A 121106-nucleotide genomic window follows, 5' to 3' on the forward strand; every position below is an offset into this window, starting at 1 on the left:
AGCCACTGTATTAGCCTGTACTGGTTAAAACAAATATTGTTTGCCACGATTAACTGAAACAAGATAACATTAGCTGTTACACTAATCTAAACAAGTATTATTATTAGAGAAACAAGTTAAACTTAATATCTGTGTTAGCCTACAAAAGACATTAGCCGCTACTTTAGCCTAAATAAATTACTTTTGCCACCATTTTAGTGTAAATAAGAAACATTAGCCACTATATTAGCCTGAAAAAGTAATTTGCCACAATGCTACCTTAAACAGAGATAAACTAGCTGCTACATTATTTAGCTTGCTTCTCTCCATCCTCAGCCCGCTGCCTGGTTCTCAGGCCGGTGTCCTGACGTGGATCAGCAGTGCGTTGCCTCAACCTGCCCTCTCACCAAAACTGAGCCGAGCTAGCTCCACGGCCTCGGTAAGAACCAGAACGACTGACCCAGGATCAGATTCTGTAGCAGGATCCAGGAGCAGCAGCTGAACGATGAGATGAACAGCTGCTGATCCTGGATCCTACAGGCCTACCTGTTCTCAAGTGTCACCACAACATTTGTCTGTTTTATCCATCATGTCTGCTCACAGGAGGAAGCTGCACCTGCCAGGTAAACACACCTGTACCACCCTCTACAACCATGACATATAAACAACACTACTTTATTAGATTCTACAAAACAGATGTGTTGAATCAGCAGTTCCCAGCTGACAAATAAAAAGGATTCACAGGAATGTTCTTCTAATGTTTGTGTTTCTGTTTTATTATTTAATGTTTAATTTTATCTAACTGTAAAAGAAGAAAACTGTTAAAGATGTAAAGGTTGGGAGCTGCGGATTGATTCTGATGTTCCTCTGTTCTCCCCGACAGTAAACCTGAAGATGAGTGAGTAAAGACATGCCAGATAGTGAGCTGCTTTAAAAACCCATCAGCAGGCAGGACGCGAAATACTGAGCCATTCTCAAACCCATTAACTGCCACCATTCCAAATAGTGAGCTGCTTCATAATCCCCTCCACTGTCAGGATGCCAGATACTGAGCTGCTTTATGACCCGTCTCTGAGCTCTGCAGCGCCCCCTGGTGCCTTTATGACCCGTCTCTGAGCTCTGCAGCGCCCCATGGTGTCGACTGATAACTGATAATCCACCATGGTGTTCCCTCCACAGGAAGGGGATGATCACCTGGATCTCTCAGGGTTTGGAGAAAGTCGTTCCTCAGCCGGACCTGAAGGCCAAAGAGATGCCTGCAGCCGAGCAGCCGGCTGAGGTAAAGGTAAAGATTTCAGAGAGAACGTTCATGTAACAGATTAATTTATTTTTATTTTGTTTTATTCATGGTTCTCTGAGAGTTCTGATATTCAACTCCATGTGGGCACTAGAAAAACATAAACGTTTAGCCAAAGTCTGCTATTAAACTTAATAACTGGATAAAATTTGAAGTGAAAAAACTTATTTGATTCAGATATTACTCCATATCATACTACATAGAAGCAGTAATAGTACTCTCTAACAGGACAGCAGCAGCAGTGCTTGTTGATGCACCAATCTACCCCGATAGAAGACTGTAGATTCTTGGTAAAGTTCAGGATAGTAGACTGTAGATTCTTAATAAAGTTCAGGATAGTAGATTCTTGGTAAAGTTCAGGATAGTAGATGTTCCAGGATAGTAGGCTGCCAAACACTCTTTCGAGTGTTTTGCAGCCCTGAACATTACTAAAAATCTACAATCTACATATCTACACTAGTTCAGAAAGATAATCCCAAATAATCTCAAGCCAATTAACATTCTGATCTGAAATATTTCATTTTTCAGAATTATTCTTGACTTTTAAGAGTTCAATAAAACCTGAAACCTAAAAGAAGTTTGAGTTCCGTGTTTTCCACAAACCTGCAGATGTTTGGATCTTTAAATATATTTTAAAAATTTGCTGTATTTTATTTTCAACACATTAAAAAAAATATCACTTCTTACATTTCCCATGATGCTGCAGCCCAGATGTTACTGTTGTGTTCTCCTCTCCTGCTGGTCATGTGACTGACCAGGTGTTTGTTTCTTCTCAGGTGTGTCAGAAGGCAGCAGCTCCAGGTGAGACCAGCTCTGAATGTTCCTGCAGACTCAGTTCAGGTTTGATCTGCTGCTCACATCTTCTTCTTCATCTTCTCCTTCTTCAGTTCCAGCTGCAGAGCCTCAGATCATCGTGGTGGAGGTGGAGTCGGACCAGGAGGACAGCAGACCTGTTCAGCCCAGGTAGGTGCAGATAAATAGCATTATTTCATATTGAAGTCCAAAACAAGCAGCTCACACGGAAATATACTGTTAAAATAAATGAAGAATATCAGTAATCAGTCATGAAATAAGAGACAGAAGTGCATTAATCCAGAATCTATTGACAAATAGTTCTTTTCTCTATTTTTGAAAACACAGAAAGTTTTTATTTTCCATATTAAACTTCTCAAAGGCACCAAGAAATATATTTTTTCTCTATTCTGAGCTCTTCACAACCCAACAAAATCTCTGTTTTTAATAAAGTGAACAGCAGAAACCATTCGTCTACCAGAAATCCAGGTTTGTGTGATGGAGCTGTGAAGGAGGAGGATAAACATCTGGATGTTCTGAGCTCAGTAGAGTCGCTTTATTGGTTAAATCATGTGTTTGTGACGTTTACAGTATGATGGAGTGGATCAAACATGGAATAGAGAAGGTCGTTCCTCAGCCAGAGATCCACGTTCGCTCAAAGACAGATGGAAACCAGAAAACCGAGGCTCCAGCTGCAGCTAAAGGTCCCAAACATCACTGCAGATATTTAACGTTTAACCTTAACTAGGAAGGTCTGTGTAGCTTTACATGTTCTGGTTTAGGTACTTCATTATCTAGCAATCTGAAACCAAGACATGTTTGTTTTCTCAACTGGATTCATGACCAGGAAACCAAATCATGAATGAGGGGGTTAGAAGCGGAGTGGTCAGAAAACATCCAAGCTGAGTTTTATATCGTTTCTGTAATATTTTCTGGCCTAGATTTTAGTGTCAGAGTGGTCAAACCCACAACCCAGATACAGCGTTACAGTGAATGTTAGAACATTCTGGAAAACACTAAACTTTGAACCCATTTTTCTCCAGAACTACAGGAAGTGGATCAGACCTCTCTGCTTCTAACCCTCCAGTTTAATGTGACTTTCTGACCTCCATCTCTAGAATAAATCATTTCTTCCTTCTTCTTCCAGCTGAAGCTCCAGCAGCTCCTGCAGCCTCCAAACCAAACTCAGAAACAGAGAAGTGAGTTGACTCTTAGTGTCGTCATGTTGAAAATTACAGCTGCCAGACATTTAAATAAGACAGAGTTCTAACCAGTATCTGATGTTCTGACATCTTCTGCTGCTACATAGAAAATATTCAGCAACTAAACAAAATAGTAAAGAACCTAAAAGTTAATTTATCAGAATGTAAGATAACTCCCACATGAAGAAGGTCTAAGGACCAAGACACTGCAGTCCTTTATAGTTTATTATTGATTAAAGTCTGTGGACGTTCTCTGGTCTCTTACCAATGAGATCTTCTCCTACTTACCTGTTGACAAGAAACTGCAGGTGTGTTGGAGCCTTTTCTGTCAAATCTATCAAACTATAAAATGTTCCATTTAATTCAATTCAATTCAATTTCATTTATATAGCGCCAATTACACTCAAATTGTCTCAAGACGCTTTACAGAACCCATATGCCTGAACCCCAGAGCAGCCCTAAGGAGACAGTGGCAGGAAAACACCCTTTTAACAGGGAAAAAAACCTCGAGCAGAACCTGGTTCTAATGTGGGGGGAACCATCTGCTGCTGGCCGGGTGGGTTGAGAGGGACAGGAGAGGTAGAGAGGTAGAGATAGAGGGATAGAGATAGAGGGGTAGAGGGTTCGAGGTGGAGGTAGAGGGGTAGAGGTAGAGGGGTAGAGGTGTAGAGGAAGAGGGGTAGAGATAGAGGGTTAGTTGCACTTTGCATGTATCATCTGTCTTATCGTGCATGTATCAAATTGTGTGTTTTATGGTCCTTGCCCCCCACCCCTCTACCTCTCTACCTCCACCTCTAACCCCTCTATCTCTATCCCTCTACCTCTATCCCTCTACCTCTTCTGTCCCTCTCAACCCACCCGGCCAGCAGCAGATGGTTCCCCCACATTAGAGCCGGGTTCTGCTCTAGGTTTTTTTTCCCTGTTAAAAGGGTGTTTTCCTGCCACTGTCTCCTTAGGGCTGCTGTGGGGGTTCAGGCATATGGGTTCTGTAAAGCATCTTGAGACAATTTGACTGTAATTGGTGCTATATAAATAAGATTGAGTTGAATTGAACTACACAGAAGTAATACAAACACAACTAACAACACAGCTAAAGTCATTGAAAAGAAGCTAGCAACATAGCTAAAATCTTACTAAACTACACAGATAAAATCATAGGAAAGTAGCTAACAACACAGCTAAAGTCACTGATAAGAAGCTAGCAACACAGCTAAAGTCATAGGATGACACTAACTACACAGCTAAAGTCATAGAAACATGGCTAACAACACAGCTAAAATTATAGGATGACGCTAACTACACAACTAAAGTTATAGGATGATGCTAACTACACAGCTAAAGTCTTACAAATGCAGCTAACTACACAGCTAAAATTGTAGAAAGCAGTTTTCTCCTCAGCCAAAGCCATAGAAACATGGCTAACTACACAGCTAATGTCACAGAAAGAGGCTAACTTCAAAGCTAAAGTTGTAGCAACATGCTAACTATGCAGCTAAATAAAGGAACACGTCAAGAGAAAGTCGAGGTTAGGATTACCTGAAACTAAAACTACATTTAGTCATTTATTTTCTCCTGGTTTTCATCTGTAAATGAAATGTCGATGAAATTAAGTTTTGGTTTTTCAGTTCTACCTAAATAAGACAGCAGCACATTCACTTCATGATGTAGAAAACAGAAACAACTAAACTTGTGCTAAAGGTAACTAACTTAGCCAAACTTATGGTTTGACTCCAGTGAATTTTATGGTATTTTGTGGAATTAAACACATTTTCTTGTGTCCTCCAGGTCAACCAAAGAAGCAGAGCAGCCACCCAAGTAAGTCAAATTAGCATGTGGGTTTTACAAAATCAACCAAAATCCAACGAAATTTGCTGGATTTTGGTTAATTTTTATGTGAATGTTCTTAAGAAACATTTTTAACATTTCTTTTTTTCCACCAAAAAATGTTCAAAGATTTCCCAAAAATGTTGAAAATGTGGACATCAGAAGTTTCAGTGTGAAAATATTTTTTTTCTCAACATTTTCAAACTTTAAAACGGGTCAATTTGACCTTCAGGATGACACGAGGGTTAAATTTCTATGATTGTCATTCTGGATCAAACCCAGCAGGGTTTTATGTCTAATATCTATTTGTTAACTTCATGCTAGCTTCAAGCAGCCGTAAAGACATAGTGAATGATGCTTCCTGCTAATATAATCATATACGAATGTCAAAGAATGCGAACAGAAGGTGCTAGGATGCACTAAGATGTTCACTTTAGTCAAACATGTTGTTGTTGTGTTTAGTATGATGGGATGGATCATCAGTGGGATCGGTCGCATGTTGCCTCAACCTGTACAGAAGCCGGTGAGTCACTCTTGTACGAATTAATCCAAGCTACAAGTCCAAATAAGTTGGGTTAGCCGAGCGTAACTGAATATGTCACTGCCATCTTTGTTTACCTCATACAGGAAACAGGAAATGACGACGTACCGACGAGTAAGTAGAATCTTTACAAATCTCACTGTAACACAACAACACCAGAATCCAACCAGAATCACATCACACTGAGCTGTCGGTACAAAACAGGAGTGAGTACATCAATGTGAACTATCAGCTCAATGCCAAAGAATTCTAAATTAAACTATTATTTCCAAACTGAACAGATTATATATGAAAAATCCAGGCCCCAATGTAGAAACTCTAAACAACCAAAGTGAGTCCAGCTGTGATTCCAATCAGTCTAACTGATGAACATGGTTCTAAATGAGCTGAGGACAGCAGAACGTTCTCAGTCCTGGACCTATGGACTGGGTCTATCTATGTCTGCATCATGGCTCCAGATGGAGAAGAACTGAACAGAGGAAGAGAAACATCTGACTGAGAGACTCGACAAAGATGCAAAAAGATCCAGGAAGATCAGTGAGCAACTAGAAGGAATCATAGAAGCACTGATCAGGAGGTCTAGAAGGAGTCATAGTACCACTAATCAGGAGGTCTAGAAGGAGTCATAGTTCCACTAATCAGGAGGTCTAGAAGGAGTCATAGTACCACTAATCAGGAGGTCTAGAAGGAGTCATGGTTCCACTAATCAGGAGGTCTAGAAGGAGTCATAGTACCACTAATCAGGAGGTCTAGAAGGAGTCATAGTTCCACTAATCAGAGCTCCTAAAATGACTCCACAGACAGTGAACTACTTTCTCCATCCAGCTGTAAAAACAGACAGCAGCTGCTTCAGACTTGGCTCAGGGGTTCTCCATGGAAACCAGAGTTAGTGTGAAGTTCAGACAGTGTGAAGGAACCTTCAGAACATCAACCTCTATGGACGGAGGACCAGAACTAAACCTGGTTGCTGTTCAGAACTAAACTTCCAGATGAAAGTTTGCTGAAGAACATGAGAAGAAACCTGATGGATGTTGGAGAACATTCTTTGGTCAGATGAAGATCAATGAGTTGGGCTCAGATGGAGTCCAGATGTTTGGTGAGAACCTCACCAGGACTACCACAGTGGATGCATAGTCCTGACAGTTGACAGATGACACTTCTAGATGAGGATAAATCAAAATACTGGCTGACCAGGAGCTGAAAGATGAGGAATATTCCAGCAGGAGAACGTCCAAAGAACAACAAGAGCTTCTCCACTAGAACTGAGTGGAACCAGGACCTGGAGAGTGAGAATCCCGACCTGAACCCAACAGAACAACTTCATGCTAGAAGTTCTACGAAATACTAAAGAAATCAGATTTTAGGATCTCAGTACTAAAAGGTGGACCGAGTGTTGAGTTCCTGCTGTGGGGCCTGAATATTAATATCTGAAATCTAAACTGGTAGTTTTTCAGCGCAAATACTCTCCTGCTCTTCCTAGAAGTAATCTGATTACTGTGAGGTGATACAAGTTATATTCATCAGGACTGTACTCACTGCTGTTGTGTATCAGAGGTGATTTCCAAATAGGATTCAGAGTTTAGAGATCCTGTAAATGAGGATTTTACATTATTTAAATCTATGTTTCCTCAGTTGAGTTTATTCAGTTTTCGGTCTACAGTAATCTAACAATCTGATTGGTCGGTTGGTGGGTTTACCTCGGCAGGGTTTGGTGTCGGTGTGGAGGCGACTCTAACCGGGCTGCTCTTCTCCTTCTGTTTCAGGGGGGAAAGGAGGCCAGAGCCCCTTAAAATAAAAGGAGAAGGAGGCAGGAAGAGTCGCTCCACAAGCTGCTTTCACTGTTTGCACAGCCGCGATGCATTTAATTTACCTACACTTTATCTAACCGTAACGCCCTGCCACATTCAGACCTCTTTCTGGAGGCATCAATCATGTTTCACTTTTCAAACTGACAAACCAAAACAGAAATCAGTTTGTCTTTGAGACATCTGTTTACACCAACAACATGATTGGATGAGTTTACATGTTTGCCGTGATTTTCCTAATCAGCTCTGACCTGCCACTAAGTCTTTAACACGCTGCCTTGTTCAGTAAATAGTCCGCTACAGTAAAATAAACTCAGACAAACTGATCCCAGTCCAGCTTCAGCAGCAGCAGAAGCTCAGACAGCTTTTCCTCTTCAGGTTTTTAAAGGTTTCCACTGATGTAAAGGCAGCTAACTCAGTGCAAACAATTCACTTTTTTTGCTGAATATTCATGAAAATAAAGTCTATTTGGAAAAAAAATTGTTGAGAGTTTTTGTTGTGAACCCACCAACCAAACATTCATTAAATGACAGAACACTTTAATAGAGTTTGTTGTTTTTAACCCTCCTGTTGTCCACATGTACGAGCACCAAAAAATATTGTTTCCTTGTCTGAAAAAAATCCAAAAATTGAGCAAAAAAAATCCCCCAAATTTCTGAAAATTTGCAAAACCTTCAGGAAGAAAATTCCAATAATTACTTAAAAGTTTCCCTTAAAAATTTTATTAAAAAAAAAAAAAAACACAAAAAAACACAAATTTGGCAAGAAAATTCTTGTAAATATTTTCAAAAAAATTCCTAAAAATCTTTCAAAAAATTCCTAAAAATATCTAAAGTGATTCCATATATATGAGTAAAGCTTCTAATATTTTCTTTAAGAACATTCACATAAAAATCAACCAAAATCCAGCGAAATTCGCTGGATTTTGGTAGATTTTTTGTGAATGTTCTTAAAAAACATTTTTAACATTTCTTTTTTTCCACCAAAAAATGTTCAAAGATTTCTTAAAAATGTTGAAAATGTGGACATCAGAAGTTTCACTGGGAAAATATTTTTTTTGCCACATTTTCAAACTTTAAAACGGGTCAAGTTTGACCTGCAGGACGACACCAGGGTTAATAGAGTTTATTGTTTTTAACATTCAAAAATCCTGTTTTCTGCATTACAACACTTAATTATATTTAATATAAACAAAGGTAGATACGGCAGATTTTACAGGATCTCCTAACAGATTCTTTGATAAGAACCCCTTATATCCTTGTTCACATATCATCATGTTATATTCAGGGTTTTAATGGCATCCACCTCAGTAATAAAGGCTACCACAGCATTCCATAATGTTAACACATACAACCTTATCTTCCTGCTGTGTGGCGTCCAGTCAGCGTCGCCCAGAAGAAGAGCGACCTGGTTCTGGAGGACGTGGAGGACGAGGAGGCCAAGAAGCAGACCAAAGAGAAGAAGGAGGTGAGGCTGAAACTGCTTTTATTCTCTACAACCTAAAGTCCTGCCGCTCTGTGGAACCAGAACATCATGAAGAAGGAGAGAGAACTCAGAAATGTCTCCATATCAGATTTTTAAAAAAGTAAACATTTTGTTGATTATTTTTCAAAATTAATCCAAAATGATTCACGACATTTTTCCAAAATGCCTCAAAATGCCTCCAGACCAACTTATTCTGTCCATAATTACTGAAAAGTTGTTTTAAATGCCTCTAAATTTACCTTAAGAGACTCAGAATTTGTCCAAAATAAATGAAAACTGTAAAATATGTCCTCTATGTTCTAGTTTAGCTAGCTGTAATAAAAAGAACTAAGGATCGATAAGGCTAACTATTAGCTAGCTACCTGTTTTTTACTGCCTTAGTTTAGCAAATGAAGAAAATGAAACTATTTATGTAGATAAAATATCTTCTGATGTAGTGAACTACTTCAGTCATGCTATTGTAGATTAGCTTGCTATATTTCTCTGGGAGTAGCTTCATTGTAGTCAAGTTACTTCTAGTTATTAGTAGAGGGATGCTAGATGCTAGTCAAGGGATGCTATGGGTTTGTCAAGGAATATTAGCGACTGGTGACTAGCCTTGGGATGCTAGCTGCTACAATTGGGATGTTAGCCACTAGCTCAGACAGGATTTAGCCAATAGCTATAGTGACTAAAAATGCTAATGACTTGTAGCTAGCCCATGGGTGTTAGCAGCCTTGGAATAGTGAATATTCATCTAATGTAGAGCAATTAATAGCTTAGCTTGCTACTCATTTTACGCATCATGTCCAATGCTGCTGGTTCTTGGCCTAGGAATGTTAGTGACCAGCTAAGGGATGCAGGTGGTTAGCCTAGGGATGCTAGCTACTTGCACGGGGATGCTACTGACAAACTTCAGAATGCTAGTGGCTACAATAGGTATACTAGTGACTAGCTTAGTGATGCTAGCTGCTTCTCTAGAGATGCTGTTTTGAGGTCTTCGGCCAAAATGACAACATGAGGCCATGGTAGTAATTTTCTAGATAAGAAACCATTTCACTTTCAGCATCACCGTTTTTCTGTGGTTCTTCAGCACCACTATCTTAGAGCCAGACGTCCCATCGAAGGAAGGGTTCTGTGGTGGTTCCAGAGCAGACGCCACAAGACTTCATCTGTGATTCAGAGCTGAATATAACCAGGTTTCTCTAGTTGCAGAAAGAAGATGCAGAAACACAGATGGATGAGTTAACTCCACTGATGGAAAGCATCAAGAAGGAGGCTGGAGAGGCAGTTCTGGCTCATATGGAGGAACGGTGGGTTTGTTCCACATGTACTATGAGGATAAAAAACAGTTGTTCTGTCTGTTTAACCTCAGAGACTAGAGGCGTTTGGTATCTGTGCGATGAATGTGAAGCTAGCAGGACATTAGGGTGGTTTAAGTATCGCCTCCTGAGGCTGGTGTTAAGATTTCTATGTCTCCAAGAGTCCATGTGACGTAAATTTCGTCATCTTCCCAAATCCACAAGGTCTTTAACAGTAAATTAAGAGGTTTACCTTCAGGCTCAGAGGAGGAAGTAGACCTGCAGAAAGTCTCCACTAATCTGGTTCCATTTTTAAATCATAACTTCTGTGTTTACACCAAGCATCTGCTTTACTTCCCAGCTTTAGGACCCCAAAACTGACACTTCCTGTCCTGGTTTTAGATTGAAAACTCCTGGATGGTGTTTTAGTCCGGACAGGCAGAGACAGTTTGTGAAAGTGATGAAGTTTATTTCATGTCGACCCTCACAAACTTAGAAACTATAACATCGGCCTCATAACAGAAACGTGTCGCTTGGTGGTTTTATCTCTAGAGAACAACTGAGGCTTTAAACTTTTGAGTTTCAGACTTCTTCCTGTTTCAGACTTCAACAGGAGCGACTGGAGGCGGCTCGTGTGGCCGAAGAAATGGCCAGGAAAGCTGCAGAGGAGGCGGTCCGACAGCTGGAGGTGGAACATTCGGCCAAGATCATCATCGAAACGCTGCCAGAGTCCAACGAACAGTGAGTTAAACAAACCAACCTGTATCTGTGAACAGGAGTTCACCAGAAAAGATCTTTGTAGTGTCTCACTGTATCTGGCACAAGCAGTTTTTAAGAGAGTTTTATGAAAAGTTTATACATTAAAGTTTGACCTGAGACCTCCACTTCCTGTTTGTCCTCCACAGACTCCCCAATATCCAGGAGGAGGAGAACGAAGACGATCCAGAGTAAGTCCATACTGCTGTTAGCTGCTAGTTGCTAATGCTGCTGCAGCTTCTGGTCAGATACATCAGTGACACCAGATCCAAGCTCCTCCAACATCTGGATCGACTCAGTTACCCAGAGGAGAATCTTTTCTGTAGTTTTTAATCAGTGTTGGACAATAGCATCCCTACATGCAGCAGCGTTACTCGTTAACTCCATTTCTCATTTACGCGGTGGTGACAGCACTGTTTTCTCAATCAAACAGCTGTTCAGTAGGTTTTATTGATCCAGCTGTGCAGCAGGTCGTGTCCAAACAAGCTACATTTTCATGAACATTTTTAATAAAAAGAACTAAGCATCAGTACCACTAACTACTAGCTAGCTACCTGTTTTTTACTGCCTCGGGGTAGTAAATGAAGAAAATGAAACTAATTATGTTGGTAAATTATCTTCTGATGTAGTGAACTACTTCAGCCATGCTATTGTAGATTAGCTTGCTGTATTTCTCTGGGAGTAGCTTCACTGTAGTCAAGTTACTTCTTGTTATTAGCAGAGGGATGCTAGATGCTAGTCAAGGGATGCTATGGGTTTGTCAAGGAATATTAGCGACTAGCCCTGGGATGCTAGTGACTAGTCTTGGAATGCTAGCTGCTATACTTGGGTTGTTAGCCACTAGCTCAGGCAGGATTTAGCCTACAGATATAGTGACTAAAGATGCTAATGACTTGTAGCTAGCCCATGGGTGTTAGCAACCTTGGAATAGTGAATCTTCATCTAAGGTAGAGCAACTATTAACTTAGCTTGCTACTCAGTATAAGCATCATGTCCAATGCTGCTGGTTAGTAACCTTGGAATGTTAGGGACAAGCTAACGGATGCAGGTGGCTAGCCTAGCGATGCTAGCTACTTTCACAGGGATGCTACTGACAAACTTCAGAATGCTAGTGGCTACAATAGGTATATTAGTGACTAGCTTAGTGATGCTAGCTGCTACTCTAGAGATGCTGTTATGAGGTCTTCTCTGAACATGAGGCCTCCAAGTGTTTAATATTTGCTAAACTCAGTGATCCTCCACAACAAACAACCTCTGACTGAACTTTATTATCTACTGTCTGAGCAGCTTCTGCTGGCAAAATTTTGGTTGGTGTCCACAGGATCCATTACTTCTATACTTCTAATCTAGTAGTGCCTCTCTGAGAAATGCTGAGTCATGTTAACTGTTCCTAGTCAGCATAAAGTTTGGGTTGAGGCGACTTTCTGTAAATCACAGGTGTCCAGTATGACATAGCGCATCTGAAAACATCATGAAAACTTTTAACTGTTGTTATTCTTCATTTGAGATATTGAAAATTTCCAAATCAGTTTTCATGTTGATTCAGAAGCAGATTGCCCATGAAAGAAGCATTCGTCCAATCAGAAGCAGTCCTCACATCCAAAAACTCCCCTGTGGACACAAACCATGGCAGCTCTGGACCATCTTTTAGCTGCTGTCTGCTTGGTTCAAACGCCGTCGCCTTTAGCAGCTCATTCCTCTCTGACTCTAGTAGAACCGTCTGACAGGGAATCTCCGTCTCATTTGCTGTTCAGGTTACAAAACCTGCAGGAGGACAGCGAAGACAATATGGGTCCTGAGGAAAATAAAGTAACAGAGGAAAATAAGAAAAGCACTGTTGAGGAGGAGAAAATACCTGATCAGTAAGTTCAGCTGTGATTAGAAGGAGGCTTGAACCTGCAGTTAGATGGAGAGACGCTGCCCTGTAATCTGGTTCAGGACGGGATGAAGACATCTAAGAGTTGGTTTGATCTGATCTACTGAGCTTTAGACTTCATGGGGCTTTTTACGGTGAGCTGAAGTCCTGCCTTCATACCGACCCGTCTTCATCCCCGACCTTAAAAACCATCCCACAGAGTTTAGTAGTTCTTGGCTGTTGTTAGGTCAGGTGATAAGAGGATGACCAATCAGAGAAGGACATGCAATGACAATGGAGACCCAAAGTGAACATGGTGTCCAAAGATCTCAGTTTCTCTCAGTCCAGACTCCAACACAAACTTAATGTCCATCGTCCAAGTATGTGGAAGGTAGAAACTAGCAGGTGAGGGGGTTAGAAGCAGAGTGGTCCAACGCAGAAAAAACTGAGTTTTCTATTGTTTCTGTAATACTTTATGGTCTAGATTTTAGTGTCAGAGTGGTCTAACCCACAACCCAGATACAGCTTTACAGTGGAATGTTAGAACATTCTGGAAAACACGAAACTTTGAACACATTTTTCTCCAAAACTACAGAAAGTGGGTCAGACCACTCTGCTTCCAAACCCTTATTGTCCAAGATAATTCAGCAATGATCCAAAATGATTCAAAATATGTCTGAAATGATCCAGACTTACAGAAAATTATCTATAATGATGAAAATTATTTCAGAATGATATGAAAATAGTTGAAATGACTGGAAAATGTTCCAAAATCAGTCAGAATTTCTCTCAAATGATTAAAAATTATCCAGAATGACTGAAAATTTGCAGAATGACACTTAATCCATCCAAGTGCTTTAAAAATGATGCAAAATTACTCAAAAATGTGTCTAAAATGACTTGAAAATGATCCAAAATTGCAGAAAATTTGTCCAGAATCACACAAAATTTGTCAGAAATGACAAGATCTTCCCAAAATTACTCAAAAAGTGACCAAAATTATTTCAAAATGTACAAAATGACTCAAAATTTGACTAAAAGGATTACAAAATGGTCCAAAATTATTTGTAAATGATCCAAAATTGCAGAAAATTTGTCCAAAAATCTTCCCAAAATGAGTCAGATTTGTTCAAAATTACTTAAATCTGTTCAGAATGAGCTGAAAATGATTGAAAATGACTGAAAACTTGCAGAATGACATGACGGGGTTAGAGTCAGAGTGGTCGAACCCACAACGCAGATACAGCGTTACAATGGAATGTTAGAACATTCTGGAAAACACTAAACTTTGAACACATTTTTCTACAGAACTACAGATAGTGGGTGAGACCTCTCTGCTTCCAAACCCTCTAGATGTTTAGTAATAAACTAGTGTTTCTGTGGCTGTTGCCTCGGTGACCTCTGCTAAAGAGACAGAAAGACTTCCTCTAAGTCTTGTAGCCCTGCCGCCCCCTCACAGGTTGAAAACAGACTGAGCCTGAAGGTAAACTTCTTAATTTACCACTAAATCCGTTTCAGCCTTCCTCTGTGCTTTAAAGCTCTTTGTTGGGACAGAAGTAATGAGATGAAGGATTTAACTGGCAGTCTTTTCTCTGTGGAGGTGTATTAGGACCGTCCAGCTGACCCCAGGTCAGGTCCAGAGGGAGGATTCATTGAATCTTGTTTAGAGTCAAAATTAGCCAGGAATCCCTCAGCGTTACGGTAACCCGTTTAAATGCTCAGATGTTGGCTCAACATGGAGTCTGACCGACTGACAACAACACAGTGAAGACATCTCCAACGTTAAACATCGTCTGGACGTCTCTCAGCTGTTAACGGTGGAGAGTTCAGGGGGATAATTTGGCCTGTTGTTAGCAGAAAACAATGAAAGAAGCTTCCAAATGTGGACAGAAACTTCTTTCATTGTATTTTTTTAAAAGCTGAAACACATTTTGGACCCCCATGAGTCTCAGCAGTCATTAGAGGACCAGACGTAGTTCTCAGGGAGGTCCAATCTTCAGGATCTAAATCATGTTCTGTTGTCCATGTTTCTTGGCAGAGCTTCTTTAGCCTACAGTTAGCTGGAACGCTAATGGAATTTCGCTTCTAAATAGTTCTTTAGGCCCAAACAGATGATGGTCTGCTTCTGCAAAGCCTCTCTGGAGACTAAACTTGACTTTATTCTGCTTTTTTTCTCCTGTCAATCAGGACAGATCTCAGAAGGTAGGTCGGTGTTTTTACTGACAAAATATTGAACTTTTAGGTTTAGTTAATCCCATTTGAACCAACGAGTTGCTAAAGTTCCTTCACAGGGCGACTTAAGTCTGGTTCAGGAGAGACTCTCTGACTTTCCTCATTTTCAAACCACTGCTTTAAACTCCACCGTATAAACCTGTTTACTGGGTATCATATGAAATCAATGAACCTTCATAAACTGATATATTTTCAGCCATAGTAGAGTAGGGCCTATGAACATCACCTTTATTTGGTTGTTTAGTTGCTCCAGAGTGAAAATATCTTGACAAATATACACTGAAATGTGCTGAAGACCCAAGAAAACCAAACCCACTGACCTTTATTATAGTTTGAGTTACCATCTGATCCTAGTAACTGTCCAGATTTTTCATTTATCCTCTGAACTGGTGTCCAGATGATGTTTAGATTTGAAGACGTCTTCAATGTGTTGTTCATTAGAACCTATCTTGAGTCTACATACTGTATGGTCATTTGGGGTAAATGGGTTAAGTTCATTTTTTGTTGACTTTGTATGCATATGCACTTTTGAACCTGAAGCTTAGTAAACTCGACCCAAGATGGATGGAGTGAGTCATCTTGTTACTCACTGATTCGAATTTCGTTATTTTATTTTCGTGCCTCCTGAACACTGGCTAGTTTACTGGAAACACTGACCGGTCCACACGTTAGCCAGCGCTAGCTACTTTAGCTACACTATGCAAGTATCATACCTGAGTAGAAACTTTCCAAAATACTGCTGACAGTATTCAGGTTAGGGACATAACTCCAGGAAAAAGAGCAACGTAGGTTTGCTAAGCTAATGAACTTATTTGGTAAATTTGACATTGTTGATGGTGATGTTAGTGACGAGAAGAAGCTATTGGACGAGAACATCAAGAGGGAAGATGTCCTCTATGGGTTCACCCAATCATCAAGCCTTGCTCAGCATTTTTTCAGTGCTACTAAGAAGTAGCAATGCTGAAGTTGGTACGTTTTTTTGAAAGAAGTTCTACAGAGATGGTTCAGGTCGCACTACGATAGTCCACATGTTCCAGTGATTTAAAAAAAAAACGGTAAAATAACAGATTAAAAACCATTCATTCTAAAACCAGTCATTTTCCCGAACCTTGTATGTTCCAGTAGAACCTCTTTCTGGTCCGTTCTCCTCCTAAACCGCCATGAAAACCTGCTGTGGTTTTAATGCTGATTGGTTCAACTCAGAGACAACAACAAATGTCTTTTTCGGTGGCAATCTTCTCCTCTAACATCACCATCAACAACAGAAGTTCACCACACAGGCTACCATAACTAATCTGTACTGTCGTGCTTCTTATGTACATTCAGATTCTACTATTTATCATCCAGTCTGGGTGAACTCTGAGTTATCTTTGCAGTTGAAGCTGTTGGATCCTTCCTGTTTGACTTCCAACAGTAGAAGGACGGTTAATATTTCTTGAGAACTTTTTGAAAGGGAGTAAGTTTAATCCAGCATCTAGCGCTAGTCAGTGGTGTTGCTTCAGTACTTGCCTCTTGTTGTGGACGATCATCAGGTCAGACAGGGATCCAATCATGTGATTTATCTTCTGCCTTCCTTCACCAGGTGCCTGCTAGACGTCTGTCCGGCTGAAGTGGAGGAACAGCAGGAGGAACCAACCAAAGCTCCGTCTCCACCTGCTGAGGACGTCACTCCTTCTTCCACCGATGTTGAACCAGCGTCAGAGAGACGAGACCTGGACAGTCCGACCTCCCAACCAATCACCCAACAACCAGAGGCACAACCTGCAGAAGCTCCGCCCACCACGGACCAGGTAAACATCTATGAAACACTAAACACCTCTGCTGGTTTTATTCCGATTCAGACTGATCTTTAGTAGATAGAGTGAATATTGTTGATTGTCTGGTGAAACATGTGAAGGACTGTAAAGTATCAAACACTTTGACCACCGTTGTTTGAAGAATCTCAGCTTGATGGAACAGAAACCTTACCAATGTTGTGATGGTGTAACTGCAGAGCGACACAGAAGAGCAAATGTTCACAATAATGTAGATCCAGCCGTGAGTTTAAACCAAGCGGAACCTTTAAATCGTTCTTCATTAACGGTACTGTTCCAGAGGGGTGTTTTAACATGAGATGTATCGCAGGTTGGTAGATCGGTCAGTAGGTGGTGTCTGATAGATGAGGACAGGAACCTTCCTTCATTGGAAACCAGTCCTGTAGAGACGTTGGACCAACATGGTGACTGTCTCGCAACTTCCTCTTTAATTATGAAAACATTTTTCCTAAAATTTCGTTAGACGTAGAACCTCCACTCGACGCTCGCGATTTAGCTGAGACCTCAACTTTATTCAAATGAGGAGCCAGAAACGCAACGCCCAGAGAGCACTGAAGGTGTTTGACTTGGACAATGGATGGAAAATGTTGAAGTGACGAATCTTGTGGACAAGAACTGTAACTTTTAAAGATGTTTGTTGTTGTGTTTTTTCTCAGAGTTCTGCAGCAGAAGAAGCAGGAAGTGGAGGTGAGACAAGAACAGTTTTAGTTTCTGACTTGTTTTGTCTCTGCTGATGTTTTAAAGTGTGTTTGCCCTCTACTGGTCTCAGTCTAATCAAACCCTTGCAAAGTTCTCACCTCATCATGATGTTTCTCCGTCCAGTTCCCGACATTTGTTCTCCGATAAAGAGCTTTCTGCTTTGGTTTCCTCTCGCTGCTGAGTGTCTGGAGAGCTGCAGGAAGCTGGTCCATGATGCTAACCTCAGTCCCTCCCGGCTGTCCGTCAACCCGCCGCCCCAGTTCGCCCAGCTGACCCAGGACCTGCAGCAGCTTCCCAAACAGGCCCAGCAGTGCTGCATGAGTGTCTTCAGCCGCCTCCGAAGCCTTAGCGCCGACTCCCAGCAGCCTTAAGCCCCGCCCCTTCCTGTAGACCTCTAGAGAACCTCATAGACACCTCATGGTGTGTAGATGGAAACCTTTAAAGTGCCAGAACAACCTTAAGGTTCCCCTGACGTCCTCCTCCACATCCTCCCATCATGCTCTGCAGCTCTGCTACACCAGCTACATGCTAACAGGTGACTACAGGTGGACGTTTGTGCTGCTTCAGGCTTCACTTTGCTTCGCTGTCCGCAGAACTGAAGGAACATTTGAACCTCATGACTCAGTCCAGGTCTCTCAGGTTTACTGTGTATTATTCAGGTCTATGTTTGTCCCAAAAACACTCCAGTTTCACACATTTGTAGCTCATAAGCTGCTAGTAATTCAGATTTTCCTGGACTTTACTATGGGTAGATGGGAAACAAACTGCTGGCATCTTCTTTGTCGTGCTGTTTGTGTTGCGTGTCCGACAGTTTTTCTGATCTGGTCCTCAGAAACTCACAGGAAAGGTTCGGCTCTGAAGGTGGAAGATGCTGGAAAAGGCCTGAACATCCCCCAGATCATCACAACTCCAGAACCAGAAGGTCCGAGTCTGATGGTTCCTGAGATCAGGTAAGAGACAAAAGCAGCCTGAGGGGGGCGCTGTCATTTCCAAACCTTCATAAATTATTTGTCCACTTATGGGGCTTTTGAAACTCCGCTAGAAACTTTCTTTCCACTGATAATCCAGTTAAGAATCCAGGTTCAGTGGTTTGAGATCTAGAACTGGTCAGATGTGGTTTAGACAGAGGAAAACTACCATATCACCTCATTTTGAAGGTTTCTATGTCTGGAATTAGAGCTTTATGGAATCTGGAGCAGAGTTTTAACCAGATATGGAGGTCAAGTTAAACATCTAGCAAAAGTTTAGAGAGTAAATGCGGTTCAGATCTAGAATTTGTCTTCTGTGGTTTAGATCAAGACAAACTGTGAAATCACATTTTGCTTTTTTAAATCCAGTAATTAAGGTTTCAGAAATCTGACACTGGGTTTAAAACAGACTGAGAAGTGATCCTACTAGCCTTAAATGTTAAGGGAGCATTGAAGGAAAACTTAGGTTTCCCTTAAATGTTCCCTTAACTTCTGAACCAGGAAGTAACCTGAATGTTCAGTTCAGTGAAGTTCAGTGTCGTCATATGTCTCCATATGTCTTCATGTCATCATATGTCTTCATATGTCTCCATATGTCTTCATGTTGTCATAAGTCTTCATATGTTCACATCTTCATATGTCCACATGTCTTCATATGTCTTCATGTCTTCATATGTCCACATGTCTTTATATGTTCATGTCTTCATATGTCCACATGTCTTCATATGTCTTCAGATATGCATGTCTTTACATGTCCATGTCTTGCTGTCTCCAGTCCTGGAGGAGATCTGTCTGCAGATGAGGACGATGAAGAGCTGATGAAGGTCGGTCTGAAGACCTGGTCCAGTCAAGGAGACCTTCTGACTGCAGACGATGAGTGAGTCAAACCAAACCCTGAACCTCTCTGAGTTTAGTTCCGCCTCCGTCCATCCTCCATGTTGACCATCGTGCTGTGTCCTGTAGGGGGCGTCCTCTATCGGCGGCCAGCGTGGGCAGCGTGGTGATCCAGGACCGCCTCAACGATCTGGTGAAGCTGTTTAAAGGTCGGACGGAGCGTCAGAAGGACCGGCTGGTCGACCCGGATGAGTCGGAGGAGGAGAGTCCGTCCGCCTGTACGTAGAAAAAGTACTACAGCACGGCTTAGAAATACTCTGAAAGGAGTATTTATGAGGTCTGATCTCAAAATACTGAAGAAAAGTTTAGAGAATTACAACATGTAGAACCTGCATGTGAGAATTTTATTTTGGAAGCTTGAAAAGAAAAGATCTCATAAAGGTTAATGAAGTTCTTTCATCATAAAAGTTGGAACATTTGAAGATACGAAACAGGAAGTTACCTGAGAGTCATCAGGATTTTAGGGTTTATAGAGGAGTAAAATACCAAAACACAGCTTCAGAATACTGCCTTCAAAACTTTACTCGAGTAAAACTAGAGACGTGTCCTCGAAGCATCGGTCATCATTCATGACTTTATTAGACTCCCAATACCTCGTCTCATCTGAGCTCTTTAATATTTAGTATCTTCTGGAACCAAATGAAACCATTCTCCTGATAAAATAACTTCAGAGTCATGATGTCCTGCAGATCAGAATCAATCATTCATGTTTTTACAAATCAGTCGATACGAACCTGAACCCAATTCTTTTTTTTCATTCGCTGCCTCAAGGGTTTTCTACGTTTCAGTGATGTACCTCATATATACAGAAGAGTCAATCAAAGATGAATTAATTAATAACACAAATTCAACATACCTTTAGTGACTGATGTTCTACCAGAATACACACTTCATGTCCTCATAAATACACATTCTGAGGTGATTCATGAGTCCTGGCTGGATGTCATTATCAACCCCAGGAGGCTTTGTCATAGTGCCCCTTTACTGTTTACATCCACCAGTGATGATTGGTTTGAATGAACTGAGTAAGGGGGTAACCATAGCAACAGAAACACCTTATGTCATAAATACAGCGTTTGTGTTGTTCCTGTCACTGCCAGCAGGGGGCGACAAGCTCCTCACTGTGGGTTTAAACTCACATTTAACGGTAATATTGAATGTTCACCATCAGACATCGGAGTAAAACCATGAAAATAACGTTTAAATAATGCTTCTGCTCTACATGCAGCGCCGTCCAAAGCCCCGCCTCCCCCTCCTCCCCCACCTCCCCCAGGTGAGGAGAAGAAGGACGAGGCACCGCCAGCAGAGAAAGAAGAAGAAGAAGAAGAACCGGTGTTCCAGTTCGAGCTCCTCGGACATCCGGTGAAGTTCTACGCTCCGACCAACCTGCCCCCGCTGCGCAGCTGGCTCCGGTCCATCCTGGAGTACCGCTTCCCCTCCAGCATTGACCCGTTCACCGGTGAGCAGAACCACGGCTGTAGCAGAACGTTAGACCAGGAACCAAACAAGAACCCTAGACAGAAGTTCTGCTGGTTAAAACTGTAGTCTGGTATCTGGATTTGTTGTGTGATTCTGTACAGCAGGGATGTCAGAATCATCCTAGTCCAGGTTCCACATCCAGTCCAGTCTGATCTCCACCAGTAAAACCAGTAAAACCACAGCATAATAACCTAGAAATAACCACAACTCCTAATGGTTCCTTTGTTTTAGTGCAAAAATGTTCACATTTAAGGAATTATCTTTTTACTAAACATCATGAACAACCTGAAATTTATGAAGAAAAATAAATTCAGTTTCATCAACATTCAGCCTCATTTTCTCATTTCCACATTACAACTTCCAGATCACAGAGTGTCGACAAAGGAACACAACATTTAGTCATCTGGAACTGAACCATAGAGGATTTACTGGAGGATCAAAACCACAAAAGTCAGACAAAGAAAAGACGAAAAACAACAAAAACAAGACCAAATATTACAAAAATGAGACAAACGACACAAAACAAAAAAAACGAGACAAAATATGACAAAAATGAAACACACAAAACAGAGACAAGAGACAAAAAACTGGGAAACCGACAAAAATGAGACAAAAAAATGAAAAAAGCGAGAAACAAAACGACCAAAAATAGACTAACAACACACTAGCGAGACAAAGTGAAACAAAAAAACCCCGCAAAATGACAAAAATTGTACACAAAAGAACGAGTAAAGCAAAATACAAAATGACAAAAATAACACAAAAAACACAAGCCAGACAAAAAGGAAACACAAAATGACAAAAAGGAGAAACAAAATGGGAAAAGTCAGACAACAAAGACAAAAAAACAATAAAAACAAGACAAAATATTACAAAAATGAGACACGACACAAAACAAAACAAAAATTACACAAAAAACTTACAAAGTGACAAAAAATGGACAATAACAAGACAAAAAATTACACAAACAAGACGAAAAATGACAAAAAGAAACAAAACAAAAAAATAGACAAACAATAACAAAACAAATAAGACAAAAAACACAAAATGACAAAAACGCTACACAAAACAATAAAGCAAAACACAAAATGACAAAAATAAGATAAAAAACACAAGCGAGACAAAAAGGAAATATAAAACGACAAAAGTCTGATTTTTAAAAAAGACAAAAACAACAAAAACAAGACAAAGTATTACAAAAATGAGTCACAAAATGACAGAAGAACAAAGAACAATCTAGTATTTTACTTTCTGATCAAAACAACTTGTCATGGTCTAGAAATGATTTTAAATTTATAGTTTTACTAATTTACAATCTGCAGTTAATGTCTTCTCTGGAATTTTTACACTTTGAGGACCGGATTGGACCCTCTGGAGGACCGCTGCTGGCCCACGGGTCGCATGTTGGACACCCCTGCTGTACAGTATTAACAAGTTTTAATTCGTGTAAGGAGGTTTTTGTGTAAATTCTAGATTTCTACTGATTTTTCTGTGTGATGAACTTGTCATGGTGCCCCTTGTGATGGTTGGTTTGGGAGTAAATCTCATGATGTTTCTTCTCTTCTAACAGTTTCTGCTGATAAATTCTGTTCTTTAAAGGACAATCTTCCTTTCAGACCAGGTTCTGGGGTTTTCCATGATTTCTCCAGCAGGTGGCGCTGCAGTCAGACCATCCTGATAAACCTGTTCTGTAATGTCTTCCTACAGATCTGATCTACGTTCTCTGGCTGTTCCTGGTGGTGGCTGCCTGGAACTGGAACGTCTGGCTGATCCCGGTGCGCTGGGCATTCCCCTACCAGACACCTGAGAACATCCACCTGTGGCTGCTGGCCGACTACACCTGCGACCTGATCTACGTCCTGGACATCCTGGTGTTCCAGCCCCGCCTGCAGTTCGTCCGAGGAGGAGACATCGTGGTCGGTAGAGAATAAAAACAGCATGAAAACGTCTCTAAACGTCGAGTTTAATCTGCTCTAACGGGAAGCTTCTGTTTTACAGTGTGATAAAAAAGACATGAGAGAGAATTATATGAGCACCGAGAGGTTCAAGGTGAGAAAAAACACAATAAGCTACATTTTATTAAAGTTTAGCGCTCATTATTCATTTATGTTCATGTATTTATTAACAGTTCTAACGCTGTAATGACTGACCACATATAATTATATATAAATTATAATAATACAGACATGCTGTACACTGACACTCAGCTAACACACTTTTATCTGTCATTAACGACGGTTGGACATTTATTAAACGTTTGTGTACTATATAATATTCAGCATATAGTGTGATTATTATTATTATACATTAAATAATTTCCCTCTGAATTTAAAAACTTCACATTTTTTAAATCGCTACCATCCTAAATATGTATATGTCAATGTTTGAAGCAGTTTTCTGTCATTTTTACTGTTTTTTAAAATTATAAACCAGAAATAGTAAAACCATAAACACACATTTACATGTTAATTAGATATAAAACTATAAATAAAATCAAAAATCTCTACTTGTCTAAACTGTAATTTATTTATGTTGTTTATTAGCGATATTTGGCTGTAAAATTATAAAATATAAATTAACCAAAAAGGATTCTTGTTTTTTCTAAAAATGCCATTAATAAAGAGAAAAATTATACATATTAAGGACTGAAAAATTTAACAAAATTCAACTAATTTAAACTGTTTAGATAAACTCTAATAAAATCACAGATAAAAACAGGCCCAAACTGTGAATAATGAACACATCAAAAATCTGTATTTTTCTAAATTGTAATTTATGTATTTTTTGTTTATTAGCAACATTTGGCTGTAAATATAGTGTTGTTTTGTAATTTAAATTTTTTTTTACTATTTAAATAAAACTAAAAATTTTAAACCAAAAATTATTATTATTTACATTTTTTGTCATTAATAAAAATAAAAATTATATATATTAAGGACTGAAAAATTTAACTAAATTAAATTGTTTTGTTTGCGTTTTTAACTGTCTTTAAATTAACCAAAAATTTGTATTATTTAAATTTTTTTGCCATTAATGAAAAGAAAAACGATGCATTTTAAAGATTGAAAAATTAAACTAAATTTAACAGTTTTGCTAAAATCTGGTAAAATCACAGAAAAAAAATCTAGCCCACACTGTGAATAACGTTCACGTCTAGAACAGTATTTTTTCTTTGCTTCCAGTTTTTAACAGTTAATTTACTGATTTTTTTTCAGTGTAATTCTCAACACTATTTCTCTAAACTCTCTGCAGCTCCACATCTGGATCCTCAGCTCCTCCAGATGTTTGTTTTTCTGTTAAAATCTGATGACTCGTTCTGTTTCCACTGAGGAGCAAACGTTCTCCAGACGTTCTCCAGACGTTCTCCAGATGTTCTCCAGACGTTCTCCAGACGTTCTGCTTTGGTTTTCCGCTGATGAAGTTTCTCTGTTTTCTCCACAGATGGATGTCATCAGCCTGTTTCCCATGGAGATCTTCTATTATTTCACCGGAGTGAATTCTCTGCTCCGGTTTCCTCGTCTGCTGAAGGTCTGAACGTTTCTTCATCCTCCACTTCCTGCTGCAGATTTTCAGAATAAAAGAGCTGACTGTGGCTTTTCTCCCTCAGTACTCGGCTTTCTTTGAGTTCAACGACAGGATAGAGGCTGTGATGAAGAAGGCCTACATCTACAGGTGAGGATGTCCAAACACACCAACAGGTGGTGTTGTTTCAGGTCTGGTAGGGGAGATTATTCTGAAATGTATATATTGTATTTATCTATTTAATGACTCATAAAATATTCAAAACCATCAGTGAAGTCAAGATTTACTTTTTTTGTCCTATAAAAGAAACAGTTCTAGTCAACAACAAAGAAGATGAGATGAGATCAAATAAGATGAGATGAGATGAGATAATATGAAAGTACGAGGATGAGATGAGATGAAACGTGATAAGATGAGGTAAAGTAAGAAAGGATGAGATGAGGTAAAATAAGATGAAATGATTTAAGATATAATGAGATGAGATAAGATGAGATAAAGTAAGACAAGAGGAGATAAGATGAGATAAAATTAGATGAGATAAAAGAAAATGAGATAAGAAAATTAGATGAGATGAAATAACATGAGAAGAGATAAAATAAGATGGGATGAGATGATGAGATAAAATAAGAGGATGAGATAACATAAGAAATAGAAGCAATAAGAAGATGTAAAATATGATAAGATGAGATACAATAAAAAAATAAGATGAGATGAATGGGGTAAGATGAGGTAAAGTAAGAAAAGATGAAACTAGATGAGATAAGATAAAATGAGATGAGATAAAAGAATATGATATGAAATGAGATGAGAAGATATAAGATGTGATAAAATGAGACAATATAAGATAAGATGAGATAGGATGAGATGAGATAAGAAGAGAATATATGATAACATGATAAGATGAGATAAGACAAAATAAGATGAAAAAAGATAAGAAAAGTTGAGATAAACGAGATAGAATAACATGAGGTAAAGTAAGATAAAATGAGATTAGATGAGATAAAAAGATGACATAAAATAAGATAAGACTAGATGAAATAAGATGAGATAAATTGAGATAATATAAAATAAGATGAGATGCGATGTTATAAGAAAGAGAAGGTAAGACATGATAAGATAAGATAAAATAAAATGAGATGAGATAAAGTAAGATGAGATGAGATAAAATAAGCCTCTATTAATCCCACAGTGGGGAAATTTGCAAACACGCCAGACAATAAAAAACCTATAAAAGTACAACATAAAAATGAACATAAAACTAACATCATAGAAACATTCATTTACATAACCAAGAGTATAAAAACTAAAAAGCATAAAAATATTAGGGGACAAAACATCAAATAAAAAAACAGCAATATAATAAATTAAGATTAAAATATAAATAATAATAATATTGATATAAACCCAGCAACATAAAAATGATCAAATATAAAACCAACACTTTAAAAAATGTAAAACACAAAAAGCAACAAAATAAAAGCATGAAATATTAAAGGAACATCAAGAAAAACGTAAAATATAAAGGAATAACATAAAAATATTAATAAAACAACAAAAATTATGAAATATGAACATAAAAGCAGAAACTTAAAAACGTAAAACATTAAAACCAACAACATTATAAACATAAAATATAAAACATAAAACTAACGAGATTAAGAAAGCATGAAATATACACACAGTGACATAAAAAACGTCCAAAAAATAAGCAGCAAAATAAAACTAATTTTTTAAAAAAACTACTTAAAGAAAACTACAAAACCAACATTAAAAAAGTCGAGGCTCCAGAGTCGAACCATGAGGAACTCTGTGTGTTTTTTTATTTAGTAAATGTTTGATTACATGTTTACCTGTTGTTGTTGTTGTTGTTGTTGTTGTTGTCATCATCGTCAGGGTGATCCGGACCTCCACCTACCTGCTGTATTCTCTTCACATCAACGCCTGTTTGTTCTACTGGGGCTCCGACTACGAAGGACTCGGATCCACCAAGTGGGTCTACAATGGAAAAGGATTCGCGTAAGAACCAGAAACTCTCCGTTGGTGTTTTAAGAAATGTTCAGGTTGTTTCTGCAGCGACTGTAGACATAAAAGCTGTCGTTTGTTGCTAAAGTATGAACCGTGGAAGCCCCAAACCATGAAGGTTCATCAAACATTTCTGATAAATTATGAATAAAAGTTTCAACTGTAGAGACTTTAATGATCTTCTAGTGTTCTGGTCTGAATCTGATGTTCCCATCAGATTCAGACCAGAACATTGGAAGATCATCAAAGTCTCTACAGGTAGAGCTGTATGGTTTCTCGGAGATAAACCAGTTCTGCGTGGTTTCCTGAAGATAAACCATTTCTGCATGGTTTCCTGAAGATAAACTGGTTCTTCTGGTTCCACAGCTACATCCGCTGCTACTACTTTGCCGTGAAGACATTGATCACCATCGGAGGTCTTCCGGATCCCACCACCGTCTTTGAGATCTGCTTCCAGCTCATCAACTACTTTGTTGGTGTCTTCGCGTTCTCCATCATGATTGGTCAGGTGGGTTCTCGGCAGAATTCCTTCAGGAAGTCCAGATCTGGATCTGTGGACTGACCCGGCTCCGTCTGGTCTCTGGTGTTTCAGATGAGGGACGTGGTCGGAGCAGCGACGGCCGGAGAGAACTACTACCGGGCCTGTATGGACTCCACTGTCAAGTACATGAACTCCTACAAAATCCCCAAAGAGGTCCAGAACCGCATCAAGACCTGGTATGACTACACCTGGAAGAGCCAAGGCATGCTGGGTAAGGACAGATGAAAGGTCTCTGAGACATCCTAGTCCCTGAACGCCTCATGGTGCCTTCACTGACTGTTAACTCTCTGCAGATGAACAGGAGCTCCTGGTGCAGCTTCCTGCTAAGATGAGGTTGGACATCGCTGTGGACGTCAACTACGCCATCGTCAGTAAAGTCGCCTTGTTCCAGGTCAGAAATACTCGAATACTCTGAGTACTCGGATACTTCCTGCTCTGCTGATGAGTAAAATAAAACTGATAGTAAAAATGAACGTGTGTTCAGGGCTGCGACCGACAGATGGTGTTCGACATGCTGACCAGGCTGAAGTCCGTCGTCTACCTGCCCGGAGACTTCGTCTGTAAGAAGGTAAGAAACACCTGAACAGGTAGAAAACTCCTGAACAGGTAGATAACACCTGAAGAGGAGCTGAACCTGAGCTGACAGAGTGTTTAAACGAGTCCAGGTCTGATTAAACACATTAATAAGACGTCAACACAACCAACAAACATCCCATGACAGGAAAATCTAATCCAGAAAGTTTCATTTTCAACAGAGGAAAGTCTGTCAACAGCTCAGTAAAGAAACAGTGAGAATAAATAAAACTAGAAAAGCCCTCAGAGAGCTCAGTCCTCCTCCAAGGCTGCTCATTCCCCCATATGTCAGAAATGCGGCATTTATTTGTTATTGATGATCAAAAATCACGGCTCCATTTAATTTAGATGTTCCCACAAACACAATGACCTGGTGCTGAGCACAGGTGTGTGTTCTGCATGTGTACGTTATGTACGGATACTGAATCACGTGAGCTAAATATGTAGCAGGCGGCGGGAATTGATGGGACTCAGAAACATCCCCACAATTTAATCAGTTGTTCCTTGGATCATTTCTGACCGATGAGTCTTGATAAGTCCTCAGCGGTGGATTTGTAGTAGGATCACAATCATGTGATCGTCAGCAGGCAGCTGATGTAGTGTTCACTTGTTGTCATGGTTACAGTGACGCTGTGCCGCTATCTGGCAATGATACAGAAATCTTTAATAAATCCGTGGATCCAGAATATATCTGGCATCACTGCCAAAATCTGATCACTTGGTCTTTGAGTCATTTCTGACCTTCACTGGTAATTTCATCCAAATCCATTGGTCTGCTTTTGGGTAATGTTGCTGACAGACTGACTTACGCCGATTGTCACCAAATTCCACGGTATTCCTTGGTGAAGTTAGAAACCCGAAGTAGAACTAGAGTTCAGCTCCTCAGACTCTGAGACCAACAAAACTTTCAGCTTCAGAGGATGAAATCTCCAAAACATCTAAAAACTCACGATTTCCATCTTCAGACGGATCGCAGACAGAAGTTCATCCTAAAGACCCGATAGTTTAGAATGATCTAGAAAACATAACCAGTCCTGATTTTAGTAAACTGTGTTTATTAGTGGTGGGACACGATTATAAAAATGTATCTAAATAATTAGAGGCTTTGTAATTAATTAATCGCGATTACTTGAATTTCCCTCAAGATTAATAAAGTATCTATGTATAGTCTATCTATCTAGCTATCTATCTATCTATAGTCTATCTATCATCTATCATCTATCTATCTATAGTCTATCTATCTCTCTATCTATCTATCTATCTATCTATAGTCTATCTATCTATCTATGTATAGTCTATCTATCTATCTATCTATCTATCTATCTATCTATCTATCTATCTATCTATCTATCTATCTATCTATCTATCTATCTATCTATCTATCTATCTGTAGTCTATCTATCTATCTATCTATCTATCTATAGCCTATCAATCTATCTATCTATCTAGCTATCTATCTACCAATCTATAATCTATCTATCTATCTATCTATCTATCTATAATCTATCTATCTATCTATCTATCTATCTATCTATCTATCTATCTATCTATCTATCTATCTATCTATCTATCTATCTATCTATCTATCTATCTATCTATCGAGACTGAATGGGTGAATTGACATATACGTGAACTTAAACAACTGAAATGTTTGTTTCATTTCTATTTATCTGCATTTTTCATCTGTCTGCTACATTCCCAGATTGCTGCAAACTCAAAATGACATTATAGCGATTATATTCAACATTTAAAAACTTTTTGTAAACTCAAGTAGTCTATTACGGGATGGCTACACCGTTAGCCGGTACCAGGAGTGACCTATCTAACGTATGGTGCGTCGCCCCGGAGCATAAAGCGGTTTAATTCATGCTAATGAGGAGCGGGGAGCGGAGGTTCAACGCATCGAAATACTTTGGTTAAACGTCTAAACCAGACGTCAAACTAAAACCAGGAGAGATTCACAGATTATTATTGCCTCAGATGCTTTCAGAAATACTTTTTGCTGAACTGTCTTCATAATAAAAGAGAAAGTTTGCGACCAAGCCGCCATGTTGGTCCAACGTTGTACATCTTCTTCACGGCTGGAAAACAGGGTTTAGGTTCATTAGCGCCACCTGCTGGGCTGGAGTGTTCATCAGTATTACCTGTGTGTCAGAAATTAGGGAAAAGTGTGATTAAATGTGTTTTTTTTTTTTTTTTAAAACGCGTTATTTTTTCTGTAATTAATTAATCATAATTAATGCCTTAAAGTCCCAGCCCTAGTGTTTATGTGTGTTTATGTTTGTGTTTACACATGTTTATGTTCATGTTTGTGTCCAGGGGGAAATCGGCAGGGAGATGTACATCATCAAACAGGGGGAGGTCCAGGTGGTTGGAGGTCCAGACCTGCAGACGGTGTTCGTCACTATCAGAGCCGGATCAGTGTTTGGAGAGATCAGGTCAGTGATCCTGTCAGCCAATCAGAGAGCTGGAAGACCGAAGACAGATGAGAGATCACATGACTCACGGAGAAACAAGGGTGTTTGTGATCAACAGTGGGGATAACAGGTAGTTTATTAAAGCAAGGATCACAGTTATGGACAAAATGGACAAAAGTGAACTATATATCTGGTAAAGTAAACCCAACCCTGTAAAGATTAAAGATGGTACTGGAATATGCACAGATACCTGATATTATCATGGTAGTGTCTATTAATGTCTGCCCAGTAGAATGTCCTTTTGTCTTGTTTAGTTTGAATTATTTAAAAAACATTAAAACAGCTTTGATGTCTTGAGTTGGACAACAAAGTTATCAATAATTTACCAACGAAGGGTCATGTTTTGTGTCTGAGATCTAGTGAGTATAAAGTCCATATTTTACCTGATAATGACCCAATTAATACCCGAATTACACAAACTGCTCATCATGCAACTCAAACAGGAAGTAGTATTTTGGGCAGCAGAGTTCAGGAGCACACCTTTGAGACTCTTGTTTGTCTTGACAGCGCCCCCTACCAACCTCGATGACAGTTAAAGTTCATGTCTTACAGTTTTAAAAGTTGATTCCACCCAAAATACGACTTTCTGCCCAACTTATTATAGTTTTAAAGGTTTGCTCTACTCAAAGTTTGACTTTTTGTCCAAGTCTTAAAGGTGTATTCCATCCTAATTGTACCTTCTAGCTGCCAAGTTATGGATTTAAAGATTAAGTCCAGTCAAATCTGTAGGAAGGCCATTTTTTCTAGTTTATGGACAAGAAAAATCTGCTTCCCTTTTGGTAAATAAGTGAAGTTAATGAAAAACAAGGGTCCTAGAACCATCCTGAAACTGCTCCGTCGAAGAACAGTAAAAGAATCTCTCTAGTTTGCTGTTTTGTTTGTGATAGTAACTGAAGATAAATTCTTACAGCTCTCTCTGCTCTCTGATTGGTCAGTCTGCTGGCGGGCGGTGGAGGAAACCGACGTACCGCCAACGTGAAGGCACACGGATTCGCCAACCTGTTCATCCTGGACAAGAAGGACCTGGCAGAGATCCTGGTCCACTACCCCGAGTCCCAGAAACTCCTCCGCAAGAAGGCCAAGTAAGATCCCGGTCCGAGCTGGATCCAGGTCTGTTAGAATCCACTTTATCTCATCCTGGTCCAGACTGATAGACCTCACCTTTAAACACAACCATCCATCTTTAGTAAGAGATAGAACTCATCGGTACCATGAGGTCTTTTAAAAAGGTCTCAGTCCAACACCAACGGAGACTCAGAGGTTTCTACTTTCCATCTGAACCTGTCTGATCTGGTATTCAGGTACCGACCACTGACTGTAGATCGTACACAGTAGATGAAGTCTAAACCCTCCTTAACGTCATCTGAAGGTTTCATGTCGAACGTTTTGGAGCTCAGAAACATCTCCAGGTTCTGAACTGTCATTTTACTCAAAGCGACCCTTAATTCTGCAGAACTTCAAGCCTTGACACAGTTTAAAAAGTGAGTTTTCCACCAGACAGTTTTCATGAAAGGAGAAAATAGTTGTAGAGACCAAAACCTGCCCCAAACCAAGTCCAAACCAAATGTGAAACTTGACCTTTACCAAGTCCAGACCCAGAACTAAACCAAGTCTGAAACCTGAACAAAACCAAGAACAAGGTAAGTCCCAGACAAGCACCAAAACCAGGCCAAAATTAAATCTAAAATAAGTCCAAAACCTGTAAACACACACTTCAAGCACTGACATCACTGATTATACACAACATTCGGCCTTAATATAATAATTTTTTATTGTTTTATCTTTATTTTTTAGCCCTGTTTATGTAATTCTTGTACTTCTTTCTGCCTCATCTGTATCTACCTGGTGAGGGATCAATAAAGTTTTCTTATCTTAATATTCTTTCATTGGCAGAGTTCTATAAACATTCACCTTCCAGATGTAACGAACAAGTAATTAACTGCAGAGACAAAAATTGTTCTGTGATTCAGGCTGTAAACATGTTTATTTCTGCTAGTAAGTCGGACATTTTAATATGGAGTTCTGTGGGGACCGACTTGTTTTTGGAGCCTCCAGTGGCCATCGGAAGAACTGCAGGACGTGTTTCCATCAGTAGTAGTTCAATGGACCAGCAGGGTTAAAGGATAGTGTTAATTTTGATTTAAACAAAGACTTTTTATAAACAAACCAAGTCGAGGTTAAAAATCAACACGTTTTAATGACCAACAGCATGAAAGTTGGTGTCCTTAAAGAAATATTCTGGGATGTACATGAATATATCAAAGAGATGAATTAGAAGGATCCTTCCTGACCAGCAGATGGATCTATTTAGTCCTTCGAAACAAAACATCAACATTGAGAGCTCAAAGAGGATGATGGGAGGTGGAGTCATGATGGACCTCCCCCAGCTTCTAATGCTAATGTTAGCCGTCAGACGCCACGGAGGTTCCGTCTCTCCGTCGCCTTCCTGTCTGATCATCTTCTGTCCTGACCAGGATTAAACTCGTCACTAATCAGCTCACGCCGACGCTCTACTTTGTGTTTAAGAACCGGGTCAGATCAGAGCCATGATCCTCCTCACCTGACCAGCTCAGTCATGTTCAGAACATAATCAGACCATGGTGCTGCAGCAGACCGGCCAGAAGGGCCAGAGCTGCTGGAGCTGCTGGAGCTGCTGGAGGTGTTGGAGGTGTTGGAGGTGGGACCTCCACAGTTTGAAATGTAGCGTCTGGTTGGTGTTGAAAACCTTGTTCATACTCAGTCATATCTGTTTCCTCTTTTAACCGTGTCTCTGTGTCTCTGCAGGACGATGCTGACGAAGGACAAGAAGCCGGATGAGAAGGAGGGTAAAGAGGCCGTGGAGGTCATCCCACCCCGACCCGACACCCCCAAACTGTTCAAGGCAGCGCTGAAGGTGACGGAGCAGGCTGGCATCGAGGGAACCTTCTCCAAGCTGAAGAAAGCCTACAAGTCAACCGACAGCCCAACAGAGGTACGAGCAGAGATACCGCCAGCAGCCTGCTGGGGCAGTAGTGAGCTGAGATACTGCAGACTGGGGGAAAGAAATGACGGAAAAAATACAAGAAGAAGGGTGTCATCATTGTCTCTCTTCATCCTAATTTTTTTCTATGTCTTGTTCTCCGCCTTTTACCTCCATCTTTATTCCTTCCTTTCTTTCCTCCATCTGTATCCTGGTCCTTTACCCCCATCTTTGTCCTTCCCCTTGTTCCTCCATCTTTGTCTCCACCCATTTCTTTCCTCCATCTTTTCCCCTTCCTTTCTTTCCGGCATCCTTGTCTCCGCCCCTTCCTGTCCTCTATCTCTGCCCCTCAGGCGTCGCCCTCCATGGCTCCGGTCCCACCTCCGTCTCCGATGCACCGCCGCTCTCCGGTCCCTCTGAGTCCAGCGCCAGCTGACGGAGACGACACGGTGGCGGAGACGGCCGACAGCTCGTTGGTCATCAGGATGAAGCCACGACAGGAAGGGGAGGAGCTTCTGACCGTGGAGGTGGCGGAGGAGGAGAAGAAGGAATGACCCGACGAGAGGCCGCCGTCCTCCACCCGCCTCGTCTTCTCCTGACTCCCAGCATGCCTTTCACCACCGACCAGGAGAGGACGAGGTTCAGCTGGAGGACCTGCTGCTGCTTCTGGGGTGGATTCCATCAGTTTGGCTTCCTCCATCTTCTAACCTCTCTCCTTAAGGACTAAAGTTACAGAAGGAAGGAAGGAAGGAAAAGAGAAAGGAAGGAAGGAAGGAAGGACAGAACAGAACAGAGGAACAAAGGAAGGAAGGAAGGAAGGAAGGAATGGAGGCAAGAAAGAAGGTGTGAGGGATGGAAGAAAGGAAGGAAGGAAATGAGGAAGGAAAGAAGGAAACAAGGAAAGGAAGGAAGGAAATGAGGAAGGAAGGAAGGAAGGAAAGGACAGAAGAAGGAAGGAAGGCGGGATGGAAGGAAGGAAAAAGGAAGTGAGGAAGGAAGGAAAGAAGCAAGGAAGGAAGGAACGGCGTAAGGAAGGAAGGAAGGAAGGAAGGAAAGAAGGGAGGGAGGCAAGAAAGAAGGTATGAGGGATGGAAGAAAGGAAGGAAATGAGGAAGGAAGGAAACAAGGAAAGGATGGAAGGAAATGAGGAAGGAAGAAAGGAAGGAAACGAAGAAAGGAAGGAAGGAATTGAGGAAGGAAGGCAGGCAGGAAGGAAGGAAGGAAAGGACAGAGGAAGTAAGGAAGGAGGGATGGAATGAAGGAAGGAAGGAAGGAAAAGAGGAAGTGAGGAAGGAAGGAAAGAAGCGAGGAAGGAAGGAAGGACGTGAGGAAGGAAGGAAGGAAGGAAAGAAAAAAATAAGGACAAAAGGACGGAAAGGAAGTGAGGAAGGAAGGAAGGAAAAGGGGAAGTGAGGAAGGAAGGAAAGAAGTGAGGAAGGAAGGAAGGACGTGAGGAAGGAAGGAAGGAAAGAAGAGAAAAGGAAGGGAGGAAGGACAGAAAGAAGGAAGGAAGGAGAGAAGGAAGGAAAGAAGGAAGGAAGGAAGGAATGGAAGGAAAGAAGCGAGGAAGGAAGGAAGGAAGGAAGGAAACTAGGAGAAAAGGAAGGAAGGAAGGGTGGAAGAAAGGAAATATTTCCTGACTGATTTGTGTTCCGGGTGCAATACCGTTTTTGGCCACACTCACTGACTGACACGTAGCAGCCATTGCAGCCCAGAGGGGCGCTGTTTCACCGCTCTGAGGAGGAGGTCTGGTTCCTCCTCAGTTTCCCAGAGTTCTTAGCTTCTGTCCTGCAGCTTCGGTGCTTCATCAGCCTCTAGAACCTCAGAGATGATCTGCCGTTCTCCAGATGTTCTCCAGATGTTCTCCACTTCCTGTTCCTGCTGAGAGCGGATCCATCCCTCAGACTGACCTCCAGTGGTTTTATTCTGTCAGGAAGTTGAGGGTTTAAGGGTTGGTTTGTTGTTTTTGAGTCCTAAAGGTAAAATCAAAGGAAATTATTTCACAGATTCACAGTAAATAACACTGAAAACCAGATGGAACCAGATGGAACCATCCCAGTGTTTTCATTCGTAGAATCTATTTTTTCCTTTAAGGTTTTCTAAAGTTTCCTGTCGAGTTGAGCCAGAGGAGCTGATTGGCTGTCAGGATTCAAACCTCTGCAGAGTTTCTGTAAATCACAGGAAGTTCAGAGGAAGTTTTACAGGAAGCTACGGAGCTGCAGAGGAAACAGAAAAGTAGAAAAGGAGGAAACAGGAAGTTTGGTCCCGCCGCTGATTAGCGACTGTAGAAGAAGAAGCTGTTAGAGCTGCTGGAGGTTCCACTGAGTTTCTCCCGAAGAACCAGTTTGTAAATAAAGTTATTTATAACGGAACCGTGAGTCTGATTGATATGAAACCACTCATTTATACAAGATCTATACAGATTTATACAAGTTTGTTGTTACAGCGCCACCTAGTGAACAAGAAGATCACAGGCGTCTGTAATGGTTCATTCCAGGAACAATACTTCTTCCAGTACAACTATTTGTATTTTTAGAGGTTTAATCAGCTCAAAGGGCTGCCTTCTAGCGAACTGCTTATGGTTTATTCTACCTAAATAGGACTTTTTAACCAACTAGTTATAGTCTTAAAGGTTTATTCCATCTAAAATACAACTATCTAGTGTACAATTTATAATTTTAAGGAGTTTTTCTACCCAAATAGAACTTTCTAAGTTTTTTTTCCAACCAAAACATATTTTCTAACGCAGAAGTTTCATTTTAAAGGTTTATTCCACCCAAAACTCTACTTAGTTTGTAGTAAACCAGCCGTTGCCATGGTATCTGGGCAAAAAAAGATCGAATGAAAAACCTAAATATCACTTTTTTACCAAACAAGTTCAGGTTTTAAAAGTTTATTTCACAGTAAACACTATTTTCCTACTAATCAGTTAGAGTCTTAAAGGTTTATTCCACCAAAAATACTTCTTCCTGTCCAAGTACCTCAAGTTTTAAAGTTTTATCTCCCAAATAAATAGTATTTGTAACTCACAAATTATAGATTTAAAGGTTTTTTCCATTCTAAATACTGATTTCTGTTCAACTACTTGTATTTTTGGAGGTTTAATCAGCCCCAAACACTGTTTTCTAGCGTATTATTTATGTTTTTTTCTAACCAAATAGTACTTTTTAACCAACTACTATGGTTTTAAAGGTTTATTCCATCTAAAATACTACTATCTAATGGATATTTTATGGTTTTAAGGAGTTTTTCTACCCAAAAATGACTTTTTAAGTTTTTTTCCAACCTAAAAAACATATTTTCTAACTCAGAAGTTCCATCATGTAAAGGTTTATTTCACCCAAAACTCTACTTAGTTTGTAGTAAACAAGCCGTTGCCATGGTATCTGGAGAAAAAAAGATTGAATGAAAAACCCAAATTTTATTTTATTTTTTTTTTTTTTACTGAAGAAGGTCAAGTTTTAAAGGTTTATTTCACAATAAATACTATTTTCATACTAACAAATTAGAGTCATAAAGGTTTATTCCATCTAAAATACTATAATGTACCATTTATGGTTTTAATGAGCTATTCTACCCAAACAGGACTTTCTAAGTTTTTTCCCAACCAAAACCTCAATCTCAGGGGTTTTAAGGTATATTCCATCCAAAATACCAATTTCAGTTTTAAAGGACTCATACACTCAAAATACTCTTTTTCTAACATACAATTTACAGTTTTGAGGATTTTTTTCTTCCCAAACAGGACTTTCTAACTTGATCTGTATCCTCAGTGAACACTTTACTGATGTGTTTATGGTCTCAGTGTTTAGCTTAAAGTCTCCTTCAACACATCAGAGTCTTTATTTAATAAATTATGGTTTGTTTGGAGGAAAATAGATGATTAATTAGAGGATGTTTATTTATTCACATTTATTTTTCTGCATCTGCAGTGACGGTGAAGAAAAGTGTGAAAGTTTTCACTAAAAAAGAACATTTTAAACTTTTTATGATCAGATTAACAGTTTGATGTCGTTTTTGCTTCAGATTTTACTCTGGGGAAACATTAAACCTTTAACAAACCCAGAGGTTTCTGCAACCAAACAGTGTTTGGTTGCAGAAACGTTTCCTCTGAGTTTGTTCAAGGTTTAATTAGTTAAACAGCAAATTAATTAAGAATAATAATCTGTTAAATACATGTTAAAGTTCTGATCTGGACCAGAAGGAGGCGCTGATGTCAGTCACTGTTGTGTTATTGTGTATTTTGTCTACTTTTGTGTGTTTTTGTAGTGATGCTGCCTTCAGGGTCCACTTGGAACTCCCAGCTCCTTTTCTCCTGAAGCTTTTCTGCAGAACTTTCGTTTTTTTCAGGCAGAAATCACAGTTTGAGTTGATTTTTTTAAAAATTGATAATTGACTTTAAAGAGTAAAACTTCATGTTTGTGGCTCAAAAAATCACATAAAACTCACTAATTAACTAAAATCTTGTTTTTAACAGTTTAAAAACACTGAGGATGTTTGTTATTTGTCAGATTTGATGTTTACTCAGAAAATAGAACCAAAATGAGGCGAAGTACAGCAGCAGGCGGAGGGATACGCTGCTGCACGACGACAAATAGTTCCAGTCAACAACCTGCCTCATGTTTGAGGCGTTCAGGGACTCCGCGGGTTCTGGTTTTTAGCACAGTTTATATCTAATATTGTTACAGAATTAAATAATTCACAACTATTTTTAAAAATTAACTAGATCCAATTAGATTTTCTGTCTTTCTGGAAGAGTTTTGTACACATAGAAGCGTTTAAGAAAATAATTTGCTGAAAAACAGCATTTAGAAACAACAAAATCAATCCAGTGTGTGAAGAAAAATACTAGTTATCAAGTCAGTTTCATTGGATTTAGCTTCAGATCAACTAAAGTTTGAGTTTAAATAAGAAAAAATATTAAGTTGATTCAACTTTATGACGTCAATCATTAAAGATTTAAAAAGTTTATCTGAATTAGATGTTTTATTTTGCTGCCCGGCTTTCAACAAAGTAAATTCAGTAATCAATAAGTCATAATTTATTGGTTAATTCTATTTAGTTGTATTAAACTCAATCTGCAAAATTATCAAATAAATAGAGTATTATAAAGACGCAGAAAAATAAAATATTTAAACAAAAAACAAATAAAATAACTGAGTATTTTTGTGCAGTAGATGAGTAAATGTATTTATTAACTTAATTCAGATTTATTTTTAAACAACATTTAAAAGCAGCTGAACCAAAGAAATGAAATAATAAAACAGACTGAAATTAAATTCATAAAATAAAAGTAAAATAAACTCCACTAGAATCTCATAACAGAGACTTCTGGGTGAAAAAAAATGATTTTATTTCTTTAGTTCCGCCCTCCGCTATAAAACAGCTGCTTCCTTCTGCTCATGCGCACACAATCCCCACATGTCCGACGGTCTGTGAACGCAGCTCCGTCAGTCAGTTTTACCGCGGAGCGGCAGAGACACGTTAACGGCTCCCGGTCCCACCGAGCCACAGCTGGAGCTCCGTTTACCAGAACACCAAGTCCCCGAGCCGCCGGAGAGTCTGTCCAGACCAGAACCAGAACCGGAACCAGGACCAGAACCGGAGGAACCGGCGGAACCGGCGGAGTCGCTGCGGGACCCGGAGGTGAGAAACTCGGCTTCAAACTTTCCCTCCGTCCGGTTGTCTGGCGGCGGGTTACCGCCTCTGTGAGGACCGGCGGAGGAGCCTCACAGAGACGGCAAACCGGAACCCCTGTCCGGTGACCGGAGCCTCTCTGCGGCTTCCAGCAGCTTCCATCCGGACAAAAGCCTCACCTGTCCACGTGCTGGTCTCCATGGAGACGGTGACGGAGGTCAGCTGTCAATAGAAAGAGATGAAACAAACAGACTGATGGAGGGAAGAAAAAGCAGAATAAAACCTGAAATAAATCAGAATAAAATCTAAAACAAGTCAGAATAACAGCCAGTGATTATTTAGTTTTTATCTTGACTTTAGTTGAGTATTTAGCTCATTCCTATGGCTTTAGATGCACACGAAGCTTCTTTCTATGGTTTTAGCTACAGTGTGAAATAAATCAGGTTCAATCAGAGTTTCCAGGTTAATTATCAGCTGATTCTCTCTAAAATGTTCTGATGAAAACAAACTAAAACCTGCAGAAAACCAGTTTCTGAGCTCAGAGTCACAATTTAATCTGAAAAAGGAAAATTAAGAATAAAACCTGTTGATCAGAGTGAAACGGACGGTTTCTGATCGGAGTTTAATCTCAAAATATGAAATGAGAATAAAAACAGTTCCAGGTTGAGTTAACAGAACTAAACCTCCACCAGTTAAATTAATTGTAAATTATTCAGCAAAATAAAAAAACTGTAGAAACTGACTATTTTTAATCAACACTCTAAGAACGTAGAGATAGATTAGAAACTCCACTACAGAAACAAAAACCAACAAATATTCAAGCTGCTCTGAGCAAAGTCTCACATTTTTGACCTTTTGTAGGGTTAGTAGGGTTAGTGAGGTTTGTAGGGTTAGTGGGGTTAGTGGGGTTTGTAGGGTTAGTGGGGTTAGTAGGGTTTGTAGGGTTTGTAGGGTTAGTAGGGTTAGTGGGGTTAGTGGGGTTTGTAGGGTTAGTGGGGTTAGTAGGGTTTGTAGGGTTAGTGGGGTTAGTGGGGTTTGTAGGGTTAGTAGGGTTAGTGAGGTTTGTAGGGTTAGTGGGGTTAGTGGGGTTTGTAGGGTTAGTGGGGTTAGTGGGGTTTGTGGGGTTAGTAGGGTTAGTGGGGTTAGTAGGGTTAGTAGGGTTAGTGAGGTTTGTAGGGTTAGTGGGGTTAGTGGGGTTTGTAGGGTTAGTGGGGTTAGTGGGGTTTGTGGGGTTAGTAGGGTTAGTGGGGTTTGTGGGGTTAGTAGGGTTAGGGTTGGACTCTGGAACAGTCCTCAGCTCTGAATCCTTCAGTGTTCTGTCTGAGGTTAGCTGTTGTAGATGGGGTTAGTGTTGTTCTGGATGATAACAGGATGGCAGCACTAAACTCTTTATCTACAGCAATAAGAAAATTACGTAACAGAACTTTGATAGTTTCACTTTCTTGGTCCAGATCAGATACTCTGAACCTGTCGGTCCGCCATGTTCCTCTGGTTTTATTCCTTTATTTAATGTGTAGAGATGAAGTTCAGCCTTATTTATTAGTACTCTGAGAGTTTTTTTTACTGTTAAATTAAAACTAATGGGCTAAAGTAGGGACACATTGTTAGAACATTTCTGTAACTGATAGTGGCACATGTTGTCAACAAGAACTAAACAACCCCAAATATTTTTCTGAAAGCTAATATTCTGATTTCTAACTATGGACACGCAGTATTTGTTACCGAAGTGGATCAGTTTCATTCGTGGCTTAGCCATTGGTCACTTTGGCTTTTTGTAAACACATTAGCTCTGATTGGAGGTCATTAACCTCCTCAGAAGTCTTGTTCATGGTGCCCACTGCTAGCTAAACTGTCGTCTGAGTGATGCCTCCTCTGGTCTCTAAGGATTAAACAGGAAGAGGCTCCACCTGGTGGAACAACCAGGAACTACAGCTGATCTACATTTACTGACATCGTGACCTTGCTCTTTTTGTTGTTAATATATTTTTGAATAGTTAAATTACTAACAACTGAAAATGAATCCTTTAATCATGATAATTTCTCCGCTGTATGGTTCAGCTCCTCTACGTCTCTGACAGATCTGAGGTCACTAACCGATTTTAGCTGGTTTTGACCAATCAGAGCACTGAACTCGCTTTTTGAGGAGACAAGGAGCTAAAGCTGAGGGTTTCAGAGGAGCATTAATGTACAGTCTGAGAAACATGATGTGTTGTTAGCTTATTTTCACAACATTAGCTGTGTAGTTAGCTTCTTTCTATAACTTTAGCTGGATATTTAGCCTGTTTTGACTTATGTGGAATAGTTAGCTTCTTTCTATGGCTTTAGATATGCAGTTAGCTTCTTTTTAGGACTTTAGCTGGGTATTTAGCTTGTTTTTATGACTTACGCGGAATAATTAGCTTTGTTTTATGACTTCAGCTGCTCAGTTAGCATGTTTCTTTGACATCAGCTGTGTAGTTAGCTTCTGCCTTTAGCCAGTTAAGTATAAAACCCAGCTGTTCCGTACATGTTGTGTTTTTAGTGTTGGAGCAGGTAAACATGTTCCAGTAGATGCTAATGTTCCGTGATGAGCTTGGAAATGTGCAGAGCTCTGTAACGGTTCCAGCTCAGACTGTGGAACTGGGAACACGCTGCTGTGTTGGTGGAAAGTTGTAATAAAAGCTGCAGCTGGTGAACATGTGATGCAGCTGCAGAGTGGATGGACGTCCTGCTGCAGTCTGCTGGGTGTGTCTGACCACCGCTCTGCTCTATAAATACTCCTGTCTTTGTGGTGGAGGCCGAGGCTGCAGCCACATCACTGAGGAAGTCCTCGTCATGCTGCAGCGACGTGGAAGAAACAAACCTTTAACCCTTCAGCAGCCACTTTCCTCCTCTGGAGCTCAGAGATCAGCTGTGGAGGTGCTTTCTGCTTTAATCCCTCCTTTATATTATAGCTTTGCTCTGATAGGAACAATAACAGAAGCAGCAAGTCGTGAGGAGAGCAGCTAGTGATTATTTTCTGTATTAAACTATCAGCTGTTTGGTCTAAACTAGTGGAAAATGTGGATCAGAGTTTCCTGAAATGTCTTGCTGATGTTCAGTCTACTGTCACAGAGGAAAGAAACCAGAAAATATTTACAGTGAAGGAGCTGAAATCACAAAAGTTAAACAGTTTTTATTTAAAAAAAATAATCTGCTTCTGTCTACGCTTTAGCTGCGCAGTTGGTGGGTTTTCTATGACTTTAGCTGTGTAGTTAGCTGCTTGCTACAACTTTAACTGTGTATTTAGCTTCTTTCTATAACTTTAGCTGTGTTGTTAGCTTCTTTATATGACATTAAGTTGTGCACATAGCTTCTTTCTATACCATTAGGTATATACTAATGTGTTTTTTTGTGACATTAACTATATAGTTAGCCTCTCTCTGACTTTAGCTGTATTGTTAGCTTCTTTCTATGGATTTAGCTGTATTGTTAGCTTTTCTCTATGACTTTAGCTATGTTGTTAGCTTCTTTCTATGAATTTAGCTCTGTAATTATCTTCTTTCTATGACCTTAGCTGTGTTGTTAGCTTCTTTCTTTGAATTTAGCTGTATTGTTAGCTTCTTTCTATGACCTTAGCTGTGTTGTTAGCTTCTTTCTATGAATTTAGCTGTGTAATTAGCTTCTTTCTATGACCTTAGCTGTGTTGTTAGCTTCTTTCTATGAATTTAGCTGTGTAATTAGCTTCTTTCTATGACCTTAGCTGTGTTGTTAGCTTCTTTCTTTGAATTTAGCTGTATTGTTAGCTTCTTTCTATGAACTTAGCTGTGTTGTTAGCTTCTTTCTATGAATTTAGCTGTGTAATTAGCTTCTTTCTGACCTTAGCTGTATTGTTAGCTTCTTTCTATGAATTTAGCTGTGTAATTAGCTTCTTTCTATGACCTTAGCTGTGTAATTAGCTTCTTTCTATGACCTTAGCTGTGTTGTTAGCTTCTTTCTATGAATTTAGCTGTATTGTTAGCTTCTCTCTATGACTTTAGCTGTATTGTTAGCTTCTTTCTATGAATTTAGCTGTGTAATTAGCTTCTTTCTATAACCTTAGCTGTGTAATTAGCTTCTTTCTATGACCTTAGCTGTGTAATTAGCTTCTTTCTATGACCTTAGCTGTGTTGTTAGCTTCTTTCTATGAATTTAGCTGTGTAGTTAGCTTCTTTTTATGACTTTAGCTGTGTAATTAGCTTCTTTCTATGACCTTAGCTGTGTAATTAGCTTCTTTCTATGACCTTAGCTGTGTAATTAGCTTCTTTCTATGACCTTAGCTGTATTGTTAGCTTCTTTCTATGAATTTAGCTGTATTGTTAGCTTCTCTCTATGACTTTAGCTGTATTGTTAGCTTCTCTCTATTACTTTAGCTGTGTTGTTAGCTTCTCTATATGACTTTAGCTTTATTGTTAGCTTCTTTCTATGAATTTAGCTGTATTGTTAGCTTCTCGCTATGACTTTAGCTGTACTGTTAGCTTCTCTCTATGAATTTAGCTGTATTGTTAGCTTCTCTCTATGACTTTAGCTGTGTTTTTGGCTTCTTTCTGTGAATTTAGCTGTATTGTTAGCTTCTCTCTATGACTTTAGCTGTATTGTTAGCTTCTCTCTATGACTTTAGCTGTGTTGTTAGCTTTTCTCTATGACTTTAGCTGTATTGTTAGCTTCTCTCTATTACTTTAGCTGTATTGTTAGCTTCTCTCTATGACTTTAGCTGTATTGTTAGCTTCTCTCTATGAATTTAGCTGTATTGTTAGCTTGTCTCTATGACTTTAGCTGTATTGTTAGCTTCTCTCTATTACTTTAGCTGTATTGTTAGCTTCTCTCTATGACTTTAGCTGTATTGTTAGCTTCTCTCTATGACTTTAGCTGTATTGTTAGCTTCTCTCTATGAATTTAGCTGTATTGTTAGCTTCTCTCTATGACTTTAGCTGTATTGTTAGCTTCTTTCTATGAATTTAGCTGTATTGTTAACTTCTCTCTATGACTTTAGCTGTGTTGTTAGCTTCTTTCTATGAATTTAGCTGTATTGTTAGCTTCTCTCTATGACTTTAGCTGTATTGTTAGCGTCTGTCTATGACTTTAGCTGTATTGTTAGCTTCTCTCTATGACTTTAGCTGTCTTGTTAGCTTCTTTCTATGAATTTAGCTGTATTGTTAGCTTCTCTCTATGACTTTAGCTGTACTGTTAGCTTCTTTCTATGAATTTAGCTGTATTGTTAGCTTCTCTCTATGACTTTAGCTGTATTGTTAGCTTCTCTCTATGACTTTAGCTGTATTGTTAGCTTCTCTCTATGAATTTAGCTGTATTGTTAGCTTCTCTCTATGACTTTAGCTGTATTGTTAGCTTCTTTCTATGAATTTAGCTGTATTGTTAGCTTCTCTCTATGACTTTAGCTGTCTTGTTAGCTTCTTTCTATGAATTTAGCTCTATTGTTAGCTTCTCTCTATGACTTTAGCTGTACTGTTAGCTTCTTTCTATGAATTTAGCTGTATTGTTAGCTTCTCTCTATGACTTTAGCTGTATTGTTAGCTTCTTTCTATGAATTTAGCTGTCTTGTTAGCTTCTTTCTATGAATTTAGCTGTATTGTTAGCTTCTCTCTATGACTTTAGCTGTGTTGTTATAAGCGTTCTCTAACTTTTTAAGACAATTTTAAGACAATCTTTTCAATAATTTTGGGCAGATTTCTGTAGTTTTATCCCATTTATGAGACAGCGTGGATGTGTTCATGCCATTTTAGACAATCTGTTCAATCTTTTTGCTCAAATCGATTGATTTTGAATCGTTTTTTAAATATAAATATTGTTGGACACATTTTGCATAATTTTTGAGGATGAATATTTAAACGTTTACATCTTCTAGAGACTTTTTCTCTTTATTCTGCTCTTTGACTCTTTTTGCATCAATTTTCAGGTGACTTCAGTCATTTTTTGCTGTTTTAGACTCTAATAGTTTGGACACGTTTTTGCAACTTTTGACAACTTTCTAGTGATTTTTAGACTTTTTTTGTCATTGTGGAGAAATTTGATAGCTGACTAGAGAGGTTTCTACATTGTTGGGCAGATTTTGAATCATTTTGGATGATTTCTGAGTAACATTCAACACGTTTAGGTCAAGATCATTGACGTTGTGGTGCAGTTTGTTAGCTAGATGTTTCACCATGGCGAACGGATCTCCAACTACTTAACTTTATTAACAAGTAGTGACTTTGGGGCAGTTTTGTCTCTTTGTGGTCGTTTTTTGTATTATTTATGTTGTTTTCTGTGACATTTTGGGTCTTTTTGGAACAGTTTGTCTCATTTTTGTCATTTTGCGTCTCGGTTTTCTTGTTTAGTGACAGTTTTATCTCCTCATCCTGTAGATGTTTTCTATCTCCATGTTTCCAGATGTTTCCTCTCTACTCTGCTCATCATCAGTAGATGTTTCTCCTTGCTGGATGAATCTCCAACAACCTGCTCCTCTGTTCTCTGTTTCTGAGCCATGCTGACTTTATTTTATTGGCATTTTTATAATTTTGGACAAAGATTAGATCATTTTGGACAAAGTTGGAGCCATTTTGGGCAATTTTACAATATTTTTTGACAATTTTTGAACCATTTTTTGCAAGTTTTGAATCAACTTAGACAAGTTTCATGCACATTATCATCTTTTCTCTCTTTCTCTTTTTGTCTCGTTTCTTGTTGTGGGTCTCATTTTGATCATTTTATGTGTTGTTTTTGTTGTTTTCTGTCTGTTTGTGTTGTTTCGTTTCTCTTTCTGGTCGTCTTGTCTTCTCATCCTGTAGATGTTTTCTGTCTCCGTGTTTCCTCTCTACTCTACTTTTTTTTACAGGATCTGGTTTGTAACGGTGTTTTATAGAATTATAAGTTGATTTTAATGAAAGATCGCAACTTTAATTTTTCCTGATAGAACAGCATCTCTCTCTCATGATACATTCAAAAACAGTAGGAAAACTGAACATTTGTATCTTCTTTCTGTTTTTACAGTTTCTGGCTGATAAATAGGAGCATTTTTAGAGTTTATTTTCCAAAGACAACAAACCTTTTAAAGCCAGTGGAGGTTTAAACTGAGAGTCGGAGGGAAGCTGATGAGGAGGAAACGCTGCAGCACGAGATCCAGACTAATGTGAGGAAATCAGATTTTCTGCTGCATAATCAGAGATAAACTCTACAGGAGCTGAAAGAAAGCAGAGTTTACCTGAAGAACAGCAGCAGATCTGATTTATTAAATCAGTAAAAGTTTTAAAATAAACCACAGGAAGATCGAGGGTCTTAATTAAAGAAAGTTGGTGTTTTACTTTGACAGGAGCTCAAACGTTTCCTGGTTCTGAACAGATCTGAGGTCAGATTCTTAACATTTAAGACCAAAAGAGTGAATTAGTTTGGATTAACTGCTGCTTTAACACTTTATTTTTTAATTTCAGACGTTCGAATGGTTAAACTCTGGTCTGATGTTCTTTTGTTTTTGATTTTAATCTGATTTCTGTCTCTTTGTTATGTGAATAATAATAATATTAATATAATGACTGATTCTGTTGTGGGAAAAGTGAAATGATTCTTTTGTTTTAAATTGAATTTCCTGTTCTCAGATATCAGACGCTGTTCCCGTTTGTTGTTCAGGTTGTGACGGTTAAACGGATATTTCCTGGTTTCTGATCAGAATTTTACCTTATTTTCTATTTTATAAATTATAAATTCACTGAATAATCCAGAAAATAATCGACATACTAATTATTACTGAAATTAATTGTGAGTTAACAGACATGAAGAGACGTGTCCAGATTCAAGGAGGTGTTGCAGTTTTCAGATGTTCCCTAAACACCTCTCAGTCTTCAGTAGATTTGGTTCCAAAGTTCCCTAAACTTCTCAAAAATGACTGAAAACTAAACGTGAAGCAGAAACACATTCGTCCACGTTTAACAAAACTGATCCAAAAGGGTTTAAGTTCGGTGCTGACTGACAAAATATTGTCCAAACTTAGAAAAAATTCACCTAAAATGACAAAAATACGCCCAAAACCGCGAAATAATGTGGAGAAAGACTAAATTATGCAGAATTAATCAGAATTTGTGCAAAATGACGAACATTTGGCTGCAGTGAAAAGATGTAAACAGATGTTTCCTGAAAGCCTCATAGTCATCATTATGAAAAAAAATGTAAAAATATCATATAAACAGTCAAAATTGCATTAAAAACATACAAATAAAGGTAAACATATTATGAAAAGTGTCAAAATTAGGAGAAACAATTTAAAAAATGTACATTTTCAGGATTTAGTAAATTTGAATGAGGAAGTCGCCCGTTTTTACTTTCATCTTTATGAAAAAAATCACATTTTTCCTCAGAAATTGAAGGAACAAACTAAGAACTCTGAGAAAATGTTTGATAGAAAAGTTGATGCTTCATTCAGTAGAACGTATTTAGCTGCTTTCTGGACTCTGACTTTAGATATTTGTCTAAACAGCTGCTGTTTGTCATCACTTTAAGGTTTTCTTCTCGTGTTCCGGCTGCTTTAAATCTTTAAATCTGCTTTTAAGTCGAGTTTAAACAAGCCTTTTCTTTTCTTGTGGTGTTTTTAGAGTTTAATTCTTCCGTAGGAACCAAAGAGCTGCAGACAGGAGGGAGGACTTTTACCAGCGCACACATTTACTGCTTCGTGTTGTGTTTAGAGTCGGCTGGGAAAACCCTGTGTTCAGGAGGTCCAGTTGTGGATTAAACTTTTTTTTTCTTCGCTCTCAAACTGAAACAAACATGAGAAGAAGAAACTGAGAATTACTGGCGGAACGTGTTGAATGTTTGTTTTAACTGTCGGGTTTTCTCCTCTTCTGACACCAGATGTTTTTAATTTAACATCTGGATCCGAGTCAGACCTTCACAGAGAAGCTGAGAAAATAAAACTTCCTGTTAGAAGCTCATAAATGAGGAGTTCCCTGACCCTTTTACGTAAAAAAAGAAATAAATGATCGGAATATTTAGTAATTTTTGAACATTTTTTGGTGGAAAAAAGAAATTTTAAAAAAATGTTTCTTTAAGAAAATTCAGAAAAAAATCAGCCAAAATCCAGCGAATTTCACTGGATTTTGCCTGATTTTTATGTGAATGTTCTTTAAGAAAATATTAGAAGTTTTACTGATATATATGGAATCACTTTAGATATTTTTAGGATTTTTTGGGAAAATTTTTGTTCATTTGTTTTTTAAATATTTACAATTTTTATTTTTTTTATTTTTATTTCTTGCCAAATTTGAGGATGAAAAAAAATAACTTTTAAGGGAAACTTTTAAGGAATTTTCTTCCTGAAGGTTTTGCAAATTTTCAGAGATTTGGGGAATTTTTTTGCTGAATTTTTTGATTTTTTTCAGACAAGGAAACAATATTTTTTGGTGCCTGTAAATGAGGACAACAGGAGGGTTAATTCTGGTCCTCACAGACATAGAAGTCCAGCTGTGTGTGTGTGTGTGTGTGTGTGTGTGTGTGTGTGTGTGTGTGTGTGTGTGTGTGTGTGTGTGTGTGTGTGTGTGTGTGTGTGTGTGTGTGTGTGTGTGTGTGTGCGCGCGCGCGCGTGTGTGTGTTACATAACCGTGTGATTGAATCCAGACGCTGCAGTTTGTCGTTACATCCAGCAGGTGGCGCTGTGTGACTGTAGAACCACGTCTCCCATGATGCTGCGGGGCGTTTCCTGCTCAGTGAAGCTCAAAAAAACACAAACAGCAGCTTCACGTGTTCATTCAGTGTTTAAGGTGTAAAAACTAAACTAAAATAAATAAACAGTGAAATGTGTGAACATTTAACAGGCTTATGAATCAATTCAGGTGTTTGTTTTTTTGTTTGTTTTTTACTGATTTTAACCTTCCTGTTGTCTTCATTTACAGGCACCAAAAAATATTGTTTCCTTGTCTGAAAATAATCAAAAAATTCAGCAAAAAAATCCCCAAATTTCTGAAGATTTGCAAAGCCTTCAGGAAGAAAATTCCAATAATTCCTTAAAAGTTTCCCTTAAAAGTTTTATTTAAAAAAAAAAAAAAAATCCCCCAAATTTGGCAAGAAAATTCTTGTAAATGTTTTCAAAAAATGAGTAAAAATCTTCCAAAAAATCCTAAAAAATCTAAAGTGATTCCATATATATCAGTAAAACTTGTAAAAATTTTCTTTAAGAACATTCACATAGAAATCAACCAAAATCCAGTGAAATTCGCTGGATTTTGGTTGATTTTTTTTTTTGTGAATGTTCTTAAGAAACATTTTTAACATTTTTTTTCCACCAAAAAATTTTCAATAACTTCCCAAAATGTTGAAAATGTGGACATCAGAAGTTTCACTGTGAAAATATATTTTCTTCCCACATTTTCAAACTTTAAAACGGGTCAATTTTGACCTGCAGGATGCCACAAGGGTTAAGGGGATGGACTAAATAATAGAAACACCTTATTTATATATTATCATTATATAACACGAGTCTGTTTGAATTTAAACTCTTCACTTTCCTCCAAAAATCCAAAATGGTCGTTTAATAAAAGCTGATTTTATTGTGACAACCTGAAATGGAAACAAAGATTTTCATAATAAAGTGTAAAACTGTCGAATTAAACGTGATTAAAATACATAAAAACAGAGATTATTGTTGTCCGTGTAGTTTCTCATTCATCCAGGTCATGGTTATCCAAAGTTGTTTAAATCAATTCAACTGGACTTTAAGAAGGTTCCTTGAAGACGTTTCACCTCTCATCCAAGAGGCTTCTTCAGTTCTGGTGATGGTTGATGTTGCCTCGGGGTTATAAGCTGAGGCAACATCAACCACCACCAGAACTGAAGAAGCCTCTTGGATGAGAGATGAAACGTCTTCAAGGAACCTTCTTAAAGTCCAGTTGGATTGATTTAAACAACTTTGGAGAGATTATTGTTATATAAGTTGAACGAAGCGGATAGCTGCGTCTGTGTTTCAAACGAAGGTCAACATGCTGAATGTTTCCTTATTGTGATAGAAATGAGAGCAGATAAAACTTTATACATCCATAAATTCCTGCACAGATATCAGAAAATAAATCACAGCAACAAAAGAATGAAAAGATACTAAAGAAATAAAGTCAAACTGCAGACAACGGCGAAATGGACACTGAACACAGGACGGAGAACGTTTTATAATCAGTGATGTTGACGATTGTTCACTGTTTGTGCAGATTTTAATTCTGTCATAAAAAGAAGCTAAATACTCAGTTAAAGCCATACAAAGAAGCTAACTGCTCAGCTAATGTCATAGAAGAAGCTAACTAGACAGCTAAAGTCACAGCAAAAAGCAAGTTATTAAGCTGAAATTATAGAAAGAGGCTAACAAGTCAGCCAAAGTCATAGAAATAAACTAAAATACTCAATTAAAATGATAGAAAGAAGCTTACTAAACAGCTAAAGTCATGGCAACAAGCAAACTGTTTAGCTAAAATTATAGAAAGAAGCTAAATACTCAGTTAAAGCCATACAAAGAAGCTAACTGCACAGCTAATGTCATAGAAAGAAGCTAACTAGACAGCTAAGGTCGTAGAAAGAAGCTAACAACACAGCTAAAGTCGTAGAAAGCAGCTAACTACACAGCTAAAGTCGTAGAAAGAAGCTAACTACACAGCTAAAGTCATAAATTAATTCTGCAGCTGAAACAAGCCGCCATCAGGACGCTCTAATATCGTACAGGAAGAACTTCTGCAGTAAACAGAAACGTGCATCAGTTTAAATATTGATGCATTTTTAACATCTGACTGACAGTAGCAGCTCTGCTAACGTTCTCTAAAGGTTATTCTGCAAACACAAAGACGGTGCAGTGAATCAACGGCTGCATGAAGAGGATCAGCTGATAATTCTGAGCAGCTTCACTCTCAGCTCATTAGAGCTGCTTTTAGTTTCATTTTCAGACAAATGTGTCCATTAAACGTGTATTTTTAGCTGCAGTGTGCTAAGCTAGGCTAATGGGGTCTGGAGTGTTCCAGTGTTTGTGATGAGTCGGTGTCTTCCACTCAGACAGATGATGTCATGTTTCTCTGCTCAGCTGTAATTTAGCCCAAATTAGCTCACAGGGTGTGTTCAGTGTCTGAACCAAACCCAAACACACCCTCCACCTCTACAAGACGACAAACCACTCAGAACTAAACCAGCCAGAACAAAACCAGTCAGAACACAAGACGACAAACCAGTCAGAACACAAGACGACAAACCAGTCAGAACACAAGATGACAAACCAGCCAGAACAAAACCAGTCAGAAAACAAGACGACAAACCAGTTAGAACAAAACCAGTCAGAACAAAACCAGTCAGAACTAAACCAGCCAGAACTAAACCAGTCAGAACACAAGACGACAAACCAGTCAGAGCTAAACCAGTCAGAACTAAACCAGCCAGAACAAAATCAGTCAGAACACAAGACGACAAACCAGTCAGAACTAAACCAGCCAGAACAAAACCAGTCAGAACACAAGACGACAAACCAGTCAGAACTAAACCAGTCAGAACTAAACCAGTAAAGTTCCAGTTCGTGTCATTCTGCAGAAATCCACCCAAACTCTGAACTTAACCTGATAAATGATGTTTTTGTGAAACAGTGAATCTGAATCCTGCAGAGGAAAGACAGACGAAACTAAAAGCTGCTTAATTAAACAAAGAAACTGTTTTAATCTGATTTAATGCAGCAGCTCTGAGCCTCTTATGGTCAATGACACACCTGAGATACCTGCAGCACCAACACACCTACACAGGTAACATAGGAAGGACACAACTGGGTCAAAACCCGAATCTGACTGAACTCTGGTTTATCAGGTAGAAAAAAAATATCTATTTGCAAAAATGTTTGTATAAACAGCTTTTAAATGAGTAACTATAAAATGGACCAACTGTACAGCTAAAGTTATTTCAAGAAGCTAAATATTCAGCTAAAGGCATAAAAAGAAGATAACTACTTAGCTAACATCACAGACAGAAGTTAACAACTCAGCTGAAGTCATAGAAAGAAGCTAACTACACAGCTAAAGTCATAGAAAGAAGCTAACTACACAGCTAAATTCATAGAAAGAAGTTAACTACACAGCTAAAGTTATAGAAAGACGCTAGCTACATAGTTAAAGTTACAGAACAAAGATAACTACTTCACTATTGGTCATAAAAAGAAGCTAACTGCACAGCTAAAGCTATAAAAAGAAGCTGTCGACGCAGTTAGAGTAAGAGAAAGAGGCTAACTACACTGCTAGTCAATGAAAAACAGCTAGCAGCGTGTTTCTTGTCCATGTTTAGCAGAAGGGAGAACCAGGGATGTACAGCCTGACATTTTAAATATATAAATATATTTTATCTAAATGTTTGAATGTTGTACTCCCAGTTAGAAAGTGTAATTGTGTCTTCACAGTGGTGGTGTTGCTATCTGCTCTTTAGCCTGTTTTATTATCGCAGTCGTCTCAGTCTGCTAGCTAAGATGTATCAGCCTTTAAATGATTCAGTTTGTGGCTCTGAGCTCAGTGTTGGTTCTCATATCTACAACATGCTGCCATGTTTTTATTGTTAGAATAAATCTGAGTCCAGACCTCTTCACTTCTCATAATTACAGCTGTACAGCATTTTATCAGCACCTCTTAAACCTTTAGCTAACCTAGTGGTAGATCATTACATGTTCTCTAACTTTAACCACATTAATCCTCCAGAACCTGCTTTAAGTTAAAGTTCAACATCTCTGAACGTCCCTCAGTGGTTCAATTTATACCGAGATCTGAGCATCCAAGTTAACGTTAGCCACATTACTACTGCTACCCTCAAAGCTAACGTTGTTCACATTACTATTACTATTACCATCAAAGCTAATGTTAGCTACATTACCACTACCATCATCAAAGCTAATGTTAGCCACATTACTATTACCATCAAAGCTAATGTTAGCTACATTACCACTACCACCATCAAAGCTAACATCAGCCACATTACTATTACTACTACCATCAAAGCTAATGTTAGCCACATTACTGTTACCAATACCATCAAAGCTAACATTAGCCACATTAATACTACTACCATCAAAGCTAACATTAGCTACACTATTACCACTACTACCATCAAAGCTAATGTTAGCCACATTACTACTACTACTACTACCATTAAAGCTAATATTAGCCACATTACTACTACTACTACTACAATCAAAGCTAATGTTAGCCACATTATTACTACTACATTACAGCTAACATTAGCCACATTGTTACTACTACTACTGCCATCAAAGCTAATGTTAGCCACTTTACTACTACTACCATTAAAGCTAACATTAGCCACATTACTACTACAATTACTACAATCAAAGCTAGTGTCAGCCACATTATTACTGCTACCATCAAAGCTAATGTTAACCACATTACTACCATCAAAGCTAATGTTAGCCACATTACTACCATCAAAGCTAATGTTAGCCACATTACTACCATCAAAGCTAACATTAGCCACATTACTACTACTATCATCAAAGCCAATGTTAGCCACATTACTACTACTACTACCATCAAAGCTAACATTAGTCACATTACTACTACTACCATCAAAGCTAACATTAGCCACATTACTACTACTACCACCATCAAAGCCAATGTTATCCACATTACTACTACTACTACTACATCAAAGCTAATGTTAGCCACATTACTACTACTACTATTAGCATCAAAGCTAATGTTAGCTACATTACCACTACTACCATCAAAGCTAATGTTAGCTACATTACCACTACCACCATCAAAGCTAATATTAGCCACATTACTACTCCTACCATTAAAGCTAACATTAGCCACATTACTGCTACTACCATCAAAGCTAAGATTAGCTACATTAGCACTACTACCATCAAAGCTAACATTACCCACATTACTGCTACTACCATCAAAGCTAAGATTAGCTACATTAGCACTACTACCATCAAAGCTAACATTAGCCACATTACTACTCCTACCATCCAAGCTAACATTAGCCACATTACTGCTGCTACCATCAAAGCTAACATTAGCCACATTACTGCTCCTACCATCAAAGCTAACGTTAGCCACATTAAGAATCTACACAGACACATTTTCACGTTTAAACATTTACAGCTGTTGGATTTTACAGCCAGAACGTGTTTATCAGTTTGAGTGTTGGTGCTGTGTTGGTGTGTTTTTGGTTTTCAGGTCCTGATCAGTATCTGGGTCACAGCGAGCTGTTCGAAGTTTGGACTGTGGTGTTGATTGACCTGCTTTAGTTCTGCAGAACGTGTCTATGATAAGATAAACTTTATTAATCAGCTGGGTGTGTTCTGGTTCATGCCGACATGGAAGGTTTCCAGAATAATAACTGAGTTGGATCCGTCTAACCTCTGGAACATTTCATAGTTCCTCTGACCAGTTCCAGTTTGATGGATCCGGCAGGTCGACTGGAACAAACCGGTTTTTATTCATCGTGAAACATTCAACACGTCCGACCCATTAGCATCATGTGACCCGCCGAGGCCCCGCCCCCTCGTTAGGACGATCAAAGCGGTCGGCCAACCAGACACTTTTTGTCCGTGGGACGTTTTCCAGAAACAGGCCCGGCTCTGTTTACGGTCCGGGTCAGCAGCCAATCAGAGGCAGCCGTCAGCAGCGGTGGCCGTGATTCGCTTTGTCAGCTCCGATCATGCTCGGCGCCGACACGTTTACGGGACGGGTGGTCAAGGTTTCCGGACCACTGAGCAACCAGGTCGCCCTGACCGTTCGCAAAATAAAAGCCTTTTCTCATCATCCTCACCAAAATAGAAGCCTTTTGTTATCAATTTTATCAAAATAAAAGCCTTTTCTCATCATCCTCACCAAAATAGAGGCCTTTTGTTATCAGTTTTACCAAAATAAAAATCTTTTCTCATCATCCTCACCAAAATAGAAGCCTTAATCGCCTCAATCAAAATAAATTCCTTTTCTTTCCAGTTTCACCAAAATAAAAACCTTTTCTTATCACCTTTACCAAAATCAAAAATCCCTTTCATATTACTTAACCAAAATAAATACATTTTCTCATCACTTTTACCAAAATAAAAGCCTTTTCTGGTCATACTTGCCAAAGTAGAAGCCTTTTCTAATCGCCTAAATCAAAGTAAATTGTTTATCGTTTCAGTTTCACCAGAATAAAAGCCTTTTCTCATCACCTTTATCAAAATAAAACTGCCCTTTCACATTATTTCACCAAAAAAGAAGCCTTTTCCTATTTTTTTTTTACCAAATTAAAGTCTTTTTCAAGTTAATTCAATCAAAACAGCCCCTACTAGGAACTTTAGCAGAATAAAAAACATTTCTAAACACTTTTGGCAAAATAAAACCCTTTTTCAAATCACTTCAATCAAAATAAAAGCCTTTTTAAAATCAATTTTACCAGAATAAAAGCCTTTTCTCATCACCTTTAGCAAAATAAAAGCCGTTTCCTTTCACTGTTACCAAAATTAAAGCCTTTTTCAAGTCATTTCAATCAAAATAAAACCTTTTCTCATCAGTTTCACCAAAATAAAAGCCTTTTCTGGTCATACTTGCCAAAATAGAAGCCTTTTCTAATCGCCTCAAATCAAAGTAAATTGTTTATCGTTTCAGTTTCACCAGAATAAAAGCCTTTTCTCATCACCTTTATCGAAATAAAACCGCCCTTTCACATTATTTCACCAAAATAGAAGCCTTTTCCTATTATTTTTTTAACCAAATTAAAGCCTTTTTCAAGTCATTTCAATCAAAATAAAAACCTTTTCTCATCAGTTTCACCAAAATAAAAGCCTTTTCTCACCATTTTTACAAAACTAGAACCCTTTTGTCTCTGCTTTTGCCCAAATATTAGCATTTTCCATCACTGTTACCAATAATATGCAGCTACTAAACACTTTTAAAGCCTTTTTTGAGTCAATGACCCAGTCAGGACATCACTGTTACCAAAATAAAAGCCTTTTCTTTCCTCTAAAGATGAGTTTTCGCTGTGCCAAATGTACAGTATTTTTACTGTGTTTATCTTCCTACTAAATGTCATCACTGAACTCCAGAAACATACAAACCTGCTGCTTTTCAGGTGAAATTAATAAAGGTTTAGTGAATAAAAGAAATAACTCAGGATTAAAGTCTAAAAATGTGAAGCTGCTGATCGTCATGAGTGGGTTGTGGGAGGGTTTAGAGGTCGATCTGCAGGTTTTTACATAAATGCATGATAGCGTTACGTCACTTCAGTTTTTATCTGCAGCAGCAACAGATGGTCCAGAGGGAGGGGAGGGCGAGCGAGCTGCACTCAGACTGGAGGACTCTCTCTCTCTCTCTCTCTCTCTGATGGAGGTGAAGATCCAACCTTCTCTAATCTGGTCGACTCAAACCGGAGTGAAACTGAGCCGACGGACAGCCGAAGGCCAGTTAAGGGACTCTGAGGATCTGGATTCTACCTCCGAATGCTGCAGCTGGATTTCAATCTCCTTCATGCAGTCGACAGTTTTCATTTTTTTAGTTTTTCTGTTTCAGTGGAGTTAATGAAGGTTTATCTGCAGAAATTCATCGACGTCTTCAGCTGAAAACTCCTGTAAACCTTCTTCTGCTCTGAGGATCCAGTTTTTTATTCTTTGTCATTTAGAATCAGTTTGTTTTGGATGTGGGGAGACTTTTGAAGCACAGAAAGTTAAACCGACTGAGTTTTTTGGTTGAATAATCATCGTTTTTGTTTTGTAGATCACAGCTGGTTTGGTTGAATCTAATTAAATCAGTGTTTTAGTTGTTTGGTATAAATTCCTGAAATAATTTGTGCTTTATGAGGAGTTTCTCTATCAAAGAAAAGTCTTCAGTCAAACATCAGTCCATGGAGTGTTGGATTTGGAGACATTTAATGCTTTTATTTTGACGAGCCATGAACCTGCCACCTGTCCAGGTGATTTCAGAGGGTTAAACCGAAGGTGTCTTGAGTTTCAGTGAGAAACTGAAGCCGTCGGCTGCAGCTCTGGTTTCCTCTGGTATCTGTGGACGTGACGACGGCAGGACAAGGTTCAGAGCTTCTTATCAGTTCTGTGGAAGTCGCTGTGGAGGGGCGGGGCCAGGAGCCAGGTGAGCCAGGTGAGCCAGAAGACAGACGACCAGACAGACGGAGCCTCAGCAGCTGGTTCCTTCAGTTCTGCACTTTGAGGATGTAGATTGACTCCACCGTGGCCACCATGAAGCCGATCGTCCAGTGATCAGCTGATCTGGACCTTCTGGACGGGATCATGTACGTTCTGTGCACGCTGGCGATTCTGATGCTCCACAGCCTCTTCAAGAACCACAACAAGGAGTCCAGAAACGTTCAGGAGGCCGGAGCAGAGGATGGAGGCGGCGCCGAGGCATCCAGGCGTCGGAGTCGAGGTTCGGTGAAGGTTCTGGAGCGACGAGCTGAATCCAAACGGAGGCGAGGAGTCGTACGGAACCTCCCCGACAGCAGGAAGAAGGTCCAGGTGAGGAGAATCTGAGGCAGTCCTGAAACCAGATCTAGAAACGGCAGTCGTGGTTTTTCTGTTTCATGCTTCTTCTGGAGAACAGACTCTGGTTGTATCTCTGGGTTCATAAAGTTTGATGTTGAGGATGTTCAGGTAACGACACGAGTTCAAAGCTTTTTCAGCGACACAACAAACTTTTATAACCTGACAGTAAAACCACTCTAAACTCTAAATTTTACAGCCACTTTCATTAAATTACACAAGAGAAAGTCCTGATCCCCGATTGGCTGAAACTCACCTGAACCCAGCTCAGTCACGTGAACGGTTGAGAAATGGCTCAGGGTGCAGGTAACCATAGCAACAGTAGAGATGCTGGACTTGAGCAGGTTAACCTGGACTTTGACTAATTGGTAGATCCAGACACGTATCTGGTGTTCAGGTCCAGGATGGGTAGCCGACTGTTCTGCTTCCTGTTGATTCCTGGTTGGTCGTCTGGTCGCTGATCTTCTGTCGAGCTGAACTGAGACATGGTTCGATGCTTTGTAGACCTAATGTGGGTTTATTGTGTGTTTTTTGGATTGTAGGGATGTTAATGATGATTGTTTCATCAGTTGATCACTGTTGATCATTTAAATGTGTAAACCGGTAAGAAGAAGGTCCTGATGTCAGTAAACACAGATCAGCTGCAGTACCTGGTTGTTCCAGCAGGTGGAGCCTCTTCCTGTTTTTTTTTTTTTTTTTTGTCTGCATTTGTTCTCATTGTTTAACTCCACAAAAGAGGTGTCAACATTGTATGAGATTAATGCATATTTTAGTCTTGCAGCCAAATATTTTAATATTTAGTGCATGTGTGTGACCACACATGCACTACCACCACCACCTTCCTGTTTAATCCATCAGACTACAGTTCATGTTAAAGCAGAGAGCATGGGGGACACATTTTGGACGAGTTTAGTCATTTTCAACAAATTTCAAGTTATTTTGGGCAAGTTTTCAGTCATTTTCAACAAATTTTGAGTCAATCTGGAGAAGTTTCAAGTCAATTTGAACAAATTTCGAGTGATTTTGGACAAGTTTCAAGTCAGTTTGGTCTAGTTTCGCGTGAATTTGAACAAATTTTGAATCATTTTAGAGAAATTTCAAGTCCATTTGAACAAATTTTGAGTCCTTTTGAATGAGTTTTGAGTCATTTTGGACAAGTTTCAAATCAATTTGAACAAATTTGGAGTCATTTTGGACAAGTTTCAAGTCATTTTGGACAAGTTTCAAGTCATTTTGGACAAGTTTTGAGTCATTTTGGGGAAATTTTGAGTCATTTTGGAGAAGTTTCAAGTCAGTTTGAACAAATTTCAAGTCATTTCAGAGAAGTTTCAAGTTATTTTTGACAAATTTCAAGTCATTTTGGAGAAGTTTCGAGTCATTTTGGACAAGTTTCAAGTCATTTTGGACAGATCTCAAGTCATTTCGGAGAAGTTTCGAGTCATTTGGTCTACTTTCGAGTCAATTTGAACAAATTTTGAGTCAGTTTAGAGAAATTTCGAGTCAATTTGAACAAATTCAGAGTGATTTTAAACAAGTTTCGAGTCACCTTTGATAAAAAATTTTAGTAATTTTGGATGAGTGCTGAGATGTTTTGAACAAGTCTTTCTCAATTTTGACAATTCTGTGAAATTATGAAAAAGTTTTGAGGATTTTAGACCAATTTCGAGTCTTTCTTGAGAAGTTTGAAGACTTTTTGGACAAGTTTTTGAATTTAGTAGACCCTGGTTCCCCTCTTCCTGTTTAATCCTGTAGAGACGAAAGGAGGCGTCACTCAGACTACAGTTAAAGCAGAGAGCATTGTGGGAGTTTAGCAGCAACGGGCACCATGACAAAGACGTCTGGAGTGATTAATGACCTGAAATGTTCCACCTTTGGAGTGTGCAGGACTCTGCTCAGGACATTTTACGACTCTGTGGTAGCGTCTGCTATTTTCTATGCAGTGGTCTGCTGGGGAGCAGGGAGCACTGAAAGGGACAGAAAGAGACTAAACAGAAGGTCAGGAGGAGGTTCTGTCCTGGACTGTTCCCTGGACTCCATAGAGGAGGTGGGTGAGAGGAGGATGTTGTCAAAGCTCACATCCATCATGGACAATCCCTCTCACCCACTGCATGACACTGTGGGGTCTTTAAGCAGCTCCTTCAGCAGCAGACTGAGACATCCACCCTGCAAGAAAGAACGCTATCGCAGGTCCTTCATCCCATCTGCTATAAGACTTTACAACATCAGCATCACTGGCTGATGTTAACATAAACTGGACTATATCATTACCACCCCAAACCATAAAATTTGCACAGACATTCTTGCACTGCACATCTTTGCACTTTTAAACTTTATTTTTATTTTTATTTTTTCTGTTAAAAATTTTGCCACCCTTGTATATATTGTAAATAAAACTGCTGTAACAATGTAAATTTCCCCTGGAGTGGGGAGAAATAAAGAACTTTATCTTTATCTTATCTTTATCTTTAATGACCTCCAACCAGAGCTCTAGACGTGTGAAGACGACGTCAGTGTGGTCCAGTGTTTGTCAGAGGAGTGGATCATGTCAGGTGACTTAAATTACTGGTTAAAGAGATGCATTTAAATCAGCATTTGACACAAACTTTTGTTCTGGAATCAACCAAAGGAAATGTTGATGACTGAAAGTGTTTCAGCTGCTGAGACTTTAGATCCCAAAGTTGAAGAAACTCTTTAAACTTAAACGTTTAAACAAAGTCAGTCAGTCTGAGTTGATTCAACTTCATATCATGAGTTTATTGAACTTGTCGTCTAGTCTGTTGGCTTGTTTTACATTTTCATAACTTTAATGAATCACCTGAAGTGCGGTTACATCTAGAACATCATGAGAACTTCATGACCTCCAGTGGTTCCATCTACAGGGCTGGTTTCTGGTTTAAATATGGAACATCTGACTGGACGAAGCATGACTCCTGACTGATATCTGACTAATATATCAGATTCACTGAGCTGGATGTTCTTGATCTGTGACGTGATGTTTGCTGCTGTTTTTCTGGATTTAATTCGCATTAAGTCCACTGTGCTGCTGCTGTTTACCTGGAAACCTTCAGTGGGCTCCTTTACAGCATCCAGAATGGATGATGATGTTTGAGTGTTTTGTTGGTGAAGTGAAGGATCGTTCCTGCTCAGAACTGGTTAAAGGTTTATGTTTATTCTTGGTTTTTCTCATGTTTTGCTGCCTAAACGTCTCCTGCAGCTTCAATCGGGTTTCCTTCACACTTTACGCTTCCTGATGTTAAATCTGATGTTTCTGCTCCTCACATGATGTTTCTGCCATGTGAAGCTTCGATCACATGAAATCTGAAACCCTCTGAACATGGAGACTCTGTTCTATGTCGAGTCTGTTGGTCATATCAGTTATGTAACGTCACTATCATCATATTCATCTTCATCTATTAATCTGCTGCTGAGCTGCTTCTCTTCCTGTTTCTGATTTACTCTGATTTCTGTGTCTCAGTAACAGCAGCTGGAGTGTCGGCAGATAGATAAATAAAGAAATAAAGTATTAATCTAACAGATATTGTGCACTAATAATAAGGCACTCATTATTATTATTATTATAAAAATGTTTCATCGTAAAAGCTTCTCTACATAATTAATGAGAAATGTGAAATTAAATGATCAAATTAGATTTTTGAACACATTGTACTTTTTTAACTAGTAAAAAAAATTGAATTAAATATTGGACTCCACAAAGTTCAACATACCAATACAGATAAACTTTACTGTACAGGACATTATGAAGACTGAACCCAACCTTAAAATAACCTAAACTTAACCTTAAAATAACCTAAACTCAACCTTAAAACAACCTAAACTTAACCTTAAAATAACCTAAATCTAACCTTAAAATAATCTAAATCCAAAACTAAAATAAACTAAACATAACCTAGGCCTAATGTTAAAATAACCGAAATATAACCTTCACACAACCTCAGACAGGTGAATTTTATAATAATGATAATAATTCATTATAAATCTGTGTAACACGACTGAAGCTGAACATCCTCACATGAGGAAAACACACAGACACACACTGGGTGTGTTCCGTGTGTGTTTGTGTATATACATGTGTGTGTTATGTCTAGATGTGTGTGTGTGTGTGTGTGTGTGTGTGTGTGTGTGTGTGTGTGTGTGTGTGTGTGTGTATATATGTGTGTATATATATATATATATGTGTGTATATATATATATATATATATATATATATATATATATATATATATATATATACATATATATATATATATATATATATATACAGTATGCGTGTGTGTGTGTGTGTGTGTGTGTGTGTGTGTTAGTGTGTATTAGTGTGTGTGGGGGGGAGCAGCTTGCTCTCGCTCCAGTTGAGGCTGAAATATTTATCATTGGTGGATGGAGGAGGGAAGAGGTGTGATGCTGCTGAGCTGTTGCTAGGGAACAGAGGCAGGAAGTGTGTGTGTGTGTGTGTGTGTGTGTGTGTGTGTGTGTGTGTGTGTGTGTGTGTGTGTGTGTGTGTGGGTGTGTGTGTGTGTGTGTGTGTGTGTGTTGAAGCGGTCGGCGGTGACATTGATCCTCTGCTGCGTGTCGCCGTGGAGCTGCAGCAGGAGGAGATGCTGCCATGATGACGACGAGGCTGCAGGACGGACGGTAAGAGACGGAGGAGGAGGCCGCACAAAGGATGGAGGTGTCGGGTTGCATCTGATCCCCGCCTGTCTGGATCCTCCTCACGCTGTGGATGGTTGCTGTCCTCCGGTTAATCCTGCTGCTGCTGCTTTCCATCCGGTGTTTCAGCTGCAGCGTCTGTGGCCTTTAACGACGACCTGCGGTTAATTATTGTCTGCTGTTCAGGCCTCAGGTGTGGGCGGAGCCAGCGGCAGGTATTTTTAGCCCAGAATGACTCCGGTCTGCTGGTCGGGACTCCAGTTTGATATCAGTGGGTCAGAAAGTGAAGCTGCTTTGGGTCACTGGTTCTGTTGTAGGCTAAAGTTAGCAGCTACGTTAGCCTAGACATGTAAATTTAGCAGCTGTGTTAGCCTAAACATGTAAAGTTAGCAGCTATGTTAGCCTAAACATGTCAATTTAACAGCTATGTTAGCCTAAACATGTAAATTTAGCAGCTACATTAGACAAAACATGTAAATTTAGCAGCTATGTTAGCCTAAACATGTAAATTTTAGCAGCTATGTTAGCCTAGACATGTAAATTTAGCAGTTATGTTAGCCTAAACATGTAAATTTAGCAGCTATGGTAGTCTAAACATGTAAATTTAGCAGCTGTGTTAGCCTAAACATGTAAATTTAGCAGCTATGGTAGCCTAAACATGTAAATTTAGCAGCTATGTTAGCCTAAACACGTAAATTTAGCAGCTATGTTAGCCTAAACATGTAAATTCAGCAGCTGTGTTAGCCTAAACATGTAAATTTAGCAGCTATGTTAGAGGTGACCATGACAACATTAGCCAGTACGTGAGCCTCCACAAGCAATGTTAGCTGCTACATTATACCAAATATGCAAAAACAGCAGCTACTTTAGGCTAAACACATAAATTTAGCAGCTACATTAGACTAAACATACTGAGTTAGCAGCTATGTTAGCCTAAAGTAGCTAATTGCTGTATAGACTCACGTAACAGCAGCAGCTACTTTAGGCTAAACACGTAAAATTAGCAGCTATGTTGGATTAAACATGTAAATTTAGTAGCTATGTTAGTCTAAATGTTACAGCATTAGCCAGTACGTGAGCCTAAACAAATCACGTTAGCTGCTACGTTAGACCAAATATGCAAAAATAGCAGCTACTTTAGGCTAAACACATACATTTAGCAGCTATGTTGGACTAAACATGTAAATTTAGGAGCACCATTAGACTTAACATGTAAAGTTAACATCCACATTAGACTAAACTTATAAATTTAGCAGCTATGTTAGCCAAAACATGCCACCATTAGCCAGTGAGCCTAAACAAGTCACGTTAGCTACTACGTTAGACCAAATATGTAAATGCAACAGCTACTTTAGGCTAAAAACAGGAACTCCGCAGCTATGTGGGACTAAACATGTAAAGTTAGCAGCTATGTTAGCCTAAATGTTCCAACATTAACCATTACATGTGCCTACAAGTCATGTTAGCTGCTACGTTAGACCAAATATGCAAAGACAGCAGCTACTTTTGGCTAAACACCTAAATTTAGCTGTAGGCTACTCTGAACACGTAAATTTAGCAGCTACAGCAACCTAAACAGATGACATGAGCTGCTACATTAGAGTTAACATGTTAAGTTAGCTGCTATATTAGCTTAAGCATGACATTATTTGATATTGCATGAGCCTATGCAAGTAGTGTTAGCTTCTATATCAGACTGGAGATAACAGTTGTTGTATTACCCTCTACCAGCTAACGTAAGCCTTTGTGAACACTGTGTTTGGGGCTCTGGTCCAAAGGATGCAGCTTTCTGTCAGTCCCAGAAGGTTTTAGGATGTGAGCATGTTGGTATAAACTGCAGTCAGAACCAGAACCTCCAGGTCCAGGTGAATCCAGATGGCTGGTTCCATGTAGCTGCTTCAGTGTTAGCTTCCTACTACGTTTGGTTTGATGATGATGATGATGATGATGATGATGATGATGATGGTGGTGGTGGTGGTGGTGATGATGGTGGTGGTGCTGATGATGATGATGATGATCGTGGTGGTGATGCTGATGATGATGATGGTTGTGCTGATGATGATGATGGTGGTGGCGGTGGTGCTGATGATGATGATGATGGTGGTGGTGCTGATGATGGTGGTGGTGATGATGATGATGATGGTGGTGGTGGTGCTGCTGCTGATGATGATGATGGTGGTGGTGGTGGTGCTGATGATGGTGGTGGTGATGATGATGATGATGGTTGTGCTGATGATGATGATGGTGGTGGCGGTGGTGCTGATGATGATGATGATGGTGGTGGTGCTGATGATGGTGGTGGTGATGATGATGGTGGTGGTGGTGCTGCTGCTGATGATGATGATGGTGGTGGTGGTGGTGCTGATGATGGTGGTGGTGATGATGATGATGATGGTGGTGGTGGTGCTGCTGCTGATGATGATGATGGTGGTGCTGATGATGGTGGTGGTGGTGCTGATGATGATGATGATGGTGGTGATGATGATGATGATGATGGTGGTGGTGGTGCTGCTGCTGCTGATGATGATGATGGTGGTGCTGATGATGATGATGGTGGTGCTGATGATGATGATGATGGTGGTGGTGGTGATGATGATGATGATGATGATGATGATGATGGTGGTGGTGGTGCTGCTGCTGCTGATGATGATGGTGGTGCTGATGATGATGATGGTGGTGCTGATGATGATGGTGGTGCTGGTGCTGATGATGATGGTGGTGATGATGATGATGATGGTGGTGGTGGTGCTGCTGCTGATGATGATGGTGGTGATGATGATGATGATGGTGGTGCTGATGATGATGATGGTGGTGGTGATGATGGTGGTGCTGATGATGATGATGGTGGTGCTGATGATGATGATGGTGGTGATGATGATGATGATGATGGTGGTGGTGATGATGATGATGATGATGATGATGGTGATGATGATGATGGTGGTGGTGGTGGTGATGATGATGGTGGTGGTGATGATGATGATGGTGATGATGATGATGATGCTGGTGCTACTGATGATGATGATGATGATGATGATGGTGGTGGTGGTGATGAAGCTCTCAGACACTGAGCACATGGTTTTGAATCAGAGGGAGGATCTGACCCAGTTTCCAGGATCTTAGAGTCTCTGATCTAAAGCTCGTTTGTGTTTCTGTGAAGCTGCAGCTGAATATTCCTGGAAAACGGCTTCGTCTGTTTGTGTCGTTGGAATAATCTCATGTGCAGAAAATTAAAAAAGAGATGTTTAAAATTAGAAAAAAATTAAATATAATCAAGTTAAAGTAGCAAAAACATCAAATTCACTGGAGGGTTAATTTGGTTTTGGACAAAAATGCACATTAACCCTCCTGTTGTCTTCATTTACGGGCACCAAAAAATATTGTTTCCTCGTCTGAAAAAAATCCAAAAATTCAGCAAAAAAATTCCCCAGATTTTTTGAAAATTTGCAAAAACCTTCAGGAAGAAAATTCCAATAATTCCATAAAAGTTCCCCTTAAATTTTTTTTTAAATCCCCCAAATTTAGCCATAAAATTTTAGTAAATATTTTCAAAAAATGAGTAAAAATCTTCAAAAAAAATCCTAAAAATATCTAAAGTGATTCCATATATATCAGTAAAACTTCTGATATTTTCTTTAAGAACATTCACATAAAAATCAACCAAAATCCAGTGAAATTCGCTGGATTTTGGTTGATTTTTTTGTGAATGTTTTTGAGAAACATTTTTGACATTTCTTTTTTCCCACCAAAAAATGTTCAAAAATTTCCCAAAAATGTTGAAAATGTGGACATCAGAAGTTTCACTGTGAAAATATGTATTTTTTCCACATTTTAAAACTAAACCGGGTCAATTTTGACTCGCAGGACGACACAAGGATTAAGGTAAAGGAAGGAAGCGTGGTATTTTTTATTTATTACTTTATATATTTTTTATGAGATCCGTTTTACTAGTGCTTGAATTTGCAATGACAATAAAAGCATCTGAATGTGAAACTAATGTTAAGGAAAGCAGAGACAATAAAATACACCTGATAGATGAGCTGATGAATAAATAGGACAAGAAACCAGCTGAAATATATTTTAAAATGTTATCAAAACTTTGGTTTAAACCAGTGTTAAAACATGTCAGACTTGCTGGCTTTCCTACAGAGCTTTCAACCACATCCCATAGTCCTCCTCTGCATATATAATTAACTTACATGTAGGCAACTTCTTGAGCTTTTTACCACATTTCCTTTTATTCCTTCGCAGATGTTTATTTTTATTAAAACGTGCCATGTAGAGTTAGACCAAATACGTAAAGACAGCAGCTACTTCAGACTAAACAGGTAAAGCTAGCAGCTATGTTACTAAACACATAAAGTTAGCAGCTACGTTACTAAACACGTAAAGTTAGCAGCTATGTTACTAAACACGTAAAATTAACAAATCTCTTAGCCTAAACATGACAGCATTAGCCATTTCATGATCCTAAACAAGTCACGTTAGCTGCTACATTGGACCAAATATGCAAAGACAGCAGCTACTTCAATCTAAACACCTAAAATTAGCAGCTACATTACAAAACAGGCAAAGTTATCAGCTGCATTACTGAACACGTACAGTTAGCAGCTGTTACTAAACATGTAAAGTTAGCAGCTATGTTACTGAACACGTAAAGTTAGCAGCTATGTTACTACACATAAAGCTTGCAGCTATGTTACTACACGTAAAGTTAGCAGATATGTTACTACACGTAAAGTTAGCTGATGTGTTACTAAACACATAAAGTTAGCAGATGTGTTACTAAACATGTAAAGTTCGCAGCTATGTTACAAAACACGTCAAGTTAGCAGCTCTGTTAGCCTAAACATGACAGCATTTCATGATCCTAAACAAGTCACGTTAGCTGCTACATTAGACCAAATATGCAAAGACAGCAGCTACTTTAGGCTAAGGACCTACATTTAGCAGCTACATTACAAAACACATAAAATTAGCGGCTACGTTATTAAACATGTAAAGTTAGCAGCTACGTTACTGAACTCGTGAAGTTAGCAGCTACGTTACTAAACATGTAAAACTAGCAGCTATGTTACTAAACACGTAAAGTTAGCAGCTATGTTGCTAAACACATAAAGTTAGCAGCTACATTACTAAACAGGTAAAGTTAGCAGCTACGTTACTAAACACGTAAAGTTACCAGCTATGTTACTTAACACGTGAAGTTAGCGGCTACGTTACTAAACATGTAAAATTAGCAGCTACGTTGCTAAACACGTAAAGTTAGCAGTTACGTTACTAAATGCATAAAATTAGCAGCTATGTTACTACACACGTAAAATTAGCAGCTACGTTGCAAAACACGTAAAGTTAGCAGCTGCGTTACTAAACGTGTAAAGTTAGCAGCTACGTTACTGAACACGTAAAGTTAGCGGCTACGTTACTGAACACGTAAAGTTAGTGGCTACGTTACTAAACACGTAAAATTAGCTACATTACTAAATACGTAAAGTTCGCAGCTATGTTACTGAACACGTGAAGTTAGCGGCTACGTTACTAAACACGTAAAATTAGCTATGTTACTAAACACGTAAAATTAGCTATGTTACTAAACACGTAAAATTAGCAGCTACGTTGCTAAACACATAAAGTTAGCAGCTACGTTACTAAACGCATAAAGTCAGCAGCTACGTTACTAAACACGTAAAGTTAGCAGCTAGGTCACTAAACACATAAAGTTAGCAGCTACGTTACTAAACACGTAAAGTTAGCGGCTACGTTACTAAACACATAAAGTTAGCGGCTATGTTGCTGAACACGTAAAGTTAGCAGCTATGTTACTAAACACGTAATGTTAGCAGCTACGTTGCTAAACACATAAAGTTAGCAGCTACGTTACTAAACGCATAAAGTTAGCAGCTACGTTACTAAACACGTAAAGTTAGCGGCTACGTTACTAAACACGTAAAATTAGCAGCTATGTTACCAAACACGTAAAGTTAGCAGCTATGTTGCTGAACACGTAAAGTTAGCAGCTACGTTACTAAACACGTAAAGTTAGCAGCTATGTTACTAAGCATGTAAAGTTAGCAGCTACGTTACTAAACACGTAAAGTTAGCAGCTATGTTGCTGAACACGTAAAGTTAGCTGCTATGTTACTAAACACGTAATGTTAGCAGCTACGTTACTAAACACATAAAGTTAGCAGCTACGTTACTAAACGCATAAAGTTAGCAGCTACGTTACTAAGCACATAAAGTTAGCAGCTACGTTACTGAACGCATAAAGTTAGCAGCTACGTTACTAAACACGTAAAGTTAGCGGCTACGTTACTAAACACGTAAAATTAGCAGCTATGTTACCAAACACGTAAAGTTAGCAGCTACGTTGCTGAACACGTAAAGTTAGCAGCTACGTTACTAAACACGTAAAGTTAGCGGCTACGTTACTAAGCATGTAAAGTTAGCGGCTACGTTACTAAACACGTAAAATTAGCAGCTATGTTACCAAACACGTAAAGTTAGCAGCTATGTTGCTGAACACGTAAAGTTAGCTGCTATGTTACTAAACACGTAATGTTAGCAGCTACGTTACTAAACACATAAAGTTAGCAGCTACGTTACTAAACGCATAAAGTTAGCAGCTACGTTACTAAGCACATAAAGTTAGCAGCTACGTTACTGAACGCATAAAGTTAGCAGCTACGTTACTAAACACGTAAAGTTAGCGGCTACGTTACTAAACACGTAAAATTAGCAGCTATGTTACCAAACACGTAAAGTTAGCAGCTACGTTGCTGAACACGTAAAGTTAGCAGCTACGTTACTAAACACGTAAAGTTAGCGGCTACGTTACTAAGCATGTAAAGTTAGCGGCTACGTTACTAAACACGTAAAATTAGCAGCTATGTTACCAAACACGTAAAGTTAGCAGCTATGTTGCTGAACACGTAAAGTTAGCAGCTACGTTACTAAACACGTAAAGTTAGCAGCTATGTTACTAAGCATGTAAAGTTAGCAGCTACGTTACTAAACACGTAAAGTTAGCAGCTATGTTGCTGAACACGTAAAGTTAGCTGCTATGTTACTAAACACGTAATGTTAGCAGCTACGTTGCTAAACACATAAAGTTAGCAGCTACGTTACTAAACGCATAAAGTTAGCTGCTACGTTACTAAGCATGTAAAGTTAGCGGCTACGTTACTAAACACGTAAAGTTAGCAGCTATGTTGCTGAACACGTAAAGTTAGCTGCTACGTTAACCTAAACATGTAATGACAGCAGCAAAGTTACATTAAATACATAAATTTATAAATATATAATAATCCTGATTACAGAACGCCTATTTATCAGTAAACACTACAATTTACCCACAATGCATCACAGGGTCGATGTAGCTCCTAGTCTCCACTCAGACAGCAGTTAGTTTGAAAAGAGTTTAATAAACCAAAGTTATTGATTAACATTATTATATTCAGGTGATCCTGTTCGTTAATGATCGTGTTGTTGTGTTTGATCAATGGAACTGGAGCTGGCTGTGTGTTTGCTCAGGTAGCGTTAGATTAAGGTTAGATTAAGGTTAGGGTGGTGTATGTTGATGAGAACTGAGTGTGTCAGCAGCTGTCAGCATTAATAATAATAATACTTCATAGTGAGGAGCTGCAGCGTATCGTGGAGTTCGAGCTCTAATCTGTGTGTGTGTGTGTTACTGTGTGTGTTACTGTGTGTGTGTTTGTGTGTGTTTGTGTGTGTTACTGTATGTTTGTAATTCCTTCTTATTCTGAGGTTTTAAATATCAGAGGAATGTGAGTTGTGAAAGTTTGTTGGGTGTTTGTAGGTTTTAAAGCAGCGTCTGTTTCCAGGCAGCACTTTGATTATTTATGAATTATATTATTATTATTATATTATTATTATTATTCTGTTCTATGTCCAGTTGACGTGTAGAATGAATCTGTTGCTCTGCCAACAGTCTGACCTGGTTTTATTTCACTAACGGTAGAATCAGGTAGAATCAGAAGTCTGGTGTTCCTGTAAAGACGTTTATATAACGGCTGTGTGCAGCAGAATTCATCCATTAAACTGACCTCAGGGTGGATTACTGAGCAGCACCAGAGGGCAGCGAGCTCTGCATGAAAAACACAACACAGACACACAAACTGTCCATAAAAACACAACACAAAGACACACAAACTGTCCATAAAAACACAAAAACACAACACAGACACACAAACTGTCCATTAAAACACAAAAACACAACACAAAGACACACAAACTGTCCATAAAAACACAAAAACACAAAGACACACTAACTGTCCACAGAGACAAAACTACTGCTAGAAGACCACCACATAGACACAAAACACCCTAAAAGGGTCAAACTCTGACTAAAGAAAAACACAAAACAACCCAAAAAGATGCACAAATTGTCCACAAAGACATAAATCTCACCACAAACAGATGAAAACTGATCACAGGACAACAAAAACCACTCCAAAGAGACACAAAGCAAAAACAAAGTCCCAAAACTGAGCACAAAGACATGCTAAACGACCAGATAGATACACAAAACAACCACATATAGACACAAAACCACTGCAAAAAGACACAGAAATACTGCCAAGAGACAACCACAAAATGTCTTTTAAAAAGTTGCATAACAACCTCGAAGAGACACAAAAAACAAGAATTAGATGAAAATGAACACAGAGAGTCATAATCTGACAAAGAAAGACACAAAACCACCAGAAAGCATCTAATAAAGTGTATTAATGGGAGGATAAATAGTGAAGTAGTTAATGTCAGTCTTTGCTAAACTCTTGTCCCCTGTGGGCCTCCGTACTGCGGTGGTTGTGTAACAGTGTGTGTCTGTCTGAGGAGGTGGTCAGTCTGGTCAGCGGAGGGTTAACGAGGCCATCTGCTCCCAGGATTATCAGATTATTGTCCGTCCCGTTCTGCTGCTCTGGGATCAGCTGGTCATCCTGCTGCAGGTGGATCAGCTGCTCTGGGTTCAGGTCCTGGTTCAGGTCCTGGGGTCGGGGGTCTGTGGACGGACCGGCACCATGCTGGGCTGGGTGGGAACCCTGATCAATAAGAGCTGGTTGGACCGACAGCGTGGCGGCCATCAATCAGACAGGAAGTACCAGCGTGGACGGGTAAGAGACGGAGTAGGACAGGAGGACAGGTGGACAGGAGGACAGGTGGACAGGAGGACAGGAGGAGGTGTAGCTGGTCTGGAGGGAAACGGTCGATTCAGGGATTTAAAACCGACAGCCTTTGATCTGCCTGTTAGAAAGAATACCTGGTTCATAAACTAAACTGGTTCATGGGTTTAGAAGGAGCTGCTACTGGACGTTAGCAGCATTAGCAGCTACAACATGCTACATTAGCTCTACTATTAGCCACAGATTTTCTACCGTCTACAGGTGCAGTCTGCAGGTGAATCTGAGCTGTTGAGGTCTGGATAAAAAACTCAGAGCTGCTGATTTAAAATCCTTGAAGCGACACTCAGACAAGATAGAAATCAATAAGAATTAAATGACAGAAAGAGGTTTATCTCTTTAGACACAGTTAGCAGCATGTTGATCAGAGAGATGTTGCTCCTGGACGTTAGCAGCATTAGCAGCTACCACATGCTACATTAGCTCTGTCATTAGCCGCAGGCAGCTAACCACAAGGACATAGAACCACAACAAGGAGACAAAAAACCTCTGTTCAGTCAGCAGAATGAGACATTTATCATTCAGAAGCTTTAAAAACTCAAAGCGTGGTCAGATTTTCTACTTTCTGACAGTCCTTGAATGTCTCATGGGTGGTGTGTGTTTACTTTAGATAAAAACAAACTAAACCAACAAAAAGGAGCCCTGGATGAATAAATAAAGTCAGCATGGCTCAGAAACAGTGAACAGAGGAGCAGGTTGGTGGAGATTCATCCAGCATGGAGGAACATCTACTACTGAGGAACAGAGTAGAGAGGAAAAATCTGGAAACATGGAGACAGAAAAACATCTACAGGAGGAGGAGACAAAACTAGACTCACAACTGTCCAATGAAATGACACAAACGAAAACCAAGACATAAAATAACAAAAATGAGTAAAAACTGTCCCAAAGAGACACAAAACACCACAAGTGAAACAGAAAATTACAGAAGGGAGACATCACCGTCCCATACGGACATAAAACAACATAAACGAGACACAAAATGAAACACAAATCAACCAAAAGGAGACAAAACTCTCCCAAAGAGACATAAAATTACACAAGACACAAAATGAAACGCAAACCAACACAAAGGACACAAAATTGTCCCAAAAAGATACAAAACGATGCAAACTAAACACAAACTAGACACAAAACCAGACCTCAAATAACAAACAAGAAGTCAGTGAAATGGACATAAAACTGTTCCAAAGAGACACAAAATGACACAACCGACACAGAACAACAAAAACAGCACACAACACAACATGAAGGACTCAAAACTGACCAAAAGAGACACAAACAAGAAAGAAGAAATCAAAAAGTTTATACAACTGTCTCAGAGACACAACGCAATGTCAGCTAGACACAAAACAAGACATAGAATAACAAACAAAGACGTCAATGAAAAGGACATTAAACTGTCCCAGACAGACACAAACCAACAAAACTAAACCCAGAAAGGAGTCCAGAGTGTCTATGAATGTAGATGGTTGGACATCTTCTCCATGTTGGTAGACTTCTGTCCAGTAGGGGACACTGTCCTCCTGGTCTAACCCCATCCTGTCCTTCCTGTCCTGTCCTCCTGGTCTAACCTCATCCTGTCCCTCTGGTCTAACCTCGTCCTGTCCTGTCCTCCTGGTCTAACCCCATCCTGTCCTCCTGGTCTAACCTCATCCTGTCCCTCTGGTCTAACCTCGTCCTGTCCTGTCCTCCTGGTCTAACCCCATCCTGTCCTCCTGGTCTAACCTCATCCTGTCCCTCTGGTCTAACCTCGTCCTGTCCTGTCCTCCTGGTCTAACCCCATCCTGTCCTCCTGGTCTAACCCCGTCCTTCCTGTCCTGTCCTCCTGGTCTAACCCCGACCTTCCTGTCCTGTCCTCCTGGTCTAACCCCGTCCTTCCTGTCCTGTCCTCCTGGTCTAACCCCGACCTTCCTGTCCTGTCCTCCTGGTCTAACCCCGTCCTTCCTGTCCTGTCCTCCTGGTCTAACCTTGTCCTGTCTTCCTGTCCCTCCAGCCGGTCCAGCGGTCCAGCGCTCTGCTCAGCCCGGCGGTCATGTTTGGCACCAGAAAGACCTGGGACCTCGGCCACGCCCCCTGCCTGCAGGAGCTCTGGAAGAAAGACGTCTCATTGGACGGTGAGTCCCGGGGGGAGGCGGCTTCAGGCACCAGTGTGGCTGCATTCCTATGTGTGTGTGAGTGTGGACAGGTGAGTCACACCTGAGAGGAGCTGGCAGCAGACTGACAGGTGAGTTCACTGGATTCTGTTCTGCTGTTTGTCTTTTATCGCTGCGAACAGAAAACTGTCCAGGTTCAGCGTGTGAAGGTCTGTTTGTAGCTCAGAGATTAGCTCAGAGAAACTCTGGTGGAGTTTAACTGTTTCATAACTCAGGAACATGCTGCTGTTAGTCTGTTAAATGTGTTTATTGGTACCAAAAACTAAGTTCTGTTGAATGTTTTAGCTGAATTTAGAGGATTTATACTGAGAATTTCTGTATTTTCACCCTAAAGCAGGGTTAGGGTTAGGGTTAACCCTAACCCAGCAGACATTAACAGTGATGAGAACAGACAGAACAGTTTATAGTAGATCAGGATGATTGAATGGATCCAACAGGAGACACAGTTTAATTACTAAACCTTATAATAGGAAAAAGCCTCCAGTCCAGACTGGTCCAGTGTCTCCATAAAGTTCCTGTCAGTGTTTATCTATGGATGGATCCATATTTCTACTAAAATCCAGTCTTTGGTCCACATTTGTCCAACTGTTGAGGCTCTAACATCAGTAGAATCTGATGTGTTCAAGTTTGACCAGACAAGGTTCCAGTTTTTAGATGTTTAGACTAAATGTTGATGTGGACTCATTGGTAGGAACCAGATCCTGGAGTTCATAGAGGTCTAGATGTTCATGGAGGTCTAGATGTTGGTGTTCATAGAGGTCTAGATGTTCATAGAGGTCTAGATGTTCATAGAGGTCTAGATGTTGGTGTTCATGGAGGTCTAGATGTTGGTGTTCATTAAGGTCTAGATGTTGGTGTTCATAGAGGTCTAGATGTTGGTGTTCATAGAGGTCTAGATGTTCATAGAGGTCTAGATGTTCATAGAGGTCTAGATGTTCATAGAGGTCTAGATGTTCATAGAGGTCTAGATGTTGGTGTTCATAGAGGTCTAGATGTTGGTGTTCATAGAGGTCTAGATGTTCATAGAGGTCTAGATGTTCATAGAGGTCTAGATGTTCATAGAGGTCTAGGTGTTCATAGAGGTCTAGATGTTGGTGTTCATAGAGGTCTAGATGTTCATAGAGGTCTAGATGTTCATAGAGGTCTAGATGTTCATAGAGGTCTAGATGTTGGTGTTCATAGAGGTCTAGATGTTCATAGAGGTCTAGATGTTGGTGTTCATAGAGGTCTAGATGTTCATAGAGGTCTAGATGTTGGTGTTCATAGAGGTCTAGATGTTCATAGAGGTCTAGATGTTCATAGAGGTCTAGATGTTGGTGTTCATGGAGGTCTAGATGTTGGTGTTCATTAAGGTCTAGATGTTGGTGTTCATAGAGGTCTAGATGTTGGTGTTCATAGAGGTCTAGATGTTCATAGAGGTCTAGATGTTCATAGAGGTCTAGGTGTTCATAGAGGTCTAGGTGTTCACAGAGGTCTAGATGTTCACAGAGGTCTAGATGTTCATAGAGGTCTAGATGTTCATAGAGGTCTAGATGTTGGTTTATATGTGTAGAGTTACAGGGTGCTTCATGTTAAATTTACCAACATCGGAGGCTGATTTTACTGAATGTTCTCCTACAGATTTTGGAAATAACAGAGAAACTGATGGGGTTATGAGTTAAACTTTTTCAGATGTTGAACCTTTAAAATGACTGTAAAGGTTGTTTTAAGGGTGAAAATATTAAAAATCCAGCTCTGAAAACACATTAAACTCTCAAAGTTCAACTGAAATGTTTTACAGAACTCAGTTTGGGTTCCGATGCAGCGACTCTGTGGAGATTATTTCCTCGTTAATCGTTTAGTCAGTAAAATGTTTGATGTTTACCAACAAAAGCAGCAGTTTCTGATTCCTGTTTGCTTAAAACTTAAATGTTCTGCAGGTTAAAATTTAATGTAAATCCCAAAAAAAGATGCTTTTTTGCTGTAAAATAGTAAAAATTACATCCTAAATAATAATGTAATAAGGAAACACCAGATGAGATAAAACTAAATATCTATGATTGAAATAGAGATGATGTTGAAGGGCAAAATAGGGTTAGGGTGAAATAATAAAAAATTAGTTAATAAACCATTTAATGAGTCGACTAAAATAAGTGAATAAATAAAGAAATCAATGAAATTAATCCTAAGAAGAGTAAAAAATAAATAAAATCAGTGAAAAGTCAGACTTTAAAGGTAGATTTTTGAGTTTAAAAACGTCGATGTTCCATGAGATCAGCTGATCTAGTGATCTGATCAGAAGTTAATGGATGGCTGTAACTCAGAGAAAACATCAGACGCTGGTGGACACAGAAATGATGCAAAGCCACCCAAAAATGCACAAAAAAAATAAAAATGAGGATAAATTCCTCCAAAAAGGTGTGAAAGATTCTTCTATTAAGCGTCTGACTGTGACTCAGAGACTCTGCTGGACTCAGAAATGATGATTCTGTAAATTCGAACATGTCGGTTCTAATTTCCGACGGTTTAATTCATCTGTTTCTGCTCACGTCGACGTTTCTCTGAGCCACTAAATGCAAACACAGAGTTTCTTTCTGTGTCTAATCCTGTTTTCTAATCCGTCAGTGTTTGGTTTAAAGCAGGTTTCTGCTCCGTTCACGTGTTCAGAAAAACCTCCATCTGCATCTTTAGTCCTGTTTACGTTCGTTTCCATCACGAGGTCAGAAAACTCCCACATGTGAGACGTTTGGGTCGTAAATGTAAAGTGTAAAACTTTCACCTGCAGCCATTTGAGGGGAGATTAAATGTTTTCTGAACAAATACGTTGATCTTTTCCATGAGATCTTCTTCTTGTTCCTCAACGTTTCCTCGACTCCAAACTAACGAACGTCATAGAAGTCGTCGGTGTTTCTGTATTTTGTTCTGAAAGTTGAGTTTAAACTTTCCTAACAGCAGTTTGTGTTTCAGCAGCTCAACAACCAACATCTGGATCATCTAGAAGTTTGGTTCCTCAATAGTGCTGGTAGAAAAAGATGCAACAACACCACGAAGACACAAAAACACCTCAAAAACCACAAACTATCGAGGAACCAAACACAACACAGAGACTAAACTTGAACAAAAAGACACAAGAAAAGATGCAACACACCATTAGAAGACACGAAATCACAACAAAACAACGGCAAAATCACAGAAAACGTGCCGAATGACCAGAAATGGATTCAAAATGATCCTAAAAAGAGTTGATATTATGGCAAAGAGACCCAAAATCACTAAAGTTATGAAATCCCCACCAAAGGAATGAAAAAGGTGCAAAATTACCACAAAAACTATAAAACCAACGAAACGTGAAATCCTCACAAAAACATGCAAAATCTTCACAAAAAGAGGTGACATTAAGACAGAATGATGCAATATTTCCACAAATGGATCCAAAATCACAGAAAGATTTCAAACAAAAACGTGCAAAATGAGGACATTAAGACACAAAATCGCCACAAAAAAAGATGCAAAATCACTAAGTTATGAAAATTTCTGCAAAAAGGTGCCAAATTACCAGACAAAATATATGCAACCACAGAAACATGAGAAATCCTCACAAAAAGATCCAGAATCCCATAAATAGACAGAAATTCACCACAATAAGAGACCAAATTCAAACAGAGTGATGCAACATTTCCACAGAAGGATGCAAAATCACAAAAAGATGCAGAATTTCAACAATACTGGGCAAAATTAGGACAAGAAGACACAAAATCACAATAAAAATGTGTATAATTCACATAAATCGATGCAAAATCAACACAAAAAGATGCAACATTTCAACAAAAATGGACACAATTAGGACAAAAAGACACAAAATCCCTGCAAAAAGATGCAGAATTACCACAATAAGAGACAAAATTAAGACAGACACAATCATCAAAAAGACACAAAATCATTATAAAAATATGCATAATTTACATAAAAAGATACAAAATCACCACAAAATTACAACAAAAGACACAAAATCACAACAAAAATACACAAAATCACCTCAAAAAGAGACACAATTAAGACAGAATGACGCAATATTTCCACAAATGGATCCGAAATCACAAAAAGTTGCAGAATTACCACAAAAACTAGGACAAGAAGACACAAAATCCCCATAAATAGATGCATAGTTTACATAAACAGATGCAAAATCACCAGAAAATTACCACAAAAACACAAAAAGATGCAATGTCACTGATGTTATGAAATCCCCACCAAAGAAATTTAAATTTCTGCAAAAAGGTAGAAAAATTACCACACAAAATATAAAACCACAGAGACGTGAAATCCTCACTAAAGGACACAAAAATTGGCACAAAATGATCAACAAAAAATGGCAAAATTAGGAGAAAATGACACAAAATCACCACAAAAGGAGACAAAATTAAGACAGAATGATGCAAGATTTTCACAAATGGATGCAAAATCACAAAAAGATGCAGAATTTCAACAAAAATGTGCAAAATTTAGGACAAAAAGACATAAAATCACCATAAAAAGATGCATAATTTACATAAATAAATGCAAAATCAAAACAAAATCACCATAAAAAGACAGAAATCCCCCAAACAGAGTAAATCATGAACCAATAAAGTTTTATTTCCAGCTGCTCTGTTCTCATCTCAGGTTAGTGACGGCTGCTGTTGGTTTACAATCATTAATGCTGATCATCTGCAGGTAGAATCCATCTATAGACCTGATCAATCGATCAACTGGTAATCTGAATCCATCTATAGACCTGATCAATCAATCAGCTGGTAATCTGAATCAATCTATAGAACTGATCAATCGATCAGCTGGTAATCTGCATGTAGAATCGATCTATAGACCTGATCAATCGATCAGCTGATAATCTGCAGGTAGAATCAATCTATAGACCCGATCAATCGATCAGCTGGTAATCTGAATCAATCTATAGACCCGATCAATCGATCAGCTGGTAATCTGAATCAATCTATAGACCCGATCAATCAATCAGCTGGTAATCTGAATCAATCTATAGACCTGATCAATCAATCAGCTGGTAATCTGAATCAATCTATAGAACTGATCAATCGATCAGCTGGTAATCTGCATGTAGAATCGATCTATAGACCTGATCAATCGATCGGTTGATAATCTGAATCAATCTATAGACCTGATCAATCGATCAATCGATCAGGAAACATTTTCTGTGGTTGAACTCAGACCTGCAGCACAAACTGTTAATTCTGTTTAATGCTCAGATTCTCAGAACAGAGAGACGATTGTTCTCTGGTTGGATTGGAGGCCTGAACACACTGAACACACACACACAGTAACACACATATACACGCATGCACACACACTCTGAACACACACTCTCAGGTTAATGTGTCAGCAGCTCCTATCAGCTGTTATCGGGTTTCAGGTTCACTTGAAGCTGATTCAGGGAAAGAATTCAGGTGGTCGGCCTCGATGATCAGCGATCAGTTACAGATCTGATTAGAGATTTAACCCTCGTGTCGTCCTGCCGGTCAAACTGAAGTTTGAAAATGTGGGAAAAAATATTTATATTTTCACAGTGAAATCTTACACATTTTCAACATTTTTGGGAAAATTTTGAAAATTTTTTGGTGGAAAAAAAGAAATGTTAAAAATGTTTCTTTAAGAACATTCGGGAAAAAATCAACCAAAATCCAGCGAAATTCGCTGGATTTTGGAGAAAGAAAATATTAGAACATTTACTGATATATATGGAATCACTTTAGATATTTTTAGGATATTTTTGGAAAATTTTTATTCCATCCATCCATCCATTATCTATACACCACTTAATCCTCACTAGGGTCATGGGGGGTGGAGTCTATCCCAGCTGACTCAGGTGAAGGCAGGGGACACCCTAGACAGGTCACCAGTCTGTCACAGGGCTACATACAGAGACAAACAATCACTCTCACATTCACACCTACGGGCAATTTAGAATGATCAATTAACCTCAGCATATTTTTGGACTGTGGGAGGAAGCCGGAGTACCCGGAGAAAACCCACGCATGCACAGGGAGAACATGCAAACTCCATGCAGAAAGATCCCGGGAAAGCCGGGACGCGAACCAGGGATCTTCTAGCTGCAAGGTGAAAGTGCTAACCACTACACCACTGTGCAGCCCCGAAAATTTTTATTCATTTCTTAAAAAATATTTACAATTTTTATTTATTTAAATTTTTTTAAAATTTTTATTTCTTGCCAAATTTGGGGAGTTTAAAAAAAAAACTTTTAAGGGAAACTTTTAAGGAATTTTTGGAATTTTCTTCCTGAAGATTTTGCAGATTTTTTATAAATTTGGGGATTTTTTTTTTTGCTGAATTTTGGGATTTTTTTTCAGACAAGGGAACAATATTTTTTGGTGCCTGTAAATGAGGACAACAGGAGGGTTAAACACACTAAACAGTTCAACATGTTCTGGTTCTAAATCATCGTCAGCCCAGAGGCAGAACTGTGAATCATGTTCAGCTGCCAGAGGGTTTGTTGATACGTTATAATAAACTGAATGTTTTTAATAATGAGATAAAAGCAGGAATGTCAGGTTAAAGTGCGATGCTACGGCTGGGTCTGAATGTTTGTCCCTCCTGTGTCTCCGTAGCGAGCTCAGTGGACTTCCTGATGAGTGATGGTGAAGACGACGCCTCCTTCCTGTCTCTGCCAAGCTCCGCCTTCTCTCAGCGACCGTCACTGAGCGCCAACGAATCAAACGCACCCAGTCAGAAGCTTCTCATACAGGTAGACAGAGACACACAACAGCAGTTTGGTTATGCAACAAAATACAGCATGAACACAAAGACACATAAAACAACCACAGAGACACAAAAGAACCACAAAGAGACACAAACTAATCAGCTAATTTGTCTTCAATTTTAATAGCAGTTCAACGTCATCAAGTCATGTGACCAGTTGACACTATGCTACTTAGCTTTTAGCACGATGGCTTCAGTTTTTTTTCTCCACTGTGATTAAAGATTTGGATATTTGTTTGGTTTTTAAAGCTTAAGTTTAAATTCAGTTTTGGGCATTTCAAAGGACACCCCCAAAAGAACAACATAGATAAATAAAAACAAACATAAAACAAAAAGGAAGACAGAAAACACAGCTAATAAATGTGCAAAATGACCACAAACAGACACAGAATAAAAGACACAAAGAAATCCAACGCAAGGGCAAAAAGATCTTGTCTTATTTATGTGGTTCTAACGTCTGTTAACTTAAATTCTGATGCATCAAAATGGAGTTTTAGCTAAAAATAGCTAATGCTAACAGCTAGCCTCAGTGAAGTTTGGTTTTTACTTTTGATCTCTTATGAAGTTCTTGACTAACCTTCCTGTTGTCTTCATTTACGAGCACCAAAAAATATTGTTTCCTTGTCTGAAAAAAATCCAAAAATTCAGCAAAAAATTCCCCAAATTTCTGAAAATTTGCAAAACCTTCAGGAAGAAAATTCCAATAATTCCTTAAAAGTTTCCCTTAAAAGTTTTTTTTTTTTTTTTTAAAAACCCAAATTTGGCAAGAAAATTCTTGTAAATATTTTTTAAAAATGAGTAAAAATCTTCCAAAAAAAATCCTAAAAATACCTAAAGTGATTCCATATATATCAGTAAAACTTCTAATATTTTCTTTAAGAACATTCACATAAAAATCAACCAAAATCCAGCGAAATTCGCTGGATTTTGGTAGATTTTTATGTGAATGTTCTTAAGAAACATTTTTAACATTTCTTTTTTTTCCACCAAAAAATGTTCAGATTTCCAAAAAATGTTGAAAATGTGGACATCAGAAATTTCACTGTGAATTTTTTTTTTTTTCCCACATTTTCAAACTTTCTAACAGGTCAGTGTGACCTGCAGGACGACACCAGGGTTAATTCCTCCTTCAGATTTTACTCTGAGCTTTGGTTAAAGGTAGTCAGAGGTGATCAGTGATTGGTCAGCTGGTCCAGGTGTCTCCTCTCTCACTGTCTGTCCTCCATTTTGTCTCCATGCTGTTCTCACCTGCAGAGGGTCACCTGGTCGTGCTGGTGGACTCCTGCTAACGTAAAACCTTCACTGTGGCTGTAGCTTGTCTTCTGTAGCTGTTTCCCCGTATCTCCATGTAGACCAGGAAGCTTCTAGAAGTTTTTTCCGTTTATTTTCTGAATTATTCTCGCTAAAATGTTTGTTTCTGTTTTCAGACCCTTCAGGATAAAGTCTGTGAGTTTCAGGCTCGTCTTCGCTCTGAGGAAGTCGCCCGCCACCTGCTGCTGCAGCAGCTGCAACACGGCGTCCGCGACAGGACGGCTGTCCAGGTGCTGCAGGAGGAGCCGCCGTCAGGTGAGCCGGCCGCTAAGGTAAAGCTTCACCAGTGACACTGCAGTGACGCTAACAGGAGCATTTGTCTGCAGGTGTGACGGTGTTTCAGCCAGGTGAACCTTCACACCAACTCAGCTGTGCAGACGAAGAGCAGCTCGTTACCCGGCTGCACACACAGGTGAGTCCAGAAACACACCTGTACACTGATACAGGTAACAGAGGGCTACGCTAGGTATGCTAATGGCTACGCTAACTATACTAATGGCTAGCAGCTAATGGTTAGTTATGCGAAAGGCTAGCTATGCTAATGGCTAGCGGCTAAATTCCTGCTGTCACAGTGTTATTGGTTATTATTTAATGTAAATTCGTATAAATCCAGCAGCTGTGATCCTTCATGAGCAGATCTGGTTCCGATTGGAAGATTCTCTGATGTTATGTGTTGTTAATAAATAACTTTTACCTCATATCGGTTCCAAATACAGACTATCGGCCTTCCTCGTTTTCCAGTAACTGATGCTGACATTGACCCTAACAAAAAAAAAAGAAAAATGACCCAAAACTCTAAAATGTTAGCATGTTAGCATGGTCGTCATGAGTCTGTTTGTTTTCAGTCTAAGTCGTGTCTCTAGTCTGTCGCTGAAGGAACCTCAGATCAGATTCTCTGGAGTCCTGAAGGCCTTGTCTGGTTTCTAGTCGGGTTTCGGACCTTCATCCTCCATCAGAGGAGACGATCAGGTCCTGAATGTGCTCCATGTTGGTGTTCAGAGCTAACCGAGCTGAACATCGTCTGTTTGATGTGGTTCTCTGCAGAATGCTGACGTGAACAGTCAGAATAATCAGGGCTGACGCTGCAGCTGTCAGGTCGATGCGTTCATCAGCGTCTCACCTTAAACCTCCCTGACAGGTCGGTTATAAATCTGTCAGTCTGAGGATTTAAATACAGCGAGGTTCAGACTGACGCATCCACAGATAGGAAATAAACCAGAAGATATCAGAGAACAAACAGAATCCTGGAATGGTTAATTTAGAGCTGCTGTTATTGGTGCTCGAGTCTGTTTGAATCTTTGGAAGTTAAAGATAAAAACACGAACACAGATTCACAGACGGTGTGTTTAAATGTTCTGGAGAAACCTGCAGATGTTTGTGTAAACCTGAGAGCTGAGCTGTTTGACCTGCTGTGATGTTGCTGCAGGTGGAGGAGCTGGAGGAGAAGCTGCTGGATCAGACCCAGGAGGTGGAGAGACTTCGCTCTGAGCTGGTGAGACCCTGATGGACCACGGTCCTGAAGAACTCTGGGGAAAAAACACAAATACAGCACAGAGTGGGGTTTCTGCCTTTGTGAGGACCGTCGGTGACTCTGGAGTCCTTAAATGTCTGTCCTTAAACTGTCCTCACTCTGAGGTTTATCATGAAGCCAGTCCTCTAAAGACAGCAGCTCCAGGTTTAACAGGTCAGAGGGATGCAGGAATAAATCAGACGAATACCTGCGGTGATCCAGAACAGCTCAGACCAGCTCTGAAACATAAAACACACTGATTAAGCATGTGAATTAAAGCATGAATTAAGGTGTGTGTCCTCCTCACCTGCAGGGGGCGACAGACCTGGAGAAGCAGCTGGAGCTGCTGCTGGTGGAGAACGAGCATCTGAAGCAGGAGCTGAAGTCATGCAGGAGCTCAGAGCTGAAGCTCGACGCTGCTGCAGAAAACTGCAGCTGCAGTCGCTGTCCCCACAGCCAGGTACATAATAAATAAATATATAGATATAAATAATATATATACAGGTATAAACATGCTGTCCCCACAGCCAAGTATACTATATATATATATATATATATATATATATATATATATATATATATATATATATATATATATATATATATATATATATATACATATATATATATACACACATATACAGGTAGACACACACCTGGCCCCCACCAGGCACCTGTACAGGTGTATCTGTAACATCAGGTTCTAACGGTGTCGGTGCTGCAGGATGCCGACGCCCTGCGGAGGGAGGTGACCCGCTGGGAGAACCAGGCCCGGCAGAGGGAGCGCCGGCTGGCTGAGCTGGAGAAGGAGCTGCTGGAGAAGAGCAGCCGGGTGGAGGACCTGCAGCAGCAGCTGGAGGAGACCACCAGGCAGCTGGAGGAGACCACCAGGCAGCTGGACGAGGCCGGACGGAGGCAGCTGGAGAACCAACAGAACCTCAGCCTCCGACTGCAGGAGTGTGAGGAGCAGCTGGCCCGGCAGGCAGCCACGCCCAGAGTCCAGGTAGGAGGGTCACCTGAACGTCACACCGACAGGAGGAAGGTCCAGTCTGACTCTAGTTGTTGTCAGTTTGTGACCCAGACGGTGGAGGTGGAGTCGGCCGACACTCAGAAGGTTCTGGCCGAGATGCAGCTGAAGAACGGAGCTCTGCAGGAACAGCTGACGGTCCAGAGGCAGCTGCTGAGAGAGCTGGAGACACAGCTGCACGAGTCCCAGAGGACCTGCACCCAGCTCAGGACGCAGGTAAACAAGGATAAACAACGATAAACAATGGTTAAAGAATGGATACAATCTGCTGCTAATCTAAACCCAGTCCAGCTGCATGAAGTAACTCCACTCCTAAAACCATCCGTCATGTTTAGAGGATCAGAGAAGATCCTTCATTCATCCTCCAGGAGGTTCTACAGCAGCAGGAGCATACGTAAATAATAGGAATAAGAATAAATATCCATCAATACAGACTGTTCTATATGTGAACGTTCAGCTGAATTAATCTCTAATAGTAATAAAAACAGTGATAATAATGACACGTTTCTTTAACTTAGAAAGTTTCTGTAGAATAAAGCAAACATTAAGTTCAGTCTCCTCAGATCTCTCCTGTTTATTTCACTGTTTTCTGTTCAAACCTGATTTGGTTCCAGAGCAGCTGAAGTTGCTTCATGTTCCCAGGTTATTTTTCTCTTTTATTCGACTGTTTCCTCTAAATCATTCCAACCCTCCAGGTTATCGACCCTCAGTGAGTTCAGGTGAATCTAACTGACCTCAGATCAGCCTCCAGCTTCACTCTCCTCCTTCTCTCTGCCTCTCAGCTGATCGCTGATCGAGGTCGTCTGTGCGACCTGCTGTCGAAGGCCGTCGGCCGGGGCAACAGCCCGGTGGTCCGCAGGTTGTCCAAGGTTGGCCCCGCCCCTTTACCCCCACCTGCCCCTGTGACGTCACAGAGATCCAGGAAACAGAAATATTTACCCCGACTGACCGAGAGCTCTGAAGCTGCCAGAAAACCTCCAACTGAGGACTCCTTCAGTTATTATGACAACATGGAAATACTAATAAACAGGAAATACAGAAATAAAACATGAATTTGGCCTTTACTGGTTCGATTTATTATTAGTTTCATATTTTCTTACTGGTTTTTTTAATAATTATTTGTTAATTATGAAGTACATTTTTTTTTAAATCACAAAAAATCAAGAAAAATTTAAATATAGACATTGATTAATCCAGCAGCCTTTTAAAATGATTAAATTTTAAAAAAAGGTTTGCATGAAATGTGAAGATTCTTTAGTATTATTAGTTTTTTAAAAAATTCTAGAATAGACAGAAAATACTGAGAGCTTTATGGATTCTATGTAGATAAATGAGGAATATAATTATTATTATTTAATTAACAGTATATTCACGTACACTTTCACACATTATTTACATTTCCTAAATAATATCAGTCTAATTCACCAGTATGGAAAGTTTCAGATAACTGGAGTCTCACTGGTTTAACTGGGAAGCTTTGGAGCCTCAAACTCTGAAATCTCCCAGTTTGTGATACGAACCATCACTGTTACATCTCTCAGTCTGATACACGTCCCAGTAACGTTCTCCCAGTCTGATACACGTCCCAGTGACGGTCTCCCAGTCTGATACACGTCCCAGTGACGGTCTCCCAGTCTGTTATACATCCCAGTAATGTTCTCCCAGTCTGATACACGTCCCAGTAACGTTCTCCCAGTCTGATGCACGTCCCAGTGACGTTCTCCCAGTCTGATACACGTCCCAGTGACGGTCTCCCAGTCTGTTATACATCCCAGTAATGTTCTCCCAGTCTGATACACGTCCCAGTAACGTTCTCCCAGTCTGATGCACGTCCCAGTGACGTTCTCCCAGTCTGATGCACGTCCCAGTGACGTTCTCCCAGTCTGATACACGTCCCAGTAACGTTCTCCCAGTCTGATGCACGTCCCAGTGACGGTCTCCCAGTCTGTTATACATCCCAGTAATGTTTTCCCAGTCTGATACACGTCCCAGTAACGTTCTCCCAGTCTGATGCACGTCCCAGTGACGTTCTCCCAGTCTGATACACGTCCCAGTGACGGTCTCCCAGTCTGTTATACATCCCAGTAATGTTCTCCCAGTCTGATACACGTCCCAGTAACGTTCTCCCAGTCTGATACACGTCCCAGTAACGTTCTCCCAGTCTGATACACGTCCCAGTGACGTTCTCCCAGTCTGATGCACGTCCCAGTGACGTTCTCCCAGTCTGATGCACGTCCCAGTGACGTTCTCCCAGTCTGATGCACGTCCCAGTGACGTTCTCCAGTAACGTTCTCCCAGTCTGATACAAGTCCCAGTAACGTTCTCCCAGTCTGATGCACGTCCCGGTGACGGTCTCCCAGTCTGATGCACGTCCCAGTAACGTTCTCCCAGTCTGATGCACGTCCCAGTAACGTTCTCCCAGTCTGATGCACGTCCCAGTGACGTTCTCCCAGTCTGATGCACGTCCCAGTGACGTTCTCCCAGTCTGATGCACGTCCCAGTGACGGTCTCCCAGTCTGATACACGTCCCACTGACCTTCTCCCAGTCTCATGCACGTCCCAGTGACTTTCTCCCAGGTTCTGTGCTAAGCTAAGCTTACAGTTTCCCATTGCTTCCATTCTTTGTGCTAAGCTAAGCTAACAGTTTCCTATTGTTTCCATTCTTTGTGCTAGGCTAAGCTAACAGTTTCCCATCATTTCCATTCTTTGTGCTAAGCTATGCTAGCAGTTTTCCATTGCTTCCATTATTTGTGCTAAGCTAACAGTTTCCCATCGTTTCCATTCTTTGTGCTAAGCTATGCTAGCAGTTTCCCATTGCTTCCATTATTTGTGCTAAGCTAAGCTAACAGTTTCCCATCGTTTCCATTCTTTGTGCTAAGCTAAGCTAACAGTTTCCCATTGTTTCCATTCTTTGTGCTAAGCTAAGCTAATATTTGCCCATTGTTTCCATTCTTTGTGCTAAGCTAAGCTAATGGAATTAACACAGATGAAACTGCCTTTTTAAAGCCTTTCATTGACTTATTTCGACTCACAATAGAACATATAAACAACATTTACACAGTTTGCTCAGAATCTTATATTGATTATTCATTTGTTGATGAATGAATGAACATTTTTCATTGTTTTAGCAAAGAAACTGATTTTGGCCTGAGCCTTGTTACAGCTGTGTGTTCAGATTTACCTGTGTGACTCACCTGCGTGTTGTCCACTGACTAGCTTACATAGAGATTACTGAATGTGTCGATATGCTAACTGCTGCTTCGCTAACCTAAGCTTATGTTAGCCGGTAATTCAGATGGAGGTTTAAACTGAAGAGCGCTACATGTAAAACTATCATTTATCAGCAGAAATCAATGTTTCTATATCATGTGTTCAGGTGGCTAACGGTAGCGGCTAACTGACTACAGTACAGACGTTAGCTTGCTAACTAGCAGCGAAGTCTAAATAAAAAGCTGAGATTTACATATTGGTTAGCTGTTTGTAGCTCTGGTTCAATTAGCGTGACTGGATATTTCCCTCCATTCTACGCTATGTGAATAACACTAATTAAAAATCACTTCACACTGTTCACTAGTCTGTACTCATGTACTCTGTAGGAGCAGTTTATTAGGAACACCTGAACAGTCTAAAACAACACAACGGCATTGGCTACAGATAGGCCCCGTTAGCTCCTGGTATCTCCTGTTAGCTACAAATAGCTCTTCTTAATTTCTGGTGGCTCCTGTTAGCAACAGATAGCCCTTTCTTGCACTTGTTAGCGCCAGGTATCTCCTGTTAGCTACAGATAGCCCTTGTTAGCTCCAGCTAGCTATAAGTAGCACCTGGTGCTTCTGTTAGCAACAGATGGCCCTTGTTAGCTCCTACTAGCAACATAAAGCCCATCTTAGCTCCTGGTATCTCATATTGGCTACAAAAATCTCCTGAAGGCTCCTGTTGGCTCCTGCTAGCTACCAATAGCTCGTGGGGGCCTCTGTTAGCTAAAGATCGCCCTTGTTAGCTCCTGCTAGCTACCAATAGCTCGTGGGGGCCTCTGTTAGCAAGAGATAGTCCTTATTTGCTCCTTCCAGCTACAGATAGCCCCTGTTAGCTCCTGCTAACTACAGATAGCTCCTGGGGTCCTCTGTTAGGTAAAGATCGCCCTTGTTAGCTCCTGCTAGCTACAGATAGCCCTTGTTAGCTGCAGATAGCCCCTGTTAGCTCTGCTAGCTACAGATAGCTCTTGAGGGCCTCTGTTAGCTACAGGTAGCCCTTATTAGCTCCTGCTAGCTATAGGTAGCCCTTATTAGCTCCTGCTAGCTACCGATAGCTCCTGTTGTCTATGGTGTTATTTATAAATTTATTATTTATATATTAAGTATTTTTGCTTTATCAGTGGCACCAGATCAGTTTACAGGGTGAAAAGGGGCAAAATAACATAAATAAAAAATACATATCTCATTAAAGACAGGAGCAGCACTGCAGAAACATCTGCTGGGCTGCAGGAACTCACCTGTACTTCACCTGTTCACCTTTCCATCCTCGTTCTCCTTCAGATCCTGGTCTATGAAGGAGAGATGGAGCGAGCTCAGGGCCAGCTGGAGGCCGAGATGCAGAACCTGGAGGAGGAGAAGAACCGGGTCATTGAGGAGGCGTTTATCCGAGCTGAGAGCGAGATGAAGGCCGTCCACGAGAACCTGGCAGGTGGGACAAAGACTCTGATTTGACTGTTGATAGACTCTGGTTTGACTCCTGTTTGACTCTTCTTTGTCTCTGGTTTGACTCCGGTTTGACTCCTGTTTGACTCTTCTTTGTCTCTGGTTTGACTCCGGTTTGACTCCTGTTTGACTCTTCTTTGTCTCTGGTTTGACTCCGGTTTGACTCCTGTTTGACTCTTCTTTGTCTCTGGTTTGACTCCGGTTTGACTCCTGTTTGACTCTTCTTTGTCTCTGGTTTGACTCCGGTTTGACTCCTGTTTGGACACACAGTGGACTGACATGTTGTTGATGTTGTTTTTGTTGTCGTTGTTGTTTCCAGGTGTGCGTATGAACCTGCTGAGCCTCCAGCCGGCCCTAAGGACACTCACCTGCGACTACAACTGTCTGAAGAGGCAGGTGCAGGACTTCCCCTTCATGCTGGATAAAGCCATCACTGAGGCCAAGCAGGAGGTGAGTAGACGTCGGTGTTTCTGAGTCCGTTTACCAGGTAGATACAGGAAGAAGTCAAAAAAACCTCATTATTCATTGGTCTGCTGATGATTCCCTCAGTGTTTGGATGATAAAATAACTGAACCGATGTCTGGAGATGTTCTGTTTTGTACCAGGAGCTCTGATGTTTTCTACTTCCTGTCCTCAGATCTGTCAGGTGATCAGTGAGGTGAGCAACGCTAACCAGGAGCTGCTGAGAAAGTACAAGAGAGAGATGAACCTGAGGAAGAAATGCCACAACGAGCTGGTCCGACTGAAAGGTCTGAAACGAGCTGCACAACGTTAAAACAACGTTAAACTGATGTATTTTAACCATCTGAACTGCAAAACTGTAAAATACATGTCGTTCCATTAGAAAACCACCAAGATTGCAACATTTATCAGACAGAAACTGGGAAAACTATAAATAATCTTTTTTTTTTTTTTTTTTTTTTTTTTAACTTTCTGACGGTCCTAGAATGAATCATGGGTGAAATATATCTGGAAAACCAACCAAATCTGAGCATTAATTATGATATTTAATCACAACCACTTTATTCTAGAGGTCTAATTTAGAACTGTGGCAAAAATAAAGCAGAAAACCTCCTGTAAAAACCAAGAAATTCACTTCTTAGCACATTGGAAGGGAGTTTTCAGGTTGAACTGCAGGCAGAGAACAGAGGAGCAAGTGGTTGGAGATCCATTCAGCATGCTGAAACATCTTCTACAGATGATGAGCAGAGTAGAGAGGACACATGGAGATAGAAAAAGATCTACCGGATGAGGAGACAAAACAACCAGAAAGAGACAGGAAATGACAAAAATAAGACACAAAATGACACGAAAAAGACACAAAACAACAAAATGAGACACAAAAGGACATATCAGGACCTAAAACGTCAAAAGCAAGACCTAAAATGACCGAAACGAGACTCCAGTGACCAAAATGAGACACAAAATGAGAAACTAGACAAAAAAATAAAGAGACAAGAGTCTATTTTGTACCTAAAATTTGTACAAAATAATCTTAAAATCTGTCCATAATCACTTAAAAGCTCATCTACAACGGCTCAAACTTTGGTCAAATGATAAAAACTTGAATAAAATAAACGCAGCAGAAACAGTGAACAGAGGAGCAGGTTGTTGGAGATCCATCCAGCATGGAGAAACATCTTCTATAGATGATGAACAGAGTAGAGAGAACAAGTCTGGAGAGGCTAGCTAGCTAGCTAACTAGAACCAGGCTAACACACTGCCTCCCTCATATGCTCCTGTGTTTGGTTTCCTAGGTAACATCCGTGTTTTCTGCCGTGTCCGGCCGGTCAGTCAGGAGGAGCAGGACTCCGCCGACGCCAAAACCATGCTGAGCTTCGACTCGGATGACGACGCCATCCTCTACCTCTCCAACAAGGGCAAGATCATGACCTTCGAGCTGGACAAAGTGTTCCCTCCTCAGGCCACGCAGGAGGAGGTACCTGCTGCTCAACGAAGCAGACTTTTATTTTGAAACATAAAACCAAAAACACCGTCAGCATAGGGTCTCTGTCTTTTCAAACACCTTTGTTAAGTTATTCTTTTTTAAAGAAAATAATGGTTTCTGCTTGTTTCAGGAGCTCCTGTTAGCTACAGATAGTTCCCTCTAACTCCTGTTAGCTACAAATAGTTCCCTTTAACTCCTGTTAGCTACAGATAGTTCCCTCTAACTCCTGTTAGCTACAAATAGTTCCCTTTAACTCCTGTTAGCTACAGATAGTTCCCTTTTACTCCTGTTAGCTACAGATAGTTCCCTCTAACTCCTGTTAGCTACAAATAGTTCCCTTTAACTCCTGTTAGCTACAAATAGTTCCCTTTTACTCCTGTTAGCTACAGATAGTTCCCTTTAACTCCTGTTAGCTACAAATAGTTCCCTTTAACTCCTGTTAGCTACAAATAGTTCCCTTTAACTCCTGTTAGCTACAAATAGTTCCCTTTAACTCTTGTTAGTTAAATTAGTTCCCTTTTTACTCCTGTTGACTACAAATAGTTCCCTTTTTACTCCTGTTAGCTAAAATTAGTTCCCTTTTTACTCCTGTTAGCTAAAATTAGTTCCCTTTTTACTCCAGTTAGCTAAAATTAGTTTCCTTTTTACTGCTGTTAGCTACGAATGGTTCCTTTTTTGCTCCTGTTAGCTACGAATAGTTCCCTTTTTACTCCTGCTAGCTACGAATGGTTCCCTTTTTACTCCTGCTAGCTACAAATAGTTCCCTTTTTACTTCTGTTAGCTAAAATTAGTTCCCTTTTTACTCGTTAGCTAAAATTAGTTCCCTTTTTACTCCTGTTAGCTACAAATAGTTCCCTTTTTACTCTTGCTAGCTACGAATGGTTCCCTTTTTGCTCCTGTTTGCTACGAATAGTTCCCTTTTTACTCCTGCTAGCTACGAATGGTTCCCTTTTTGCTCCTGTTAGCCACAAATAGTTCCCTTTTTACTCCTGCTAGCTACGAATGGTTCCCTTTTTGCTCCTGTTAGCTACGAATGGTTCCCTTTTTACTCCTGCTAGCTACAAATAGTTCCCTTTTTACTCCTGCTAGCTACAAATAGTTCTCATTTGGCTCCTGTTATCTACAGATAGTTCCCTTTTCACTAGCTGCAAATAGCTCCATTTTTGCTCCAGTTAGCTTCTGTTCAGTCCGGCCTGCTAACCTCCATTTGAACAGTGTGGAGCTTTTATTTTTATTGGGAGCTAATAATAGCCACCTGAGGCTAATAGCAGCAATCAGGGCCTAACTGTAGCTAATAGGAGCTTTCTGGAGCTAACCTGAGCTAAGAGCCGTCTGCTAGCATTATAACAGCAGCAGCATGCTAATTAAACATGATATTATGAATAAAATCTAAATGTGTGGGAAACAGGATTGTAAAGGAAGCAAAAGTCTGTTTGTCTTCTACATTCATTCATCTGCCTCCACACGTTTACCTTTGGTCTTACCTGTGTGTCTGCTCTCTGATTGGTCCGTCAGGTGTTTCAGGAGGTCCAATCACTGATCACGTCCTGCATCGACGGCTTTAACGTTTGCATCTTCGCCTACGGACAGACGGGTTCTGGGAAAACCTACACCATGGAGGTGGGAAGAAAACTGCTTTAATTCAGCTGCAGAAAAATACAGCTAAAAACACAAAATCTTTTAGGAAAAAACACATTTTTGGTTCAGGTTTCCTAGATCAGTGGTTCCCAACCTGTTTGGCTTGGAGCCCCCCCTATAAGCTGCACCCCAGCCCCCACCCCCAACCAAAACCACCCCTTAAGTACACTACAAAACATATGAGGGAAGTTATTGAATTGTGTTACTAATAGAAAATTCCCTAAAATTTTACAAAAATAATATTTTATATCAAACTAGGGGTTGTACTGTGATGAGGAGGAGAGAGTTTATGGCTGCAGTAAATTTGGTGACACTACAATGCATAAGAGTTAATTTTTATTTTTTTTTTTTAAACTGAAAAAATCCGTAAAATTATGAAAAAAAAAATGTAATATCAAACCAAGAGTTGTAGTATGATCAGCAGGAGTCAGTTGCTGGCTGCAGTAAATTTGTTGAATATTTGTGTCTCTTCTCTCTTTGCAGCGGTTTTGCATTTTGCAGATGGTCCCTGTTCACTCGTTCACAGCCAGCTGCTCATAGACACCAATGTTATTTCTGCAGCTACTTTTGATTAAACTGGACTTGTAGCACATTGTCTACCTTACAACGATGGAAAAGAGGCATCGTTTATTTTTACACAACGTATATTTAATGAGTTATTGATGCTGGAAGTCCGAATTTGTGAATATCTTTCCGACTTTACCAAACTGTGTTTTATTTCCTGACGTCGCTGTAATTCTCTGGCTTCATGCTGTCATTTACGAGCATTTCACCACAAATAACATAATTCTGTCTTGTCCTTTAATAAAACCAAATTTAAGGTAACTCTCGAGGTATAGCCGGAGTTTTTAAGGTACTGATGAATCTTCACCTGTTCTGCATTTTTCAGACATCGTTCCCGTCAGTAATTTTCTATCTGCACACAAACTAATGAATCTGGATAAACTCGAAGCCAACCTGAAGAAAGCGTGGAGAGAAGTTGAAAGGTCAAGGAGGTGTGGCCATCGAAGCAGCAAAGGATTTTTGAAGAAAGACCAAATAAATGTGTTTTAAAAATGTTTTATAGGTAGACTTGTGATGACACAGTGAGTCTGTTACTCTGATTTTATCCAGAATGTCAATATCTGCTTTTTATAACATCACAGCCTCAGAGCAGACAAAGCATCGTCCCCCCTCAGATCTCTGGCGCCCCCCCTGGGGGGTGCAGACCCCAGGTTGGGAACCACTGTCCTAGATGTTGGGTCAATGTTGTTTTTATTTATTTATCTTTTTGCAAGCTTCACAAAAAATGCTGCTAGATTCAAGGTCCACCAAGACATATGTTTCAGATGAAGTTAAATTAGAGAAATATCAACTGGAGCTGCTCTCTTAAGTCGCATACTGCGTCTAGATAGTTAACTTTACACCTGCTGTACTGTAGACTGTCCTAGAACACACCTGTAAGCTCCGCCCCCCCATGTGTTTTAGGGCGTGGCCGACGATCCCGGCATCAACCAGCGAGCTCTGAGGCTGCTGTTCTCCGAGGTGACGGAAAAAGCTCCAGACTGGGACTACAAGATCAGCGTCAGCATGGTGGAGATCTACAACGAGACACTGCGGTGAGGAAACATCTGAGATGTTCAGGTTTTGCAGAAAACTCACCTCAAAACTCTGCAGCTGAAGCTTTAAATCGCGCCTCCATGATTTACACTGTGGCCCAAAAGTTGGTTCTCCCCAGGAAAACAAAGCTCAAGACTGAAGATGCAACAGAACTTTCAGTGTTTTATGGAATGTAGGAGGCTCTAGAGTGTGGATGGTTCTATCTTCTAGAGTTGAGATGTATCATGGTGGTCAGTGGTGGACTGGTAAAGATGTTCAGGATTCCCCAACATTTCCGTTCCAACGAAACGTCTTCAAGAACCTACAAGATCTTTAGTAGAAATCAGATGTCCAGTCTCTTGGAGAATAGGTGAAAACTTCTTCAAGAACCTACACCATGTCCCAAAGGTTTGTTCTCCCCAGGAAAACAAAGCTCAAAGACCAGTATTTCAGTCTTTCGGGCATGGAATGTACGAGGTTCTAGGGTGTGGATGGTTCTATCTTCTTGAAGAAACATGTTCACGAACCTACAAGAGCTTCAGTTGAAATCAACTGGACTTCTCTGGTAGGTTCTTGAAGATGTTTTCACTTCTCATCTTAGATTCTCTATCAGAGAAGTCTAGTCTCTTGGAGAATAGGTGAAAACGTCTTCAAGAACCTACATCGGAGAAGATCCAGTTCTCCAGTCTTTAGGAGTCAGAGTTCTGGACTTCTTTGTAGAAGCCAGTCTCTTCTCCTTCTGCAGTTTGGTGAGTCGTGGGGTACATTGCATCTTAAAGCTTTCAGCCCCAATGTTTCTGTTAAATAACGATGCTCAGAGCTCTTAGAAACATCTTCTCCAAGATTCTACAGCCTCTGACTGAGACGCTGATATGACTAGAGTCTTTTACCCTCAACTGTTCTCAGCAGATCCTTGGTTCTTAATCCAGATGGACGTTCTGAGCGAGGCGAGTCTTTGAAAGATCCTCCTTTGTTGTTCCTTTGCCACCACTTCTGCACCCAGTAGATCCTTCTGCCTACGCCTTCAGCTTCCTGATGACCAGTTTCTCCTGTATTTCAAAGACCAATGTTCTGTTCATGAATCTCAGACTCTGAAAGAAGAGCTTTTCCATCCTAACTCTTGCCCATGGTAGCAATGCTTCCAGAATCTGGTTGTGAGTGGAATGTATGTCACTCAGACAAGAAATTTATCTCCTGGGATCTGACATTTTGACCAGACGAACAACCACACAGAACCTGATGGACCAGGTGGATCCAATCACACATGTTGTCTAGAGGGGAGAACCAACTTTTGGGGCACGGAGTGAACATCTGAGACATTCAGTCCAATTCTTCCTGCTCGTAGTTACACAAAACTGACCTCAGACTGAAAGCTCTGCAGCTAAAGCTTTAAATCTCGTCTCCATGATTTAGTAGAAGCTCTCAGATCATTCAAAAACATGAATAAACTTTATCAGAATTAACAGAAACCAGCTTTTTAATGCGACTTTGAACCTGAAATGATGAGTTTTAGGTTTAAAGTTAGCAAAGAATCGACTTTTATTCTGAAAATCTTCAAGGTTAGAAGATAAACAGGGAACTGTTTCCAGCGGCGGATGAATCCAGCAAGTGTTTATGTGATATTTGGCTGAGTTTGTGCCATCGGTTACATAAATGTGGATCATCAGTCCAGCTGTTGTGTAACAGAACATCTGGATGACAGTTTTGGCAGAACTCTGAGGACTCAGGTCGGATTAGGCTCAGATTATCTGTGAGCTCATCAGTTCCTGATATGAAACCAGGATGGACTGGAGCCAAAGTTCTGGTTTTATTCTCTAAAACATGAGAAATGAGCTGAAGGAAGTTCTGAGACTGGAACCGAATCAGTTCTGGTTCTGATCCAGGGTTTTGTCTGCAGGCTCTGATCTTCTCTGTTGTCCTTCAGGAACCTTCTTGGTGAAAATCCGACCGACAAACTGGACATTAAGATGAATCCGGATGGCAGCGGACAGCTTTACGTTCCCGGACTGACGGAGATCACGGTCCAGAGTCCAGAAGACATCAACCGGGTACGAAACCGTCCACAGCTGGTCCTGCTTCAGATTTTATGTTAGAATTTATAACCAATTTATTTTTTCTACATATGCAGAAGTTAAAGTTAAGAAATTATCAAATTTTATTCTTAAAATATATTTTAAAAAAGCGTTTAAGTGTAGAAACTTTTTAAGTGCGATCTTAGAAAACAGGCAGAATTTGAAACCAGTTTTTGAACCATTTCTGATATTTTATTGCAGCTGAAGTAAAATGCATGAAAAAAATATTCAACAAGAAGCTGAATTATTCTAAAAACCAGAACAATACAGGTTCTCCTGCTTCAGGTGGTTTTATTTCACAATAAAATTTAAAAAAACAGAACACAGCTCATCGATTAGAGTTTTATTTTATACGTTAAAAATGAAAAAGATTTCCTGGGATTATCAAGAAATTATTCAGTTTTTAACTTAAAATATTGCAAAAAAATTCCAGAAATGTGTTTCACTTTGTGTTTATAAGTTAAATCTTAGGAAAAAAGGCAGAATTTCACACAAATTTTTGAATCAACTCTCTTATTTAATTGCAGTATAATACATGAAAAATCATTAATGGAAATAAAAACCAAAAGATGTTGAGCAGAATAAAGCAGCTCTGGTTCTCCTGCTTCAGCTCATCACTCTCATTTTATATGTAGTATAACAAAACAGACTATATGTATATAGTAGTATGTAGAAGTTAAATTAGTAATTATTCAGTTTTTATCTTAAAAAGTGCAGAAATTTGTGTCACTTTGTGTTTTTAAGTTAAATCGTGGAAAACAGGTGGAATTTGAAGCCAGAATTTGTTTTCTTAGTGCAGCTGAATTGAGTAAAATACGTAAAAAGAATCCGAAAAAGAAAGCAGCGGTTCCTGTCAGTGATTGGCCGTCCTGTCTCACCTGTCCTCAGGTGTTTGAGCTCGGTCATATGAACAGAGCGACGGCCTGCACCAACCTGAACGAACACAGCAGCAGATCCCACGCCCTGCTCATCATCACCGTGTCGGGATTCAACGTCGCCACGGGCAACCGGACACAAGGTGAAACACACACACACACATGTAAACACACACATATAAACACACACACACACACACACATTCCTGAGGACCTGAACCTGGATCTAACCTCAGACAGCTCAGTTTTGGTCTGAGAAGATCTATCCCTGTGAGGACCAGACAGGTTCACAATTTCCAAAAAATATCCACAAAATCATCTCCTCAGTGAAAAGATGCTCTAAAGTTTCAGAAATGTTTGTGTTGGACGGGTCGGACTGTAAATGAAAGGGACTAACGAAAACCAGGACTGGATTGTAAAATAAATAATTGGTGTTGATTATTGTAAACGTGTATTCTGCTCTTTATCTGTTGTATAGAAGGATTGTGTTAGTAGGTTTGATATTGTTACAACATTGTTTCAACATTGTACCTTTGTAGGGGCAACAACACAATCTTTTAGTTGAACCGCTACAAACTTTAAAATAATTTGTTTAGATCAGAAAGTAAAATACTAGATTGTTCGTTGTTCTTTTGTCGTTTTGTGCTTCATTTTTGTACTATTTTGTCTTGTTTCTGTTGTTTTTTGTTAGACTTTTGTCATTTGTCTCATGTTTTTGTTTTGTTTCTCATTTTTGTCCTTTTCTATTTTTTTTGTCTTGCTTGTGTTGTCTATTTTTTATTATTTTGTTTCTTTTTTGTAATTTTTTTGTCTCATTCGTGTAATTCTTTGTCGTTTTTGTTTTTTGCTTGACTTTTGTCTCATGTTTTTGTTGTTTTATTTTTTTTTGTCTCGTTTGTGTAATTTTTTTGTCTTGTTTTTGTCCATTTTTTTGTCATTTTGTAATTTTTTTTAGCAATTTTTTTGTCTCTTTTTTGTTTTGTTCCATGTTGTTTGTCTCGTTTTTGTCATTTTGTGCCTCATTTCTTTATAAATATATTGTCTTGTTTTTGTTTTTTGTCAGACTTTTGTCGTCTCATGTTTTTGTTGTTTCGTTTCTCGTTTTTGTCGTTTTGTGGGTTTTTTGTCTCGCTTGTGTTGTTTATTTTTTATCATTTTGTTTCTTTTTTGTCATTTTTTATCATTTGTTTATTTTTTTGTCGTTTTTTCCATTTTTTTTGTCATTTTGTTTTTTTCAAGCAATTTTTTGTCTCTTTTTTTGTTTTGTTTCATGCCATTTGTCTCATTTTTGTCATTTTGTGCCTCATTTTTCTAATTTGTCTCGCTTTTGTTGTTTTTTTGGTCTGACTTTTGTCATTTGATTTCTTTTTTGTTGTTTTGTTTCTCGTTTTTGTCATTTTGTGTGTTTTTGTCTCGCTTGTGTTGTCTATTTTTTGTCTTTTTTATCATTTTATTTCTTTTTTGTCATTTTTTTGTTTTGTTTGTGTAACTTTTTGTCTTGTTTTTGTCCATTTTTTTGTCATTTTTGTAGAAATTTTTTGTCTCTTTTGTTTTGTTTCATGCCGTTTGTGTCTTTTTTGTCATTTTGTACCTCATTTTTAAATTTTATCTTGTTTTTGTTGGGTTTTTTTTTTTTGCCTTTTTGTCGACTGTGATCTGGAAGTTGTAATGTGTAAATGATAAACTGAGGCTGAATGTTGATGAAACTGAATTTATTTTTCTTCATAAATTTCAGGTTGTTCCTGATGTTTAGTAAAAAGATTATTCCTTAAATGTGAACATTTCTGCACTAAACCAAAGGAACCATTAGGAGTTGTGGTTATTTAGAGGTTATTATGCTGTGGTTTTACTGGTTTTACTGGTTTTACTGGAGATCAGACTGGACTGGATGATTCTGACTCTCCTGCTTCAGACTGATCTCCAGCTTTAACCTGTCCTCTGTTCCGTCCAGGTAAGCTGAACCTGGTGGACCTGGCCGGCTCGGAGCGGATCGGTAAGTCGGGCGCTGAAGGAAGTCGTCTGAGAGAAGCTCAGTGCATCAACAAGTCTCTGTCGGCGTTGGGTGATGTCATCAACGCGCTGCGAGGAAAACACTCCCACGTCCCGTTCAGGAACTCCCGGCTCACCTACCTGCTGCAGGACTCTCTGAGCGGAGACAGCAAGACGCTCATGATGGTGCAGGTGAGTCCAGGTGAGAGTGTCCAGGTGTCCCCGCTCTGAGCTGCCGTCTCATTGGTCCTCTCACCTGTCCAGGTGTCTCCGCTTCCCGCCAACATGAGCGAGTCCGTCTGCTCGCTGAAGTTCGCCCAGAGGGTCCGCAGCGTGGAGCTCAGCGCCTCGTCGTCACGGAGACACGAGAACTCGTCCACGTCGTCATCGCCGACACACGACAGCGTAGAGGTAACGATGTCACTTCCTTTTTAACACCTGCTTCATAATAAAAGCATGAAACCGACGATCAGAGCTGCAGTTATTTAGAGACATTCAGGTCTGATTTTTAATCACAGTAGCAGCTGGATGGAGCAATAATCAATAATTATACCTTTAATTAATCATTACATAGGACCAGAACAAGCAGAAAACTGAAGGATTTAGCAGATAAAAATCTAAGCTCCACGTATGAATTTAGCACAACCGCTAAGATTTTTTTTGTCAGTTTTTTTGCTGAAATCACATTAAAATAATTTTTTAAGCAACAATAATCTGCTCACAAAACTGTGAAAACCATAAACATCAAGATTTTGACTTTTATTAGCTATATATATATATATATATATATATATATATATATATATATAAATATAAAAAAGATTTTTATTTGTGTTTTTAGAATACAGGATTTTTTTATTTTATTATTTTTCTTCGAAGCTGAAATTAAATAATAACAAATAATTATAAACAAAGATCAATAATCAAAATATATTATATATAGTTATATTTAAATATCTCACATTAATATATGTGTGTATTATAATGAACTGCACTATATATTATGGTGTAATGCTAAACAATTGCTTTTCTATTAATGAATGAATGAGTAATAAATTTAAATATCATATAGTATTCTAGTATTCAATAAAATGAATTAATAGTATAAATAAATTAAATAATTATGTTGAAAATACATAAAAAAAATTATAGAAATAACTAGTTTTATATAAAGTAAATTTTAAATATAAAAGAAAATAAACTTTTATCTCTAAGATTTAGAAATAAAGATGTATTGATTATCTGACCTGTTGACCTCTAACCTGTTGACCTTTGACCTCTGACCTTTGACCTCTGACCTTTGACCTCAGCTGGACTCCCCCCCGGTCACCCCCGTCCCCCTCCCCATCTCTCGGGCCAGCAGCGCCGGTTCCACTCTTTCCTCGGCCTCCAGAACTCCCAGCAGCTCCAGGAGACGCTCCCAGTCCCAGCTGTCCACAGGTACACAACGCAGTACTACATACAGCAGTAGTAGTAGTAGTAGTAGTAGTACATGTACACACATATACAGACACACTAACTGCTGCTGAGTTTTTACCTTCATGTGATTTTAATTCAACTGATTTGAACTTTCCCTCCAGAAACTGCAGCAAAGTTTTAATTAACTCAGAGTTTAATATAAATTCACTTACTTACATCATAGACTGAAAATAAAATAAAAATAATTAAAGCAAATAGAAGTAAAAGAACAGTAAACTGTGAAGTTGAAATAAGAAATAATGGATCATTTAAAACACAGAATCAATGACTTGTCGTCTAAAACTGAACTGATGAGTTCAGATTTTAAAACAGCTTCAACAGAAACCACAAGAAGATCAGAGTTTTACCGAGTTTTACGTTAATTTGCTTTAAGTACAGGAGGTCCTTGACTTACGTCCTGCTTCCGCTGTAAGTCAGAACTCTGGTGAAAATGTAACCAAATCCATTCCATGCATCACGATATCCATCAGTTCTTCATAAAGTTCTGAATACCAACGACTTCCATGCATGTATGAATCATTTTACTAGAAGGTAACAGAATATTGTCTCATTTTTGTCATTTTGTGTCTTGTGAGTCTGATTTATGCTGGGAGCCATAATGAAGGGCAAAAAGTTAGTGAATGCAGCACAATCCAAGGTTGCATACAACCAGAGAATGGAAACAAAGCTGTCTTATAGCGCCGCATGACGACGTATTCATCCGCTCGTCAACTAGTTCTGATGTAATGACGAAACGCCGTATGTCGAGGACGTTGTAAACCGAGGACCTCCTGTATGTTAATCCAAGAGATGGAGGAAAAATGGAGTTTTTTTCTTTTTGAAACAAAGAAAAACTTCTATTTCTAGAGTTTGTCGTAGAACGAATGAGGCCTGAAGGTTCTGCAGTGAATCTAAAACTACTCTGAGGTTTTTATTGATATGATTCATGTGTTCAGTAACTGATCATTAATCTGAGGAGGTGCATTTTGGGAGATGTAGGCGACCAGAGCAGGTGTAAATAATACCAAATAACTCCTGCAGGTCTGAACTGTAAAGGAGGAATTTTCCAGGAAGAGCCGCTGTCAGTCTGTCCTTCTTCTTCTGTGTCCTCATTCTGTGGTCTGATTGGTTGGTTTGCAGACAGACAGGTAGACAGAGCCAGCCCATTGGTGGGGGACGGTGGGCAGGTAGGTGGGGGTGTATGCTGATTGGTGGATTAGCTTTGGCATGGAAGCTGTCGGCATGGCATGGCGCCCCTCCCTCATTAACACTCCCCACCGCTAACCAGGAGCTTCAGGCTGGGTGGCGGCTCCACGGCCGCCTCCTGCTGCTTGTGTCGCCTGTTCGAGTCCCGCTGTGGTCAAACTTCTGTGGAGGACGAGTCACAAGGAAACATTTCAGTAAAGTTCAGCTGGTTTCATCCATTTCCTGTTCAGACAGAAGTACAGGATGAGTTAGTGGAAGATTTAAGCTGAAGAATCCACAGTGGGGACGTCTGCAGCATTACAGAAGTACTAAAAATAGAAATAAACAACCATGAAAAAGTATTTACCCCCCACCCATACAGAGATCTTCTGTTTTTGAGTTTCTCACACTTAAATGTTCCAGCTCATCAAACTAATATTCATATTTATTAAATATCATACAGTAATAACCCAAATAATGCCATTTTAAATGATGATTTATTGAAAACTTGTGAAAAAGTAATTGCCCCCCTGGACCTAACAACTGGTTTAGCAGTAAAAGTTCAATGTTTGTTCCATCTTTTCCATCCATGGAGGAACATTGGTCCACTCTTCTCTGTAGAATAGTTTTAATTCAGTCGCTTTATATGGTTTTAGATCATCAGCTGATCTTCTGAGGTCTTGAACCAGCATCAAGTCCAGACTTTGACTCCAGAACCTTCATTTGGTTCTTGTTGAGCCACTCAGAGGTGGACAAGTTGATGTTCTTTGGGTCTTCGTCTTGCTTCATAAACCATTTATGTTGAGCTTCCAGTCCTGAACTTACGGTGGATGTTCTCCAGGAAGTTCTGATAGAGAGCAAAATTCATGACAAGACTATTAACACTTTTATAAAAGTCTTTTAATAAGACTTTTATTGTAAACACCAGATGTACCTGTCTCCTTAGGGCTGCTCTGGGGGTTCAGGCATATGGGTTCTGTAAAGCCTCTTGAGACAATTTGACCTGTAATTGGCGCTATATAAATAAAATTGAATTGAATTGAACTTTCATGTTCTTTTAGATCAGTAAAGGTTTGATCTTTAACTCTCCCATGGATCCATACCCTCCAGAGTCTTCCTCATTGTGGAATCATGTAGACGGACCTTAACGAGGACAGTGAGGTCTGCAGATCTTGAGATGTTCCTCTGGGTTCTTTGTGACCTCCTGGATTAGATGTGGATGTTCTTGGAGAAATGTTGGTATACTCAGAGGTTTACCACTGTTCCAGAGCCTTAGTAATTGCTTTGGAACCCTCCAGACTGATGAACGTCAATGAGTTCATCTGTTTTTGAATCTCCTTAGAATGTTTCATCATGTGCTGCTTTCTGAGACCCTTTAGCTGCTTCACAATGAAGACAGGTTCTATTTAGTGATGTTTAGGTTCTACCAGCCTGGCAGGAATCATGTGAGTGTAGATGGTGAAACTAAACCCAGATAACAATTGACTTTGGTAGATTGGTAGCTAAGGGGGGCGATTACTTTTTCACATAGGACCAGAATTTTTCCTTCAAAAAGTAAAATCATCTTCTAAAAATGGCATTTTGTGTTTTCTCGGGTTATCTTTGTCTTACAGTAAAACAGTTTGATGATCTGAAACATATATGTTTGACAAATATGCAAAAATATAAGATTTCTGTGGGGGGGCAAATACTTTACCACAGTGCTGTACGTACTGCTGATGTTCTTCTCCAAGTAGAATCCATATGCTGCACAGACTCCTCTGAATGTGGAAATAAGAATATTAGAGTTATTCTATTAGTAGGAAAACATGGATGTTGATACGTCCATGAATAGAAAATACTGTTATTAAAAATACTGTTTGTAGAAATAAACGCCTCGTACCAAGTAATTTAAATGTCCAAAATATTCAGAACACAGAGGTTTAAATGCCTTGATGTTAGCCTAGCTTAGCACAACAATATGTTTATTGTCACATACTGAGGGATCACAGGGCATGAAGTTAGTGGCTAGCCATTTCCAGGCTTTGTGCTAAGCTAGGCTAAACACGTCCTGTACGTCTGTCTGTCCTGTGATAAAACTAATAGAAACAACAAGAGGTTTTTTAACTAATTAAAACTGAGATCTTGAAAAAGAGACAGCACAAGTGAAGACGCTTTCCGTTCATCCAAGACTCTTCTTCAGTTCTGACTGAGCGGTGGGGAGCTTCAGGGATTTATTGGCACCAGTTAATGACCAGAGACTCTCAGCCTCCAGGTGCAAATGTGGGTCAAAGTGTCAGGCAGGGTTAAGGATGTTAATGATTAAGCTAATCAAATAATCAGACCTCTTACTGTTTACTTTTCAGGCGTCACTCAGACTACAGTTAGCAATCAGAGCACATTTAGCTAGCAACGGGCACCATGACAAAGACTCCTGTGGCGGTTAATGACCTCCAGCCAGACCTCCATTTATTTAGGATGCGCTGTCTATGAGGACATCATCCCTCAAACCCAACGACTAATGGAACCAGACTGCTGTTACAACAAACATCATGTTCATGGTTAGAAATAGAACTAGAAAAATGTCTCTAAACAGTCGAGGCCTGAGAGTCTGGGGTCATTAGCGGGTCGTTAGCGGGTCGTTAGCGGGTCATTAGCCGTGTGAGACTCCCCACCAGTCAGTGAGGACTGAAGAAGCTTCCTGGATGAAGGTGAAACGTCTCCAACACCCATAAAGAGACGTCCACTGTTCTACTGGAGCTCTCAGGACTACCTCACGTGGAGGACTGAGGGTCTCCAGGTGTTCGTCTTTTCCTTGTGGCTTTGCAGTGTGTGGCTGTTGTCAGTGAGTTGGTGTCTGGATGAAATTGTTCCCCTTCCTCACTCGTCCATGCTGCTCTGTGTCCTGGCTGGACGTCCTGCCGATGGACGGAGGATCGGAGGTTCACTGAGTCCACGTCTGCTCTGATAAATCTGAAAACACTGTTCCAACTCAGGTGTTTGAGGAACTAATGACGTCCAGCAGCTATCAAAACAAAGTTTAGGAGTGATGTCAGAACTTTGGCTCTGAGTTAACCAGCAGGTAACCATAGCAACAGTACAGATTCTTCCAGTTGTATTAGCTGTTAACGAACAAGTGATACCAACAGAGCTAGAGGAGGATTCTGGGACGTCACAGGTGTCCTTATGGACCATAGTAACGGACATCATGTTGTCCATGTAGAGGAGATAAGAGACTCCCAGGTGTCTTCTTAGACTTCACAACTTCCAGGTGTCCAAGTAGAGATACTGGAGACTTTTTGGTGTCCTCATAAACCACAGTGACTCACGGTTGTCCCTGTGGAGACGACAACGGACTCCCAAGAATCCTCATGGGCCATAATGGTCAGGTGTCCATACAGAGACGATGAGACTCTCAGTTGCCATGTAGAGACAATAGGAGACTCAAGAGTTCTTGTAGACTGGACTGACTGTCAGGTGTCCTTATAAGCCGTAATGAATCCAGGTGTTCCTGTAGAGAAGATAACAGACTCTCAGTCTTCTTAGACCTCACAACTTCCAGGTGTCCCTATAGAGATATCGGAGACTTTTTAGTGTCCTCATAAACCATAATGACTCCCAGTTGCCCCCGTTACAACAACAGATTCCCAGTTGTCCATGTAGAGACAATAATGGACTCCCAAGAATCCTCGTAAGCCTTAAGGACTGTCAGGTGTCCATACGGAGACGATGAGACTCCCAGTTGCCATGTAGAGACAGTAAGAGACTTAAGAGTCTATGTAGGCTGGACTGACCATCAGATGTCCTTTTAAACCATAATGACTCATGGTGTTCATATAGAGACAGTAACAGACTTCCAGGTGTCTTCTTAGACGTCACAACTTCCCGATGTCCACATAGAGATATTGAAGACTTTTTACTGTCCTTATAAACCACAATGACACCCAGTCGTCCCTGTTACAGTAACAGACTCATGGTTGTCCATGTGAAGACAGTAAGAGACTCAGGAGTCCTTGTAGGCTGGACTGACTGTCAGGTGTCCTTATAAACCATAATGACTCCTGGTGTTCACGTAGAGACGGTAGCAGATTTCCAGGTGTCTCCATAGACCATAATGACCTTTAGGTGTCCATGGAGATGGACTATCAGACTCCAGGTGTCCTCAGAGACTAGGACGGTATCAGGTGTCTTCAGAGACTAGGACTATCAGGTGTCCTCAGAGACTAGGACTATCAGGTGTCTTCAGAGACTGGGACTATCAGGTGTCCTCAGAGACTAGGATGGTATCAGGTGTCTTCAGAGACTAGGATGGTATCAAGTGTCTTCAGAGACTAGGACTATCAGGTGTCTTCAGAGACTAGGACTATCAGGTGTCTTCAGAGACTAGGACTATCAGGTGTCCTCAGAGACTAGGACGGTATCAGGTGTCTTCAAAGACTAGGATGGTATCAGGTGTCTTCAGAGACTAGGACTATCAAGTGTCCTCAGAGACTAGGATGGTATCAGGTGTCCTCAGAGACTAGGACTATCAGGTGTCCTCAGAGACTAGGACTATCAGGTGTCTTCAGAGACTAGGACTATCAGGTGTCCTCAGAGACTAGGACTATCAGGTGTCCTCAGAGACTAGGATGGTATCAGGTGTCCTCAGAGACTAGGACTATCAGGTGTCCTCAGAGACTAGGACTATCAGGTGTCTTCAGAGACTAGGATGGTATCAGGTGTCTTCAGAGACTAGGATGGTATCAGGTGTCCTCAGAGACTAGGACTATCAGGTGTCTTCAGAGACTAGGATGGTATCAGGTGTCCTCAGAGACTAGGATGGTATCAGGTGTCCTCAGAGACTAGGACTATCAGGTGTCTTCAGAGACTAGGACTATCAGGTGTCCATGTAGGAACAGGAACACACTCTGAGGAGGAGGAAGTTGTCTTCTCTGTCCGGTCTTTTATTCTCAGATGTCAGGACGACTGATGTCCTCGCACGGTTTCCTCCTTATGGGGACACCTGCCAGGTGAGACGTCCTCAGAGCCTTATTTCCGTTTGTAGTTTCTGAAGGACGCAGCAGTATTCCCGGTGAGCCAGAGCAGAGAGGAGACATGTTTTCACATCTATCAGGGTGGAGGACGTGCTGGACGTAGTGGACAGTGAGGAGTGGACTGCTGGCTGACGGTTTGTCTCTCTGCAGGACGACTGAAGCTGACGGCCTGAGAGACGCTGGAGGACGTCCAGGCCGGCCAACACCTCGAGGTTCATCACCTCCTCAGCACCACGGAGCAAAGACTGCTGGGAACTTTCCTGAGTGAACTCTTCCTCTGTTGCCAAACGCTTGGATTGCTGTGATCCTTCAGAAGTTCTCAGCTGCTCCGTCTGGACTAACGTCTTTCTGTCATTTCCAAAAATCAGTATCTGCTTTCCAATCTCAGTATTTTATTGTTTCTTTGTAAAGTTGCACTTTATACTTTCAGATTATTTTCCAGATGTGGTTGCTTCTAACATCTGCATCGATGGTTCTGTATTTATGTTTGACGCTTTAACCTCCATTTCTGCTTCATTCTGATGGATGTTGCTTGTTGGCATTTTTTAGGATGATTGTTAAAATTTTGGGATAAAAATTCAGACTTCTGACTAAAATGTCTGAATTTTTTCCTCCAAAGAACTGAGATTAATCTTTTATGTGTCTTGAATCCTCTTGTCTTCTGTCTCCTCTCTGTTAATCTGTTTCATTTGGTTTCATTCATTTCTGGTGGAGGATGCAGACACATTAAAAACTACTGTTGGGGATCTTAAAATAAAAAGAAAATCAGATTTAGGATTTAAATCTCTGAATTTTCCCCAACAAAACAATGAGATAGTTTTTTGTGTGTCTTGAATCCTCTGCTGCAGTCTGTCTGTCCTCGACCTGAACCTTATTTTCATCTTTTATTTTGTTTTGAGTTTTTTTTTCTTTCTGGTCGAGCATGAGGGCAGGTGAAACATCCTGGAGATTAAAAATTCAGATTTCTGACTGAAATCTCAGATTTTTTTTTTTTTAAACCTTTTTTTCCGTCTGCTTTTGGTTTGGTTTTGGTGGAGAATGCGGACAGACGACACGTTTTAAGAATTGTCACTACATTTTAGAGGTTTTTTCTCCTACCACTGATAAATCTCATGTTTCCATGTATCTTGTGTCCTCGTCTCGTTTCCGGAGGCTCCTGACCTCCTCTGTCCAACAGGGTACTCCGCTGACACCAACGTGAGCAATACGAAGAATCTTCTCCTGTTTGTTGTTCCAGTCTTCTTCTGCTAATGTGGATGTTGGTTTTATTTCACGCGGAGAAGACAAACCTTTGTCTTCCTTCAGCATGTTGAACAAAAAGATGCTGGAATGCTCTGAACTCTCCTCGACTCTTTCTTGTCGGCTGCTGTCAGACCACAGAGCTGATGTGTAGCCGTCGCCCGGTGCTGAGCGTTCAGAAGGAAACGTTAGCTGTAGTTGTAGAAACCGGAATGCTTAGAAAGCTGCTGTGTTGTTGAGCTGATGATCAAACTGTCTGCCTGCTTTGTCTGCTGTAGATTTCTACAGCTTGGTTTTTTTGTATTTCCTTTTTAATAAACACAACAAAATAGACGTAATAATGTTCTCATGTTGTCTTATTTCATGGACAAACAACAGTTTGAGCTGTTTTTGTTCAGATGTCTGTCTGTTTGTGTTTTGATTATTGGTGGGACGTGATTAAAAAAGTTAATCTCTTTAACCCTCCTGTTGTCCTCACTCACAGACACCAGAAAATATTGTTTCCTTGTCTGTAAAAAATCCAAAAACTCAGCAAAAAAATCCCCCAAATTTCTGAAAATTTGGATAACTTTCAGGAAGAAAATTTTAAAAATTCCTTAAAAGTTTCCCTTAAAATCCCCTAAATTTAGCAAGAAAATCGTCCTGCAGGTCAAATTGACCCATTTTAAAGTTTGAAAATGTGGAAAAAAATATATTTTCACAGTGAAACTGCTGATGTCCACATTTTCAACATTTTGGGGAAATCTTTGAACATTTTTTGGTGGAAAAAGAAAGAAATGCTAAAAAAGTTTAACATTCACCAAAAAAAATCTGAATGTTCTTAAAGAAAATATTAGAAGTTTTACTGATATATATGGAATCACTTTAGATATTTTTAGGATTTTTTTTGAAGATTTTTACTCATTTTTTGAAAATATTTACAAGAATTTTCCTGCTAAATTTGGAGGATTTTTTAAAATAAAACTTTTAAGGGAAACTTTCAAGGAATTATTGGAATTTTCTTCTTGAAAGTTTTGCAAATTTTCAGAAATTTGGAGAATTTTTTTGCTGATTTTTTGTATTTTTTTCAGACAAGGAAACAATATTTTTTGGTGTCCGTAAATGAAGACAACAGGAGGGTTAATCTTTATTTTTAAGAAAGGGACAATGTACATGAATCAACATTTTAACAAATGTAAGGGCACCTGAGTTAGCAGAAAAGCTAGTTTCCATCAGTCGTCCCTCCGCCTGTTGGTAATTGACATCCTAAAATAAATAAAACAACAATAAGAAAAGCACTGTATAATACAAGTTAAAACGTGTTACGAATCAGTCGATCAATGTTCACATCTTTGGTTATTAACAAGCCATTTCTTGACATTAAACTTGAATGATTGAAATGATGGGCCATCGGGAAGATTTTTAAAAGAAGACCTCAATCAGGTGAACCTCCCACTGGACTCTGGAGGAACCGTTGTGATGGAGTCCAGGATCTGGGGAACATCAATCACTGACAGACCAGAGAGATGCTTTGTTTCTCTGATGGCTTAAAATCCACAAATCTGATGACAAATGTATTTTACCAAGCTGAAACATTCTTTTAAAATATCACAAAAAGTCTGAAATAAAAAGTGGCTTAAAGTTTAATTCGTCTGACTTTAGTATGTTGAAATAAAATGTCACAGGATAGTATTTCATTAAAACCCGAAAAATGTCGAGATGTAATATGATGCAGAAAATGTTCCTGGAAATGTGGTAGTATAGTAAAATGTGAACACATCAGGGGAGTGTCTGCTCAGGAAACCTTTTAAATATACTATGTTCTAAATAAAAATGTGATTCAGAATGTGGTGTGTACTTTGTTGTAAAAAGAGACAAAATGTCACTGTATAGTATGTAGTAAAAATGTCAAAACGTCACAGTGCAGTATGCTGTAAAAAATGTCAGTATAGTATGTCATAAAAACATCAAAAAATGTCATAGTGAGAGAGGTGACCTTTGACACGGAGGAAGATGGACGCTAACTAGAGAGTCCCTGATCGGACCCCTCGATTTTACCTCAATTCGCGATCTAAATTCAGCTTCTCGGTATCAAACTACTAATATTTGGCAGTCATAGCGTCTTATGTTGGAGTGGTAACTTGTTTTGGAGGGAACAATGACGACCAGGAATGCAGCCGCAGCTAAACAAAATGTGCGTGCTAGCAGTGCTAGTGCTAGTGCTACTCCGGGGCTTGCTAGCCTAACCATGGACTCAGGCGTGCTGACTGAAATGCAGAACTCCTTGCAGGAAGCCATCGAAGAAATGGCAGGAGTTGGACATCTTTTGACGACCCTACAAGCAGATGTGAGCAAAGTGAAGCAGGCTAATACGAAGCTACGCAGTGACATGGACGGGGTCCTGGAATGGCTGGATGAAGCCAAGCGCCGTGTTTCTGAGCTGGAGGATGATAACAGGCAGCTTCGCCAATCTGCAGATAAAAGCACTAAAAGATGTGAGGAACTCCACCGAGCAATAGAGGATGCCGCCAACAGAGACAGACGCCAGAATTTGCGCTTGGTTGGGTTGGTTTGCTCTCAGCTCTCGTAGGAGGCGGTCGCACTTTTCCTTGCTCCGCTATCTCTGTTCCTCCCTACCCTCATGTCTCCCTGCTTGCTGCATTTCTTCGTCTTCGTCTCGTCTGTCTGACTTGGAGCGATCGCTTGGCACTGGACCTTTCGAAACACCAATCATAGAATTGATTAACTGGTCTCTCAACGCAATTGACAAGATTGTCGCCACAAAGAGCACAGGCCTAGGGGAGCCTACCTGCCCGGATGGGAGTTTCGCCTCTGGTTACGTGATCGACGCCTGGGGGAAGTGGAAGGGGATCATGTGCCTGGCACCCCTATCCGTGGAGGATGTGGAAGATGTTTATATATTCGGATTTATGATGACAGGCCTGCTGATAATTGGCTTGTTCACTGGCCTGAACTTCTGGAAAATCAGGAAGACCGCAGACAGAAACGACGTCCAACTCTGCTGGTCTATGCAAACAATCGGATCACGGCTGCCGATGCTCGGTATGACGAACTCAATCGTAAGATGAACAATTTGCTTGGTGTGACTGTTGATTTGAGTCGCAGATTGGAAGCCATCAGGGTGAGAATCGCTACAGCTGAGGTCTAAAATTGTTGAGAGCAGTAGGGGGAAGGTGAAATTACTTCTCTCCCGCCCAAACATGAGAATAACTGATTACATTCTGGCGCCCCTGGAACAATAACAAACTCCTCTGGAAGTTTCATGGCCAAGAGATAGCTCTCCTAAACCCCCCCCCCACTTTCCCAAGGACACCTGTTGACTTTTGGACCGGGCCAACCGAGGACGTCTCCATAGCAACCTGCTGTGTTATCACGCTCCCACCCTCGCGAACTGAGACACCAGAGGTCTGAGACGGAAGAAGATGGGCTACACACATACACAAACATTCAGACTCATGAACTGAGGACTGAGCTAAACATTCACACACATTCCCATATCCACCATCCCCCCCACCTCCACAAGCTTTCCTCACTATACACAGGAGCCAGGAATCCATGCAGTAATTTGCTGCACAGGAACCAGCTAACTGTGCAGTGCTCCCCCCTCCACACCCCACATCCTTATCCCAACTATCCTTGTCTAACGTCATGCTTTGCCTGTTTGCGGGTTTGTTTTTTTTAGGTTCCTTCTCAAATTGAATTTCCCAACATTGGAGGTTTCATTTGGTACAATGAGCCTTTTTTTTTCTTTTACCCTCTGCTATCCCTACCCAGATCCCAACATGTCCTTTTTCTTTTTTCTTCAAGAAAGGTGCGTGCAGCACTGCGCAGCAGCCGGAGCTGTCATTGGCAGGCAGCTCGATGAAATTTCGTTGTATATGAAAATGTGCAATGACCAATAAAGATAAAGATTGATTGAAAGAGAAGATGGAAAATGGCAAGATAGAGGTGTGTGTGCGGAACATAATGGCAGAGGCGCTTGTTGTTCAGCTTGACCCAGTGCAGCTACAGTGGGAGTATCGCAGCCCTGTAGCGATGCCGGAGGACCACAAACCCCCGAGGCCAGTAATCATGACGTTTCTGAGTTACTCGGAAGGGTAGAAGTATAGAAGGAAGGAGAGTGTCATCTGGAAAGGCTGCAAGCTGTCATTTTTTCCTGACATGACCAGGGAAACTGCAGAAAAGAGGAAGAAGTTCAGTGATGCCAGACAGAGGCTACACAGCTGGATGTGTGCTTCACCTTGACATACCCAGCAGAGTTATGGTTTACGTGGAGGGGCAAACAAGTGAAGTTTACTGCCCATCGCCAAGCATAGCCTTCTAACAACGATGAGAAGGACACAGCGGAGGAACTGCAGCTTTAAAGGGAATTCTGGACGCCAAACTCTGCCACATGTGACTTGTGTTTTTGGATATGGACCTCCAAGACAGACTGATGTTGGGGTCTTTTTTGAATAAATACTTATTTTCTGCAGAGGTAACTGACAAATACTGTCACTACAGATAAGTTGTATTTACTTTATGTTTTTGGTTATATTTATATGGCCGTTTTACCATATTTGCTTTATAATTATTACTAAAGAAAAGCTACAATAGGTCGGGGGGGATCTCTGGGGACGACCACTTGTGAGTCACATGGGCCTGTTTATGGGAGGGTTCTCTAAACAGAGGGGTTGCTATGGGATTAGGAACGTTCATGCTTATTGAATTATTTCAGTTGTTTGTTCTTAAAAATAGCTTTGCATCGTTGTTGTTTGTGTTCTTTGAAAACATAATGGCACATCTTATTTTTGAGTTGGAGTTTTCATTGGCAGCTATTACAATATGTGTATTTTATGATGGCTAATTGTTTAAGAATAACATCCTGGAATGTGAATGGACTTCAAAATCCTGTAAAGCTGAAGTTTGTGGATGACACAACTGTGGTGGGTCTCATCAGTAACAGCGATGAGACACAATACAGGAGTGAGGTGAGCAACCTGGCCAGGTGGTGCAGCACCAACAACCTCTCTCTGAATGTGGAGAAGACAAAGGAGATGGTTGATGACTTCAGGAGAGGACACACCCAGCATGCTCCTCTCAACATCAACGGTGCGGCTGTGGAGAGGGTGAGCAGCACCAAGTTCCTGGGTGCGTACGTCTCAGAAAATCTCTCCTGGACCAGAAACACAACATCACTGGTCAGGAAGGCACAACAACGTCTCTACTTCCTGTGTAAGCTGAGAAGAGCCAGTGCCCCGCCCCCATCATGTCCACCTTCTATAGAGGCACCATGGAGAGCATCCTGTCCAGCAGCATCACAGCGTGGTACGACTCCTGCACCTCCTCCTGCTGCAGGACCCTCCAGGGCGTCGTGAAAGCAGCAGAAAGGATTGTGGGTGTCTCTCTCCCCTCACTCCAGGACATCTACAGCACCCGCCTCACTCCCAAAGCACTAAGCATTGCAGGAGACCCCACACACCCATCCCACAACCTGTTCAGCCTGCTGCCATCAGGGAGGAGACTGAAGAGTCTGAGGACCAGGACCAGCCGACTGAGCAACAGCTTCATCCACCAGGCTGTCAGGAAGCTGAACTCTCTCCCCTCTCTGCCCTCTCTACCACCCCCTTCCCCCACATACACAAACTCTGGTCAATAACCTCTGACCTGCACTGTAATAGCACATTCAACCATCAAGCATATTTGCACTTCTTGGACTGTTACTTATTTGCACTGTTCTGAGTATTCTGCACTAAAATCCGTCACTTTATCTCATAGTCATGTTTACATTTCACTCAGTTCTGCTTTTCTTAGTTCTTAGTTGTTGCTCGGCTCTACTTTAGCTTCCTTTGTTCTTTTTTGCCCTTTAATATCTTATTTTCTAAGTCTTTATTTAATGTCTACTGTTGCACTAAGAGAGAGGAGCGAAATTTCGATTCTTGGTATGTCATGTACATATTGAAGAATTGACAATAAAGCTGACTTTGACTTTGACTTTGAAATGTTTAACATATCTGAAATCACAACCAACTCAATTGGCATTTATACAAGAGACTCATCTATTGGATCCAGAGGTACTAAAATTAAGGAGAGATTGGGTGGGGCAGGTTTTTCACAGTTCATATACAAGTAAAAAGCATAGGGTGGCTATTTTGGTACATAAAAAACTTAATTTTGTAATTGTAAATGAACAAAAAGATTCCGAAGGTAGAATGATATGTTTAGAAGCAAAAATCTATGAGATTAATATTAATCTCTGCAATATATATGCCCCCAATATAGAGGATGCTAATTTTTTCTTTCAAATAAGTAAAATAGTTGGAGACATATCAGGTGACTGTACAATAATTGCAGGAGACTTTAATCAAGTGTTAGACGCTGCATTAGATAAGACCACTTTCTCCACAAATAAATCAAAAGACAGAATGGCTGTCAAATCAATGATGAAAGATCTGGGACTGGTTGATGTGTGGAAAGAAAGGGAGTATACATTTTATTCACATAAACACAAATCACATTCTAGAATCGATTATTTTTTAATTAGTAGCAATTTGGTTGAAAATACTTCAGATTGTACCACAGGACTAATAGCGTTGACAGATCATGCTACAGTGCACCTGGGTATGATTCTGGAACAGGAAGTAGTTAGAAAGAGCAGATGGAGACTAAGTGTGTCTTGATTACAAAACCTTGACTTTCTTAAATTATTGGAAGATGAGCTTGATAGTTTCTTTGAACTTAATATAGGCTCAACAGAAAAGATTGGTACAGTTTGGGAGGCATCAAAGGCCTTTATGGGGGTAAAATTATTGCCTATGCTAGCAAGCAACAGAGAGAACAATCAAAAAAGATTATAACTTTGGAGATGGAGCTTAAAGAACTGGAGAGGAAGTTATCAGCACATTACACAGATACAATATTGAAGCAAATTTGTGATCGAAAGCTACAGATAATTGAAATATACAATAAAAAAGTTGAATATGTCCTATTTAGACTAAATAGCAATTTCTATGAGAGTGGAGAAAAAGCAGGGAAACTTTTAGCCAGGCAGCTTAAAAAAAAGAGGCTCGCTGTACTATACCTGCCATTAAAGATGACACAGATGTACTGAAAACTAGCACTGGGGATAGAAAGAAAGTCTTCTTAACATTTTATTAGAAACTTTATGAATCACAACTAGTACATGACAGACAAAAGTGCAATGAATTCTTTTCAAAATTTAACTTGACAGCAGACCAACAGAAGGGTTTAGATGAAAAAGGCCATATCCTTAATGAAAGTAGGAAAGTCACCTGGATTGGATGGATTCCCGTCAGAATATTATAAAAAATTAAAGTATAAATTGGCTCCTGTTTTAATTGACGTTTACCAAGAATCTTTTTCATTAGGAAAGATGCCAGAAACTTTCAGTGAGGCTCTTATTTCTCTTATCTACAAAAAGGACAAAGATCCCACTGATCCAGGTGGTTTCAGGCCAATGAGTTTGATTTACGTTGACTGTAAAATACTGACTAAAGTTCCTGCCCTCAGGATGGAAAAAATATTACCATGTTTGATTCACTCTGACCAAGTAGGCTTTGTGAAGGAAGAACACCATCCGATAATGAAAGAAGGCTTCTGCACCTCATATGGCAGAGCAAAAATAATAGTGCACCATTTGCTGCTTATCATTCGATGCCCATAAGGCCTTTGATAGAGTAGAATGGAGTTTCCTCCAATACACTCTTAAAGCATTTGGATTTGGTGAAGGTCTAAGTAAATGGGTGACTGTAATCTACTCTGATCCCAGAGCAGCAGTTTTAACAAATGAACTGGTCTCAGCATTTTTTAGTTTGAAGCGTGGGACAAAACAGGGGGATCCTCTGAGCCTCCTGTTGTTCATTCTGTTCCTAGAGCCTTTAGCTGCTGCAATTACAACAAATAGGGCTACTGGGGAAGTTATACATGGTCCTGAAGAGCACAAGATGTTTTTGTATGCTGATGATATTTTGCTTCTTCTTAGAGATCCTTCCTCTTCAGTTCCGAAGGTTCTATCTATTATTGATAATTTTTCAAAATTATCAGGATACAAAATAAACTGGCAAAAGTCAGAAGTTATGCCTGTATCAAAGGGATGTTTACAGCCTCTTCTTTCTCCATTCCAGTTTCAGTGGGTTCCTAATGGAATGAAATATTTAGGAATTACGTTCTACTTGGAGTTGACTAACATAATCTCAATAAATATACAGCCATTACTACAGAAATTGAAAACAAATTTGGAGAAGTGGAGATTATTGAATCTTACTCTATGGGGAAAAATTAACACTATTAAAATGCTTGTTGCTCCACAGTTTAATTATATATCAATGATGATTCCGATAATAAGAGACAGCACATTTCTGAAACAATATAATGGGCTAATCAAAGAATTTCTTTGGAACGGTAAGAAAGCAAGAATTGGACTAAGAAAACTCCCAGCTTTGAGGGATTATGGAGGTCTTGCTCTTCCAGACCTGGAATTATATAATCTTGCATTTGAAATGAACAAATTTTCTAGACATTGGAAAGATGAAGCCACAGATGTTGGGTGGATTAAGATTGAAAGGAAAATAGCAGCTCCGTTTAATATTATCCAGCTGTTCTCACAAAAGTCTACAAATTCATTACAACACAACCCAATCTTACAACATTGACAGTGGGCATTGGCACAAGCTCATCAGAGATCGGGAATTTCTCCCTATAAACAGATTTATTCTTCTGTGTGGAATAATCCATTAGTGCGCATTGGAAGATCTTCTTTTTTGTGGCGGAAGTGGCTTGAACAAGGGGTGCAAAAAATAGAACATTTATATTGAGATGATAATTTTATGACATTCAGTATGTTAAAAGAAATGTTCAACTTGACTGACAAAGGGATTTCTGGGAATATTTACAGATTAGGAGTAGTGTGAGTTCAGTTTTTAGTCTAAATCAGATACAGAGGGATTGGATGGAAATACCAAGTCATCTTCAGTCAGCATCAGACACTCTGAAGACCATGTTGTCTTCAGAGTGTCTGAACTTTGAGGTGAACTGCTGAGGAAGCGTGAAGCTCACACATCAGGTCTCCACCTTGGGGTCTGGTGGGTCGTACCAGTGGGACTGACCTAGCAGAGCCATTACTTAGTAAAGAGAAGTTCTGAAGCCTTCATTTGGGTTTTCTGCTCGCTGCCAACTCTGCTGGAGCCTTTTCCAAATCTGGTAAAACACATAGAGAGCCAGAGCAAATATGACGAGAGCCGAGGAACAACCAGACGAGTAAAATACTCGAGACTAAAGGGTTGAAAACTTCTTTCCACCAAGACTGTTTGAAAAAGTTAACATTTATTTGTCACACACTTGTAGAAACAACTACAGCAGCAATAATAATTATCATATTTTGATGGCATACTATACTGTTTTTTTAATATTTTTTTTACGACATACTATACTATGATGTTTTTGTGACACTTTTGTCAACATACTATGACTTTTTTGTGATACTTTTGTTGACATACTATACTATGACGTTTTTTAAGACATTTTTGTCGACATACTAAAGTGTAACATTTCTGACGTTATTTTTAACAACATACTGTACGATGACGTTTTTGTGACTGTTATCATTGCTGTCGTTTGTATTGTGTTGTTATCTGTGATGCGTGTCGAATATTCAAATAGAGTTGCGCTGCACCACCGCCAGGATTGGACGACAGGAGATTGGGTTGGCGCAGGATTGGTCGGGCTGCCGAGGAAAACCAGGATGACGTTGCCTCTGGGTCAGAGAGGGACAGATCAGCGGGCCATCCTCCATGCCATCCAGACCGACACATATCCAGCACAATTTGTTTGTTGTATAGCAGAACAAGATACTGTAGTGAGCTGCTACTTTTTGTTTTATTCATGTTCACCTGTTTGAGTTAGAGAGGGAGGGAAGACTTTGTATTTAATTTTGTCCTTTTATTTTGATAGGTAAGTTGACCTCCTAAGGACTAGTGTGGTTTTGTTTATTATTTTTGGCGTAAAGCTCACCCCTAATTCATTTACACTTGTTTTTGTTAACCTCCACCTTTGCTTTTCGATACACATTTGATGTAAATAAATTCTTTGAGAAAACGCTGTGTGTGCTGCTTCAGACACATGTAGTCAGGCACTTCATGTTGCGTTCAGTAACCCCGAGGCTGGGCGTAACAGTGACGTTTGATTACATACTTCACTATGGTGTTTTTACATACTGTGAATTTTTGTACATACTTTGCTATGACTTTTTACTATGGCATAATATACAGTGAGATATTTGTTTCCTGTGAAAATTGATTTTACAACATGTAAAGGACTTTGGTCAAAATTGTTTGTTTAGCATGTGAAATGCATAAAAAAAACTTGATTTAATTGGTATTGATGTCATTTTTTAAGCAACACTAGATGATGACATAAAATACCTTCCTATGTCGGTTTTTGACATGCCATATCATGATCATTTTAGAATGTATTACACTTTGATATTTCTATAACATAAGTTAAGACAACAATTTTATGATGTTATGACTTTTTTTCACAGACAACTCCAAACTCTTTTATGACATTTTATGTTTGTTTTTTTTTGTTTTTTTAGAAAATATGACATATCATACATGTTTTTTCACCATTTTTGACCAAATACTAAACTATGACGTTTTTGTGACACTTTTGACAACATATTAAACTATGATGTTTTTTGGCTAAGTTTGACCACATAGTATAGTCAGGCGTTTCTTTGCACCAAAATTCATGATGATTTTTTTTTTTCAAGGAAAACATTTCTGGAGTGTTTTTCATTTTCTCCTTTACATTATTTCATCATATGGCACTTTTTTGACAACATTTGAAAAATCGCATTTTTTTTCGACATAGTATAGTAAGGCGTTTTTTTTGCGCCAAAATTCACGATGATTTTTTTTTTCAGAGAGAACCTTTCTGGAGTGTTTTTCACGGCCTCCTTTACATTATTTCATCATATGGCACGTTTTTACAACATGTTTGAAAAATCGCATTTTTTTTCGACATAGTATAGTAAGGCGTTTTTTTTGCGCCAAAGTTCATGATGATTTTTTTTTTTCAAGGAAAACATTTCTGGAGTGTTTTTCATTTTCTCCTTTACATTATTTCATCATATGGCACTTTTTTGACAACGTTTGAAAAATCGCATTTTTTTTCGACATAGTATAGTAAGGCGTTTTTTTTGCGCCAAAATTCACGATGATTTTTTTTTTCAGAGAGAACCTTTCTGGAGTGTTTTTCACGGCCTCCTTTACATTATTTCATCATATGGCACGTTTTTACAACATGTTTGAAAAATCGCATTTTTTTTCGACATAGTATAGTAAGGCGTTTTTTTTGCGCCAAAATTCATGATGATTTTTTTTTTTTAAAAACCTTTCTGGAGTGTTTTTCACGGCCTCCTTTACATTATTTCATCATATGACACGTTTTGACAACATCTTTGAAAAATCGCATGTTTTTCCGACATAGGATGCTATGGCGTATTTTTTGCGCTGAAATTCATGATGATTTTTTTTTCAAAGAAAACCTTTCTGGAGTGTTTTTCATGGCCTCTTTTACATTATTTCATCATATGGCACGTTTTTACAACATGTTTGAAAAATCGCATTTTTTTTTGACATAGTATAGGAAGGCGTTTTTTTTTGCGCCAAAATTCATGATGATTTTTTTTTCAGAGAAAACCATTCTGGAGTGTTTTTCATGGCCTCCTTTACATTATTTCATCATATGGCACGTTTTGACAACATCTTTGAAAAATCCAATTTTTTTTCGACATAGTATAGTAAGGCGTTTTTTTTGCGCCAAAATTCATGATGATTTTTTTTTTCAAAGAAAACCTTTCTGGAGTGTTTTTCACGGCCTCCTTTACATTATTTCATCATATGGCACGTTTTTACAACATGTTTGAAAAATCGCACTTTTTTTCGACATAGTATAGTAAGGCGTTTTTTTTGCACCAAAATTCATGATGATTTCTTTTTCCGAGAAAACCATTCTGGAGTAATTTTCACGGCCTCCTTTACATTATTTCATCATATGACACGTTTTTACAACATGTTTGAAAAATCGCATTTTTTTTCGACATAGTATAGTAAGGTGTTTTTTTTGCGCCGAAATTCATGATGATTTTTTTTTCAGAGAAAACCATTCTGGAGTGTTTTTCACGGCCTCCTTTACATTATTTCATCATATGGCACGTTTTGACAACATGTTTGAAAAATCCAATTTTTTTTCGACATAGTATATTAAGGCGTTTTTTTTGCGCCAAAATTCATGATGATTTTTTATTCAAAGAAAACCATTCTGGAGTGTTTTTCACGGCCTCCTTTACATTATTTCATCATATGGCACGTTTTGACATGTTTGAAAAATCGCATTTTTTTTTGACATAGTATAGTAAGGCGTTTTTTTGCGCCAAAATTCATGATGATTTTTTTTTCAAAGAAAACCTTTCTGGAGTGTTTTTCATAGCCCCCTTTGCATTATTTCATCATATGGCACGTTTTGACAACATGTTTGAAAAATCCCATTTTTTTCGACATAGTATAGTAAGGCGTTTTTTTTGCGCCAAAATTCATGATGATTTTTTTTTCAAACAAAACCTTTTTGGAGTGTTTTTCACGCCCTCCTTTACATTATTTCATCATATGGCACGTTTTTAAAACATGTTTGAAAAATCCAATTTTTTTTCGACAGTATAGTAAGGCGTTTTTTTTGCGCCAAAATTCATGATGATTTAAAAAAAAAAAAAAACCTTTCTGGAGTGTTTTTCACGCCCTCCTTTACATTATTTCATCATATGCCACGTTTTGACAACATGTTTGAAAAATCGCATTTTTTTTCGACATAGTATAGTAAGGCGTTTTTTTGCGCCAAAATTCATGATGATTTTTTTTTCAAAGAAAACCTTTTTGGAGTGTTTTTCACGCCCTCCTTTACATTATTTCATCATATGGCACGTTTTGACAACATGTTTGAAAAATCGCATTTTTTTTCGACATAAGGTGTATTTTTTGCGCCAAAATTCATGATGATTTTTTTTTTTTTTTTAAACCTTTCTGGAGTGTTTTTCACGCCCTCCTTTACATTATTTCATCATATGGCATGTTTTGACAACATATTTGAAAAATCACATTTTTTTTTGACATAGTATAGTAAGGCGTTTTTTTGCGCCAAAATTCATGATGATTTTTTTTTCCAAGAAATACATTCTGGAGTGTTTTTCACGGCCTCCTTCACATTATTTCATGATATGGCACGTTTTTACAACATCTTTGAAAAATCCAATTTTTTTTTGACATAGTATCGTAAGGCGATTTTTTTTGCGCCAAAATTCATGATGATTTTGAAAAAAAAAAACCCTTTCTGGAGTGTTTTTCATGGCCTCCTTTACATTATTTCATCATATGGCACGTTTTGACAACATGTTTGAAAAATCCCATTTTTTTCGACATAGTATAGTAAGGCGTTTTTTTGCGCCAAAATTCATGATGATTTTTTTTTCAAAGAAAACCTTTCTGGAGTGTTTTTCATGGCCCCCTTTGCATTATTTCATCATATGGCACGTTTTTACAACATGTTTGAAAAATCCCATTTTTTTTCGACATAGTATAGTAAGGCGTTTTTTTTGCGCCAAAATTCATGATGATTTTTTT

The 121106-nt window shown here is 39.5% G+C and overlaps 2 protein-coding genes across 19 annotated transcripts in view; both read left to right on the forward strand.

The window, feature by feature from the left end:
• Positions 1–35368, forward strand: part of cngb1a (cyclic nucleotide gated channel subunit beta 1a) — a 41264-nt gene extending 5896 nt beyond the window's left edge. The window contains exons 5-40 of one of the 8 annotated variants that reach the window (XM_035955321.2): positions 316–418; positions 583–602; positions 863–877; positions 1159–1258; positions 2053–2077; positions 2164–2239; positions 2660–2772; positions 3216–3267; positions 5056–5085; positions 5557–5617; positions 5722–5749; positions 8822–8907; positions 10114–10217; positions 10809–10946; positions 11111–11152; positions 12716–12823; positions 15004–15018; positions 16631–16838; positions 17519–17549; positions 18394–18511; positions 19305–19406; positions 19493–19641; positions 20652–20882; positions 22610–22818; positions 22901–22951; positions 24344–24430; positions 24510–24574; positions 26318–26440; positions 26813–26954; positions 27039–27198; positions 27281–27378; positions 27472–27555; positions 29880–29998; positions 30973–31119; positions 32822–33008; positions 33350–35368. In XM_035955321.2, the coding sequence (XP_035811214.2) occupies positions 316–418; positions 583–602; positions 863–877; positions 1159–1258; positions 2053–2077; positions 2164–2239; positions 2660–2772; positions 3216–3267; positions 5056–5085; positions 5557–5617; positions 5722–5749; positions 8822–8907; positions 10114–10217; positions 10809–10946; positions 11111–11152; positions 12716–12823; positions 15004–15018; positions 16631–16838; positions 17519–17549; positions 18394–18511; positions 19305–19406; positions 19493–19641; positions 20652–20882; positions 22610–22818; positions 22901–22951; positions 24344–24430; positions 24510–24574; positions 26318–26440; positions 26813–26954; positions 27039–27198; positions 27281–27378; positions 27472–27555; positions 29880–29998; positions 30973–31119; positions 32822–33008; positions 33350–33550 (3628 nt within the window). In that variant the 3' untranslated portion in view covers positions 33551–35368. Of the gene's footprint in view, positions 1–315; positions 419–582; positions 603–862; positions 878–1158; positions 1265–2052; positions 2078–2163; positions 2240–2659; positions 2773–3215; positions 3268–5055; positions 5086–5556; positions 5618–5721; positions 5750–8821; positions 8908–10113; positions 10218–10808; positions 10947–11110; positions 11153–12715; positions 12824–15003; positions 15019–16630; positions 16839–17518; positions 17550–18393; positions 18512–19304; positions 19407–19492; positions 19642–20651; positions 20883–22609; positions 22819–22900; positions 22952–24343; positions 24431–24509; positions 24575–26317; positions 26441–26812; positions 26955–27038; positions 27199–27280; positions 27379–27471; positions 27556–29879; positions 29999–30972; positions 31120–32821; positions 33009–33349 lie in introns of all 8 variants that reach the window. The other 7 variants (XM_055006678.1, XM_035955320.2, XM_055006796.1 and 4 more) reach the window with 7 other exon arrangements.
• A 3137-nt stretch (positions 35369–38505) lies between these two features.
• On the forward strand, positions 38506–107774 carry kifc3 (kinesin family member C3). Of its 11 annotated transcripts, none has more exons than XM_055007086.1 (24): positions 38506–38642; positions 72970–73090; positions 79747–79883; positions 81152–81187; positions 81325–81463; positions 81535–81620; positions 82635–82700; positions 83032–83178; positions 83443–83721; positions 83788–83961; positions 84528–84614; positions 88278–88425; positions 88759–88889; positions 89077–89188; positions 90197–90378; positions 91903–92007; positions 93493–93623; positions 95528–95651; positions 96564–96693; positions 98502–98731; positions 98804–98950; positions 99850–99979; positions 101039–101184; positions 106345–107774. In XM_055007086.1, exons 2-24 carry the CDS (start codon positions 73009–73011, stop codon positions 106351–106353), a joined length of 2958 nt encoding a protein of 985 aa, XP_054863061.1. In that variant the 5' UTR covers positions 38506–38642; positions 72970–73008; the 3' UTR covers positions 106354–107774. The 11 variants fall into 11 exon arrangements, with proteins under 11 accessions (XP_054863061.1, XP_054862853.1, XP_054862936.1 ...); XM_055006878.1 differs by lacking the exon at positions 38506–38642 and adding an exon at positions 55900–57087; XM_055006961.1 differs by lacking the exon at positions 38506–38642 and adding an exon at positions 55907–57087 and having other exon boundaries at positions 101138–101184.
• The last annotated feature ends 13332 nt before the right edge of the window (positions 107775–121106 follow it).

The sequence above is a fragment of the Amphiprion ocellaris genome, chromosome 1, assembly GCF_022539595.1.
Source record: "Amphiprion ocellaris isolate individual 3 ecotype Okinawa chromosome 1, ASM2253959v1, whole genome shotgun sequence".
Taxonomy (NCBI): Eukaryota; Metazoa; Chordata; class Actinopteri; family Pomacentridae; genus Amphiprion; species Amphiprion ocellaris.

Bases quoted from the DNA above. Each gene is read 5' to 3' on its own strand.
- kifc3 (XM_055006878.1), top strand. From the start codon at position 56,863: ATGTACGTTCTGTGCACGCTGGCGATTCTGATGCTCCACAGCCTCTTC. The intron at 82,701-83,031 runs GTGAGACCCTGA...CCTCACCTGCAG, and splicing joins AGAGACTTCGCTCTGAGCTG to GGGGCGACAGACCTGGAGAA. The intron at 83,962-84,527 runs GTAAACAAGGAT...TCTGCCTCTCAG, and splicing joins GCACCCAGCTCAGGACGCAG to CTGATCGCTGATCGAGGTCG.